The sequence below is a fragment of the Salmo salar genome, chromosome 13 (genome assembly GCF_965601325.2).
Source record: "Salmo salar chromosome 13, fSalSal1, whole genome shotgun sequence".
NCBI classification, from domain to species: Eukaryota; Metazoa; Chordata; class Actinopteri; order Salmoniformes; family Salmonidae; genus Salmo; species Salmo salar.
In genome coordinates this window covers 90,742,935-90,871,459 of record NC_138303.1, presented here as the reverse complement: position 1 = coordinate 90,871,459, position 128,525 = coordinate 90,742,935, and the positions used below count along the sequence as shown (strand labels likewise).

Below are 128,525 nucleotides of genomic sequence, written 5' to 3'. Positions count from 1 at the left end.
AGACATGCAGACACGCACGCACACACACACACCCACACAATCTCCCCCCCCCCCCCCCCCCACACACACACAACCCCCCTGCACACACAACCCCCCCTACACAGACTATTTCCTGACCACTTCTGTTATTAGCTTTCTTATTCACTATGTAGAAATGAGGCAGTAATTTTCAGCCTTATTGTGTCAATATTTAATATGCACTCTTTGTTCTTATTGTTGTTTTGCTAAAGCGTTTCTTATCTAGCCATTTATTTCCTTCTGGATTGTAATTATCTTCAAATTACTGTTGTTATATTTGTCCTTATCTTGCTTCTGATGTGTTTTGTTCATTCAATAGTGTAAGTATGTATACAGCTTTTGCTGTCCAATAAAAAACATATATTTTGACCAATGGGTAAAATAATAATCCATAAAAATGTTTTACCCTTGTAGGATGGCCAGAATTAATCAATGCTGGCCAGAGAAAAAAAGAGGTCAAAAATCAGGAAAGTTGCATAACATCAACTGGATTCTGTGCAAGAATTACCACTACTGGCTACCTGACAGCCTCACTTTCCCGTTGAACTCGTCATCTTTCTTGTCAAATCCGCAGGACATAAAACAATATAAAGGTAAGATGGATATCGATTTTGAGACAGACATGACATAGTATTTTCATATTTTAGTATACGATTTTCAGAATAATTCAAAAGATTTCTCACAAAAACAAGCATATCTCTGTGAAATGTCAACGTAGCACTGAGCATACCGCAAGCTTTTCATTTTCAAAGCCTTCTACATTAAAACTTTGGAAACAACTTTTGAAGACGACGACAACAAAATATAAAATCTTCAAAAGGTGCTACCTACACGAGAAACAGAGTTCGGAGCTTATTATCGGATGTATTAGGTAATGAAATCCGACTTCTTGCATATACACTGGGTATATAAAACATAATCTTTCCATAACGTAGACTGACCAGGTGAATCCAGGTGAAAGCTTTGATCCCTTATTGATGTCACTTGTTAAATCCACTTCAATCAGTGTAGATGTAGGTGGTTAAAACAGGTTAATAAAGAAGGATTTTTAAGCCTTGAGACAATTGAGACATGGATTTTGTATGTGTACCATTCAGATAATGAACGGGCAGGACAAAAGATGTACAGTAAGTGCCTTTGAACGGGGTATGGTAGTAGGTGCCAGGGGCACCAGTTTGTGTCAAGAACCGCAACGCTGTTGGGTTCTTCACGCTCAACAGTTTCCCATGTGTAACCCAACTCAATTCATCGGAATCCAAGATGGCATAGCAGTCAGACGTCTTTGTCTTTGTCTTGTCGTGTTCTGTGTATGTCTTTTTTTCTTTGTATATATTTTTTACATTTTTAACCTCAATTTCAACATACTCTCCTGCAAGCCGCCTCACCCAATGTGGTATGGATCTGCTATTTTCTATACTTTAGAACCGAACCCCCAACAGAAGCTAGCCAGCTAACTAGTTACTAGCTAGTAGTCAGTTAGCCACTGCTAGTGGTCATCAGCTAACCTCACCCCGGTCAACTCCTGCCATTCTGCACAGCGCGATTCAACCCAGAGCATATCGGACTGCTTTTTCTCTACCACATCTCCACATCTCCGGATTCCTACCTTTTCACCTGGATCATCGCAGATAGCTAGCTACTATCCAAGTGGCTACTCCTGGCTAATGTCTCTGTCCCGAAGCAAGCACCAGTTAGCCTGGAGCTAGCCTCGTGCTAGGCCTATCTCCCGGCTAGCTGAAGAGGTTCATCAGCCACTTCTTGGGCTGCAATACCTATTATGTCAAATGCCCTGTACCGACACAGAGCCCTGCTGATCCATCACGACTGGTCTACCGACGTAATCCACCCAAAGGGGTTTCAACAGGCTCCTCCGTCGCGACGTCCCCTGAAGGCCCATCTGCCAGCCTGCTAGCCGTGGCCCGCTAGCTGTCTGAATCGCCGTGTCTCCAGCTCGCCTAGCTACTCACTGGACCCTATGATCACTCGGCTACGCATGCCTCTCCCTAATGTCAATATGCCTTGTCACTGCTGTCCTGGTTAGTGAGTATTGTCTTATTTCACTGTAGAGCCTCCAGCCCTGCTCAATATGCCTTAGCTAGTCCTTTTGTTCCACCTTCCACACATGTGGTGACCTCACCTAATTTAAATGGTGTTTCTAGAGACAAAACCTCTGTCATCGTTACTCAATGCCTAGGTTAACCTCCACTGTAATCACATCCTACCATACCCTTGCCTGTACATTATGCCTTGAATCTATTCTTCCGTGCCCAGAAACCTGCTCCTTTTACTCTCTGTTCCAAATGCACTAGAGGACCTGTTCTTATAGCCTTTAGCCGTACCCTTATCCTACTCCTCCTCTGTTCCTCTAGTGATAAAGAGGTTAATCCAGGCCCTGCAGTGCCTAGCTCCACTCCCACTGCCCAGGTGCTCTCATTTGTTGACTTCTGTAACCGTAAAAGCCTTGGTTTCATGCATGTTAACATTAGAAGCCTCCTCCCTAAGTTTGTTTTATTCACTGCTTTAGCACACTCTGCCAACCCAGATGTCCTAGCCGTGTCTGAATCCTGGCTTAGGAAGGCCACCAAAAATCCTGACATTTACATCCCTAACTAAAACATTTTCCGACAAGATAGAACTGCCAAAGAAGGCGGAGTTGCAATCTACTGCAGAGATAGCCTGCAGAGTTCTGTCTTACTATCCAGGTCTGTGCACAAACAATCCAAGTTTATACTTTTAAAAATCCACCTTTCCAGAAACAAGTCTCTCACCATTGTCGCTTGTTATAGAACACCTTCAGCCCCCAGCTGTGCCCTGGACACCATATGTGAACTGATTGCCCCCCATCTATCTTCAGCGCTCGTACTGTTAGGTGACCTAAACTGGGACATGCTTAACACCCCGGCCGTCCTACATTCTAAGCTAGTTGCCCTCAATCTCACACAAATTTTCAATTAACCTATCAGGTACAACCCCAAATCCATAAACATGGGCACCTTCATCGATATCATCCTGACCAACCTGCCCTCCAAATACACCTCTGTTGTCTTCAAACAGGATCTCAGCGATCACTGCCTCATTGCCTGCATTCGTAATGGGTCTGCGGTCAAACGACCACCCCTCATCACTGTCAAATGCTCCATAAAACGTTTCAGCGAGCAGGCCTTTCTAATCAACCTCGCCCGGGTATCCTGGAAGGATATTGACCTCATTCCGTCAGTAGAAGATGCCTGGTTATTCTTTAAAAGTGCTTTCCTCACCATCTTAAATAAGCATGCCCCATTCAAAAATGTAGAACAAGAAACAGATATAGCCCTTGGTTCACTCCAGACCTGACTGCCCTTGACCAGCACAAAAACATACTGTGGCGTATTGCATTAGCATCGAATAGCCCCCGCGATATGCAACTTTTCAGGGAAGTTAGGAACCAATATACACAGGCAGTTACGAAAGCAAAGGCCAGCTTTTTCAAACAGAAATGTGCATCCTGTAGCACAAACTCCAAAAAGTTCTGGGACACTGTAAAGTCCATGGAGAATAAGAGCACCTCCTCCCAGCTGCCCACTGCACTGAGGCTAGGAAAAAATGGCACCACCAATAAATCCACGATAAGCATTTTTCTATGGCTGGCCATGCTTTCCACCTGGCTACCCCTACCCCGGTCAACAGCTCTGCACCCCCCACAGCAACTCGCCCAAGCCTCCCCATTTCTCCTTCCCTCAAATCCAGATAGCTGATGTTCTGAAAGAGTTGCAAAATCTGGACCCCTAGAAATCAGCTGGGCTAGACAATCTGGACCCTCTCTTTCTAAAATTATCTGCCACAATTGTTGCAACCCCTATTACTAGACTGTTCAACCTCTCTTTCGTATCGTCTGAGATCCCCAAAGATTGGAAAGCTGCCGTGGTCATCCCCCTCTTCAAAATGGGAGACACTTTAGATCCAAACTGTTACAGACCTATATCTATCTTACCCTGCCTTTCTAACGTCTTCGAAAGCCAAGTTAACAAACAGATCACCGACCATTTTGAATCCCACCATACCTTCTCCGGTATGCAATCTGGTTTCCAAGCTGGTCATGGCTGCACCTCAGCAACGCTCAAGGTCCTAAATGATATCATAACCGCCATCGATAAAAGACATTACTGTGCAGCCGTACTCTTTGACCTGGCCAAGGCTTTCGACTCTGTCAATCACCACGTTCTTATCGGCAGACTCAACAGCCTTGGTTTCTGAAATGACTGCCTCGCCTGGTTCACCAACTACTTCTCAGACAGAGTTCAGTGTGTCAAATTGGAGGGCCTGTTGTCCGGACCTCTGGAAGTCTCTATGGGAGTGCCACAGGGTTCAATTCTCAGGCCAACTCTTTTCTCTGTATACATCAATGATGTCGCTCTTGCTGCTGGTGATTCTCTGATCCACCTCTACGCAGACGACACCATTCTGTATACTTCTGGCCCTTCTGTTAACTAACCTCCAGACAAGCTTCAATGCCATTCAACACTCCTTCCGTGGCCTCCAACTGCCCTTAAATGCAAGTAAAACTAAATGCATGCTCTTCACCCGATCGCTGCCCGCACCTGCCCGCCCATCCAGCATCACTACTCTGGACGGTTCTGACTTAGAATATGTGGACAACTATAAATACCTAGGTGTCTGGTTAGACTGTAAACTCTCATTCCAGACTCACATTAAGCATCTCCAATCCAAAATTAAATCTAGAATCGGCTTCCTATTTTGCAACAAAGCATCCTTCACTCATGCTGCCGAACATACCCTCATAAAACTGACTATCCTACCGATCCTCGACTTTGGCGATGTTATTTACAAAATAGCCTCCAACACTCTACTCAGCAAATTGGATGCAGTCTATCACAGTGCCATCCGTTTTGTCACCAAAGCCACATATACTACCCACCACTGCGACCTGTATGCTCTCGTTGGCTGGCCCTCGCTTCATATTCGCCGCCAAACCCACTGGCTCCAGGTCATCTATAAGTCTTTGCTAGGTAAAGCCCCGCCTTATCTCAGCTCACTGGTCACCATAGCAGCCCCCACCAGTAGCACGCGCTTCTGCAGGTATATTTCCCTGCTCACCCTTAAAGCCAATTCCCCCTTTGTCCGCCTTTCCTTCCAGTTCTCTGCTGCCAATGACTGGAACGAATTGCAAAAATAACTGAAGCTGGAGACTCATATGTCCCTCACTAACTTTAAGCATCACCTGTCAGAGCAGCTTACAGATCATTGCACCTGTACATAGCTTATCTGTAAATATCCCATCCAACTACCTCATCCCCATATCTTTTTTTTTTGCTCCTTTGCACCCCAGTATTTCTACTTGCACATTCATCTTCTGCACATCTATCACTCCAGTGTTTAATTGCTAAATTGTAATTACTTCGCCACTAAGGCCTATTTATTGCCTTACCTCCCTAATCTTACCTCATTTGCACACACTGTATATAAGCTTTCTATTGTGTTATTGACTGTATGTTTGTTAATCCCATGTGGAACTCTGTGTTGTTGTTTGTGTCATACTGCTTTGATTTATCTTGGCCAGGTCGCAGTTGTAAATGAGAAGTTGTTCTCAACTGTCCTACCTGGTTAAATAAAGGTGGAATAAAAATAAAAATATTTGGAAGGTGTTCCTAATGTTTGGTATACTCAGTGTGATGTTAATGATATGGTAGAGAAATACCCCATGAACGATACACAAATAATCATACTTGTCTTGGTAAAATGTATTTTATAACATAAGGAAGTGACATTTCATCATCAAAGCGAGTTTTCAACCAATCTGGGCAGAATGGGTGGACACACCCTATACAGTATAATGTATGTATTGTATCATCATCATTAACAATTTCATTTTTTCAGTATGTAGTTATACAAATCTATTTATTCAAAGTACTGTATTATTCATTAGTACTCATTATTTGAACTCATAATGAGAAATCTGAACACTTGAATTAATCAGAAGGAAAACATGAACAAAAACCATCAATTCTGAAGTATATGAAAGATAATTACACTCCTTGGAAAGCTTCAATGTGTTTGCTGAAGTAAATTGATGTGATTCAGGTTATTGGAGTGGAACAGACACATTTTTGCTTTAATCACATTTGTATGAGGAATTACATTTTGAGGGGAAAATTGCTTGGAGGCCTACTCCATGAACTGACACCAATTTGGTTCCTTGAATCAAGAGAAGGCTATGTGATGCGTTTCACTTATAAGGATGTGAATATCAAACATGCTACATCTAAAGGTCAATATTGATTAGATAAAGATGTCCTCCAAAAAGATAAAGATAAAAAGAAGCACATCAAAAGACAATTGTCTGTCTCTAACACAGGGATCATCAACTAGATTCAGCCACAGGCCGATTTTCTTTCTTTGAGTGGAAGGTCAGGGGGCAGGAACATAATTACAAATAAATTGTAGACTGCAAATTGACCTCAAGAAGACAAAACAGATATAATATTTGACTAAAACATAATAATTTCAAACCTTACTTACATTTATATATGATCACATACAGTGCCTTCAGAAGGTATTCACACCCCTTGACTTTAATTGTATTTATTTTGTCAACAATCTACACAAAATCCTCTGTAATGTCAAAGTGAAAAAAAATGTCTAACATATAAAACAATATATGGAAAATAAAACTAATATATCTTGATTAGATAAGTATTCAACTCCCTGAATCAATACATGTTAGAATACCTTTTGGCAACGATTACAGTTGTGAGTCCTTCTGGGTAAGTCTCTAAAAGATTTGCACACCTGGATTGTACAATATTTGCACATCAATCTTTTTCAAATTCTTCAAGTTCTGTCAAGTTGGTTGCTGATCATTGCTAGACAAAGATTTTCAAGTCTTGCCATAGATTAACAAGGCGATTTCAGTCAAAACTCTAACTACGCCACTCAGGAACATTCAATGGTGTCTTGGTAAGCAACTCCAGTGTATGCAGTGCCTTCAGAAAGTATTCATACCCCTTGACATATTCCACATTTTGTTGTGTTAAATATATTTTTTTTCTCAACCATCTACAATACCCCATAATGACATAGTGAAAGATGCTTTAAGAGATGTTACCTAACTTATTGAAAATGAAATACGGAAATATCTATTTGACGTAAGTTTTCACACCCCTGAGTCAATACTTTGTAGAAGCACATTTGGCAGCAATTATAGCTGTGAGTCTAAGAGTCTAAGAGATTTCCACATCTGGATTGTGCAACATTTGCCGATTATTCTTTAAAAAATTCTTCAAGCTGTCAAATTGGTTATTGATCATTGCCAGACAACCATTTACAGGTCTTGCCATAGATTTTGAAGTAGGTTTATATCAAAACTGTAACTGGGCCAATCAGGAACATTCACTGTCTTCTTGATAAGCAACTCCAGTGTATATTTGGCCTTGTGTTTTAGGTTATTGTCCTGCTGAAAGGTGAATTTGTCTCACAGTGTTTGGTGGAAAGCAGACTGAACCATGATTTCCTTTACGATTTTGCCTGTGCTTAACATGACGCAGCCACTACTATGCTTGAAAATATGGAGAAATGGACAAAAAGTTAATTTCTTTGCCACATTTTTTGCAACATTACTTTAATGCCTTGTTGCAAAAAGGGTGCATGTTTTGGAATATTGTTTTTCTGTACAGGTTTCCTTCTTTTCTCTCTTTGTGGCGTAATTATAATATTGTTGATCCATCCTCAGTTATCTCCTGTCATAGCCATTAAACTCTGTAACTGTTTTAAAATCACCATTGGCCTCATGGTGAAATCCCTGAGAGGTTATTTTCCTCTCCTGCAGCTGAGTTAGGAAGGGCACCTGTATTTTTGTAGTGATTGGATGTATTGATACACCATTCAAATTCTAATTAATATAATTTTTACCCATCTACCAATAGGTGCCCTCTTTGTGAATCATTGGAAAAGTTCCCTGGTCTTTGCGGTTAAATCTGTGCTTGAAATTCACTGCTCGACTGAGTCACTGCTCGACTGTCATTCAAAAGTCATGTTAAACACTATTATTGCACCCAGAGTCCATGCAACTTATCAAATCAAATCAAATTCGATTTGTCACATACACGTGTTTAGCAGATGTTATTGCGGGGGTGGCAAACTTATTATGTGACTTGTTAAGCACATATTTACTCCGGACCTTATTTAGGCTTGCCATAACAAAAGGGTTGAATACTTATTTACACAAGACATTTCAGCTTTTAATTTTTTATTAATTTGTAAACATTTTGAAAAGGCACTGTATATGTATATATATATACTGTATCTCTCTATTATACGTGGGAATACTTTGGAACAGATTTCTAAAATGAAAATCACTTGGAGATGATTTGCTGGTATCTTTACAGTCTTTTATGTCTAATGCTCAGAAAACTTGGGGGGCCAAATGCCCGCTGGCTGCCAGTTGGGGAACCCTGCTCTATAGCTTGACTTATAGAGCTGAGCCCTGTCTCAGAGAGTTATTCATCATTAAAAAGACATGGCAAGAAAGCACCTGATCAATGTCAGTAGTACAGACTTGGAAATCAGCCAACACAGCCATTTATAATTGCATTATCCCACTCTTAGTCAGGGTGACCTACCTAGCTGTATTTCATACAGTGGACTCCCTCCTTAGAGCAGACGTCTTTCACTCGGTCACATTGATCTGGTTGACTGACAGCATACACAGCATACACAGGACAGGAACATCCCATGCTGAACATATATGTTACCAAAGGGAATAACATTTGTACCAAACATCCCACATTAATTGATTCCCATCCCCACAGAGTTAGTGTTATTTGACAGAGACAACTATCACGCTCTCACCTTGATTGGAGTCTCAAATTCACCCCATTTAACACCCTTGACCAGGGCCAAACAGAAACCCTTACCTCTACCTCTTTGAGTGTCCAGGCCACACACGCTCTCGGAGAGAATCCTATTCATCCTTACAGTCAATGAAGAGAGTCTAGAAGTGAGATAAAGACTGTTGCTTGGCTTTTCTCCCTGGACTGTTCAGAAACTCACTCCAGACCTGACTGCCCTTGACCAGCACAAAAACATCCTGTGGCGGACTGCAATAGCATGGAATAGTCCCCGCGATATGCAACTGTTCAGGGAAGTCAGGAACCAACACACGCAGTCAGTCAGGAAAGCAAAGGCTAGCTTTTTCAAACAGAAATTTGCATCCTGTAGCTCTAACTCCAAAAAGTTTTGGGACACTGTAAAGTCCATGGAGAACAAGAGCACCTCCTCCCAGCTGCCCACTGCACTGAAGCTAGGTAACATGGTCACCACCGATAAATACATGATAATCGAAAATTTCAATAAGCATTTCTCAACGGCTGGCCATGCTTTCCTCCTGGCTTCCCCAACCCCAGCCAACAACTCCGCACCCCCCGCAGCTGCTCGCCCGAGCCTCCCCAGCTTCTCCTTCACCCAAATCCAGATAGCAGATATTCTGAAAGAGCTGCAAAACCTGGACCTGTACAAATCAGCTGGGCTAGACAATCTGGACCCTCTCTTTCTAAAATTATCCGCCGCCATTGTTGCAAGCCCTATAACCAGCCTGTTCAACCTCTCTTTCATATCGCCCGAGATCCCTAAAGATTGGAAAGCTGCCCCGGTCATCCCCCTCTTCAAAGGGGGTGACACCCTAGACCCAAACTGTTACAGACCAATTCCATCCTGCCCTGCCTATCTAAAGTCTTCGAAAGCCAAGTTAATAAACAGATCACTGACCATTTCGAATGCCACCGTACCTTCTCCGCTGTGCAATCCGGTTTCCGAGCCGGTCACGGGTGCACCTCAGCCATGCTCAAGGTACTAAACGATATCATAACCGCCATCGATAAAAGACAGTACTGTGCAGCCATCTTATTCGACCTGGCCAAGGATTTCGACTCTGTCAATCACCGTATTCTTATCGGCAGACTCAATAGCCTTGGTTTTTCTAATGACTGCCTCGCCTGGTTCACCAACTACTTTGCAGACAGAGTTCAGTGTGTCAAATTGGAGGGCATGTTGTCCGGACCTCTGGCAGTCTCTATGGGGGTACCACATGGTTAAATTCTCGGGCCGACTATTTTCTCTGTATATATCAATGATGTCGCTCTTGCTGCGGGTGATTCCCTGATCCACCTCTACGCAGACGACACCATTCTGTATACTTCTGGCCCTTTCTTGGACACTGTGCTAACAAACCTCCAAACGAGCTTCAATGCCATACAACACTCCTTCCGTGGCCTCCAACTGCTCTTAAACGCTAGTAAAACCAAATGCATGCTTTTCAACCGTTCGCTGCCCGCACCTGCCCGCCCGACTAGCATCACCACGTTGGATGGTTCCGACCTAGAATATGTGGACATCTATAAATACCTAGGTGTCTGGTTAGACTGTAAACTCTCCTTCCAGACTCATATTAAACATCTCCAATCCAAAATCAAATCTAGAATCGGCTTTCTATTTCGCAACAAAGCCTCCTTCACTCACGCCGCAAAACTTACCCTAGTAAAACTGACTATCCTACCGATCCTCGACTTTGGCGATGTCATCTACAAAATAGCTTCCATTACTCTACTCAGCAAACTGGATGCAGTCTATCACAGTGCCATCCGTTTTGTTACCAAATCACCTTATACCACCCACCACTGCGACCTGTATGCTCTAGTCGGCTGGCCCTCGGTCATCTATAAGTCTATGCTAGGTAAAGATCCGCCTTATCTCAGTTCACTGGTCATGATAACAACACCCACCCGTAGCACACGTTCCCGCAGGTATATCTCACTGATCATCCCCAAAGCCAACACCTCATTTGGTCGCCTTTCCTTCCAGTTCTCTGCTGCCAATGACTGGAACGAATTGCAAAAATCGCTGAAGTTGGAGACTTTTATTTCCCTCACCAACTTTAAACATCAGCTACCTGAGCTGCTAACCGATCACTGCAGCTGTACATAGTCCATCTGTAAATTGCCCACTCAATCTACCTACCTCATCCCCATACTGTTTTTATTTTATTTACTTTTCTGCTCTTTTGCACACCAGTATTTCTACTTGCACATCATCATCTGCTCATTTATCACTCCAGTGTTAATCTGCTAAATTGTAATTATTCGCTCCTATGGCCTATTTATTGCCTACCTCCTCATGCCTTTTGCACACACTGTATATAGACTTTCTTTTTTTCTACTGTGTCATTGACTTGTTTATTGTGTTATTGGCTTGTTTATTGTTTACTCCATGTGTAACTCTGTGTTGTTGTCTGTGTCACACTGCTTTGCTTTATCTTGACCAGGTCGCAGTTGTAAATTAGAACTTGTTCTCAACTAGCCTACCTGGTTAAATAAAGGTGAAATAAAAAATAAGAGAAACTTTCTCTGCCTGTCCATGCCAGATCAGAGCCAGACTGGCTCTGACCTGACATGGACAGGCAGATACGCTGCAGCAGGGACACTGCAGTGTATCATCTCTGCAGGAGAGAGAGAAATCAAGACCAGTGCATTTTCTCAGTTTCTCAGGCATCTGCATCTGGCAACATAACATGAGTTGAATGAGAGTTACTGTGATGCAAAGGCTGAAAAGGTTAACCGTTCCAATATAGACTAAGTATACCAAACATCTGAACTACATTCTGCCTTCATTGCATTACAGAAAAACTTTATCGACCTGAAATTATTACTGAATGCAGGTAAAACTAAGTATATGTTGTTCTCTTGTGCGCATAAAATAACTGATGATTTAAGCTTATGTACTTTGGATGGTGTCCATATTGATCATGTCCCTGCTTACAAATATCTGGGCATCTGTATAGATGAAAAGCTGTTTTTTTTAAAGCATATTGATGAGTTAGTTAAGAAGCTGAGAATAAAAACGGGCTTCTTCTATAGAAATAGATCCTGCCTCTCGTTAAATAGTAGAAAGCAGATTATTCAGTTGACGTTCCAATCGGTCCTAGACTATGGCAACATCATCTATATGAACGCAGAAGTCCCTTCATTAAAGTTGGTAGATGCAGTTTATCATAGCGCACTGTGCTTTATTACGGGTGACAATTTTAGTACTCATCACGGCATTCTCTACAAGAAAGTTGGTTGGCCCTCTTTGATGACCACGTAGGTTGATACATTGCTATGTTTTCATTTATAAAGCCCTTTTCCAAAAAAGTCCCTCTTTAAAAAATTGGACATATGAGTTACCACACAGTCTCAGGGATGGCTAACTCTGAAAATGACTTGTTCTCTACTGAGTTAGATAAATCAGCTTTTAGTTTTCTTGCAAATTATTTGTGGATTTTTTTTAAAAATGTTCTTAAATGTGATGTTCTGGTGCCTCTAGGGCAATTCAGAAAGCCGATTGAGAACCTTATTACTGACGAATGGGATGTTTTATTTTATTACCATGTTTTTCTATATGCTTGCATTTTGTATTTATATTTTGATGTGTGTATTTTCTGTAATTTCTGTAATTTAGGGCTCATCTGTAAAAGAGACACCCTGATAAAATATAGGTTAAATAAAAATGAGGAACACCTTCCTGGCATCAGTAATGGATCATAGCGTTCACCTAGATTCACCTGGACAGTCTATGTCATGGAAAGAGCAGGTGTTCTTAATGTTTTGTACACTCAGTGTACTGTAGTCAGCCAATTACTACAGTCCTTGATAATCAGCGTTTCCTCTCCTCAGTTGTACATGTGGCCTGTGTTTTTACAGTAGTTGTTAATGCTGAGGAGCAGGAAGTGACTGTCTCTGACTCCACCATGCAGGCGAAGCTGAAGCTGCTCAGTAAATCTCTGTTACAGCCTCCGTGGCTTGTGGCGCTGATAGAGCTCTAGGTACTGTTCCCATGTGGGAGGAGGAGTTATTCATCCCAGTCGCTGACCTTCTCATCCTCCCATTCAGCAAAGTGTCACATCCCATCAGGCCACATTCATTCCAATTTTCACTATCAAGCTGTCTGCAAAGACATCCTCCCACTCTATAATGGTACCACTGCACATACTCAATCTAGCTATTCCTCTATGTGTCTCTCTGTGTGTGTTTATCCCCTCTCTCTCTCTCTCTCTCTCTCTCTCTCTCTCTCTCTCTCTCTCTCTCTCTCTCTCTCTCTCTCTCTCTCTCTCTCCCTCTCCCTCTCCCTCTCCCTCCACCCCACACACACACAGACATGCACCTGTCAAACACGTGAATCCTTCAACAAGGTCAGAGTAGAAGTAAAAAAAAACGGACTTGCGATGTCAGCAGAACTGGTCTTTTAGCTAACACTATTTACCGTTTCTATTAGATTAGTGCAGAGATTCCAGACCTAACTCAGCACAACTCAGAACCACCCTGCGAGGATGCAGACTGTCAATGGCTCACCGCATGGGCTTCACTAATAGTCAACCCCTGTTGTGATGCGCTGCATTCCAAAATAATGACTGTGTGAGATTCATCAGCCAAGCATGACCATGCACTTCCTGATGACTTCACATCTGTACTAAGTCATCTTTATCTATACACTTACCTCTAAGAAAAGATGTTTCAACTTTGTTTCAACACTGAAAGGGATTGCTTAGTTTCTGTTTCAAACAGCTATGCTGGGTAGACTTGCTGACTTGGGTATTGTTGGCATCTAAATCCGGTTGTTGAGAGTTACATTGGCGATTAAGAAAGGATAAATGACAGGATATCCAGTACTTACTGAAAGGTCCAACTAGCAGCTGGAGAATGGAGTATTCAGCCATTTTTCTAAGCTCCAAAGCTTTCTGATTACACTGCTCAACACTGTGGATTTTGCTGAGCGTGATGTAAAAATTAAGTACACACTCAATTACAGAATAGGGGCTTTTCCGCTGACAGATCTGCAGGTGAATCCCTCACACCTAACAGGACTTTCAACTGAGCCATAAAACCCTGTTAGGACATTCACTGTACACACAGCACTATGAGGAAAAAAATCTGAAATAACATACTTAGGTAGTGCTAAGAACCCTACCAAATCATTAAGTTACAATGGGATTGTGCAGTCAAGATACTGTACCTATCAAATCCAACTATAATGGCCACATCACTACCTGTTCCTTGTAAAAATGGTAAGATTAGCTATTTAAGAAATACATTATCTCCAAGAAATTCTGTTGCCAGTAAATTGATAGATAATATAAGATATATTCACTTTCCTCCAAGTTTTCATGAAGGTTTTGCTATTATGGATTAGTGACGTTAGATAAATTATTACTTAGGCAATCTGTTGAATAGTCCTCTGTGAGTGTTCCTCCTCGATATGAGACTGAGAGAAAGACCGACAGCTAACACTCAGTAACTTGAGGCAGACAGTAATAGGCCGAAGGCATCTAACCTGGCTCAGATCTGTGCCATGCGTCGTCTCCTCTTTGACACATTATGAACAGGTTCTGCTATGAATCTCACTTTTCCTTAGGACATTGGGGTTTTCAGAGAAATGTCCTATCTTTTGGAGATACTAAAGTTTCTGTGTCCAACCTGTGTTGGAACTTTTCTCTCTGCATTATTGAACCGTGTTATTGACCTGCATGCCTGTCAGCTTCTGTGCTGGATACTGCAGTGGCATGACAGAGCTGCCTGATGGAAAGATCTTACACACAGGCAGGAACACAGGCAGCATACACAAACACACACAGACACTTGTACACGCATATGCACTCTGGTAACTATGGGTTTAAAACCACAAGCTCCTTTGTGTTAAAGAGAATTCACAAGGCTCTCACATCCCTTTCTAATATTACATCCTCTATTTAAAGCTCTCTTTTAGCACACACGCTCTCATTACTGATGCAGTGCCAGGGTAGATCACCACAAGCTAGTAACTGTCAATCAGTATGGTTGCCCAGGTAACCCTCCCTCTCCTGGGTGGCATGTGAGCTTCAGTAAGCAGACCCTCCCTGTTGTTCCACCTGGCAGCGCCTCCCCCAGGCTATACCAGGCAGGCAGGCACAATCCTCCACAGCGGAGTGGGCTTCTGGGAAGCCAAACTCATACTCACTCATGCATAGAGACTGGCTCTTAATTTACCCCCTTGAGGAGTGAGGAAGTCTCCCTCATGAACGCCCAAAACAAAACAGCCCGTCAAATGGTTGGATACGCTCTCAGTAGCCTCTCTTATGCCCCCCTCTTCTCCATCAGTAATTATGATTCTGCTTCAGAAGGATATTATGATGACAAAAGGAAACTGAGAGAGCGAGAGAGGAGAGATGAGAAAGAGAGAATTATTCTTCAAATCAATGTTGTAATTACACAGATAGAGGCCATGTGTTTGTGAACAGATAGAGGTACTGATGAGGAGAGTTGAAACATGGGGAATGATTGCTCCATGACCTGGGATACATAAACTATGCAGCAAAATGCTAAATCCCGACTGGTTATCAAATTGGCATTACAACATTTGAATTTGAAGATACACACACCTACATACTATATAAAGAACTAAAGAAAGGAAGAACACTGTACAGCAATTACCTAGCTACAGACCAAGCTATGACTTTTCAGCCACTTTTCTCAACACAAAGCCATGGCTGCAGTGTGAATTTCTGATTAAGGAAAATAAAGTATTGCCTTACTTTTGCATCAGAATGCTCTGCAGTTTGGTTGTATGGTATCTGTCTAGAACTATCAGTTACATGTGATGGTGAGTCACATTCTGTTCACCTGCTGGAGAAGCATCTCACCTGATTGTGTCTGGTACCTAATCCGGAGAAACCCTGGAGAATAGGAAAATATGACGGAGTTGATTGTGAATGAGACAATCAAGAGCAACAATACAGAGATGAATAGTGTCAATCACAGGAGCAGGAAGTAGATTAGAATGCTGCAGTGTCTGGTTCAGGGTGTTAGACAGTGTTTGGGAGGCCCGTGATTTGTTGGAGCGGAGGGCTATGTGCGGATGTAGTGAAAGGAAGGGCATGTCTCTGCTCTGGGCCTGACCTTTACCTGTGGGGAGCCAGACAGAGCAGACAGAGGGCCTCGATAGCACCAAGCACTGATAACATCCTGGGATTGAGCGGCTGAAAACATGACAGCCATACAAAAAAGTCTAGCCGTCTGGTGATATAAACAAACATAAATAAACGCTGGCTTCATGCCCCCACACCTGGCCTGTTGAATATCTAGCTCCAGTCACGCTGCAGGGCCCACAGTGCCATCTGAAAGGATAAAGGATTGACACTCAGATGTCTACTCCTTTATGTCTCCTTAAATGTTGTTCCCTTTCTATGGGAATGCCTTTGTTTGGTCGAAGCATTCATCAACGGTTTTTGGGAAACCAAGCAGTAAATATTTAAAGTGGCAGCATTTGCATATGACAAATGAGACAGATGATGGAGATGAGAGGTGATGATAGTAGAATAGAAAAGCAATGATCAGACAGAGGAGATGAATCGCCCAGGTTTCGCTCAGGTGAGCGTGACCTGTCTGCTTGATGACAAAGAGACGTGTGATTTCCGGTGCATAGCCCCTTCTGTCAACTTCACAAATAGCCTCCATTATGAAAACACAAACACAAAATGGTATCATTGTAATCTTTTATCCTTTTATGTTGCAATATCCTTTTGAAAGTTCTCCTCTAGAGTAAAACCCATAACTTCCTCATCTATAAACTTCCTACACTCTCCTGGTAGGTTTTTGTGCATTCCTCTTACAGGTTGGGGGAGAGGAGATCATTTCATTTTTTTATCATCCATCCATAACTGTCATTCCTCTCCTCTTTAGACCAGTGATTAATAAGTGAGCTAGCATTAGCATTCATGAGCTATGGCAGTCCTACACCTCCACAGTTCTCCAAATTGCTGATACCCCTAACCTCTGCTCTCCTGATGTGCATGTCTCTGTGTTTAATTTCAGCCATAAATCTTCTCTTTCCCCCTCTACGCACCCCCAAAGTCCTGTGCTGGGCTTGGAGGAGAGGCTGGGGGAGGGGAAGGGCTGTGAGCCTAGTGGGGCCACAGTGGAGGAGATATGGGAGAGAAGCTTTGGGGGATACAAAGAGACCACAGTGGAGAAGCATTATTCAACACTGGCTCCACCTGCTTATTATGTCAATATCACCACAGGACTTGGTGCACTGGGCCAACTGTGAGAAATCATACCAGCCTCCCAACCTAGAATCACATGTTCACTCAACCATAAAACATCCTCAGTGTAATTGGAGCACAACCAATTAGTCAATGAGATCAATTACAATTACACTTTTTGCCATTTATTCTGCATTGTGATTGGCTGACCTTTTTCCATTGTTCAATAGCCCAACACGCAATATTCATCTCACCCAACGCAGGAAGCAATTGATGCTTAAAACTGTTTTAAAACATTATTGTCCAAACACTTCAGAAGGTCTGAGGTACTGAGCTGCCAATCTTGTGGATAGAGCAACTGGCACATTTATATACTACAGTGAGGGAAATAAGTATTTGATCCCCTGCTGATTTTGTACGTTTGCCCACTGACAAAGAAATGATTAGTCTATAATTTTAATGGTAGGTTTATTTGAACAGTGAGAGACAGAATAACAACAAAAAAATCCAGACAGACGCATGTCAAAAATGTTATAAATTGATTTCCATTTTAATGAGGGAAATAAGTATTTGACCCCCTCTCAATCAGAAAGATTTCTGGCTCCCAGGTATCTTTTATACAGGTAACGAGCTGAGATTAGGAGCACACTCTTAAAGGGAGTGCTCCTCATCTAAGCTTGTTACCTGTATAAAAGACACCTGTCCACAGAAGCAATCAATCCCCTCACTGTATATTTAAGGTTTAAGAACAATGTGTGCGCTATATATTTTTTTGTTGCATTTTTCACAAACTCACCTTAAAGGAGAGAGTAGGAGTACATAATGATGTTGTATTCCTCACCGACAGGGTCTTTGAAGCAGGATGAAGTCTTGGAAATGTTTGATCTTGTGTGGCGAGTGAAGGGGAGGGAGGCTGTGCCTTTTGTGTGTGTGTGTCTGTGTGTGTCTGTCTGTGTGTGTTTGTGTGCGTGTGTTTACGTGCAGGTGGTTATGTGCAGCTGGTTACATGTGTTTTTCTAACAAGCCGTGTGATGGTCTTTCTTTGATCCAGAGGAGCTCAGAGAGACACGTTTTTCTCCTCATTCACTATGTGATTTATTATGGTACACATGCCTCAGTCAACTACTGTAGCAACTCCTCCCTCCTCTACCTCCCTCTCTCTTTCTGTATTTCAACATGTGGACAAAGGAGAGTTCCAGCCTACAAGCTCCGAGCTAGCCTAGCATTGCAGACTGAGCATACTGACATGGAAATAAAGGTTGGTGCAATATATAATTTGGTTTAGATGTAGTCATGTCTGCTCTGTAAACAATGTAGCTATTTACATGCTATTTTCTCTCCAGATCTACCACCCATTCCTTCTGTTGCCATACACAGACGTTACCCATCAACAGAGGTCACATAGAATGCTCACTTTTTATTTCACGAAACACTGGATTAGCACAGAAATAAACATGCACCAAAGCACACTGACTGATGCCCCCCATGCCCGTGTGTGTGACTCCATCTCTCCTCTACTCTCAGCATCTGCTAGGACAGCTGGCTGTACAGGCCCTGTGTGTCCCCACATCCACTATAGGGATTAGTGTGTACCCACACTGCCCCAGTCCCCCCCAGTGGGGTCCCCGCCCATACTAGAGCTCAGCTGCACCATGTCCTGACCATGTTTGAAACAACAAGACAGTAGAACTGCACAGATCAGCAGAAAGATCATTGCCAATAGACCTCCACCTCATTGAGGTCTGACTTAGATGCTTGGTAGACAGTTGACTAATCAAGATAGGCTTATTGATAAAGTGTGAGAGAGACAGTGATCTGGCATCTGCCTCTGACACACATAAAGCCAAATAGAGAGGCAACATCTATGGCTGGGCTGGCCCAGAGTTCAACCTTCCACTGGACGACAGCGATGGTTAGGAGCAGGTATAATGCTGAGGATAATGCATTACAGAGGACCTGAGCCCTGTAAAACATACACTATTCCTCCTTGAGTGGCTCTCAGGTATATCTAATCCATTGGTAAAATAGTATGACAGGATCAGGTGCATCCAGACGGTCTGGACTCACAAAGGAGAAGAGAAGAAAGGTAAGGCTCATGATTGCCCTCTGCTGGTATCTGATGAATGTGCATGTATGTGTGTGCAAACGTGACTGTGTGTGAGCTTAGAATGAGTACACTTTCGAGGGGCTTAGGCGTAAACAACATCCTCAGATAGATTTCCATGGTGCTCGGTCAATGAGCTTAGGTCATTTAGTCATAAGGGGACGGGTGTTTGAGAGGAAGACAAATGCCACTCACGGAGCTGCCTAGCTCACACTCAAGCTCATTCAAGTGGAACTCAGCATCTATTCTGACAAGCCTCTCAATACCGCAAAGCTGCTGCTTCTCAGATAACATGGAACTAGAGCCCATTTCGTTATTCAGACCATAACCTACAATATTTTCTAATCTGTAATGTTCTCCTCCTGAGAGTATAATTTCACAAACTCAACTGAGAATGGTACTGTAGTATTCATAAATAGCCTCCAACCCACTCAACACCCTGGGGAGTATACATTCACAGAAGAGAGTCAGTCATATGTCCTTAGTTTAGCATCCACCCACATTGGATTTGACGTTACAGACTTTCTTTGCCATGAAAATGATTTCACTCCTTCATGGATAGGTGAGTGAAGTGGCTAAATGAATGAGTATATGGTCACATGGCTAAGGGAATGAGAGGACTTGATTTATTCCCTTCAGCTCCTAGTGGAGCAAAGGGCCTAAATAGTATATCTCCACTCTCCAGTGAACTCTGGTCTGGGCGGTTTTCTTGACCTCATTCCATGTGGTTCCTGTCTTCTTCATCTCCTGCTCATTTGTCCTTCTCCATGTCTTCTGAGAATGAGAGGAGATCATGTCGCCAAACGTATCCTTGTAAAACTGACTATCCTACCGATTCTTGACTTCGGCAACGTCATATACAAAATAGCCTCCAACACTCTACTCAGCAAACTGGATGTAGTCTATCACAGTGCCATCCGTTTTATCACCAAAGCCCCATATACTACCCACCACTGCGACCTGTATGCTCTCGTTGGCTGGCCCTCGCTACATAACCATATCCAAACCTCACTGGCTCCAGGTCATCTATAAGTCTTTGCTAGGTCATCCCCAAAGCCAACACTTCCTTTAGCCGCCTTTCCTTCCAGTTCTCTGCTGCCAATGACTGGACCGAATTGCAAAAATCTCTGAAGCTGGAGTCTTATTTCTCTCCCTCTAACTTTAAGCATCAGCTGTCAGAGCAGCTTACCGATCACTGTACCTTTACACAGCCAATCTGTAAATAGCACACCTGACTACCTCATCCCCATATTATTACTTATCCTCTTGCTCTTTTACACCCAAGTATCTCTACTTGCACATCATCATCTGCACGTCTATCACTCCAGTATTAATGCTAAATTGTAATTATTTTCACCTCTAGGGGCTACATATTGCCTTCCTCCCTACTCTTCTAAATTTGCACACACTGTACATAGATTTTTCAATTTTTATTTTATTTGGTGTTATTGACTGTACGTTTGTTTATGTGTAACTCTGTGTTGTTGTTTTTGTCGTACTGCTTTGATTTATCTTGGCCAGGTTGCAGTTGTAAATGAGAAGTTGTTCTCAACTGGCCTACCTGGTTAAATAAAGGTGAAATAAAATGTTTTTTTATTATTTTATATCACGGTACAATGAATCATTGTTCTAAACTGCAATAGTGGAGCAAGTACAAAAGTATTTCCTTTCATGAGAGTTTAAAGCTGTATTTGGTATTGCTACATGTAGAACTCTTTCCACACATGCCATCTGATCTCTAGTCTTGCCTATACCAAGTCCTAAAGGATAAAAAATTGTGAACATTTCATTCCAGCAAAACAGAATAGAATGAGCATTTCTGTAAATTGAGGAACTGGGAAAGGGTGTGTGGAATTGAGGGCTTTAAGGGTTGAAGGTGAGGACACAGGTGAACTCCAAATCACCCCATTCTATTTCAACAGAACCATCACTCATGTGGATAGATTGGTCCTGAATCTGAGCTGATGATGCCGTGCAGGTGAGATATGGGGTGCCGACACTCCTCTATCAGTCAAAGCTCCTTCAGTTGTCGTACTTTTTTTTCTCCTTCAGCTCTCCCCTCTCTATAGTGGTGTGTGTGTGTGTGTGTGTGTGTGTGTGTGTGTGTGTGTGTGTGTGTGTGTGTGTGTGTGTGTGTGTGTGTGTGTGTGTGTGTGTGTGTGTGTGTGTGTGTGTGTGTGTGTGTGTGTGTGTGTGTGTGTGTGTGTGTGTGTGTGTGTGTGTGTGTGTGTGTGTGTGTGTGTGTGTGTGTGTGTGTGTCTCAGTTGGTAGAGCATGGCGCTTGCAACGCCAGGGTTGTGGGTTTGATTCCCACGGGGGACCAGTACTTTAAAAAAAAATGTTATAAAATGTATGCACTCTACTGTAAGTCGCTCTGGATAAGAGCGTCTGCTAAATGACTAAAATGTAAAAAATGTAATGTGTGTGTCTAACAGAAGGCTCACTGCCAGCAGCTAAAAGGTGATTAATGCAGCACCATTACACCTTTAATCATCAAATAGGAGATCATTTAAGTCTAATGAGTCTATGAGCATAAACATTTGAACCAATGGTAATACAAGGAGAGTAGGACTGCATGGTGGAGGGTCAAAAACAAATATGTCTTTGATAGTATATAGTGATTTTAAAGACTACCTTACAATTTCACCGCAATACAGTATTTTAAGGAACGTAATTCCTTAATCTATACGCATTCATTCTGTGACATAGGCAACAGAAATGTAACTTGTTACATGGCAAATTACAGGTTCCTTATCCAGGCGTGAACAAAATGTCCTTATCTGATCCAATTGAGAAATGATTCAGTACCATGAATGTTGTATCTCTGTGCCTTCGACTGCGAGCTGAAAACAGACTATCGTTGTGGGTTCATGTTTACTAGATTTCTTCTCTTGGCTGTGCCATGGGCCTCTAGTCCCCCTGGCTCTTATAGGCAGGCAGCATCCTCCGGGTTTGACAATAAATCATCATTAGGTGATCCTCAACATTTTATTAAACTCACACATTTATATGCAATTAGAGGCATCCCCTAGGAGTGACTGCTTCACAGCAGAGAGCTGGGGGCCATATCTCACTGCTGCCAGAACCACACACACTCAGGCATGCCACACCAAGATAAATAAAAACAATAGTTACAGTACACTCCGTGTTCTCTGTAAGTCATCCATTGCTCCAAGGCGTCAAATTCACGAAGAAAACACAAGGCAGAAATTAATAAAAAAAGAAGGTAGCTGGGTAAAAAACGAGAGATGATCGAGAAAGTGTTATGAAGCACCTTGGACGTGTCATCTCATGTCATTCCCAGAGATTACTGAACATGGAAACCCCTAGCAGGCTAACAGACTCCCTCTGGAGCCAGTGCTGTGGATTAAGGCTAGCTTGCCCCTGCCTCACATCCCCCTCTCCCCATCACCATTAACCCAAGGACAAAAAATATATAAAAAATTCACTCACCAGCTTCAGCATCATCACAGCCATGGCAGGGCTCACCAGGGTAATCAAAGGCTTTTGGCAGGTATACTGTATGCCGGAGGAAGAAGGACAGGTTAGAAAAGGATGGAGGGAATATATTGTTTTGGAACAAAGTGGTTCTTAAACAACAGACAGATGTTTTGCATAAAGATATTAGAAGTATCTGGCAACTGTCATTCTCTCAATGGCTGAGGTGAAATGGGGAAATGATTATTCATGCATTATTCCACCATGGTGATTCTGAGAGCCTGGGTGAATGAATAGCACACCGTTGCAACATCGGCTTTGAGGCAAGTGGCAGCTAAAGTGAAAATAAAGAAGCATCAATTTCTGTTTTGTCATCCATTTAAAAATGTAATCAGGCAGCCCTGTACATGGCTAAGTCTTTTCATCGTGCTGCTGTGACAGTCTCTGTGAGAGCATATCCTATTTAAAAGACTACCTCGGGATGTTTCCCGGCTGTGCTCTGACAGAAACTAACATCAACATGTGTATTTGCTGTTTAGACACCCCCCAAGATGAATAACATCAGCATGTGCACAGCTCAACAGCAGCATAAACCACTTGCAATTCTCTTTGGTGAATTTTGCGATTAATGGAACGAAACTATTATTTTGGAAATTAGAATTGTGGAAGAAGTGAATTTCAGAAATAGGAAGCATAAGGAGAACATTCCTGGACTGGAAAGATACTTGAAAGGTCAGAGAGTGTGCAATTCCCTGAAATCAGACATTTTATTAAACCATTTGCATAATTAACATTTCATGTCAACCCACAAAATTTAATTAGCACACATTAATGACCTTCATTTGGTGAATATCAATCTAGACTCGCTTGATAACATATTTCACGCATGCCTGTAATAAACCCTCATGGAATAATTACAAGATAATCTAACTGTTTTGATTGCAAGTCATTTTAACTCTGAGTAACATTTATAAGACTTATAAGTTCTCATTTGTGCTGGGCTGGCTTGTGGTGCAGTTTGAATAGAGATACAGTACTTTGTGAATGTGGGTCCTTACTCTATGGTCCTTCTCACCCAGACTTTGGATCCATCTATTCTCAATCATGATGAGGAGAATGTACAGTAGGGACACTTTACAAACACCACGTCCCCTTGGAGACACAGACTTCTTATTCCTCATTCTTACAAGACTCCAAATAGAGGAGACAATTATGGAAATAATTAATGATGTAATTAGCATCTTAGGAAGCTGAATCATATCAAATCATGATTGGCAGAGTATCCAAACAGAGCTTGTTTCCCATTTCCTCCCAGGGAATCTGTAGGCCTATCAGCTACAGTGCCTTCAGAAAGTATTCATACTGCTTGACTTATTCCACATTTTCTTGTTAAATTCAAAATTGATTAAATGTTGTTTTTTTCTCACCCATCTACACACAATACCCTATAATGACAGTGTACAAATATTTGTAGAATTTTTTGCAAATGTATTGAAAATTAAATACAGAAATATATAATTTACTTAAGTATTCACACCCCTAAATTAATACTTCGTAGAAGCACCTTTGGCAGCGATTACAGGGTAAGTCTAAGAGATTTCCATACCTCTATTGTAAAAAACAATTGCCCATTATTATTTAAAAAATTCTTCAAGCTCTATCAAATTGGTTGTTGGTCATTGCTAGGCAACCATTTTCAGGTCCTGCCATAGATTTTAAGGTACATTTAAGTCAAAACGGTAACTCGGCCACTCATTCACTATCTTCTTGGTAAGCACTCCATTGTACACTGAGTGTACAAAACATTATGAACACCTCCCTAATATTGAGTTGCACTCCCTTTTGGCCTCAGAACAATCTCAATTAGATTGGGGCATGGACTACAAGGTGTCAAAAGAGTTCCACAGGGATGCTGGCCCACGTTGACTCAAATGTTTCACACAGTTGTGTCAATTTGGCTGGATGTCATTTGGGTGGTGGATCATTCTTGATACACACAAGAAACCGTTAAGCATGAAAAACCCAGCAGTGTTACAGTTCTTGACTGAGACTGCACTTGTGAAGGTGGTAAATGACCTTTAATGATGTCAGACCGAGGCTCTGCATCTGTCCTCGTGCTCCTAGATCTTAGTGCTGCTTTTGATACCATCGATCACCACATTCTTTTGGAGAGACTGGAAACCCAAATTGGTCTACACGGACAAGTTCTGGCCTGGTTTAGATCTTATCAGCTGATTTGTCCTCTGACAAATCAGCTGTAAATTTTGGTGTTCCTCAAGGTTCCGTTTTAGTGCCACTATTGTTTTCACTATATATTTTACCTCTTGGGGATGTCATTCGAAAACATAATGTTAAATTTCACTGCTATGCGGATGACACACATGTGACTCAGTTGGTAGAGCATGGTGTTTGCAACACCAGGGTTGTGGGTTTAATTCCCACGGGGGACCAGTATGGAGAATTGTTTTTAATGAAATGTATGCATTCACTACTGTAAGTCGCTCTGGATAAGAGCGTCTGCTAAATGACTAAAATGTAAATGTAAATGTACATTTCAATGAAACATGGTGAAGCCCCAAAATTGCCCTCGCTAGAAACCTGTGTTTCAGACATAAGGAAGTGGATGGCTGCAAACTTTCTACTTTGAAACTCGGACAAAACAGAGATGCTTGTTCTAGGTCCCAAGAAACAAAGAGATCTTCTGTTAAATCTGACAATTAATCTTGATGGTTGTACAGTCGTCTCAAATAGAACTGTGAAGGACCTCGGCGTTACTCTGGACCCTGATCTCTCTTTTGAAGAACATATCAAGACAGTTTCAAAGGCAGCTTTTTCCATCTACGTAACATTGCAAAAATCAGAAACTTTCTGTCCACAAATGATGCAGAAAAATGAATCCATGCTTTTGTTACTTCTAGGTTGGACTGCTGCAATGCTCTACTTTCCGGCTACCCGGATAAAGCACTAAATAAACTTCAGTTAGTGCTAAATACGGCTGCTAGAATCCTGACTAGAACCAACAAATTTGATCATATTACTCCAGTGTTAACCTCCCTACACTGGCTTCCTGTTAAGGCAAGGGCTGATTTCAAGGTTTTACTGCTAACCTACAAAGCATTACATGGGCTTGCTCCTACCTATCTTTCCGATTTGGTCCTGCCGTACATACCTACATGTACGCTATGATCACAAGACGCAGGCCTCCTAATTGTCCCTAGAATTTATAAGCAAACAGCTGGAGGCAGGGCGTTCTCCTATAGAGCTCCATTTTTATGTAATAGTCTGCCTACCCATGTGAGAGATGCAGACTCGGTCTCAACCTTTAAGTCTTTACTGAAGACTCATCTCTTCAGTGGGTCCTATGATTGAGTGTAGTCTGGCCCAGGAGTGTGAAGATGAACGGAAAGGCTCTGGAGCAACGAACCGCCCTTGCTGTCTCTGCCTGGCCAGTTCCCCTCTCTCCACTGGGATTCTCTGCCTCTAACCCTATTACAGGGGCTGAGTCACTGGCTTATTGGTGTTCTTCCATGCCGGCCCTAGGAGGGGTGCGTCACTTGAGTGAGTTGAGTCACTGAGGTGGTCTTCCTGTCTGGGTTATATCCTTCCTGTTTGGCCCTGTCCGGGGGTATTGTCGGATGGGGCCACAGTGTCTCCTGACCCCTCCTGTCTCAGCCTCCAGTATTTATGCTGCAGTAGTTTATGTGTCGGGGGGCTAGGGTCAGTCTGTTATATCTGGAGTATTTCTCCTGTCTTATCCGGTGTCCTGTGTGAATTTAAGTATGCTCTCTCTAATTCTCTCTTTCTTTCTTTCTTTCTTTCTCTCTCTCAGAGGACCTGAGCCCTAGGACCATGCCTCAGGACTACCTGACATGAATACTCCTTGCTGTCCCCAGTCCACCTGGCCATGCTGCTGCTCCAGTTTCAACTGTTCTGCCTGCGGCTATGGAACCCTGACCTGTTCACCGGACGTGCTACCTGTCCCAGACCTGCTGTTTTCAACTCTCTAGAGACAGCAGGAGCGGTAGAGATACTCTCAATGATCGGCTATGAAAAGCCAACTGACATTTACTCAGAGGGTGCTGACTTATTGCACCCTCGACAACTGTGATTATTATTATTTGACCATGCTGGTCATTTATGAACATTTGAACATCTTGGCCATGTTCTGTTATAATCTCCACCCGGCACAGCCAGAAGAGGACTGGCCACCCCTCATAGCCTGGTTCCTTGGTTCCTCTCTAGGTTTCTTCCTAGGTTTTGGCCTTTCTAGGGAGTTTTTCCTAGCCACTGTGCTTCTACACCTGCATTGCTTGCTGTTTGGGGTTTTAGGCTGGGTTTCTGTACAGCACTTTGAGATATCAGCTGATGTAAGAAGGGCTATATAAATACATTTGATTTGATTTTGATTTTGATTTGACACACTCAAACCGGTGCACCTGGTACCTACTACCATACCCTGATCAACACTTAAATCTTGTCTTTCCCATTCACTCTCTGAATGGCACACATACACAATCCATGTCTCAATCGTCTCAAGGCTTAAAAATCCTTATTTAACCTGTCTGATCCCCTTCATCTACACTGATTGAAGTGGATTTAACAGGTGACATCTATAAGGGATCATAGCTTTCACCTGGATTCGCCTGGTCAGTCTATAGCTAGGTTTCCATCCAATTTGCGATTATATTTTCATGAAATATTCAAAAATCCACATAAAGAAAATATGCAAAGTTTTCCACCAATGGAACCCATTTTGCTCCTCCGTTCCTATAGGCAGAAATTCAAACAAGAAGTACCCGTGCTAAGGTCTATTCAACGCTGGTCTGACCAATCGGAATGCATGCTTCAAGATTGTTTTGATCACGCGGACTGGGATGTGTTCTGGGTAGCCTTGGATAATAACATTGATGTATACATGGACACGGTGACTGAGTTTATCAGGAAGTGAATTGAGGATGTTGTTCCTATTGTGACTTTAAAACCTACCTAAACCAAAAACCATGGATAGATGGCAGCATTCTTGCTAAACTGAAAGCACGAACCCCCACATTTAACCATGGCAAGGTGACTGGGAATATGGTTGAATACAGTGTAGTTGTTCCCTCTGTAAGGCAATCAAACAGTCAGTGTCCGCGACATGGCTGTGCAGAGACAAAGTGGAGTGCAATTCAACGGCAAAGATACGAGACGTATATGCAGGGTCTACAGACAATCACGGCTTACAAAGGGAAAACCAGCCACGTCGTGGACTCCGACGTCTTGGTACCAGACAACCAAACACCTTCTTAGCCTGCTTTGAGGATAACACAGTGCCATCGACGCGGCCCGTTCCCAAGGACTGTGGGCTCTCAATCTCCGTGGCTGACGTGAGTAAGACATTTAAGCGTGTAAACCCTCGCAAGGCTGCCAGCCCAGACGGCATCTCTAGCTGCGGCCTCAGAGCATGCGCATCCCATTGTTCCTGTATCCAAGAAAGCAAAGGTAACTTAACTAAATGACTATCGCCCTGTAGCACTCACTTCATTCATCATAAAGTGCTTTGAGAGGCTAGTTAAGGACAATATCACCTCCACCTTACCTGACACCCTAGACCCACTACAATTTGCTTCCCGCACCAATAGATCCACAGACGATGCAATCGCCATTGCACTGCACACTGGCCTATCCCACCTGGACAAGAGGAATACCTATGTAAGAATGCTGTTCATTGACTACAGCCTTGCCTTCAACACCATACTACCCTCCAAGCTCGGGGCCCTGGGTCTGAACCCTGTCCTATGCAACTGGCACCTGGACTTCCTGACGGGCCGCCCCCAAGTGGTGAAGGTAGGAAACAAAAGCTCCACTTCACTGATCCTCAACACAGGGGCCCTACAAGGGTGCGTTCTCAGCCCCCTCCTGTACTCCCTGTTCACCCGTGACTGCGTGGCCATACACGGCTGCAACTCAATCATCAAATTTGCAGACAACACAACCATAATACACACAATGACGAGAACCTCCAACAGGGACGAGGTGAGGGCCCTGGCGGAGTGGTGCCAGGAAAATAACCTCTCCCTCAACAAAACGAAGGAGCTGATCGTGGACTTCAGGAAAAAGCAGAGGGAGCACGTCCCTATCCACATTGTCAGGACCGCAGTGGAGAAGGTGGAAAGCTTCAAGTTCCTCAGCATACACATCACTGACGATCTGAAATAGTCCACCCACACAGACAGTGTGGTGAAGAAGGCGCAACAGCGCCTCTTCAACTTCAGGAGGCTGAAGAAATTTAGCTTGGCCCCTAAGACCCTCACAAACTTTTAGAGATGCACAATTGAGAGCATTCTGTCGGGCTGTATCACCGCCTGGTACAGCAACTGCACCGCCCGCATCCGCAGGGCTCTCCAGAGGGTGGTGCGGTCTGCCCAAAGCATCACCGGGGGCACACTGCCTGCCCTCCAGGACACCTACAGCACAGGAAGGCCAAAAATATAATCAAGGACACCAGCCACCCGAGCCACGGCCTGTTTACCCCGCTATCATCCAGAAGGCAAAGTCAGTACAGGTGCATCAATGCTGGGACCGAAAGACTGAAAAACAGCTTCTATCTCAAGGCCGTCACTAGCCGGCTACCACCCAGTTACTCAAACCTGCACCTTAAAGGCTTCTTCCCTATACACATGGAATCACTGGTCACTTTAATAATGGAACACTAGTCATTTTAATAATGTTTACATACTGTTTTACTCATCTTATATGTATATACTGTATTCATTTTTTTTTTTGTCAATGCCACTCCGACATTGCTTGTCCTAATATTTATATATTTCTTAATTCCATTATTTTACTTTTAGATTTGTGTGTATTGTTGTGAATTGTTAGATACTACTGCACTGTTGGAGCTAGGAACACAAGCATTTCGCTACACCCGCAATAACATCTGCTAAATATGTGTATGTGACCAATAAAATTTGATTTGATTTGTTTCCACCAAACAGACTTGTTGAGGATAAAAGTCAGTGCGTGATGACGTAGCACACAAACAATGTTCATGCACCAAATAAAAATCTAAAGTTCAATGCGTTTCCGTCATTTTTAACTCTACCAATAGTTTTGTCACAAAAACTTGTGTTAAATAGCAAGTGTGCCTACTCTGGTCTTGGCATATGCGCTCTAGCCAACAACAGATACAGTGCAGTTAGGCTAGTCTATATGATGGGACTTTATGGATAATAGCGAGAATATTTGTATTTGTCAAGCTGCAGTCAAGCATCGATCATCATGTCACCAGAATAAGACCCTCAGTATTTATTGGGAAAGAGTATTAAGATCACCATGCACTTTCACCACCCTATGAAGTACATCATAAATTATTTAATCTATAGCAGACACAACACTTTGTATTCAGGACAAAAAGTGAATTGCTTTGCCACATTTTTTGCAGTATTACTTTAGTGCCTTGTTGCAAACAGGATGCATATTTGGAATATTTTTTATTCTGTACAGGCTTCCTTTTCACTCTGTCAATGAAGTTAGTATTGTAGAGTAACTCCATTGTTGTTGAGCCATTTTCAGTTTTCTCCTGTCACAGCCATTAAATTCTAACTGTTATAAAGCCTCTCTGTGAAATCCCTGAGCGGTTTCCTTCCTCTCCAGCAACTGAGTTACGAAGAACGCCTGAATCTTTGTAGTGTCTGGGTGTATTGATACACCATCCAAAGTGTAATTAATAACTTCACCATGCTCAAAGGGATATTCAATGTCTTCTTTTTTTCTATTTTTACCCATCTACCAATAGGTGCCCTTCTTTGAAAGGTATTGGAAAACCTCCCTGGTCTTTGTGGTTGAATCTGTGTTTGAAATCCACTGCTCAATTGAGGGACCTTACAGATAATTGTATGTGTGGGGTACAGAGATCAGGTAGTCATTCAAAAATCATGTTAAACACTATTATTGCACACATTTTTTCCATAACAAAGGGGTTGAATACTTGACTCAAAGACATTTCAGCTTTTCATTTTTAATTAATTTGGAAACATTTCAAAAAACATAAGTGCACTTTGACATTATGGTGTATTGTGTATAGGCCAGTGACACAAAAATCTAAATTTAATCAATTTTAAATTCAGGCTGTAACAAAAAAAAGTGGAAAAAGTCAAGGGGTGTGAACACTTTCTGAAGGCACTGTACATCTAAAAGTAATGCCCTATGATGACCGACATAAAGGTCTGTGAGACAACAGAGGAGTTTGGACTGAGGAGGCTGCATACTGAAAATCAACAGAAGCACTGCTAGGACAATTAGAGAAACGAGAAGAAAGCAAATACAGGGAGAAGAGGCTATGGAAATGGTAATCCACTGACTGTCAACTGGAACACAGCATATTTACATGTGATTATATTTACCCCTTGCGGTGTGTAACTCATTTAGATTATTAACAGCAGGCAACGTGGAGAGGAGGAAATAAAATGTTGAAATAATTGTAGATGGTGTTGGCTTTGTTTTATTGACACAGCCTCATAAATATTCATGATAGTTTGTATGTTTTTTTTTCCATTTCAGCTGTAAACTAAGACAAGTAGGAGCATGAGGAGAATTCTCAATATTGTTCAGTCTCTTGAACAGAGGCACATTGATGATGAACAAAACATTTCCAAGTCATTCATTGCAAACTGTGTGTATGCATCTGGTCTTCTACAAGTAAACCACTTTTTGTTTGTTTTTAAACCATGCTTGGAGTGCATCCTGAATGAGGTGATGTGTACCCAGCTACTCACAGCACTATTCAGCAGACAACGGCCCACAACGAAACAGCTCCACTTTTTATTTTGTCCTGTGACAGTTGATTTTAATATACATGTAAAGTACCAGTCAAAAGTTTGGACACACCTACTCATTCAAGGTTATTTTATTTTTACTATTTTATACATTGTAGAATAATAGTGAAGACATCAAAACTATGAATCATGTAGTAACCAAAAAAGTGTTAAACAAATCAAAATATATTTGAGATTCTTCAAAGTAGCCACCCTTTGCCTTGACAGCTTTGCACACTATTGGCATTCTCTCAACCAGCTTCATGAGGTAGTCACCTGGAACGCATTTAAATTAACAGGTGTGCCTCGTTAAAAGTTAATTTGTGGAATTTATTTATTTCTTAACGCCGTTTGAGACAATCGGTTGTGTTGTGTCAAGGTAGGGGTGGTATACAGAAGATAGCCCTATTTAGTAAAAGACCAACTCCATATTATGGCAAGAACAGCTCAAATAAGCAAAGAGAAACAACAGTCCATCATTACTTTAAGACATGAAGGTCAGTCAATACAGAACACAGAAAGTTTATTCAAGTGCAGTTGCAAAAACCATCAAGCGCTATGATGAAACTGGCTCTCATGAGGACCGCCACAGAAAAGAAAGACCCAGAGTTAAGTTCATTAGAGTTAACTGCACCTCAGATTGCAGCCCAAATAAATGCTTCACAGAGTTCAAGTAAAAGACATCAACATAAACTGTTCAGAGGAGATTGCGTGAAACAGGCCTTCATGATCAAATTGATGCAAAGAAACCACTACTAAAGGACACCAATAATAAGAGGAGACGGTCCAAGAAGCATGAGCAATAGACATTAGACCGGTGGAAATATGTCCTTTGGTCTGATGAGTCCAAATTTGAGATTTTTGGTTCCAACTGCTGTGTCTTTATGCAACGCAGAGAAGGTGAACTCCACATGTATGGTTCCCACCATGAAGCAGGTGGTGTGATGGTGATTTGCTGGTGTCACTGTCTGTGACTTATTTAGAATTCAAGACACACTTAACCAGCATGGCTACCACAGCATTCTGCTGCAAAACGCCATCCCATCTGGTTTGCACTTAGTGGGACTATCATTTGTTGTGTGTTATTTCATAGTTTTGATGTCTTGTAGTAAATAGTAAAAATTAAATAAAAACCCTTGAATAAGTAGGGTGTCCAAACTTTTGACAGGTACTGCATATACATAACATCTCATTTACATTATTTAGATAAAATAAAAAACAAATCCTTTTTTCTTGCATTACAGTCATCAGTGGATATTATTAAAAGGAAACAAAAACATAAAATGCTCACATACACACGTGTCTTACATACAGTATGAACAAAAGCTATCACTTCAAGGTTTTCTTAATGCTCTTTGAACACAATGCGAAACAAACAAAAGGCAGACAAAAGTTCAGGTTTGTCAAGAGAATGTACATATATTTTCCATGGCTTATGACAGAGGACATGATCACATCCCTATCATATTAGTGTTGCAGTTCATTTGGATCAAAGTCTGTTTCTCATCCTTAACATGTAATCATTCAATAATATTCATCTTAAATTAAAGAAAAGCATATGACTTTTTTTATTGCCATGACTAATCCTTAATTAGACAAATATTTATCATTTAATGTCACCAAAGCAACCTAAATATCTCGAGCGTACACAACAAGGCATATAAATAGACAATCCAATGGGTAGGTTAAACATATACTCAAGACTTCCTATCGTGTCCTATATTCGTCCTTACAGAGCTGAAACACACTGAAGACCTCTAAGCTCCCCTGTTCTGAGAGTCTGGGGTCAGTTCTTATATACCATTCATGTGTCAGCCATGCAATGTGCTCCCATAGGTTGACATCTACACTGTAGTGAATATATATGGGTGAAAACAGGTTTCTCAGCAAAACTGAAAAGAAACAGGTGACAAATAAGTGGATGAGATGTTTAGTGACAGTCACTATTGAAATGGGAGGAAAAACATTTGAAATCATGTAGGCATATCGATTGCCACAACACACAACATTTCTTGAAAGTATTCTTGAGGCCTCCAGAAGCAAAGCCTCAAAGCATGGTACAACATTACACAGTGTGCATTCAAAATCAAATAGAACACCAGGAAGCTCTGTTTGTATAAGGCAACCAATGTAGTGGAGTACATAGTGTGTATAGTAAGGAGTAACAATTATAGGAGCAAAGGAAATTACACGGACAAAAGTTCAGTACATTTTTTTTTTTGAAATAATCTGAATATGTAAAACCAAAAAACTAAATTGTACATACACTTATGTTTTTATGAGTCAATACTTAGTGACAGAGCAGCTGAAGCAAGGCATTAGCCAAATCCATTATTGTCTGGTCAAATTGCTGTCCAAAACAGATCAGAAAGAGGAAGGAGAACTGTGGTGCTATAAAGTGAAGGAGGATAACTATAGTCTAGAGATACAGATTTGGAAACACTGCTGCACCAGTGACCACAGTGGTAAGAACCGAGGCTAAAAAACGCATTTCTACCTCACAGATACAGTATATTATACACACTTAGGAAAATATAATTTCATAAAAAATGTAACTTATTTTGAACCAACTGCATTCAAAAAAAGGGGAAAATCTAGTCAGTCAACTATGGGATAGAGTATTTTAAAGATGTCGTGTTCATATGCAATGAAGTGTTCGTAAGACTTACACACCGCAAGGAAGAAACTCCAACACATACTTTCAGTCTGTCTCATTCACAGACAAACACTGTCTGTGGGTAAGCAACACTTTCCGTATTGCAATCTCTGCATAACAAAATGCCTTCTGAAGACTGAATATGTCAGGCTTCTTAGCTCTCCTATAGTGTTGTCAGACACACTGCTCATGAACAACACTATTTGAAAGCCCACCCGAGGGCAGTCATAAGTTTCAAAAATGTAAATAAAAAAAATGTCGGTGTTAAATGAACAGTGTGTGGTAATGACAGACTTTGGTGTAATTTGAACTGTATTGTCGGTTAAGGGCTTGTAAGTAAGCATTTCACTGTTGTATTCGGTGCATGTGACAAATACAATCTTATTTGTCAGTGTCATGTCTATCGCAACAATACTAACGTTCCATCTGCCCTTAGACCCAATTGGTTAAGAGACAAAAGTTGGCAGATGTAAGTGTGCAGGGACACCTCGGTAGCTAACAGTAGCTCTGTCACTCTGCTGAGACGTAACAAAAAACATACACTAAACATGCATAGAGAATGGAGTAGAGGAAACAATGTATAACACTTGACACGTTGGTGTAAAAACGTACACGAAAGACAAATTTCGTTAACCAAAAAATGTTAAATGAATCTGTTTATCTGAACATAACAAAAGGATGGTAAAATCAGCTTCAGGTCAATTTCCACACACTAGATCTGAAGAGGAACACCATAAAAACACATGATTCTTCTAGCTTTGGCATCACAAAGATGATATATTCCTTGACTCCAACATACAGTACCCTCCACTTGGTATACAGCTGGAGTGCAGTAAGAGATAGCCGAAGCTTTCTTTGAGATTTGAGAGGTTTCATTCAAACTTGAGCCATGCTCTAAAAGTATGCCATCTCCATTTCAGATTTGAGGAGCTGAACTACACGTTTTAGTGCAATTTGCAATAAACATACAAATAAAAATATAGCTATAAAATAAAGATAATGCACTTGCTGATTTACCAGCACCATCAGATGGAAGAGGGGATGCTAAGCTATTTAGGCATTAACAAAATGTACTGTACAAAGTATAGATGTTAATGACCCAAACGATTAGCATTTTATTTGCCGAATATTATATTCGTAGCTAGCAAGTCTTAGTTCTTCCACCAGTGACATTCACCATGATGCATTTTATACCGACTTCTCATGCCATTTTATTTCTCAATAATTTCTTTCAAATCTACTTTGAAATGAAAACCAACATGATAGTTCCACAAGCACATGGCATGAGTTCAACATTCACAATTCAATTGCACATCTTCCATTTCTATCTTCACAAATAATATACTATATTTGTTCTGCAAAACAAATAGCAGAGACAATGTTACAGAACAGTACTGTTTTCCTAAGCATAATTAGTGTTGGTACTTTAAAAACTAGACCAAGTTTAACCAACTATTGCTGTCATTCAAACCATTGTCCAAGAGTCCAGCAGTTTCCTCTTAATAACTCACAGATTAAACAAACAATGGAAGGAAAACATGGCCTACTTGTCCAACCAAGGATGACGTGAAGGAAGTGAAAAGCGTGGAGCAGCTGTGGGCAGTGCTAGACTCACTGGTACCCCAACCACACCGGCAGCCCACACTGCCCACGGCTCTGACATCACATCTAAAAGAGATGACAGGTGTTGAGAGGGAAGCAGGTTATACCATAACACCTCAGGGTGGGGGGAGAGAGAGGGAATGGAGGAGTGAGGAGAGCCATGGCTGGCATGGTGGGCTGGGCCTGGGGGTGGACTGGAGTGGGTTAGTTGGTTGGCACCTCTCAGGGCGTCTGGGACCCAGACCTCTTGAAGCTGCCCAACAGGCTCTGAACACCCTTCTTGACACTGGAGCCCACACGACGTGCCACGGAGTCGGCCGGTGGGCCTGGCAGGCAGGAGCTGGTACTGGGGGGCCTGGCATCCAGACACTTCTGGTAGCGCAGCTGTCAAAAGTCACAACATAAGCACCAAATCTGAATAGAAAATTAAACTTGGACTCAAAATATTTGGTGCAACAAGGCTGTGTATGTTTAATATTGGCGAATAGTAAAACAGTCCAATCCCTGAAAACTCCTCCCATTTAGAAGAACCACTCACCTAATGTTCTCGAAAAAGTTGCCATATCAAATAGGCCATTTGCATTTTTAGTTGTGCTCACTGCCGATTCATTCACACCACATGGAAGAGACTACAATAATTATGCAAGGAGGAATGATAGCCTACCAAGTGAACGTTGGATCCTTGCACATCTCTCTGTTCATCTGGCTTATCAATATTCTCTGTTTCAGTGTCAATTTATTTGTCCACTTATCTGTACTTCCATCCTTGGTACCATAGCTAGTTAGCTAACTTCATTTGCACTGTTTTGGCATTCTTAAGCGACACAACCAAGCATTAGACTAGCATGAGAAGGAAGCAAAATGACTTCATTTAAATACTCCATGCTGGACTTGTATGACATTTCTGTACATTCTCTTACAGGGATGTCTAGCAAAACATAAAATAGCAGAACACTTCTCCCCTGTGTGCATAGAGCTGTCACGAACTCACTGACATGGGTAGCTTTGCGGGGCAGCACCAGTTGATACAATGTTGAAAGTTTGCTAGCAACAGTGTGAGCTCAACACAGACAGGCGGAGTAGAGAGAAGATGTGACTGAAAGACAACCTGAACCAACCTCTGTGCATAGCCAATGTACTTTATAAAGGATATTTATTCTCATAAGGATATTTTCTGCTGGACAATGTGTCCGGCAAAGTTTTTAGTTGTCTGCTTTTATGCATTTGTATCAGCCAAAAGCCATCAATTGTTGGCTGACAAAAACGTTGCACTCACCATGCAGGCGGCCTGCACAGCCTCACTAAGGCTGGCAGCGTTGGGCTCACACCAGAACATGTGGCAGATGAAGTCCCCGGGGCCCTCGGCCATGATGAAGGCAAAGGTGTGGACGTCCTTCCCCACGCCCATGAAGGACAGGAACCGCACCCGGCACTCAGAAAGAACCTCCTCTGTCTGCAGGGAACACAACAGAACACCTTGGGTCAGACTATTCCCACAGCAATTTAAACAACCTCAGAGCTTCAAATTGGAAAGACATTAAAAATAGATATATTTTTGAGATTGTGTGTGTACATTTGTGTGTGACTATCTGTGTGTGTGCTCACCTCAGCTGTGACTATTGTAAGTGTGGCTGAAGCCACGTTCACAGTAACTGGTGTCCACTCTTCCTTCTCTTTGGTATTGATTGCTGTGTTGAGGGCTACGTTGACTAGGTCCATACCTGGATAGGACATACCACTCAGGTTAGCTGCACATCTGAGTACACTCAATACCTGAGAATTTCAGGAAAAAGGAAGGAATTACAGGAATTGTGTTAGTTCATACTTCACAGAAAACCAAGTGTTAGTTAATAGCTCAATATCCCTAACAAGAGGATAGCTCATCGCAGTCGAGACGTCACACAATAAGACATCAGTATCACAACCTGTAGAAGAAATTAGTAGAACACATGCAATACTTTGAGACATTCAATAAGTCAATGTATATTGAATGCATCTCATTAAGTGAACCCCAACTTAGTTGAAAGTCAGTATTCATTTAATTACAGTACCAACATATGGGAGGACAAGTGGAAGGTTAAATACAGGCAGTGACCGAGAAACATACACAAATTTACCTGAAATGTAATTCAATACACACCATCACAACTCTAAGAAAGAGAAGAAAAAGCATTCCTTACCAAAGCGTTCCTTACCTACGGGTTTAGCCACCGGCACGTTACCCAGGTAACGTACCTGGAAGGACTGGACTAGCTCATTCTTTGGTGCAGGGAATTCTGTAGGGAGAGGAGAGAGACAGAAAACCACTGTGACATCCTGCTAAAACCATACAAAGGACCTGAAGTTGCCCATAAATACATTTGGTTTTAGATTATACAGTAAGTATATAGTCATACTAGGCTCGGGCAGTATCCAGATTGTCATACCGACCTTGTACCATACCAGGATATTTGGTAATACCGGCACTGAACACAAGGGACGCTGTTTTCAAACCCCACTGATAGCGTTGCTAACCTTCAGATTACAGAGTACCAAGTATATGTAAAATCCCATACAGAATGCTAACTAAATGCTAACGAGCACAAAGCAAACATTTTATATAAACTATACAAGTATACAACTAACTCAAAACTGCTACTCACAGTTTGCTTGCACGCACAAAACAAATATTAGGCACTTGATCCAGGAAGAGATTTTCTGCTGTTACCAAGTGAATGCTTGATTTTGGAAGAAGCTAACCACTTAGCTAGACGGCTAACTAGCTACTAAATTAACACATTTTAGACAGTTAACTTAATTGTTATAAGATATCTAGCTGGCAACATTTAGTTGTGAATTCCATACTGTAATTTGATCACATGGCGCATGCTGAACAACAGTGAGTGACTCACAAGGCTCCAGTCTCTCGTTATTCTGTGCTTGTAAACAAACACCAAGTGACTAGGGACTAACTCACAAACACCCCGGTATACCACCAAGCCTAAGTCATACATCAAGTGCCAGTGTTTTACCCTGGAAAGGTATGTCCACCAGTTTAGAGGGGTCTATGTTGAGTCTGTTCAGAGAGGACTTGGATGATTTCCTCTGGGCCATTATCTACAGAAAAGGAATGACAGGAAAGACCCGATTCAACATGTCAAAAAATAAAGACACAAACAACCCCTGAACCACAGTCCCAAAGTTATGTGAAAAAAGGGAGATTTCATTCAGGTTCAATGTGGAGACCTGAGTATGGTGTAGTGCACCAAAGCAGATGGGCTTACCTTAGAGCAGATGTCATGCATGCTCGTGGCAATGTTCTTAGCAGGTGTATCACACCTGAACACATGGCACTTCAGAACATGAGTCAGTTTGTCTCTCGCCACATAGGCAAAGTCCCTAAAGTTAACACAAACAAAGAGGCGTCTCTTGAGAGCCCGTTATAAAGGCTGATCATGACAATTGAGGCAGATGAAATGGACAATGCTGAAATCAATACATTTTGATAATATCAGGATTAACTCAAGAGAACTAGCAACCTAATAGCGTAAGCTTTCACAAATACAACAATGAACAAATGTACTAACAATTACGACTGAGAACACTTAGTGTTGTCACACTATTATTAATAGCTAAGCAAACATTCTCGTCTATAGAAACTGATCACAAAGTTATGGGTGTGATTGAGAAACATTGAACATTATGGGATGGGGGTGTGGAATCAATATGCTAACTATGACAACCACAACTGTGATCTATTCTACGTGACATGACGGAAGATGGTGGATACGACAATAACAATACCTCTCCCTGTGTGCCCAAGTGCAGCCGGTTAGAGAGAAAACCCCAAATCAATCAATTCAACAGAAAAAGCAGGGTTCACAAAATAAGGCAACAAAAGCCAGACAAATAAAACCAAAATAAGAAACATTGTCAATAGCAAACTGGCACACATATTTCTAGTATTCAAATATGAAGAAAATATTAAGAAATGTATAGTGAAAATATAAACGCAACATGCAACAACTTTAAAGATTGCACTGAGTTACAGTTCATATATGAAAATCAGTCAATGAAAATAAATAAATTAGGCCCTAATCTATGGCTTTCACATGACTGGGAATACAGATATGCATCTGATGGTCACAGAAACCTTTAAAAAAAAAAAAGGTAGGGGCGTGGATCAGAAAACCAGTTAGTATCTGGTGTGACCACCATTTGCCTCATGCAGCACGACACATCTCCTCATAGAGTTAATCAGGCTGTTGATTGTGGCCTGTGGAATGTTGTCCTACTCCTCTTCAATGGCTGCGCGATGTTGCTGGATATTGGCAGGAACTGGAACACACTGTCGTACACGTTGATCCAGGACATACCAAACATGCTCAATGGGTGACATGTCTGGTGAGCATGCAGGCCATGGGAGAACTGGGACATTCTCAGCTTCCAGGAATTGTGTACAGATTCTTGCGACATGGGGCCGTGCATTATCATGCTGAAACATGAAATGATGGCGGCGGATGAATGGCACGACAATGGGCATCAGGATCTCATCACGGTATCTCTGTGATCTCAAATTGCCATCGTTAAAATGCAATTGTGTTCGTGGTCCATAGCTTATGACTACCCATAATATAACCCCACCACCACGGGGCACTCTGTTCACAACGTTAACATCAGCAAACCACTCTCCCACACAACGCCACACATATGGTCTGCGGTTGTGAGGCTGGTTGGGCGTACTTCAAAATTCTCTAAAACAACATTGGACGCGGCTTATGGTAGAGAAATGAACATTCAATTCTCTGGCAACAGCTCTGGTGGACATTCACTGCACACTCCCTCAAAACTTGACATTGTGACATTGTGTCGTGTAACAAAACTGCACAACCCCAGCACAAGGTGCACCTGTGTAATGGCCATGCTGTTTAATCAGCTTGTTGATATGCCACATCTGTCAGGTATTATTTTGGCAAAAGAAAAATGCTCACTAACAGGGATGTGAACACATTTGTGCACAAAGTTTGAGCGAAATAAGCTTTTTGTGCGTATGGAAACTGTTTAGGATCTTTATTTTCAGCTCATGAAACTTGGGACCAACACTTTACATGTTGCGTTTTGGTTTTTGTGAAGTGTAGTTAGAGTAGCAGGGGACTGACCTGCCGTTGTCCCGGCCCACTCCCCACACTCGGATGCTGACGATAGGCTGGGTGTGCAGCAGAGTCTGGCCCAAAGGATCAATCAGGTTCAAGGTCTCATTCTCCAGAACAAGGAGCATGTCTTTTCCCTGTGTGAAAACACATTACAGAACATTCCTCTTAACATTGTTCTACCAACACTATCCAGGTAATATTCCCACACACAAGCCATTCTCTGACCTCTCCCCAGATCCCAGCCGTGTCGTGCAGGTTGTGTTTGTGGTAAGAGAGCTGTCTGATGCAGTTGTTGACAGCCACACTGCTCTTCCCTGGAGCCATCTCCTCCTCTGATATCTCCACCCAGCCCAGAGACCGCACAGCAAAAACCTTTTGAGAGACACGAGGAGAGGGAAAGAGTGATTAAGAGCATGTTGAGTGTTAAAAGAGAGAAAAGTGTGTGTGGGATGGGAGTGGAATGATTGGTTATGTCTATTTGTCTGAGTGAGAGCACATACCTTAGCATCCAGGTCATTGATGAGTGAGTTCATCTTCTCCTTTCCTTCAGACTGTGAACAGCTGGATGTGAAAGGAATCAGACAATATAAGCATATAATGATAATACACTGTACCTTAAGGGGGGGGGGGCTCACCTGAGATTGATAGAGGCATAACGCAATGTGGCTCCTTCAAAATCCTTCAGGGTCTGATCAGCCATTGCATCTTCCTCCTGAAGACGTACCAACAACAGTAAGAAGTCACATTTCACCATTTGAGATAGAAAATAATAAGCAGTTGATATCTAAACATTAAAAATCTCTGAAAAAAGGTTTGCAAACTGCATTGATGTTAGGTTTGTTTCAAGTACATTTGGCACTCACCTTCCAGAACTCCTCATCATTAAAGCGGTTGGGGCGGGACTGGGTGAGACTACTCCACGTCAACTGAAAATACAAAAAAGAGACAAGGACCAATTAGAAGTAGGAAACTAAATCCGTTAGCACTAGAGGTGGGTGCTTAAATGGAAATACAATGACTTTGTGGCCCTAATGGACACATGCAGGCCAAAACCTAAAGGACTGTGTCCACAGACATGGAAGGAAACTAAAGTAATTCTACTACCTAAAAATAGTAAAGCACCCTTTGCTCGTCTAACAGCCGCCCAATCAGCCTGTTCTTCGAAAACTGATGGAGAAAATTGTGTTTGAACAAATATGCAAATAGGAAAGGGCACTCAACTTGTAATGCACTGACTGAGATGACTGATGATTGGCTAAAATAAATGTATAATAAGATACTGTAGTTGGAGCGAGGGCTGTGGCGGTCATTACATTTTATCAGCCGGTTATTGTCATGCAAAAGACTGCCGGTCTCACGGTAACTGACCATTAATTAAAATAAACACGTTTAGCATCTCCAGGCCTCCAAGCTGTATTCAAGCCACGGATGTGCGCCATTGAATCTACCAAAAAAAGTGGAATAAATCAATTTAATATACACCATCAGAATAAATCCATTATTTATTTTAGGCAGGTCTAAATAAACAACGATATGAAGAAAATGTATTTCAGAAGTGCAGAATATGAGTTGGCCTACTGTATGTTACCTGGCTATGTGCCATGCCACAGGCTTGTCCATTTAGCAGACAAGACATGCTTATAAGTCTTGTGCCATAATTTTATATTATATGACTTTATAGTAAGAAGAATAAAACTGAACTTAGCTGAATAAAATATAAAAAATATTTTTCCCATTCCAGAGCGAAGTGGCTATGTTGAACGCAAAAGTGATCATTTGAAAACGGTCCTAGATTTGAAGTCGGAAGTTTACATACACTTGGAGTCAGGTTGGAGTCATTAAAACTTGTTTTTCAACCACTCCACAAATTTCTTCTTAACAAACTATAGATTTGGCAAGTCGGTTAGTACATCTACTTTGTGCATGACACAAGTCATTTTTCCAACAATTGTTTGCAGACAGATTATTTCACTGTATCACAATTCCAGTGGGTCAGAAGTTTACATACACTAAGTTCACTGTGCCTTTAAACAGCTTGGAAAATTCCAGAAAATGATGTCATGGCTTTAGAAGCTTATGATAGGCTAATTGACAACATTTGAGTCAATTGGAGGTGTACCTGTGGATGTATTTCAAGGCCTACCTTCAAACTCAGTGCCTCTGTTTGAAATCATGAGAAAAATCAAAAGAAATCAGCCAAGACCTCAGAAAAAAATTGTAGACCTCCACAAGTCTGGTTCATCCTTGGGAGAAATTTCCAAACGCCTGACAGTACCACGTTCATCTGTACAAACAATAGTATGCAAGTATAAACACCATGGGACCACGCAGCCATCATACCGCTCAGGAAGGAGACGCGTTCTGTCTCCTAGAGATGAACATACTTTGCTGCGAAAAGTGCAAATCAATCCCAGAACAACAGCAAAAGACCTTGTGAAGATGCTGGAGGAAACAGGTACACAAGTATCCAAATCCACAGTAAAACGAGTCCTATATCGACAAAACCTGAAAGGCCGCTCAGCAAGGAAGAAGCCACTGCTCCAAAACCGCCATAAAATAGCCAGACTACGGTTAGCAACTGCACATGGGGACAAAGAGCGTACTTTTTGGAGAAATGTCCTCTGGTCTGATGAAACAAAAATAGAACTGTTTGGCCATAATGACCATTGTTATGTTTGGAGGAAAAAGGGGGAGGCTTGCATGCCGAAGAACACCATCCCAACCGTGAAGCATAGGGGTGGCAGCATCATGTTGTGGGGGTGCTTTGCTGCAGGAGGGACTGGTGCACTGCACAAAATAGATGGCATCATGAGTAGGAAAATTATGTGGATATATAATTTAGCCCAAACAACTACCTCTTCCCCTACTGTATTTATTTATTTTGTTCCTTTGCACCCCATTATTTGATTTCTACTTTGCACTTTCTTCCACTACAAATCTACCATTCCAGTGTTTTACTTGCTATATTGTATTTACTTTGCCACCATGGCCTTTTTTTGCCTTTACCTCCCTTATCTCACCGCATTTGCTCACTTTGTATATAGACTTATTTTTCTACTGTATTATTGACTGTATATTTTGTTTATTCCATGTGTAACTCTGTTGTTGTATGTGTCGAACTGCTTTGCTTTATCTTGGCCAGGTCGCAATTGTAAATGAGAACTTCTCAACTTGCCTACCTGGTTAAATAAAGGTGAAATAAATAAAATAAATATTGAAGCAACATCTCAAGACATCAGTCAGGAAGTTAAAGCTTGGTTGCAAATGGGTCTTCCAAATGGACAATGACCCCAAGCATACTTCCAAAGTTGTGGCAAAATGGCTTAAGGACAACAAAGTCAAGGTATTGGAGTGGCCATCACAAACCCCTGACCTCAATCCTATAGAAAATTTGTGGGCAGAACTGAAAAAGCATGTGCGAGCAAGGAGGCCTACAAACCTGACTCAGTTGCGCCAGCTCTGTCAGGAGGAATGGGCCAAAATCCACCAAACTTATTGTGGGAAGCTTCCCGAAACATTTGACCCAAGTTAAACAATTTAAAGGCAATGCTACCAAATACTAATTGAGTGAATGTAAACTTCTGACCCACTGGGAATGTGATGAAAGAAATAAAAGCTGAAATAAATCACTACCATTATTCTGATATTTCACATTCTTAAAATAAAATGATGATCCTAACTGACCTAAGACAGGGAATTTTTACTAGGATTAAATGTCAGGAATTGTGAAAAACTGAGTTTAAATGTATTTGGCTAAGGTGTATGTAAACTTCCGACTTCAACTGTATATGTTAAATCTAAAGTTATTTGGCAACTTTAGTTGTGAATGGTACAAACTTTAGAAATAAAAACATATGGGCTGCATGATTCGACTATAGGCTATTGATGATTTGAGGAAGTCTCAACAAAAAAACAAAACAGCTTGCGCTCTGTTCCTTGTTTCAGGCTGCACACACCATTCTCTCCTCAAGTGATCATATTTTCACCCATCAGACTATTCTCAATTTAATCTTGTCTTTACTAATAAGTCAAATCAGTTCAGATTTAGAATAACCCATTATCAAGTGGGAAGGAACAGGGGCACCTTTCCAGGTGGTTCATTTTTCAATCATGCCGGGTAGGCTCCTCCATTTATTTCACTCCATGCATCAACCACTGTTTGAGGAGCATGCAGCCTCTCGTTCCACGACAGGTGATATTCCGCCCAAACTCTGTATGCCATGGGATCTCCAACCCTGTTCCTGCAGCTACCCAGTGCTTAATTTGGGAAACCAAGTGAAATCTGTTCAGGAACATCGTTGTTTTCACAACTAAACATATTTCTGTTGTCAGCCCCTCTCTCTGCAGCTCGAGAAAGGAATGAAGGAGAGAGAGAAGATGGAAACACATGGTAGTGAGATATTCTGTAGTTAAGGTAGTGTCAGCCTATTAATTATGAAAATATATTTTTTTATATCCCTATTATTAGGCTATTCAAAATCAAATTCACTCTAATTGTAGGCTAACTAAGCCAAATGAATCTTCGCCTTAGAAAGCACTGTACATTTCGTTGTGTTAAGTTTTGAAACAACATCCACAACAACCATGTATTCCACACGGTTTCAACCTGTTGAACTTCTTTTTTCAAATTGATCAATAACTGTGCGGTGAGTTTTAAAAGCATGATACTGTTTTGATAGTAATAGTGATAGTGTTTGATGTGATTTTCAATTGTATTTACATTGATGTCAGAGTGGTTGGAGGGACAATAGATCCCCGAGTACCAGGCCATTAGCGACCTAATGGTCGTTAGCGAGTTGGGTACTACCAACGCATGTACAGAGTGCATAAGAGGAGATTACCGTGACTCAATGGTCACGTGGAATTTTATTGCGGTCATGACCCATGACTGCCGGTGCGGCGGTATATGGTCACCGCAAAAGCCCTATTTGGAGATGTATTGTTAGATTTCAGTGCAGCCTTTGATGTTATAATTTCTTATTGAAAAAACAAACTTGTTACGGCTTTACGTCCATTGCCACCACATGGTTGGAGAGTTACTTATCCAATAGAGTATTCTTCAATGGAAACTTCTCTAACATTTGATATGTACAGTACCTCTATTTTTACAAATGATTTGCCACTTGTCTTACAAGAACTTAAAATGAGTATGTATGTTGATGATTGCACACACTCTGCACATCAGCACCTACAGCCAGTGAGCTCACTGAGACTCTCAGGAAGGAGTTAGTTAGTGTCAGAACAGGTAATTAACAATAAACTGGTCTTAAATACATCTAAAAGCATTGTATTTGGTTCAAAACATTCTCTAAGACCTAAACCTCAACTGGAAATGTGCATAAAGGGTGTGGCCATTGAACAAGCTGAGGGAGCTGAACTCCTAGTAGTAACATTGGATGGTCAGTTATCATGGTTATATTGACAAAGTTGCTGTGAAGATGAGGAGAGCTATGTCTGCTATAAAAAGATAATCTGTGTTTTTGACACAAAGATCAACTGTACTAGTTGTTCAGGCTCTGATCTTGTCCCATCTTGATTACTTTCCAGTAATATAGTCAGATGCAAAGAAAAACCTAGCAAAGCTTTTTATTTATTTATTTAAAATACAATATCTTATAACTGTACTGTACTTTGTCATGTATTTGTACGTTTTATGTGGACACCAGTAAGAGTAGCTGCTGCACGTGCAGTGGCTAATGTGGATCATAATAAACTAAACTAAACTCTCTCTGCCCTCTAGCTCTCACCTGTGGCTCCTCACTGGGTGTGATGACAGGAGAGGTACTGGAGGGTCTCTCTGGGGCTTCTCCCTCTTCTAGCGGAGAGGGGGGCTCCCACTGGGTGGTGCCTGTGGGGATGTGCCAGTAGTAGGTACCAGACTCGTCTCTGACCCGCATCCACCCCGCAGGCAGGTCTGTGTCAGTCTCAAACGCACTGCGATCCCAGTAAGATTCTATATAACGAGGAGGAACAAGTGAGATAAATGTAAAGAGCTGACAATAGATGCTCAAACCCGGAAAACAATTTGATTGTGTCACAATCCCTGTTTACGGCAAAAGTCTTATCCACAACCCTGCACTCAAAGCCCATCCATTGTTAAGACATTTTGTTGCCCCTCTTACCTGGGTCACCATCCGGCGTGCTGTTGGCTGTGCTGCCCTGAGACAGTGACATACAGCTGGAGTCCTCATCACTGGGTGCTGCATTTCTGCCCTGAAACAGCAGGCAGGTTTCCTTGACTTCTCTACTGTCATCTCTCCGAGACTCACTGCTACTTTGCGCCTCAGACGAGTCTGTGTCCCTCTCTCCACCTGTTGGAAGAAGTAGAGGCTCTTCCTCATCTTCCTCTTTCCCATGAGGGGCCTCTGAGGTTTCGATCAGCAGAGGCTCATTCAGGTCAGAGCACAGGGACCTCAAGGTCTTAGAAGAGGGGTTCTGCTCACTGTCCTCCACTTGCTGGTCCACCACTAAAGAGTTCTGGTTGGGGTTTCCTTCTGGACTCTCGTTGTGATTCAGATCTTGGTCAGAATTTCTATTCTGGTCCTGCTGCCTCTCTGCCACCTTGCGCAGTTGATTCTGATCCTCCTTGAGCCACTTGGCATTGGTCCCTATGCTGTGCTGGCCCTGCTCGTTCTCCTGGTTCCGGACCCTCTCCTCCTCTCGCTGCTGACTGCACTCATCCTCATCAATGTCATTGCCACCCTTGGTGCCATTCAGCAGGTCCAGAGGAGTGGATGTGGCATAATTGTGGCGCTTCTTGGTAGAGGTGGTGCCTTTGGCCTTCTTGCTCAGGTCAGAATCAAGCAGAGCACTATGTGGGGAGCGGAGGTCAAGGGTCAGTGAGGACGGCAGACATGTGTTCTCATTGGCCAGATCGGAGGTCTTCTCCAAAGACATAGCAGAGAGCTGAAAGCCACTTTTTGGGATGTGGGGAAACATAAACAGGAAATCACACAGAGGTAGGCCTAAAGGTGTTTGTTTACCACAACATAAACAAATATATGGAGGCTGAGTCCATTTATCAGTGTTTAAATGGTCTGCATTAGATAGATCTCATCTGATTACAAAAATATAGCAGGCATATGGTTGCCAACCGTTAGCTAGCTACTGGCAACGATTGTCATGCAGTGATTTCAGCTCCTCCCACCAGGAATCCAAGGCTACAGGCAACACAAACTGTATGCTAGCTAGGTAAGGGCCCACTGCATATTAGCTAGATGCTACTATGCAATAAAAATGAGGGACAGAGGACAGCACATCTGGCAAGCTCTACAGAAGAAAATACAGTATCTTGGAATGTAGCCAGCTAACGTTAGTTTTCTAGGCTATCACTATTTATATCTAATCACGTGTGGCACACGTCTATCTATCTAGCTTTATAACTAACGTTAGATTGTGTATCATAGCTTATATGCCGTCAAAATGAATCGAGTTGGAAAGCTAGCTAATGTTTTCTAGCTAGCTAGTTGACTCGTAACACCATTATTATCCCATTATAAACACACCCGTGTGTGCCAGTGACGCTCTCTAAATAACTTAAATGACCTGGTAACTTACCCTGAATTGTATTTTCCTCTCTTTAGTTTTCCTCCCACCTTTATTTCAGTGGTAGATATATCTTCTTCGTGCAGCTTTCCGGCAGACTCGACGCTGTGTTGCGTATTGCTGCCTTTCGCAGGTCGGAGTGCGGATTGCACGTTTTGCCAAAAAAAAGGGACAGGGGAAAACTGAAATTGCACCCCATCCCACTACTTTGACCCTAAACCAGTGGTATTCATGACCGGAAGTGTAATTCTAAAGCATATGTCTGGATTTGATTAGAGCTTTGATCAGCATGTAAATGCAAGTCTGATACTACTTGAGCCTGATGAGCAGTACAATAAATATATTTATTTTATAATCCCAAACCCCAAAAAGCCCAAAGGATTGTGCCATTATCTATTATTTATTTTTACTAATACATAGCCTATGATAGGTTACCGTACATTACACAAGACAGAAAAACATAAATGCCCATAGATGTAGCTATGCTCTCTTGGGTAAGTAAATGAAACAAGCTCCAGTAAACAAATCTGAGTGTGGATTGAAGAGAGTACCACAGTATGAGTCATAATACCTATAAAACCTAGTGTTCAAACAGGAAATGTTTCCAATCGTTTTCCCACCATTCATTTTTCCCCATATGGGATTTTAGAAACACTTAAAGTAAGGGCTGTGTTTCTTGTAGGCTTACCCTGGCATGACGTTTTGATAACCTTGTAAATCTCTCTACGATAAGGTGACTTATCAATATATTTGTTTGTTTTTACTCCACCAAAATGAAATGCTATTTAGCTGCTAATGTGGCTATCATAAAGAACTACAAACGCCATAATGATCTGGACGAGACTACGAGACTCCTGAATCGAGGCAAAGGTCAGAATCTCTCGATTAACTATCTAATGTTAGCTACATTTAATAATGATGCTGGTGCAGGACATACGGCCTACACAGTTACAATTAGGATGTAGGCTGACGCATGTATACATTTCAAAATATTTCCCCTAACGTTGTGCAATGTGTGTATTAGCATACCTGTTCTTTCCTGATTGTTGCTTCATTATTTCCTTGCATTCAACAGTTAAATGTTTTGTTTTCCTGATCTTCATTGTAATGACATACTTGAACATAGAACTAGAATAAGATGCAGATTACTTCCCTTTCTTTTCATTAAGATTGAATGGTTACGGGTCTGAACAAATAACTGCTATAGCCTACCGCCATCCCGCGTTCACTCTTATTTCAAACTCCCCAGCTGTGAGTTCTATTGGCTGCTGTATTTATCATTCAGCTATCATGTTTCAGGTAAGACCCAAATGCAGACTGTGTTGAAGTAACAATGTTTATTACAGGCAAACAACAGGTCAAGGCAGGCAGGGGTCGATAATCCAGAGTATTGGGGCAAAGGTACAGGATGGCAGGCAGACTCAGGTCAGGCAAAAATCTGTAATCCAGAGTAGGGGCAAAGGTGCAGGCAAGGTCAGGGGCAGGCGGGCTCAGAATCAGGACAGGCAAGGGTCAAAACCAGGAGGGTGAGGAAAAAGAGAGACTGGGGGAAAAGCAGGAGCTGAGACAAACCGCTGGTTGACTTCACAAACAAAACGAACAGACAAACAGAGAACACAGGAATAAATACACAGGGGATAATGGAGAAGATGGGCGACACCTGGAGGGGGGTGGAGACAATCACAAGGACAGGTGAAACAGAACAGGGCGTGACATTCAGCAAACAAGAGCTTGCATCCTTCTTCCAACAGTCTATTAGTATAAGACATGCTAAAAATACATTCTTCCAGCAAGCTATTGTAGTCTAGCTTTTCTTGGGACTCCAAGAGCTAAGAAGTGTTTTTTTAAGGAGAGAGGCCAGCAGAGCACATGGTGTGTATTGTGCAAGAGACAGAGGCTATAAATTAGAAGCTTATTTATAGACCATCATTCATTAGCTAAATATAAGGCTATTAACTGAATTTAATTTATTAGCTGAAATTATTAGCTGAAAGAGGTAGGCTAGGATATATATATATATCAGTGTGCACGGGAGCACTATGTCATTGTCTTTCTCTCTCTCCATCAATTCCATTCAAATTGCATCCAAAATAGATAATCCTGTTCAAAAAGTATATATATATATACTTTTTGAACAGGATTATCTATTTTGGATGCAATTTGAATGGAATTGATGGAGAGAGAGAAAGACAATGACATAGTGCTCCCGTGCACACTGATTTAAAGCAACAATATTCAAGTGATATGCTGTTTTAAAACTATACAGCTGAAATAAATAAAACATCATCTTTACAATAAAAAAATAGGTTGACCCCCGAAAGCCAGATGGAGATGTGTAAATTAGACATGCATTTAGTCCATATATTACTAGCATGCGCTGCAGCAAATGTAGGGACCACAATGGAAATTAGTCCCGGACTTTATTGTGCAATCCCAGTCACTTCTACAATTATTTGTTTATACTGTATATGTATTTTTTTTACTGACAAATAAAATCAATCAATCAATCCAAACTGTCCAGCTGCAATTTGATAAACGGAAAGAGACCAAAAAGTTTAATGACATTCAGAGATTGTCAAGCTTAAGGGAGGGAGGGATGTGTGAGTTTTCTGTTTGTCGAGACAGTATATTTATTTTTGTGTTGAAAATGAAAACCGTGATATTGAAGACCCGAAGTCGGTATGTTTTGTTTATTGGTTGTGTGGTGCATTGGCACATAAACCTGTTGGTGGAAAATTTGAAAATCTGATTCCCCCTAGCTGATCATTGTCTGCAACCGGCTTTGATCTTGAAGTAACGAAACAGGCAGGGAGAGTGAGCTCTTCTGTGGTTGTCAGCGAATCCTCAACCTTCTGGCCCGTAGCCCTGCATGGCACCAACTGTGCCACAAAAACATGCAGAAGTGGCAAAGTTGATATCCACGTTTATAAACACAGGGTCGCTACAGTTATTGTTATTTTAGTTAATTCTATGAGGGGGGGGGGGGGGGGGGTTCCATTTACTTTACAGTACAAGGGGAGGGTCATGCATTTATAACACCTGGAGTTGAACCAGGTGAAAGCTATGATCTGATATTGATTTCACTTGTTAAATCCACTTCAATCAGTGTAGATGAATGGGAGGAGGCAGGTTAAAGAAGGATTTTTAAGCCTTGACAAGTGAGACATGGATTGTGCATGTGTGTCATTCAGAGGGTGAATAGGCAAGACAAAATATTGAAGTGCCTTTGAACAGGGTATGGTAGTAGGTGCCAGGCGCACCGGTTTGAGTGTCTCAAGAACTGCAACACTGCTGGGTTTTTCACTCTCAACAGTTTCCTGTGTGTATCAAAAATGGTCCACCACTTGACACAACTGTGGGAAGCATTGGAGTGAACATGGGCCAGCATCCATGTGGAATGCTTTTGACACCTTGTAGTCCATGCCCCAACGAATTGAGGCTGTTCTGAGAGCAAAAGGGGGTGCAACTCAATATTAAGTAGCTGTTCCTAATGTTTTGTACGCTCAGTGTAAGGTCATTGTAGTAGACCTACTTCCCTAAGTAAAAGAAAAAGCAGATTTTGTAAACCTGCACATCCAAACATGTTATGCATGAAGTAACTTATTGCAGATATCAAAGATGATCTATATACTGAGGCTTCACCTCTTCCTCTCTGCACATATTCAGTCGTCATGAAGGAGAGTAAGGCAGATTTGATCTTGGCCGCCATATCGAACATTGGCTAGTCCATTGTTCACTTTGATGTAATCCTGCAGACAATATACAAACACAAATAAATGCATGGAAAGGTAACATTTTGCATGCCTAGATTGCCTCTTAAATGCGTTTTTACCACAGAGAACGATAGGAGATGCAAGGGGAACGGTAACTGAAAACGCCACACTCACTGCATCATCCTCCAGGATGTTCTCCAGGACACTGACTATGTTGTTGAAGGAGGGCCTTTGGGTGTAGGGCTCCAGCCAGCAGTCCCTCATCATCTGCAGTCTAGAAGGAAAGGGGATCCATATAAACTCAGCAAAAAAAGAAACGTCCTCTCACTGTCAACTGTGTTTATTTTCAGCAAACTTAACATGTGTAAATATTTGTATGAACATAACAAGATTCAACAACTGAGACAAAAACTGAACAAGTTCCACAGACATGTGACTAACAGGAATGGAATAATGTGTCCCTGAACAAAGGGCGGGTCAAAATCAAAAGTAACAGTCAGTGTCTGGTGTGGCCACCAGCTGCATTAAGTACTACAGTGCATCTCCTCCTCATGGACTGCACCAAATTTGCCAGTTCTTGCTGTGAGATGTTACCCCACTCTTCCACCAAGGCACCTGCAAGTTCCCAGACATTTCTGTGGGGAATGGCCCTAGCCCTCACCCTCCGATCCAACAGGTCCCAGACATGCTCAATGGGATTGAGATCCAGGCTCTACACTGGCCATGGCAGAATACTGACATTCCTGTCTTGCAGGAAATCACACACAGAAAGACCAGTATGTTTGGTGGCATTGTCATGCTGGAGGGTCATGTCAGGATGAGCCTGCAGGAAGGGTACCACATGAGGGAGGAGGATGTCTTCCCTGTAACGCACAGCGTTGAGATTGCCTGCAATGATAACAAGTTCAGTCCGATGATGCTGTGACACACCGCCCTAGACTATGACGGACCCTCCACCTCCAAATCGATCCCGCTCCAGAGTACAGGCCTCGGTGTAACGCTCATTCCTTCGACAATAAACGCAAATCCGACCATCACCCCTGGTGAGCCAAAACTGCGACACGTCAGTGAAGAGCACTTTTTGCCAGTCCTGTCTGGTCCAGCGATGGTGGGTTTGTGCCCATAGGCGACGCTGTTGCCGATGATGTCTGGTGAGGACCTGCCTTACAACAGGCCTACAAGCCCTCAGTCCAGCCTCTCTCAGGCTATTGCGGACAGTCTGAGCACTGATGGAGGGATTGTGCGGTCCTGGTGTAACTCAGGCAGTTGTTGTTGCCATCCTGTACCTGTCCCACAGGTGTGATGTTCGGATGTACAGATCCTGTGCAGGTGCTGTTACACGTGGTCTGCCACTGTGAGGACGATCAGCTGTCCGTCCTGTCTCCCTGTAGCGCTGTCTTAGGCGTCTCACAGTACAGACATTGCAATTTGACAGAAACATGGATTACCACAGATAACACTGCTACTCCTACTGCTCTCTCCTCGTCTGCCCACGTGTTCTCGCATACCCCGAGAGCATCTGGCCAGCGGGGTGGTGGCACTGGAATCCTCATCTCTCCCAAGTGGACATTCTCTCTTTCTCCCCTGACCCATCTGTCTATCTCCTCATTTGAATTCCATGCTATCACAGTTACCAGCCCTTTCAAGCTTAACATCCTTATCATTTATCGCCCTCCAGGTTCCCTTGGAGAGTTCATCAATGAGCTTGACGTCTTGATAAGTTCCTTTCCTGAGGATGGCTCACCTCTCACAGTTCTGGGTGACTTTAACCTCCCCACGTCTACCTTTGACTCATTCCTCTCTGCCTCCTTCTTTCCACTCCACTCCTCTCCTCTTTTGACCTCACCCTCTCACCTTCCCCCCCTACTCACAAGGCAGGCAATACGCTTGACCTCATCTTTACTAGATGCTGTTCGTCCACTAATCTCATTGCAACTCCCCTCCAAGTCTCCGACCACTAACTTGTATCCTTTTCCCTCTCGCTCTCATCCAACACTTCTCACTCTGCACCTACTCGGATGGTATTGCGCCGTCCTAACCTTCGCTCTCTCTCTCCCGCTACTCTCTCCTCTTCCATCCTATCATCTCTTCCCTCTGCTCAAACCTTCTCCAACCTATCCCCTGATTCTGCCTCCTCAACCCTCCTCTCCTCCCTTTCTGCATCCTTTGATTCTCTATGTCCCCTATCCTTCAGGCCGGCTCGGTCCTCCCCTCCTGCTCCGTGGCTCGACGACTCATTGCGAGCTCACAGAACAGGGCTCCGGGCAGCCGAGCGGAAATGGAGGAAAACTCGCCTCCCTGCGGACCTGGCATCCTTTCACTCCCTCCTCTCTACATTTTCCTCTTCTATCTCTGCTGCTAAAGCCACTTTCTACCACTCTAAATTCCAAGCATCTTCCTCTAACCCTAGGAAGCTCTTTGCCACCTTCTCCTCCCTCCTGAATCCTCCTCCCACTCCTCCCACTCTGCGGATGACTTCGTCAACCATTTTGAAAAGAAGGTCGACGACATCCGATCCTCGTTTGCTAAGTCAAACGACACCGCTGGTCCTGCTCACACTGCCCTACCCTGTGCTTTGACCTCTTTCTCCCCTCTCTCTCCAGATGAAATCTCGCGTCTTGTGACGGCTGGCCGCCCAACAACCTGCCCGCTTGACCCTATCCCCTCCTCTCTTCTCCAGACCATTTCCGGAGACCTTCTCCCTTACCTCACCTCGCTCATCAACTCATCCTTGACCGCTGGCTACGTCCCTTCCGTCTTCAAGAGAGCGAGAGTTGCACCCCTTCTGAAAAAACCTACACTCGATCCCTCCGATGTCAACAACTACAGACCAGTATCCCTTCTTTCTTTTCTCTCCAAAACTCTTGAACGTGCCGTCCTTGGCCAGCTCTCCTGCTATCTCTCTCAGAATGACCTTCTTGATCCAAATCAGTCAGGTTTCAAGACTGGTCATTCAACTGAGACTGCTCTTCTCTGTGTCACGGAGGCTCTCCGCACTGCTAAAGCTAACTCTCTCTCCTCTGCTCTCATCCTCCTAGACCTATCTGCTGCCTTTGATACTGTGAACCATCAGATCCTCCTCTCCACCCTCTCCGAGTTGGGCATCTCCGGCGCGGCCCACGCTTGGATTGCGTCCTACCTGACAGGTCACTCCTACCAGGTGGCGTGGCGAGAATCTGTCTCCGCACCACGTGCTCTCACCACTGGTGTCCCCCAGGGCTCTGTTCTAGGCCCTCTCTTATTCTCGCTATACACCAAGTCACTTGGCTCTGTCATATCCTCACATGGTCTCTCCTATCATTTCTATGCAGACGACACACAATTAATCTTCTCCTTTCCCCCTTCTGATAACCAGGTGGCGAATCGCATCTCTGCATGTCTGGCAGACATATCAGTGTGGATGACGGATCACCACCTCAAGCTGAACCTCGGCAAGACGGAGCTGCTCTTCCTCCCGGGGAAGGACTGCCCGTTCCATGATCTTGCCATCACGGTTGACAACTCCATTGTGTCCTCCTCCCAGAGTGCTAAGAACCTTGGCGTGACCCTGGACAACACCCTGTCGTTCTCTACTAACATCAAGGCGGTGACCCGATCCTGTAGGTTCATGCTCTACAACATTCGCAGAGTACGACCCTGCCTCACACAGGAAGCGGCGCAGGTCCTAATCCAGGCACTTGTCATCTCCCGTCTGGATTACTGCAACTCGCTGTTGGCTGGGCTCCCTGCCTGTGCCATTAAACCCCTACAACTCATCCAGAACGCCGCAGCCTGTCTGGTGTTCAACCTTCCCAAGTTCTCTCACGTCACTCCGCTCCTCCGCTCTCTCCACTGGCTTCCAGTTGAAGCTCGCATCCGCTACAAGACCATGGTGCTTGCCTACGGAGGTGTGAGGGGAACGGCACCTCCGTACCTTCAGGCTCTGATCAGGCCCTACACCCAAACAAGTGCACTGCGCTCATCCACCTCTGGCCTGCTCGCCTCCCTACCTCTGAGGAAGCACAGTTCCCGCACAGCCCAGTCAAAACTGTTCGCTGCTCTGGCACCCCAATGGTGGAACAAGCTCCCTCACGACGCCAGGACAGCAGAGTCAATCACCACCTTCCGGAGACACCTGAAACCCCACCTCTTTAAGGAATACCTAGGATAGGATAAAGTAATCCTTCTAACCCCCCCCTCCTTAAAAGATTTAGATGCACTATTGTAAAGTGGTTGTTCCACTGGATATCATAATGTGAATGCACCAATTTGTAAGTCGCTCTGGATAAGAGCGTCTGCTAAATGACTTAAATGTAAAAATGTAAATGTAATTTATTGCTCTGGCCCCATCTGCAGTCCTCATGCCTCCTTGCAGCATGCATAAGGCACGTTCACACAGTTGAGCAGGGACCCTGGGCATCTTTCTTTTGGTGTTTTTCAGAGTCAGTAGAAAGGCCTCTTTAGTGTCCTAACTCTTCATAACTGTGACCTTAATTGCCTACCGTCTGTAAGCTGTTAGTGTCTTAATGACCGTTCCACAGGTGCATGTTCAGTAATTGTTTATGGTTCATTGAACAAGCATGGGAAACAGTGTTTAAACCCTTTACAATGAAGATCTGTGAAGCTATTTGGATTTTTACAAATTATCTTTGAAAGACAGGGTCCTGAAAAAGGGACGTTTCTTTTTTTGCTGAGTTTACTAGCGCACCAGTATCATGCAAATACACATGAGTAGTCAGATATGCCTGGAAATATTCCATGTAAAAAAAGTATCTGAAGGGGCGGGATCATTACTCACATCTCTGGTCTACATGTCTCTGGTTCTGAGTTCCTGTGTCCAGAGCAGATGTAGCGCACCACCAACTCTGAAGTCTCCAGGTTGGGATATGGTAAGGTCCCTAAGATTAAGACGAATCATTACAGCACTGTTAAAAAATACATGGCAAATAGAAATCCAGTATGGATGGTGTTAAGATCTAGATGTGAGGGGTTGAATGCAGCTGAAGGGTAGGACTAATAACAACAAGATAACAAATGTAAAATATACTGTGTCTGTAAAATTGATATATTTTCAAAACTTTTGTAAAACAGCAAAGTTAAAAATCTACAATGTAGAAAATAGTAAGAATAAAGAAAAACCCTTGAATGAGTAGGTGTGTCCAAACTTTTGACTGGTACTGTATACATTTACAAAAAATATATATTGGGGAATGGAAATGATGCAGACAATTACATTTATGGAAGCTACAATCTATCTTTAATATTAAATCTGATCTACCCCCTAAAAAATGAAAATTCATTATTAATACGTTAGTGAATATATTTTTCTCAGTTAATCTCAGGTGCTCTTTCCATTTTACCAAATGTTTGCATCTCCCACAGCACAATGCCAAATGCCCAGACATCCCCTTTGAAGCTATAGTAGTTGTTTCTGAAGTACTCTGGGGGATACCAACGCAGGGGCACTTTTTGCTGCGAACAGAACCAAAAAGAACAGCCAAGTTAAATTATGCTCTGGTCACAACGTCTGGGTGACTCCAAGACAGTCCTCCTCACCATGTGGTCTCCTTTGTGGCTGCTGCGACGGCTCCTCATAAGAGTCAGGTCTTGGGCCAGTCCAAACTCTGCCAGCTTCACCTCTCTGGGGAAATGGTTAACCATGATGTTCCTCAGTGCTAGGTCACAGTGCACCACCTGTAGTATGAACAATTGTGCAACAGAGATGATGGGGACTGTAGTCAAATATGTATGTGAGGTGACCACAGGCAAAAGTGAAATATATGACATTGTTGATGGATTTTTGGAATGATTCTAATGTACCATTTTAGAGCGCAGGTGTCTCATTGCATGGGCAATGTGATATGCTGCTGTGGTGAAGTGCTTTTGCAGTTCACTGTCCCTGCTCAGTTGGTGTTGATTCACTTGCAGGAAACTGCGCAGGGTCCCACTGCTCACCGACTCCAGGATCAACATGTAAGGAGCTGGAGTAAAGGAAAATTAAACACACACAACACCATCTTACTGTATAACATTTTGCCATGGTCCAAATTTCAGAAACAATGAATGCTTAATAAACGAGCATGTGACGCTTACCCTGTGTGATGTTCCAGTCTAGCAGCTGCAGCACGTTCTTGTGGGTACCCAGCTTCTTCATGATGTTCACCTCTCTGGCTACCCTCCTGTGGGTAACCCCTACAGAGGACAAACCACGCTTATCAACTGTTTTGGTAGGTATAAGCTCCTGGGTGCATTTCAAACAGTAAACCTCTGATGGTGAGGGCTGTGATTGTATTATTGTGAGGAGTACAGTGCATTATTGTCTTTTTGGTATTGACTAACAACGTTAAATAAACTCAGCAAAAAAAGAAATGTCCTCTCACTGTCAACTGCGTTTATTTTCAGCAAACTTAACATGTGTAAATATTTGTATGAACATAAGATTCAACAACTGAGACATAAACTGAACAAGTTCCACAGACATGTGACTAACAGAAATTGAATAATGTGTCCCTGAACAAAGGGGGGGTCAAAATCTAAAATAACAGTCAGTATCTGGTGTGGCCACCAGCTGCATTAGGTACTGCAGTGCATCTCCTCCTCATGGACTGCAACAGATTTGCCAGTTCTTGCTGTGAGATGTTACCCTACTCTATCACCAAGACATTCCTGTCTAGCAGAAAATCACGCACAGAATGAGCAGTATGGCTGTGGCATTGACATGCTGGAGGGTCATGACAGGATGAGCCTGCAGGAAGGGTACCACATTAGGGAGGAGGATGTCTTCCCTATAACGCACAGCGTTGAGATTGCCTGCAATGACAGCAAGCTCAGTCCGACGACACTGTGACACACCGTCCCAGACCATGACGGACCCTCCACCTCCAAATCGATCCCGCTCCAGAGTACAGGCCTTGGTGTAACGCTCATTCCTTCGACGATAAACGCGAATCCTACAATCACCCCTGGTGAGACAAAACGGCGACTCGTCGGTGAAGAGCACTTTTTGCCAGTCCTGTCTGGTCCAGTGACGGTGGGTTTGTGCCCATAGGCAACGTTGTTGCCTGTGATGTCTGGTGAGGTGTTGTTACACGTGGTCTGCCACTGCGAGGACGATCAGCTGTCCGTCCTGTCTCCCTGTAGCGCTGTCTTAGGCGTCTCACAGTATGGACATTGCAATTTATTGCTCTGGCCACATCCGCAGTCCTCATGCCTCCTTGCAGCATGCCTAAGGCACATTCACGCAGGTGAGCAGGGACCCTGGGCATCTTTCTTTTGGTGTTTTTCAGAGTCAGTAGAAAGGCCTCTTTAGTGTCCTAAGTTTTCATAACTGTGACCTTAATTGCCTACCGTCTGTAAGCTGTTAGTGTCTTAATGACCGTTCCACAGGTGCATGTTCATTAATTGTTTATGGTTCATTGCAAAAGCATGGGAAACAGTGTTTAAACCCTTTACAATGAAGATCTGTGAAGTTATTTGGATTTTTACAAATTATCTTTGAAAGACAGGGTCCTGAAAAAGGGACGTTTCTTTTTTTGCTGAGTTTAGTAGTAAGCTTGGTGGATTTGTCCTTACCCTCTTTGGTCATCTTGCAGGTGACAATGGAGTGGCCCTTGCAGGTGCCACGCGTCATCTTAGCCTTGTAGTACACCCCTTCCCTCCCTGCTTTGATGAGTTGCTGTATGCCCAGCCCTGATGTGTTGAAGCAGGAACCCTGGGAAATGAAGTCCACGCTGTTACAACATTCTACAGCTAGATTTAAATATGAGAATGTTTTTTTACCCTGTAGCTTTTTCTTCAAACTGAGTTTACCGTTTGCTGTGGTCTCCAGAGAGACCTAGAAGCTGACTTGGTTGTTTGCCTGAGCAGGGGAGTGGGCGAGCTAGTGTTCTGATACTCCTGTCCCAGAGTGACAGAGACAAGCTCTAGTGGACTTCTAGTCTCACGCACTAGATATGTCCTCAAGGTTAGGGGACTTATAGCTGGGGGGTTGGATGGAGGAGCTCTGCCCAATAGACCCTCAACACCCTGCAGCTCTCGAATGGTGTGAATCAAAGTGCGATACCTGGAAAGGGTATGAAGAAAGTTAGTGTTATACTGTATATTACTGTATACAGTATGGAATAAACACATCCGCTGCTGATACTGTATTAAGGAAAGGTACACGTTTGATATGTTAACAAGTAGTTGAGCTATAAACTTACTTCATTGTCCACAGAATGGCCAGTAAAAGGACAATGGTAACAGTAAACCCAGAAATACCGATTAAAATGTAGAACATCCCATTAAAACTGACACCATCTGAGAAAAGACATGTTCACCGTTACATCAAAGCATGAGAAACCGTCATCAGTAAACTTCTCACATTACATATGATTACATGACTCACCTACTACAGGATCTGTTGAGAATGTATTATCAAGATAATTTATATGTGAAGGTCTTGTTATGTTGCTGATGAGGGAGGTTTCTGTGTGATTGTTGCTTGTATTCACATATGACATTGTTCTGTTGAGTGCGCACATTGCCTTCATCTGAGGAATCAAGAGCAAAAATATGAAATGATGAGCAAGGAGTTGTTCTAAAGTCCCCATCCACATCGATGGGACCACAGTGGAATAGGTGGAAAGCTTCAAGTTCATCAGCGTACACATCACTGACAATCTGAAATGGTCTACCCACACAAACAGTGTGTACCTCAGGAGGCTGAAGAAATTTGGCTTGGCCCCTAAGAACCTCAAACTTTTATAGATGCACAATTGAGAACATCCTGTCGGGCTGTATCACCGCCTGATACGGCACCAGCAACCACAGGGCTCTCCAGAGGGTGGTGCAGTCTGCCCAACGCATCACCGGGGGCACACTGCCTGCCCTCCAGGACACCTACAGCACCCAATGTCACAGCAAGGCCAAAAAGATCATCAAGGACATCAACCACCTAAGCTACGGCATGTTCAACCCGCTATCATCCAGCAGGCGAGGTCAGTACAGGTGCATCAAAGCTGGAACCAAGAGACTGTAAAACAGCTTCTATCTCAAGGCCATCAGACTGTTAAATAGCCATCACTAGCCAGCTACCACCCGGTTACTCAACCCTGCACCTTAGAGGCTGCTGCCCTATATACATTGTCATGACGTGGCCCGTTCTGGGTATAGATCAGGGCTTCCCCCTCTCTGTCTCTCCTACACCCAGGTTCTGTAATCTCAGGTCGTAAATTCCTGACGGAGACTCTCTTCCCCTTTTCATGCAGAGAGACCACAGAGCGAACAAAGGATTTCACATGGCCGAACCCCTAAATCCCCAAAATGGGAAAATGAAACAAAATGTCCACTTGTGAAAAGGTGGGAATGGTCCGTGGACACTTAAGGGACGGGTATGACGAGTGTGTTTCATTTGGTGACCTCAGAGAAGACAGGAAACACACATACCTACAGTTGAAGTCGGAAGTTTACATACACCTTAGCCAAATACATTTAAACTCAGTTTTTCACAATTCCTGACATTTAATCATAGTAAAAATTCCCTGTCTTAGGTCAGTTAGGATCATCACTTTATTTTAAGAATGTGAAATGTCTGAATAATAGTAGAGAGAATGATTTATTTCAGCTTTTATTTATTTCATCACATTCCCAGTGGGTCAGAAGTTTACATAAACTCAATTAGTATTTGGTATCATTGCCTTTAAATTGTTTAACTTGGGTCAAACATTTCGGGTAGCCTTCCATGAGCTTCCCACAATAAGTTGGGTGAATTTTGGCCCATTCCTCCTGACAGAGCTGATGTAACTGAGTCAGGTTTGTGGGCCTCCTTGCTTGCACACACTTTTTCAGTTCTGCCCACAAATGTTCTATAAGATTGAGGTCAGGGCTTTGTGATGGCCACTCCAATACCTTGACTTTGTTGTCCTTAAGCCATTTTGCCACAACTTTGGAAGTATGCTTGGGGTCATTGTCCATTTGGAAGACCCATTTGCAACCAAGCTTTAACTTCCTGACTGATGTCTTGAAATGTTACTTCAATATATCCACATAATTTTCCTCCCTCATGATGCCATCTATTTTGTGAAGTGCACCAGTCCCTCCTGCAGCAAAGCACCCCCACAACATGATGCTGCCTCCCCCGTGCTTCACAGTTGGGATGGTGTTCTTCGGTTTTTAAGCCTCCCCCTTTTTCCTCCAAACATAACGATGGTCATTATGGCCAAACAGTTTCATTTTTGTTTCATCAGACCAGAGGACATTTCTCCAAAAAGTACGCTCTTTGTCCCCATGTGCAGTTGCAAACCGTAGTCTGGCTTTTTTTATGGCGGTTTTTGAGCAGTGGCTTCTCCTTGCTGAGCGGCCTTTCAGGTTATGTCGATATAGGACTTGTTTTACTGTGGATATGGATACTTCTGTACCTGTTTCCTCCTGCATCTTCACAGGGTCCTTTGCTGTTGTTCTGGGATTGATTTGCACTTTTCGCAGCAAAGTACGTTATTCTCTAGGAGACAGAACGCGTCTCCTTCCTGGGCGGTATGATGGCTGCGTGGTCCCATGGTGTTTATACTTGCGTACTATTGTTTGTACAGATGAACGTGGTACTGTCAGGCGTTTGGAAATTGCTCCCAAGGATGAGCCAGACTTGTGGAGTTCTGCAAAAAAAAAAATCTGAGGTCTTGGCTGATTTTCTTTTGGTTTTCCCATGATGTCAAGCAAAGAGGCACTGAGTTTGAAGGTAGGCCTTGAAATACATCCACGGGTACACCTCCAATTGACTCAAATGATGTCATGGCTTTAGAAGCTTCTGATAGGCTAATTGACATCATTTATCAGAAGGTTCTAAAGCCATGACATAATTTTCTGGAATTTTCCATGCTGTTTAAAGGCACAGTCAACTTAGTGTATGTAAACTTCTGACCCACTGGAATTGTGATACAATGAATTAAAGTGAAATAATCTGTATGTAAACAATGGTTGGAAAAATTTACTTGTGTCATGCACAAAGTAGATGTCCTAACCGACTTGCCAAAACGATAGTTTGTTAACAAGAAATTTGTGGAGTGGTTGAATAACAAATTTTAATGACTCCAACCTAAGTGTATTTAAACTTCCGTCCTCAACTGTATATCTCTGAATGTGCACATTTCTCAAATTTGGTGTTTCATCTAATTCTTGTATAAAATGAGTTGAAAATTAAACTATTTGTGAAATTATGTAATGTGATGTTAAGCCTTTAATGTGAGAGAATTGTTTAAAATTTAACTAAGTCATTGGCCCACCCCTGTGAGCACAGACATGATCAGGCATCATAGAACTGCCTTTTCTACTGTTAGGAATAACCCCCCCGAGGAAATCCTCTTCAGACCACGCGTACCTCTGTGTAAACTGAGGTGGCATAGGTTTGAGTACCAAGACTAAGCAAACCCACAGCATGAGCTGTGATTGCGAATAGTTATTGAATTCCTAACCATACCATGTGGAGCATTGGCTACACGGCTGGAAATAGTTAAACTCTGAGACTATTGATCCCTACAGAATAAGAGCAAATCTTAGATACTAATTACTAGTCTGCAGCTAGAAATTATGTAAACCTGGGATGCAAAGAGATCACGACACATGGGTGTAAATATATACTGCTCAAAAAAAAAGGGAACACTTAAACAACACAATGTAACTCCAAGTCAATCACACTTCTGTGAAATCAAACTGTCCACTTAGGAAGCAACACTGATTGACAATAAATTTCACATGCTGTTGTGCAAATGGAATAGACAACAGGTGGAAATTATAGGCAATTAGCAAGACACCCCCAATAAAGGAGTGGTTCTGCAGCTGGTAACCACAGACAACTTCTCAGTTCCTATGCTTCCTGGCTGATGTTTTGGTCACTTCTGAATGCTGGCGGTGCTCTCACTCTTGTGGTAGCATGAGACGGCGTCTACAACCCACACAAGTGGCTCAGGTAGTGCAGCTCATCCAGGATGGCACATCAATGCGAGCTGTGGCAGAAAGGTTTGCTGTGTCTGTCAGCGTAGTGTCCAGAGCATGGAGGCACTACCAGGAGACAGGCCAGTACATCAGGAGACGTGGAGGAGGCCGTAGGAGGGCAACAACCCAGCAGCAGGACCGCTACCTCCGCCTTTGTGCAAGGAGGAGCAGGAGGAGCACTGCCAGAGCCCTGCAAAATGACCTCCAGCAGGCCACAAATGTGCATGTGTCTGCTCAAACGGTCAGAAACAGACTCCATGAGGGTGGTATGAGGGCCCGATGTCCACAGGTGGGGGTTATGCTTACAGCCCAACACCGTGCAGGACGTTTGGCATTTGCCAGAGAACACCAAGATTGGCAAATTCGCCACTGGCGCCCTGTGCTCTTCACAGATGAATGCAGGTTCACACTGAGCATGTGACAGACGTGACAGAGTCTGGAGACGCCGTGGAGAACGTTCTGCTGCCTGCAACATCCTCCAGAATGACCGGTTTGGCGGTGGGTCAGTCATGGTGTGGGTTGGCATTTCTTTGGGGGGCCGCACAGCCCTCCATGTGCTCGCCAGAGGTAGCCTGACTACCATTAGGTACCGAGATGAGATCCTCAGACCCCCTGTAAGACCATATGCTGGTGCAGTTGGCCCTGGGTTCCTCCTAATGCAAGACAATGCTAGACCTCATGTGGCTGGAGTGTGTCAGCAGTTCCTGCAAGAGGAAGGCATTGATGCTATGGACTGGCCCGCCCGTTCCCCAGACCTGAATCCAATTGAGCACATCTGGGACATCATGTCTCGCTCCATCCACCAACACCACGTTGCACCACAGACTGTCCAGGAGTCGGCGGATGCTTTAGTCCAGGTCTGGGAGGAGATCCCTCAGGAGACCATCCGCCACCTCATCAGGAGCATGCACAGGCGTTGTAGGGAGGTCATACAGGCACGTGGAGACCACACACACTACTGAGCCTCATTTTGACTTGTTTTAAGGACATTACATCAAAGTTGGATCAGCCTGTAGTGTGGTTTTCCACTTTCATTTTGAGTGTGACTCCAAATCCAGGCCTCCATGGGTTGATAAATTGGATTTCCATTGATTATTTTTGTGTGATTTCGTTGTCAGCACATTCAACTATGTAAAGAAAAAAGTATTTAATAAGATTATTTAATTCATTCAGATCTAGGATGTGTTATTTTAGTGTTCCCTTTATTTTTTTGAGCAGTGTATATTGATTGCAATTACTCCCGAATGAGTGAGCATTCATGTGCAAAGGATTAGCATTTCAATTCATATAATTATCAACTGTGTGTAGTGATCCCTTTTGTCTTTCCCACTTCTTTCTCAGTCCCCACACACTTCCCTTTGTCCACCAAGCTGTCATATTGGCTTAGCCCACTGGGGAATCTTCCCTATCCTTGTTAGCAACCTATCTACTGTTTGTTTGTTTATGCATTTCTGTGATTATTTAGTTAGTAAATAAATGATTAAGCCAATTGGTGTATGGATAACTCATAGTAAAGCTGGGTTCGTGCAGATAACCAACAATTTACGACGTTTGGAATGAGACATGTGAGGTAAAGAACAATTCATTAATAGAAGACTAATTGATCAGATATTAAAATATCTGAAGAGTTATATTCGGGAAAATTTTAACTTGGTAATCTGAAGATTTTCCTTGGTGCCCCGACTTCCTAGTTAATTACATTTACATGATTAGTTTAATCATGTAATAATAATTACAGAATTGATTTGATAAAATAGTCTTCACTTTTAATGATGCCAAAGACACAACAACATAGACATGGAATCACTAGTCACTTTAATAATATTTACATACTGCTTTACTCATCTTATATGTATATACTGTATTCTATTTTATTTTAGTCAATGCCACTCCGACATTGCTCGTCCTAACATTTATATATTTCTTAATTCCATTGTTTTACTTTTAGATTTGTGTATTGTTGTGAATTTAGATACTACTGCACTGTTGAAACTAGGAACACAAGCATTTTGCTACACCCGCAATAACATCTGCTAAATATGTGTAGGTGACTAATAAAATGTTATTTGAAGTAGGCATAGAGCTATAATTACTTTTTAATGAGTTATATTGAGCTGATATAGAGAGATCTCACCCATAGAGCCCATGCAGGTAGATATTCAAACACCTTCTATCCAAATTCATGTGAAATCTTTTCTATTGTGATCACTGTGTGGACCACCTACATATGTTCTTCACCTCATTTCCTGTTGTCCCTCACTCACAGGAAAGAGGAGCTTAGTCTTCAGAACCACTGTCTCGCTGCAATAATTTAGCTTTCAAGTCATCCCACATTCATACACTAGTATGAGCTTTTGGGTGACAAAAAAAAGCGGCTGTTGATTAACACTTTGACAGGCCACTTATCGTTTTAAATTAAACATTAAGAGTTAAAGCTGGACATTTGGCCATGTGTAAAAGAAATAAAAAAATGTTCCATTTAATCATCAAGTGTGTGTGTCATAGAGGGCTATGAGGTGGGAGGCATTTCCCTGCAGTGCTCTGACATTTACATTCACCAACAGTTACAGTTGTCTAAGGGGGATGGGGGATGACATGGTGTCTATATTGTGGTTTCCTTTGAGGAAATACTTATACGACAGTTCTTTGAGCTTTGCTTGTCGAATATATGTGGTCCTAAGGTTTATTAACTCCTGGGGATTACTATACAACAGTCCATTCTGAGAATATTGTCTAGCTTAGGCTAGTTATGACATTGTTATTAAGTCATGACCATTATACATTTACATTTTATGTTAACCATCTCAATTTTTTTTAACCTTTTTAACTAGGCAAGTCAGTTAAGAACAAATTCTTATTTTCAATGACGGCCTAGGAACAGTGGGTTAACTGCCTTGTTCAGGGGCAGAACAACCGATTTTTACCATGTCAGCTTGGGGATTCGATCTTGCAATCTTTCGGTTACTTGTCCAACGCTCTAACCACTAGGCTACCTGCCGCTGAATAAGTCTGTACAAGAAAAAGGGACACAGGCTGTGTAGTTCATTGGCTGCTTTAATACTTACAGAAACTAATTCACTCCAAATACAAGGCAGATCTTTACAGTTCATACTCCAATACATCCTTTTTCCAAAAGTATTTATGTACATTTAAAGTTTTTCCTCAAGGGTTATTGCAAAATAAATGTTGAATTTAAACATTTTACAAAAGTACATGAAATTAATAAATTAAAAAACTAAAACTAAATAGACAAAAATAAATAAATCATTCAGTAGTATTCACTGCATCAAGCTTTTCAGGGGGACAACACTGAAAATGACCATGGCAATATCTGGCTAATGTTAAAAATGTAAAAAAATATATAATTGTCATCAGGATGTGTATCATTCTATCATCATAGGCCAGGTAGAGTTGGTAGGTTTCTGTCCAGCTGTTATAATCAGTAACTGATTCACCAAATAAAGCATATACCTCAACAAGACTTAAGAAATGAGAGCTGTGTATTGTAATGGATATACTATAGCTCACAGCCTAAAGAGTTTGACTTTTTTTGTCCATCTGATTAGATTCAATACACTGTATGTGAAACATAGGAGTTGAATGTCAATATAGTTACAGTAAATATATCTTTCAAAGCTCAGAGGGAAAAGCTACCTATTCACTTGTTGCATAACGGTAAGGTACAACTGCTCAAACTGTCAAATGTCCCACTCTGCCTAAATCAAATACCTCATACCCATGGCATTCAGAAAGATCCAACATTATTCACAACTTCTGCCCTTCGAAGTTGTGATCTCATGACTTGCATTAGGGCTCCCGAGTGGCGCAGCGGTCTAAGGCACTGCATCTCAGTGCTAGAGGCGTCACTACAAACACCCTGGTTCGAATCCAGGCTGTATAACATCCGGCCGTGATTGGGAGTCCCATAGGGCGGCGCACAATTGGTCCAGCGTCGTCTGGGTTTGGCCAGTGTAGGCCGTCATTGTAAATAAGAATTTGTTCATAACTGACTCGCCAAGTTAAATAAAGGTTAAATAAAAAATTAAGATAATATACAGTTGAAGACGGAAGTTTACATACACTTAGGTTGGCGTCATTAAAACTCGTTTTTCAACCACTCCACAAATTTCTTGTTAACAAACTATAGTTTTGGGAAGCCGGTTAGGACATCTACTTTGTGCATGACACAAGTCATTTTTCCAACAACTGTTTACAGACAGATTATTAAATTTAATCACAATTCCAGTGGGTCAGAAATGTACATACACTAAGTTGACTGTGCCTTTAAACAGCATGGAAAATTCCAGAAAATGTCATGGCTTTAGAAGCTTATGATAAATGAATTGGAGATGTACCTGTTGATGTATTTCAAGGCCTACCTTAAAACTCAGTGCCTCTGCTTGACATCATGGGAAAATCTAAAGAAATCAGCCAAGACCTCATAAAGAAAAATGTAGACCTCCACAAGTCTGGTTCATCCTTGGGAGCAATTTCCAAACGCCTGACAGTACCACGTTCATCTGTACAAACAATAGTACGCAAGTATAAACACCATGGGACCACGCAGCCATCATACCGCCCAGGAAGGAGACGAGTTCTGTCTCCTAGAGACGAACGTACTTTGCTGCGAAAAGTGCAAATCAATCCCAGAACAATAGCGAAGGACCTTGTGAAGATGCTGGAGGAAACAGGTACAAAAGTATCTATTTCCACAGTAAAACGAGTCCTATATCGACATAACCTGAAAGGCCGCTCAGCAAGGAAGAAGCAGCTGCTCCAAAGCCGCCAGTAAAAAGCCAGACTACGGTTTGCAACTGCACATGGGGACAAAGAGCGTACTTTTTGGAGAAATGTCCTCTGGTCTGATGAAACAAAAATGGAACTGTTTGGCCATAATGACCATCGTTATGTTTGGAGGAAAAAGGGGGAGGCTTAAAAGCCGAAGAACACCATCCCAACTGTGAAGCACGGGGAGCGGGGAGGGGGGGGGGGGCAGCATCATGTTGTGGGGGTGCTTTGCTGCAGGAGGGACTGGTGCACTTCCTCATGATGCCATCTATTTTGTGAAGGAAAATTGTGGATATTGAAGCAACATCAAGACATCAGTCAGGAAGTTAAAGCCTTGTCGCAAATGGGTCTTCCAAATAGACAATGACCCCAAGCATACTTCCAAAGTTGTGGCAAAATGGCTTAAGGACAACAAAGTCAAGGTATTGGAGTGGCCATCACAAAGCCCTGACCTCAATCCTATAGAAAATGTGTGGGCAGAACTGAAAAAGCTTGTGCGAGCAAGGGCTTGGTTTAAATGTATTTGGCAAAGGTGTATGTAAACTTCCATCTTCAACTGTATACACTACTGTTCAAAAGTTTAGGGTCACTTACAAATGTCCTTGTTTTTGAAGGAAAATCACGTGTTGTCCATTAAAATGACATCAAATTGATCAGAAATACAGTGTAGACATTGTTAATGTTGTCAATGACTTGTAGCTGGAAACGGCAGATTTTTTTATGGAATATCTACATGGGTGTACAGAGGCCCATTATCAGCAACCATCACACCTGTGTTCCAATGGCACGTTGTGTTAGCTAATCCAAGTTCATCATTTTAAAAGCCTAATTGATCATTAGAAAACCCTTTTGCAATTATGTTAGCTGAAAACTGTTGTTCTGATTAAAGAAGCAATAAAACTGGCCTTCTTTAGACTAGTTGAACATCAGCATTTGTGGGTTTGATTACAGGCTCAAAATGGCCAGAAACAAATAACTTATTTCTGAAACTCGTCAGTCTATTCTTGTTCTGAGAAATGAAGGCTATTCCAGATCTCGTACAACGCTGTGTACTACTCCCTTCACAGAACAGAGCAAACTGGCTCTAACCAGAATAGAACAAGTGGGAGGCCCCGATGCACAACTGAGCAAGAGGACAAGTACACTAGTGTCTAGTTTGAGAAACAGACGCCTCACAAGTTCTCAACTGGCAGCTTCATTAAATAGTACCCGCAAAACATCAGTCTCAACATCAACAGTGATGAGGCGACTCCGGGATGCTGGCCTTCTAGGCAGAGTTGCAAAGAAAAAGCCATATCTCAGACTGGCCAATAAAAAGATTAAGACAAGCAAAAGAACACAGACAGTGGAACTCTGTCTAGAAGGCCAGCATCCCAGAGTCGCCTCTTCACTGTTGACGTTGCTGATAATGGGCCTCTGTTTTATGTAATATCTACATAGCCGTACAATCTGCCGTTTCCAACTACAATAGTCATTTACAACATTAACAATGTCTACACTGTATATCTTATCAATTTGATGTTATTTTAATGGACACAAAAGTGCTTTTCTTTCAAAAACAGACATTTCTAAGTGACCCCAAATTTTTGAACGGTAGTGTATATAATGAATTGTGTTAAATTGGGCACAATGATAAAGTATGATACAGCCTGTTGGTGGCACTACTGTAATGACACAGCTGTTGATGTGATAACATCACAATGTTGTGATGGAACAGACTGATATGTTGTTGGAATGGACCTGCACACAAATGGTACAAAGCAGATGCTACAGGAAGATTCTCTCAGATAGGTGAGAGTCTGAAGCTTTGTTCTTAAAAGACCTGACACGATAAACAAACACAAAAAGGTACATTGCAATGCAAATACATAAATGTAGTTCAGAAACACTGAATATAATCCAGGCCTATCGGTCTGGAGTCTAAATCATTTACATTTGAGGACAACAAAAAATGGAATTTTAGAATTGTGACATTGCATTTGACGACTGTCCAAAGCAGGGTATGATGAGGTAGTGAACACTTGCTTCTAATGCAATCATTTTTTGTATTATTCAATGAGGGGATGTAATTGCAGAAAGTACCAATCAAAATGTGTCGAAACATTAATGGCATATTGCAACTGGCATTGGTTTACAAACAGAAAGACACACTCCCCCATTTGTCACATCTGGCCTAGGACCAACACCATGGGCTTAAGCATTGTCACTCCCCGACAAGGTGTTTGTGCCAAAACAAACCAATACACAGCCCTCCGTTTTGTTTGACATCGCAAGTGAGAAATAACTTGAGTACCATTACTTGAAAAAAAAGGTCCATCCACTATGAAAGTGTAAAAATGGTTGGTTGTCCACTTAACCACCAGGGATGATTTCTAAGCTTCAGCTCATCTCAACCTGAGAGATTTCAGAGTCAAATAGTAAGGTGGTTTTGTAGCACAAGCATGTCGATGAACTGGCAGCACATTGACACATATCGACAGACAGTCCATTACTGAAGAACACAGTACTTCTTATAGTCAGACTCAAAGTCCTCGTCCATGCAAGTTGTGTCAGCCATCTTTTTGCCATCAGTTTTGGGCATGAACAGAGAATAATCCACTTCCTGCTGCTCATAGAACAGGATATAGGCAGAGTCTGCATCAATCTCCTCTGACCGCAACTCCTGAACACAGAAAACACTGAGGTTAGTTTATACTTGTGAACTTTAAATAACTGAGTTACAGATGACAATGGACACTGCATCACATAGCAGAGATATAAGTTCTGTTTTTAGCATACAGCTTACCTTACAGCTACTGTCGTTGTAACAGTACCACTTTTCATTTGGGTTTTTGGCGTATGTCACATAGTGGCCTCCTCCTAGGATCCCTGAATGGCACTGCAAACCCAAAAGTGATTGGGGGTAAGAGGATATTTCAGATGGTAGATAGACAGTCACTTTACTCTCAGGCTTCAGGCTAGAACAGTAAAGTTCTTAGAGAAAAACAAATATTTGACCCGCTTAATACTTACTGAAATTGCATACAAGTTGTACATGGGATCCAGGTAGATTTTGTCTCTTTGGCCCTGGGAGGCCTCCAGATCCATGTTGTCCTCGGTGTAGCCATTGCTCTCTAGCTCAGACATTGTGTTGTCACATTCTCTGGCCGTGTCCTCACCAGAGGTGGAGTCACTGAGGCCTTCTCCCATGCTCCCCATCCCCATCCTCGTCCTGCTGGCCTCCAGCTCCATGGGGCTCTCCCTGCCACTGTCCAGGCTCTCCTTACTGAGGGACAGTTGGTACCTGCTTCCCGTGGGAAACACCAGCCCACGGCCCTGCCTCCTGCCCTCACTTTGAGGGCTGCAGTTGGGGCAGACGTCTCTGCTGAGGGGGGTGCTGGCCATCCTCCCTGAGCACAGAGAGTCTGCAAACAGACACATTCATAGAAGAACACCAGCCTCCTTAAAATAATATGTGGGATATGACAGGTACATCTGAAATCCGTCAAGATTCTATACAAACCTTTCCCATTGTTGAGAGTCAGGGCAGGGTTACAGACAGTGTCTCCACCCCCAGACTTTTGCACTCCTTCCTCTGTGTCGTGTAGCTCCTCCCCCAGCTTATCCCTCCAGCTCTCTTGGCTTTGGTCTGCATCTCTTGGGGTCAGGAAAGCACTGGGGTCAAACGTCTCCCTGGGAAACCTAACAATCTTCTGGGATTTGATCCACCGCCCATTCATAAACTGGAACCGTTTTAAATGAACTATCTGCAATTCAAATGGACAGAATAAAGGAGTTTTAGAGTGGGTGGTGTCATGTGCAACCTTGCACTTCAGACATAGCATTGAAAATGTTTGAGTTGTTGTTTATTCATGTATATTTGAATAGGTTTCAACTGTTGCCTATTGACACAAATATGAATAGGGAGAGGACAGGGAAGTTGATGCAGAGGGAATGAGCTCTATGTCTGACCAGGATGGGCGGCAGCCTCCACAGGTCCAGTTTCTTGGTGGCCAGGCGGTGGGTCTTGCACTTGGAGCAGTAGTAGAGCTCATCTTCTCCCAGCTCTTCCTCACTGGTAAAGGCCTGCAGACAGCTGTCCAGACTGATGGGCTCTGCCTGGGCCCTGCGACTCTGTTCCACACTGGGGTGCTCCTCCACGATCTGCAGGACAGACAAACATTACTTAGTGTACGACGTATATCCATTAGATATTGAATAAATACATTGATATGACCCCTAGGGTTCCACTGCTGCTGTTATCCCCAGCCTCATGTCTCTCTTACCCTCTCCTGAGAGGTTTGGTAGCGGAGGTGCAGAGCAGTGGGGTCCCAGTCGACAGCCATGAAGGCATTTCCCACAGCAGCCCTCTCATCGTTACACTCCACTGTGCAGCCTCTGCAGAACCTGAGGGGGACAACAATATAGGGTATCAATGAACATATTCTCTATCTTCAACCGTATAGTGATATGTTGTACTGTGTGACAGACTTAATTACCTGTACCACGGACACCAGGCGCAGGAGTTGCCATCTTTCTGCACCACGCGCAGAGTGAAAGGATACTGGTAGCCCATGCTGTCATCACTGTGTGATCACACACACATATACACACACCGATCAGCATCACACACCTGTACCTTTAGGAGAACACTGAACACTGCAAAGCCACCTGACAAAATACAGAGTGGTCTGGAGAGACTGACCAGTCCTGGGCGTGGTTGCTGGCCTCCTGAGGGGGCAAGGGACTGGCCAGGCGTGACACCTGGGTCCACACAGAATCATACAGGTCCCTGGTCCTGGTGTGGACTGTACACGGCACAATCAACGGCATCCCAAACAGGCTGGGGCGGTTCTTCTGACTGGACAGGAAGTATAACTCTGCCCGCATCTACGAAACAAACAGAAATGACACATTGTTTAGAAATGAGCATTATATAGACTTTGACTAATCTTGATGCACTGCTAATCTTCTCTCCATCTTTAGCCCATCCTGCAGTTCTTACCATCTTCCTGTGGATGGTGATAATGTACCCAGTGAAGGGGCTGTCTGAAGGGAGCACCGCGGGGCCGTCGGGGAGACCGTCAGCAAGGCTGCCCTCTGTGCCACAGGGAACCACAGTGCTGGGCATGCCCTTGGGGATCAGTCCCAGGTTCATAGAGTTTCTCTCAGTTACCATGGTAGCGTTCCCATAGGCTAGTGCTTGAGCTTCTGGAGATGAGACAAAGAACAAATGTTATACGTTATATTTTCCAGTGTCAAAGTATCTACCTTTTTTCATCTGTTTTATAGAACCTGTGCATTTGTTTACATTCCAAGGTGTGTTTGGTTGCTACGTCTTTGGATTCTAAACCCCTTTCATCACTTCTTACGGATTGCCTTTAAAAAAGGAATGAAAAGAGATGAAACGTCGCTAATGAACAGAAGAAACAATCGGTATACCATCTGTTTGTGTGGGAGTGGACACCACAGACGTGGGCGCACTTGGCACTGGGATCTCAAACGCACACAGGAAGCCGCTCACCGCCCGACGCACTTTCTGGTTGTCCAGTGGAAAATTCTAAAAATAGGGTAGACAGACAATCATTAGTCTATGTGCAGACTGTGATATTGACAGTGTGATGGATGGATGTACAGTGCTGGAGGATAGACGACGGCTCCACCTTAATGTTGGAGGCATGTACTTCAGCTAGGAGGATCTGCTCAGGATTCAGGCAGCAGAGCTCACTCAGGAGTCTCTTTAGGCCTGTGTACTTCTCATCCGCATTGAGCCGGAGCCCATACCGCACTGGGCATGACCCATCCAGCTTAATGACTGGACAGAGGAAGCAAAGAGCAAAGTGTTTCAGAGACACGGGATCCAATATACATTCCCTCAAAAGACAACAGGAACAGAATAGCTTTCTATTCAACACCACAATGTTACTGTAAAGCTCAGAGTCCAGTACAAGAAAGGGTGGACAGGCAACACACTTCCTGAAACATATCTCCAATATGATGCTTATGTTTAATCTTTTGGAATGTATTTTCTGGATGTTGTACTGTATACACTGCATTTCACTACACCCGCAATAAGATCTGTTAAATATGCATATGTGACCAATACAATTTGATTTATAAGGCTCACCTATGATCTCTAAATGCATGGAGTTATCCATGGGCAGAGGGAGAGAGAGGAAGTTGAAGGGATCAAAGCGTGCACTGACGTGGCCACAGGTCTTGCACTTGACCTGTGACCTGAGCTGGCCATGGAACAGGTCTACCACAATGGAGCGGTTTCTCCTCAGGTGATTCTCCCATGCCTGGGGGAACACAATTCACCATCATCACACCAGACAATAATATACGCCATTTAGCAGACACTTTAAGCCAAAGCGACTCACAGTCATGCATGCATACATTTCATGTTTGGGTGGTCCCCGGGATTTGAACCCACTACCCTGGCGTTACTAGTACCATGCTCCACCAACTGAGGTACAAAAGGACAACTTCTAGCAGTTCAAGATGACACAGAAAGCTAATATTACACCTCCAAATCAATATTTATACTCCAACAGCTACATGAGGTGATTCACCTGGGGCCTTATTTCTGGATCTCCCCACCATGACGATAGGAACAGTGTGTATGAACTCTGACCTCAGAAGCAACTTCCCAGTCTGGTCGTCCGTCACTGTCCTTCAGCTCCACGTAGGGCTTCTCGTGAACACGGTTCAGGTCCTCGTGAAGGCCATCCAGCAGGAAGGCCAGCAGCTCCTGGGAGTCCTGCTGCTGGAAGCCATTGAACCGGGGAGCGTACTTCGCTATCGTCCACTGAGGGAAGAGACGGAGGACAAGGAGAAAATGGAAAAAGACAACCATTTGACTCTTATTTTTTTAGGTTGAAAGAAAGTACTTTTAGGTTGGTAGTCTGTAGTGTTATTGGGTGGTGTTAGTTGGAGGCTTGTTTGTGGACATACTCTGAGTTTCAGAGGGGCCAAGTTCTTCTGTGTTCCGCTCCACAACTCCTGAACCAGATCACCATAGCATTTGGCCATGTGACCCCGCATCCCAATTGGATTAGTCCTGTTATGGAGACAAACAGCACAAATTAAAAAAACTTGCACACTCATCTCTGCTTGCTGTGGATTTATTTGACCAACGTTCTGCCCAAAGAGTATAATAAGCATGTATAATAAGCATGCATTCTTTTAAGTCTAAAATAATGCAGACACATACCTGTTGAGCTCGTAAAGGTGGTTTCCTGAGGTGAAGTAGTCTGTGAGAGGCTTGGTGTTGCTCACACACTGGATACTGGAGTTCATGAAGCACGTGTTGCCAAGGTTGCTCAGTCCAGTCGCACCTTTCTCAGTAGGGACTGTGAACAACAGCAGGAGGCAACAGTCTGAGGACGCTATTCAACCATCAAAAGCTTCTACAGCAGTCAGTGCGACCCCTTTAATGTTTGGAGACAGCAAAACAAGTACTGTCTGACAGACTTATCTATAATACATCCAAGAAGCAATCAGCTCAGTTAATGTTAAATTACAAATTAATGTTGTGTTGGTGCTGTAACTGTATGCAGCGACGGTCTTACCATTGTGTCTGTTCATCCTGTTGCTGTTAGCGATGAAGGACATCTCCTCTGGCCAGCTCATGTCCTTGTTACGAACTGATGACAACAAAAAAGTGTCTTCATCTACTCATCCTGACAATACATGATGGAGCCATTAAAAACAGAGTCGTTATGATGCATACCTTCTATGACCATGTACTGTTCATCTGGGATCTTCAACCCCTCCAGGGAATGGTCTTCATCATCAAGGAGGGTCAGATAATTCTGTGGAATACATTGTTTTGAACTGTAATATTAGAGTGTGTGTGAGTATTTGAGTTTGAGTGTTTATTGTGCACGTCTGTGTGTGCAGTGTAGGGTTGAGGGGGAGGTCCCAAGGAGGGCCATGGCCCCCTTTGGACTCAGAGATGTGTTTTTTGAACACTTGTAAGTGCCATTTCCTGCAATCTAGAACCTAAAATGATAACAAATAAAGCAGCACACACTGGTTAAGTGCAAAAAAATTATTTAATATTCTTCACAGTATTTTTTCTAGAATTATCCTAGTAATGTCATTATTCAATGATCTACAGAACAGGGACCATAGGTATGAGGTCCAGGCAAGCGCAATTCAATTAATTCAGTGTGTGTGTTTACATTTTGTATTTATTTATTTGTATTTATTTTTTGAATAGTGGCGCAGTCAAGTCCACAAGGTGGCGCAGTGCCCCTCTTACATTCTTTGGGTAGAACCTTGCCGTGTATGTTGACGAAGGGTCAACATTCTATGAGTCACACCCACCTCATTGTTGTAGAGCCAGAGGCGCATGTCTTCCTCCTTGATGCGGAGTCTCTGGGACAGGTATTCATGGATGTCCTTGATGGTGCCCACCCTACTGAAACAGCCCGTGTAGACCAACACACGCTTTAGGGGGGCACTAGGAGAGGGAACGTTACCTGGGGGAGTTCAGGGAGACACCACGGACACATTGAACTGCTCTGCACACATGATTGGTAAAAAGCACAGGAACGGGTGTGGAAGAAAATTCACACACACCATGTTGCGGTGGCCAAATGCTCTGACATATAATGAGGCCCAGATCCTACATAGCCCATTTCATCTCACACTGCCTGGCTGGGGCTGTGCGAATGTGATGAGCGGAGTGAAATATTTATTTTTAGAAGCGCTGCGCACAGGCATAAAAGTTGGTCTAATTTACTTAAAACGAAAGTCTGCTGAAGTGAGACTTTTTGCCCAGTGTTTCTTGGCTATTTACATTGTTTTGTTCACAAGCTAGGTCATTTTCCTATGTTTGAGTTTCAACAGCTAGGGAAGAGAAGACAACGCTTCTACTAGACAGACTCAATCTCACAGACACAAACATGACTCTAGTCATGCTACCACGGTAACCTCCCACTCTTATAGGGGCATGTGGACATTTGTCGTCTCATCTGTGATATTTTGGTTAAAAGGTCACAAAAAAGGTAGTTAATTTGTGTTCCTGTGCTGCCCCAATCTTGTGACCAATGTTCCCTTTAAGTGCCTTCCTCCTCCTGGACTGCTGCGCAGAAGAAATGCCATGCTGCGCAGAGAATTCTAGTGATTAAACTTTACTACTTTTCCCAGTTACATACTTCCTTAAACAGATCAATGCTTCCCTCTAACGTGGGAATGATGTTTGAATCAATATAATATCAGTCCCCTTCAATGCAACCAACCAAATCTAACTTTGCAAGATTGAGTTGTGATTGTGTTGTTGGGAGAACGCATCTATTGCACGAGCGGCGGTCTTTCAATCATCCGCAGTCGGGAGTGGACGTGCTTTTCAGATCAACATACTGAATGGCCCTGGACACTTGGGCAGAAAGTCACTAGGGCACTGTGCTATTCTTGTCCCTCCTTTACTTTGTAACCTTTGGAGAAGTGCTGGAGACACATGCAGGGGAAGCTCTTACCCATATTGACCCAGACGTTGTTCTGGGGGGTGCGGGCGGGGGGCTGCTGCTGCCTCAGGAAGAGCAGGTGTCGGGGTAACAGCTCCAGCTCAGCACAGTCTGTCTTGGTGTTTCTGATCACCTGGGAATGCCAACAGGAGAAGAGGAGAGGGGATGGGAATGTGAGGTTATCACAATGTCAGGATCAATAGGGATGATAATGGTGTTGGTTTAATGGAAAATCCACAAGCGGTCCTGCTTTACAGAGTTGAAATGTACGTACCGGCCTGGGGAGACTCAGGTTGGCTCCGTACCAGTGGTAGAGTGCCCTCCACACAGGCTCTGGCACAACCTCAAAGTCCCTGCCTAGAATCAGGGACGGGGAGCGCCTCAGTAGGCCCCCCTCCATAGTCAATGTGGGGGCCTGGGGGAACAGTTCAAGATGGACAGATTTAAAACTGAAACAATATGACAAGGCCAGTTTGAAGAAGAGGAACATTTTAATCTCTAATTGAGTCCATCCCCTTCCACAGTGTTGTTTGTGGTGCCTAACTTACCTTTAAGGGCTCTGATGTGACCAGAGACTGGTTATCGATGGCCCCAGGCCTTAGAACCACCATGTTCTCATCAGCCCCCAGGAAGCACTGGTTGTCTGTGTCATCATGCTGACGGGCAAAGCAGATATCCGTAGCAGTCGAGCCCCGGGGTAGAAGGCCTGAGGAGAGCAAATGAATGGTTTTCAATGACATTCAGTTGTACACCCACTCTCAGCACACAGTATGCAAGGCAAGGCAGGTATAATGAGTGGTACATTTCCTTATTATTAAGCTATACTAGTATCTAACTGTTTTGCTAATACTAAGTGTAACGCGGGGTGCTGAGAATTCTTAGCCACTCACTGCCGCTGGTCGTCTCGGAGGCTTCTGATGCACTGGAGATGTTGTCTGCGAACTTCTCTTCTGTGGAGCTGTGGGAGCTGGCCATGCTCTCCCCCTCTGGGCCTTGCTCTGCCCTGGCCTGGGTTCCGGCCCCTACACCACTTCTCACTGTGCCAAACACTAATGGCTGCTCCACCACGATATGCTTGTTATCCTGGAAGAGACGCCAACAACCACAATCACATCAGCAAAGAAATTATAGTGTAGAATGGGCACAGTATGATAAACAGATGATCATGGTGTCAAGCAGCAAAAAAGCCTTGCTTACATATTTGACGTAGTCCCTCCACTGCTGCCACCACGGCACTGCTATGAGGAACCAGTAGTCTCCTGGCTGGAGGCCGTGTCTGCTCGCCCTCTCCAACCAGCCCCTGCAGACACAAGTGAGTGAGTTTGTGAGTGTTAGGTTGATTGATGAGGGGGTAAGGAAGCATGTGTATGACAGCAGGAAAGGACACTGACATGGTGACACAGACACACACACCTGATTATCTGTCCCTCCTCTTCAGGGGAAGCAGGCCGCAGCCCCAGGACAATATGACACACCTAGAGACCAACACGATAGCAGAAGACTGGTGATCCAGCAGAACAAGAAAAGCACACACAGCACATAATGGTGACCAAAGTAGAAACACATGGTGGCTGGCTCTTACCTGAAACAGCAGGTTGAGGAACTCATTGGCAAATGCACTCTTCACACTCCATATTTGGTAGTCCTCCAGGGTCAAATGCCCTTGCTAAAGAACACAACACCCACCAATAGCCGGTTTCAATGTTTTCTGACAACATTAAAGAAATCTGTATGAATCCAAACTCACGCAAGCAGTAAGGTAATACCTTAGTGGTGTCATGCTCCTTCAGGATGTCTTCCACAATGGCATGGACATTAGTGTCCGCTTCCTTAAGGGACAGAGGCAGGGTAAGGCTTAAGAACCCAGAGTAGTAATGGGACAGCTTAAAACAAAACAATCTAACTACATACATTACAACAGTTATCATTATCTACAGTATGTCCATCATATGTCCAGTCTGGCCAAATGGTACTTACAGGTAGAAGGTCTGTGCGATTGTCTTTCCACACCTCCAGTAATGCCCCAACCATTTCTGTGATTTCCTCTCGAGACAGAAGCCCATCGTGGTCAACGTCAAACACTTTGAAACAGACTGGGGAAAAGAAAACAAGAGGAAAGTCACACATTGAAACTGTCAATGTGATGAAAGTATGACAAACAGCAAGGCTTAATGCTTGTGTATCTACTTACACTTCTGTCTCTCTGCCAAAGGCCCTCTACAGCAAGCAGATAGTCCACATGAGATTTCCTTAAAATCTATGTGATTGTCCCTGTTTTCATCAAAGGCATGAAACAAACCTGCACAGAAGGAGAAATGGACGTAACGATCGCCTTCAAAAGTATCCAATAAATCAAATCCACATCCTGCGTATTCTCTTACCTTCACTTAGGGATGTATGAATAGTGGGAGAAACTAAAGCGACAAAGGTTTCCAGGTCAAATCGTCCTGTCCGAGACTGAGCTTTCAGCAGCCAGTATCTCTTCTCCAGGTCAATGATATCCGATTCCTCTACTGCAAGAAAGAAAATCTATAAGTGGCATGACAAGACCCCTAGCCTAGGCTATTATTTAGTATATCTCCCAAAGGATCAGGATGACAGTCACTCACAGTGTGTTACTCCAGCCAAGGTCTGGTAGAAGGTGGGTGTGTCACTATCGTCTGTCAGGGTGACACACACCCCACTGGACAAGAGCCAGCGGGAGAAGGTGAAGGCATCCTTGTTCTGCAGGAGCCAGCTCTTAAATTTCTCATAATTTACCTTCTCACCCTGGTAAAGAAAATAACAGGAACTCCACTAAGCCTTGAACAAAGGTGCAAAACACATATTGGAATTATCTTCCTGTGTCAAGTAGCATTAGCAGCCCTGTGCACTTATATTTTATTTAACCTTTATTTTACTAGGCAAGTCAGTTAAGAACAAATTCTTATTTACAATGACGGCCTACCGGGCCTTGTTCAGGGACAGAACGACAGATTTGTACCTTGTCAGCTCGGGGATTCGATCCAGCAACCTTTCGGTTACTGGCCCAACGCTCTAACCACTAGGCTACCTGCCACCCCAAACAGGTCAGCAGCTTACAATTAGATATGGTATGAGGATACATTAGGATATGTGGCATGTTTGTAGTGAACAAATAAAAAAGACCTGGTAAGCATGTAATAGCAGATTTGCACCCACCCTGGTGGTCATACAGTTTGTGAAAACATGGCTGTCAAAATGTGTGTTTAAAACAATCAAATACAGATAACTGCTAAAATAAAGGAAATACTTGAGTAAATGAGGGATACAAAGCATATTGAAAGCAGGTGCTTCTACACGTGTGGTTTCTGAGTTAATTAAGCATAAAAAAATAAGTATAAAAATGCCTAGTTGCCCATTATTTTGGATACCATGGCTAGAAGAAGAGATCTCAGTGACTTTGAAAGAGGGGTCTCAAAGGAGCATAGGGGGTTTAAAGGGTGTGTGTGTGTGTGTGTGTGTGTGTGTGTGTCTCTCAGCCACCAGATCTCAAACCAATTTAACACTTCTGGAGCGGCACCCGAGACAGCGTTTCCCACAACCATCAACAAAACTACAAATTATGGAATTTGTTGTGGAAAAATGGTGTCGCATCCCTCCAATAGAGTTCCAGACACTTTTAGAATATATGCCAAAGCACATTGAGGCTGTTCTGGCAGCTCGTGGTGGCCCAACGCCCTACTAAGACACTTCATGTTGGCGTTTCCTTTGTTTTGGCAGTTACCCATACATATTCATTCAAATAAGGCATATGAGCTAACCTCAGAGAAACACTTCCTAAGAGAAAGTGGGATCTCTCCATCCACAGTCTGCAGCATGCTTTCCATGTCCTCTCGCGTTGCATGATTGCCCAAATCGCTGGCAAACAGACTGAAAATGTCTGAAGGAGAGCCACAAAAAGAAGCTTAGGCAACTCTGTCAGGTGTGATATTCACAATGGGGGTGAATCGCATTATAAGACATTTTCAAGAATACAAATTAGATACCACTACAAAAGATGGGTCCATTTGTGTGAAGGTCTATTTGTTTGTTTTTATTCTCAGAGATCCTATTAAATTATATATGCAATTATATGATTATTCTTGTAATTACATGATCAACACAAGCATCTATAGAGGTTCCATAAGTCTGTTGGTTACAATACTCACATTTAGCTTTTTCTTCATCACGTCCTCTAGTCAAGAGAACCAGGCCAACAATTAGGTTGTTGAAGTGCAGGCCTTTAGAGGTCCCACCGAATGAGCTGTATATCACCTAGAAACAGGGGAAGGGAGCTGGGTTCAATTCAGGTAAACATGTCAACTCAATCCGGTCCAGTCCTGACCTACTTGTTGTTGTAATTTGAAGAGTGAGTTCCCTTTCAGAAATCAATAAAAATGTATATTATCTTTGATAACCCTGTCAGGTGGACTAAAGTTGAATTCAAATATGCCAGCTTGTCCAGGTTAGCAAGCTAGTTAGACTCATATCAGAAGAGCAAAATAGGCTACAATCCCTCCACCTTAAAAAACACAAGAAACAGGATTGACACCCACCATCTCAGATTGTTCTGAAATCATTTCTGTTGTTTGAAACAGATAAGCGTTCCTGAAACATTGTGTTGAAAGACCATTTGAACGGCAATTATACAACCTGATATTACCAGGTTCTGACCACTAGATGGTGGTGTTGCTGCTAAACAGGCTCACTATTTTATCCAGTTAGAAGTTGTCAATAAATAAAAACATTCAGAACAAATTAATGGTTAAGAATAGGATTGGATGAGATTTGGAACGAGGACAGGGTAACCTCCCAATCAGAACAGCTGAAGTTGGGTACTACCCAGGTAGAGGTATAGGCACAGGGGTTTTCAACCTCATGAGCAACATTTTATTGGTTGAGAATACATTGAGTATGTGGTCAAATCCCTTCAAAAAAAGGTCTGGAGCAGTTAGACCTTCTCCGGTGAACATGCAAACCACTAGGCTACAGCAGTTCTAATGGTTCTGGTCTCTAAATGGTCTTCAAAAAGGTAAATATCCCCGAAGTACATTGTGTTTTGCAATAGTTTCTATTGGTGAAGGCTTAATTGTTTATATAATGGTGTATTGCATAGGTTTAATGGTTTCTAATGGTAAATGTTCTAATTGGTTCTCTTTTTTTAAAAGGGTTGTCATGCTCAGCATTTCAGTCACTTGCCAATTGCTCCAACGTTTTGGGCTAGTAGGAAACCCCTTAATGAGAATTGCACCATAGGGAAATACCTCAGAGTTGCCATTCAATGGACTATTCAAGGGCAGTTAGTTTGAAGCATGGAGGTAGCTAAGAGGACAAACTAAAATTGTTTTCAAGGAGGACAGGTTTGACTTGAGGATGACCACACAATTTGCAAAAGCTATTGATTATCTACTCAAACTGCCAAAGAAAATGTTGTGATCCATTTAATAATCACAAGCAGCAAATAGATCACTCAGAAGTAAAATGTGAAGGTAGCTAAGAATTAAGGGAATGTTCAGTGACAATGTCATCCCTGGAATGAAATTGTGTCCATGATGTTGCATTGCTTTCAATGAAAAGTGACAATGGAGATCCACATAATTCATCTGGTCATGTTGACAGTGAACAGGCTGCTAAAAGAATGAAGTCCTGTCTTAACACCAATGTCACTTAAACTGGAGTCAAGTCCACTACAGCTCAAAGGACAGGCATCTCATTCCAAGGTATCCTGCTCAAAAATAAATCTTCATGTGCAGATCAAGTTCAAAGATGCACAATACACCATACATCAGCAGGCTGCTCAAGCTGCCAATATATCTCCTGAGGAACTGGCGCCTCGGAGCAGCCTGAGATCTTTAAAGAAATGAATAAAAATGCTGAAGATCTTGACAGGCTCATTTACTTAACGAAAGAAAAAAAGAATTATCAAGCAAAATTAAAAAGACACAAATATTAATAAATGGCTCCACCGTCATGGTCTATAGTCAAAACTAAAGAGGTCTTTAATGTCAGTGTTTACATAAGGGCAGCAAGAAAACTGGCTTCTGAGAAAGGTATCATGGAGTTGCCAAAGCAGAACACTCTTTGGCAATGATTTTCCAGTTGAGGATTTGGTCATTAGATTCTACAATGACAATGAATGACAAAAAGTAGACTTATGCCAGGAAAAAAGGATTTTGTCAAATTCAAAATTCACGAGCAGAAAATACTCATTCTGTGCAACCTTAAAGAACTGTATGCAGCTTTCAAAAAGAAACGTCCAGTATACAAAATCGTTTTTTTCTCAATTCTGCAGTCTGTCCGAAGCATTGTCTGGCAGTCGGCTCTTCTGGAACACATTCTGTGTGTATGTACAATACATCAAAATGTCACTAATGTTAAATGCAGTAAAGGTGGACAAGGACTGCCATGCATTTGTGGACCTGATGGTGTGGTGCATAGATGTGATGTGAAAGTGTTTTACATAGAAAAGGACATGGAAAATTTGCGCATAGAACTCAGGAAAAGATATGCGAACACAATGACTCTGCCAGGACCCTGCAGCTTCCATCACTTTGTTCCACTCTACAAAAGCCTCATAGGTGCAAAGAGCTTCCACTAACCAGGTTTCCATCCAACCACTTCATGCGGATAAATTACCTGACGAATGAAAAAAAGTCACGACCGGGCTGATGGAAACAGGATACGCCAGTACAATTTCATATGCCGACAGACAATTTGTTCATTTGACATGGTGTCGGTGAAATTTCCTATGCGAGAAATGGCAGTGGAAATGCGCAAATATCGAAAGTAAACTTGCGTGGTCCTCCCACTACCACTCGGGAAACCATGCAGTTTATTAGGCTACAGATTAAATAAATTATGAACTTCACAGGGCGGTGAAAGTGCATTTGATGTGCTTGATGCTCCTTTAAAAAGCGAGGGTCTTATTCTAGTGACATGATGATCGATGCTTGGCTGCCTTTTGACAATTAAAAATGATATCGGTATATGCATAATAATTTCAATATAGGTAGCCTACCCGTACTGTACAGTGAGGGAAAAAAGTATTTGATCCCCTGCTGATTTTGTACGTTTGCCCACTGACAAAGAAATGATCTGTCTAATTTTAAATGGTAGGTTTATTTGAACAGTGAGAGACAGAATAACAACAAAAAAATCCAGAAAAAACATGTCAAAAATGTTAGAAATCAATCAGAAAGATTTCTGGCTCCCAGGTGTCTTTTATACAGGTAACGAGCTGAGATTAGGAGCACACTCTTAAAGGGAGTGCTCCTAATCTCAGTTTGTTACCTGTGTAAAAGACACCTGTCCACAGAAGCAATCAATCAATCAGATTCCAAACTCTCCACCATGGCCAAGACCAAAGAGCTCTCCAAGGATGTCAGGGACAAGATTGTAGACCTACACAAGGCTGGAATGGGCAACAAGACCATCGCCAAGCAGCTTGGTGAGAAGGTGACAACAGTTGGTGCGATTATTCGCAAATGGAAGAAACACAAAAGAACTGTCGATCTCCCTCGGCCCGGGGCTCCATGCAAGATCTCACCTCGTGGAGTTGCAATGTTCATGAGAACGGTGAGGAATCAGCCCAGAACTACACGGGAGGATCTTGTCAATGATCTCAAGGCAGCTGGGACCATAGTCACCAAGAAAACAATTGGTAACACACTACGCCGTGAAGGACTGAAATCCTGCAGCGCCCGCAAGGTACCCCTGCTCAAGAAAGTACATATACATGCCCGTCTGAAGTTTGCCAATGAACATCCGAATGATTCAGAGGACAACTGGGTGAAAGTGTTGTGGTCAGATGAGACCAAAATGAAGCTCTTTGGCATCAACTCACCGTGTTTGGAGGAGGAGGAATGCTGCCTATGACCCCAAGAACATCATCCCCACCGTCAAACATGGAGGTGGAAACATTATGCTTTGGGGGTGTTTTTCTGCAAAGGGGACAGGACAACTTCACCGCATCAAAGGGACGATGGACGGGGCCATGTACCGTCAAATCTTGGGTGAGAACCTCCTTCCCTCAGCCAGGGCATTGAAAATGGGTCGTGGATGGGTATTTCAGCATGACAATTACCCAAAACACACGGCCATGGCAACAAAGTAGTGGCTCAAGAAGCAGCACATTAAGGTCCTGGAGTGGCCTAGCCAGTCTCCAGACCTTAATCCCATAGAAAATCTGTGGAGGGAGCTGAAGGTTCGAGTTGCCAAACGTCAGCCTCAAAACCTTAATGACTTGGAGAAGATCTGCAAAGAGGAGTGGGACAAAATCCCTCCTGAGATGTGTGCAAACCTGGTGGCCAACTACGAGAAACGTCTGACCTCTGTGATTGCCAACAAGGGTTTTGCCACCAAGTACTAAGTCACATTTTGCAGAGGTCAAATAAGTATTTCCCTCATTAAAATGCAAATCAATTTTAACATTTTTGACATGCGTTTTCTGGATTTTTGTTGTTGTTATTCTGTCTCTCACTGTTCAAATAAGCCTACCATTAAAATTATAGACTGATCATTTCTTTGTCAGTGGGGAAACGTACAAAATCAGCAGGGGATCAAATACCTTTCCCCCCCCCTCACTGTATCTGCGAGCTGTTGGCTAGAGCGCAAGTGGCAAGACCAGATTGGGCATGTTTGCTATATAACGCAACAGTTTGTGCCAAAACCATCAGTAGCATTAAATGCGATGAAACCCATTTAACTTGTATTTTTCATTCAGTACATAGGAATTTAACCACAAAAGTTATTTTATGTGCACTACATAACAAAATGCATACTTTTATCCACAATAAGTGAGTTATGGAAAAATATACTGCTCAAAAAAATAAAGGGAACACTTAAACAACACAATGTAACTCCAAGTCAATCACACTTCTGTGAAATCAAACTGTCCACTTAGGAAGCAACACTGATTGGCAATAAATTTCACATGCTGTAGTGCAAATGGAATAGACAACAGGTGGAAATTATAGGCAATTAGCAAGACACCCCCAATAAAGAAGTGGTTCTGCAGGTGGTAACCACAGACCACTTCTCAGTTCCTATGCTTCCTGGCTGATGTTTTGGTCACTTTTGAATGCTGGCGGTGCTTTGACTTTAGTGGTAGCATGAGACGGAGTCTACAACCCACACAAGTGGCTCAGGTAGTGCAGCTCATCCAGGATGGCTCATCAATGCGAGCTGTGGCAAGAAGGTTTCCTGTGTCTGTCAGCGTAGTGTCCAGAGCATGGAGGCGCTACCAGAAGACAGGCCAGTACATCAGGAGACGTGGAGGAGGCTGTAGGAGGGCAACAACCCAGCAGCAGGACCGCTACCTCTGCCTTTGTGCAAGGAGGAGCAGGAGGAGCACTGCCAGAGCCCTGCAAAATGACCTCCAGCAGGCCACAAATGTGCATGTGTCTGCTCAAACGGTCAGAAACAGAATCCATGAGGGTGGTATGAGGGCCCGACGTCCACAGGTGGTGGTTGTGCTTACAGCCCAACACCGTGCAGGACGTTTGGCATTTGCCAGAGAACACCAAGATTGGCAAATTCGCCACTGGCGCCCTGTGCTCTTCACAGATGAAAGCAGGTTCACACTGAGCACATGTGACAGACGTGACAGAGTCTGGAGACACCGTGGAGAACGTTCTGCTGCCTGCAACATCCTCCAGCATGACCGGTTTGGCGGTGGGTCAGTTATGGTGTGGGGTGACATTTCTTTGGGGGGCCGCACAGCCCTCCATGTGCTCGCCAGAGGTAGCCTGACTGCCATTAGGTACCGAGATGAGATCCTCAGACCCCTTGTGAGACCATATGCTGGTGCGGTTGGCCCTGGGTTCCTCCTAATGCAAGACAATGCTAGACCTCATGTGGCTGGAGTGTGTCAGCAGTTCCTGCAAGAGGAAGGCATTGATGCTATGGACTGGCCCGCCCGTTCCCCAGACCTGAATCCAATTGAGCACATCTGGGACATCATGTCTCGCTCCATCCACCAACGCAACGTTGCACCACAGACTGTCCAGTAGTTGGCGGATGCTTTAGTCCAGGTCTGGGAGGAGATCCCTCAGGAGACCATCCGCCACCTCATCAGGAGCATGCCCAGGCGTTGTAGGGAGGTCATACAGGCACGTGGAGGCCACACACACTACTGAGCCTCATTTTGACTTGTTTTAAGGACATTACATCAAAGTTGGATCAGCCTGTAGTGTGGTTTTCCACTTTAATTTTGAGTGTGACTCCAAATTCAGACCTCCATGGGTTGATAAATTGGATTTCCATTGATTATTTTTGTGTGATTTTGTTGTCAGCACAACAAAGTTCTCATCAAGGCAAAGGGTGGCTACTTTGAAGAATCAAAAATCTGTTTTGATATGTTTAACACTTTTTTGGATACTACATGATTCCATGTGTTATCTCATAGTTATGATGTCTTCACTATTATTCTACAATGTAGAAAAAAAATAAAAAATAAAGAATAACCCTGGAATGGGTAGGTATGTCCAAAGGTTTGACTTTTCACTCTCGTGAAAAGCAAAACCAATAGCATAAATTATAAAATGTCTCGCTCTCTACTGCAGCAGTCACGTTCGGCCTTCCAGACAAGTCAGTTAAAATTACACATAGCCGATACCTGTCACAATTATATCAGATCCAACCAGAAGGGTTGGAAACGTCCCGATAAATTTCCGGACATTTTTCATGGGAAGTTAAGTACTGGAATTTGGGGGGGGTTGCTTAAATTCTTCAAAAGAAGTTAGCTTATAACAGTGACCCTTTTTTGTGAGATACACATAAGGCAATTCTAGGTCTTGTGGCATATTTTGGTTAAACTATCCCCAATTCAATGGAATCGCAACCCTCTGCATGCACAGTGCATTCTTCCATCACATGTACAGCTGATTCTCAAGATCTGGCACACTAATGAGATGCTATTGAGCCCACACAACTACACTGTCTGAGCCAAGGACTACATACATTCTGGTAAGTTTTGATTACAATACTGGGTGGGGTGAATTTATTTGATATGACATACATGATTTTTTGTTAACTTCTTTGGGATAGGGGGCAGTATTTTCACGGCTGGATAAATAAACGTACCCGATTTAATCTGGTTACTACTCCTGCCCAGAAACTAGAATATGCATATAATTAGTAAATTTGGATAGGAAACACTCTAAAGTTTCTAAAACTGTTTGAATGGTGTCTGTGAGTATAACACAACTCATATGGCAGGCCAAAACCTGAGAGGATTCCATACAGGAAGTGCCCTGTCTGACAATTTGTTGTCCTTCTGTTGCATCTCTATCAACATTACAGCATCTGTGCTGTAACGTGACACTTTCTAAGGCTTCCATTGGCTCTCTAAAGCCACCAGAAAGTGGAATGGGGTGTCTGCTGTCTCTGGGCAAAGTACAGCAGCTCTGTTTGTGAGTGGTCAGCCTGGGGACAGTGAAACTGGAGATGCGCGGTCACGAGACTTCTAACATTTTTTCTTTCAGCCTTTGAATGAATACAACGTTGCCCGGTTGGAATATATCGCTATTTTACGAGAAAAATTGCATAAAAATTGATTTTAAACAGCGTTTGACATGCTTCTAAGTACGGTAATGGAATATTTTGAATTTTTTTGTCACGAAATGCACTCACGCGTCACCCTTCGGATAGTGACCTGAACGCACAAACAAAATTGAGGTATTTGGATATATCTATGGATTATTTGGAACCAAAACAACATTTGTTGTGAAGTAGAAGTCATGGGAGTGCATTCTGACGAAGAACAGCAAAGGTAATCCAATTTTTCTAATAGTAATTCTGAGTTTAGTGAGCCCCAAACTTGGTGGGTGTCAAATTAGCTAGCCTGTGATGGCCGAGCTATGTACTCAGAATATTGCAAAATGTGCTTTTGCCAAAAAGCTATTTTAAAATCGAACATAGCGATTGCATAAAGGAGTTCTGTATCTATAATTCTTAAAATAATTATGTATTTTGTCAACGTTTATCATGAGTAATTTAGTAAATTCACCGGAAGTTTGCAGTGGGTATGCTAGTTCTGAACATCACATGCTAATGTAAAAAGCTGGTTTTTGATATAAATATGAACTTGATTGAACAAAACATGCATGTATTGTATAACATAATGTCCTAGGAGTGTCATCTGATGAAGATCAAAGGTTAGTGCTGCATTTAGCTGTGGTTTGGGTTTATGTGACATATATGCTTGCTTGGAAAATGGCTGTGTGATTATTTGTGTCTATGTACTCTCCCAACATAATCTAATATTCTGCTTTCGCTGTAAAGCCTTTTTGAAATCGGACAATGTGGTTAGATTAACGAGAGTCTTATCTTTAAAATGGTGTAAAATAGTTGATTGTTTGAGAAAATTGAATTGTGGTATTTTAGTTGGTTTTGTATTTTGCGCCGTGCGATGACATTGGCTGTTGGCTAGGGGTTCCGCAGGCGGAACGGGGTTCTGCTAGTGGAACGTCTGTCCTCAACAGGTTAACTAGTAAATAGTAGTCTACAGCAAAGTGTGTTTAAATCATTTCTACCTTGTTAATTTCTGCTAGTTAGTTTTTGCTACCATGTGGGTTTTAGCTTGCTTGAGCCTTCTAACTGAGGAGTGTTAATTCACCTGTTTCCATACATGTTTAATTTTAAAACATGTATCTTACAAAGGAGCTGTTTAATATAACTATTTATCTGTACATGGAGTTGTATTTGTTTTTTTTTTTTTACTCATTTTTTCTAATCTTTACAGGAAAATGCCACAGGCACTATCTGATGTGTGGAGACATTTCACTGCAGCTAATGTAGAAGGAAAAGCTGTGTACATTTTCAAATACTGTGCCAAATCATATGTGAAGAATGCAACAAAGAGGCAATATCTGGCCAAGTGCATAAAGATCCCTCAGCGCTCTCACAACAAGCAATCTCTTTCAAATGTCCCTCTACCTCTATTCGAGGTGAAAATGATGAATCAGACACCTTATCGATAGCAACAGCTTATGGTCCTTCTGGAATCAGAAGTTTTTTTGACTGAATGGAGGAACGTAGTCAGAGAAATGCTGATGAATGTCTTGCTCGAGCTGTGTATGCATCTGGTTCACCTCTGATGCTCACAGGCAATGTGTATTGTAAGAGATTTCTGAATGTTCTTCGCCCAGCATACACCCCTCCAACCAGACATGCTTTATCTACTCATTTGCTGGATGCAGAATTCAGAGTTCAAGTGAAGGTCAAGAAAATCATAAAGAAAGCAGACTGTATTGCAATCATCTCTGATTGGTGGTCAAATGTTCGCGGGCAAGGAATAATTAACTACATCATCTCCACCCCTCAACCAGTATTTTACAAGAGCACAGACACCAGTCTACATTGCAGATGAGCTGAAGGCAGTCAATGACCTTGGAACATAGAAAGTATTTGCACTGGTGACAGACAAGGCTGCGAACATAAAGGCTGCTTGGTCTAAAGTGGAGTAGTCCTACCCTCACATCACACCCATTGGCTGTGCTGCTCATGTGTTGAATCTGCTCCTCAAGGACATCATGGCACTGAAAACAATGGATACCCTCTACAAGAGAGCCAAGGAAATGGTAAGGTATGTGAAGGGTCATGTAGTTATAGCAGCAATCTCACCAAGCAAAGACTGCTGAACAATTAATAAAATCGCCACCGGACAATTTACATTGACGAAGAGGAGAGAAGAATAAGAGCACCACATTGAAGCTGCGCAGTAACACCCGTTGGGGTGGTGTTGTCATGATCATGTTTGACAGTCTCCTGGAGGGGAAGAAGTCTCTCCAAGAAATGGCCATATCACAGCCTGCCGATATGGACAGCCCCATCAAGAGAATCCTCCTGATATATTTCGGGAGAGAGTGGTAAGCAGCCTGAAACTCCTGAAACCTATAGCAGTAGCCATTGTAAAGATTGAGGGAGACAATGCCATCCTGTCTGATGTTCAGACTCTGCTTGCAGATGTAAGACAAGAAATCTGTACTGCCCTGCCCACTTCACTGTTGCTCCAAGCAGAGGAAACTGCAGTTCTGAAATACATCAAAAAGCGTGAAAACTTATGCCTGAAGCCCATACACGCCGCAGTGTACATGTTGGACCCCACGTATGCTGGCAAGAGCATCCTGTCTGGTGCAGAGATCAACAAGGCCTTTGGTGTCGTCACTACCGTGTCTCGCCACCTTGGCCTGGATGAGGGCAAGGTTCTTGGCAGTCTGGCGAAGTACACTTCTAAGCAAGGGCTTTGGGATGGAGATGCAATATGGCAGTCGTGCCAACATATCTCATCAGCCACCTGGTGGAAGGGACTTCGTGGATCTGAGGTGCCTTCCCCTGTTGCCTCAATCAATCATTCCCCAAATTCCACAAACATCAGCCGCCTCAGAACGCAAAATGTCCTTGTTTGGGAACACATACACCAAAGCATGTACCAGGCTGACCAATACATGGGTTGAAAAATTGGTGGCCATCCGGGCAAATTTTGGGCATTTTGAGCCTGACAATGAGCCATCCTCAACAGGGTTGGAAAGTGACAGTGAAGATGAGGCCTCAGAGTCTGATGTTCAAGAGGTGGACATTGAGGAGGTCCAGGGTGAAGAAATGGAAGCCTGAGAGGAAAACAACCAAAGCTTTAGTTTCTAGACTATCATTTTACGGATGTATGTTGAAAACGTTTTTGGGATCCTCGATGAGGCAGTCCATATCGGCAGATGCGATGGATCAGTGGGGATCATTCAATATTCCCTTTTGTTGTTCAGTGAAATCATCCCATGTGAAGAGTGAACTAATTTAATTAAAGTTCAATTCGTAACTAAAGTTTTTTTTATTTCTATTGGAAGGATTTAATAATTTGCAATTATGTCTACTTATGATAAGATAAAAGGTTTGTTTCTGTCTCCATATGATATGGTAAATATATCCAATGCAAAAAACATCTACATTTAAATGGTATTAATATTAATTAGCATATATTCCCATTAAATCCCACAGAAAGTTTCCACCTCTGAATATTCCCCAAAATGTGCAAACCGACTTGTGACATAGAATTCTGGATCCGGAAAGGTGGTCTCGGGTACAGGTGGATCCGTGAAGACCTCTAGCAGGAATGCTCCTCTTATCTGTTTCTAACTACAGAAACGATATCAGAACAATCTGAAATGGTGGGTGTCATGGCTTGCGTAAATGACATGGAGACTCTCCCATCAGACCTCATGTAACACTGGGGCCGTCTGTCTGTTGAACAAGGCTCACCTCAGCAATCCTGGGTGGTACGACATCTCCCAGCACCTCCCTGAGGAAGCACTGCTGGCTCATGTAACAGGACAGGCCACTGGTCCTCCGGAAGGCATCCTTCAGACGCTGGAGCTCCACATTAGTTACTGGGAGGGATAGAGAGACAGAGATTGAAGAAGCTTTTCTGTAAATTAAAACATGGACTGTATGGTTAGGCAGAGAATTAAACCATGGTCACCAATACAATCTTAGGCAGTCTAAACCAAACCCACAGCGGCTATTAAATTACCATAGCAACTATCATAACTAATCAGTAATTGCGGGTGTATATATATATATATATATATATATATATATATGCCACCCAGCCAGATTTAGAAATGCTTGCAAGTGCTCAGCACTACAATAGGGAACTGGCAGACACACATACACCACCACCATCATCAACAACAACAACAGTATACTGCTAGTTAGCATCGTCAGCTGTTAGCTACAGTGCCTTTGGAAAGTATTCAGACCCATTTACGTTTTCCACATTTTGTTACAGCCTTACTCTAAAATTGATTAAATAAAAATCCTCAGCAATCTACACACAATACTCCATTATGACAAAGCAAAAACAGGTTTTTATTCATTTTTGCAATTGTATTACAAATAAAAAAACATAGCTAATTTACAAAAGTATTCAGACCCTTTGCTATGAGACAATTGAGATCGGGTGCATCCTGTTTGCATTGAGATGTTTCTACAACTTGGAGTCCACCTGTGGTAAATTCAATTGATTGGACCTGATTTGGAAAGGCACACGTCTATATAAGGTCCCATGGTTGACAGCACATGATACAGCAAAAACCAAGCCATGAGGTTGACGGGATTGTCCATCGAGCTCCGAGACAGGATTGTGTCGAGGCACAGATCTGGGGAAGGGTACCAAAAAAAATCTGCAGCATTGAAGGTCCCCAAGAACACAGTGGCCTCTATCATTCTTATATGGAAGAAGTTTGGAACCACCAAGACTCTTCCTAGAGCTGGCTGCCCAGCCAAACTGAGCAACTTGGGGAGAAGGGCCTTGGTCAGGGAGGTGACCAAGAACCCGATTCTCGCTCTGTCAGAGTTCCTCTGTGAAGATGGGAGAACCTTACAGAAGGACAACTATCTCGGAATCACCCCACCAATTAGGCCTTTATGGTAGTGACCAGACGGAAGCAACTCCTCAGTAAAAAGCACATGACAGACCATGAGAAACAAGATTCTCTGGTCTGATTAAACCAAGAATGAACTCTTTGGCCTGAATGCCAAGTGTCACATCTGGAGGAAACCTGGCACCATCCCTATGGTGAAGCATGGTGGTGGGAGCATCATGCTGTGGGGATGTTTTTCAGCGACAGGGACTGAGAAACTAGTCAGGATGCAGGCAAAGATGAACGGAGCAAAGTACAGAGATCCTGGATGAAAACCTGTTCCAGAGTGCTCAGGACCTCAGACTGGGGCGAAGGTTCACCTTCCAACAGGACAACGACCCTAAGTACACAGCCAAGACAACACAGGATGGAGGCGAAGATGTATACTAGCAGTATACTGCTAGTACATCACCAGGGCCAAGCTTCCTGCCATCCAGGACCTCTATACCAGGCGGCGTCAGAGGAAGGCCCTAACAATTGTCAAAGACTCCACCATAGTCATAGACTGTTCTCTCTGCTACCGTACGGCAAGCGGTACCAGAGCGCCAAGTCTAGGTCCAAGAGGCTTCTAAACAGCTTCTAGCCCCAAGCCATAAGACTCCTGAACATCTAATCAAATGGCTACCCAGACTATTTGCATTGCCCCTCCCGCCCCTCTTCTACGCTGCTGCTACTCTGTTATTATCTATGCATAGTCACTTTCATAACTCTACCTACATGTACATATTACCTCGACACCGGTGTACCAGTACCCCCTGTATATAGCCTCGCTATTGTTATTTTACCGCTGCTCTTTAATTATTTGTTACTTTTATCTTCATTTTTGTAGGTATTTTCTTAACTGCATTGTTGAAAAAGCGCTTGTAAGTAAGCATTTCACTGTTGTATTCAGCCCATGTGACAAATAAAACTTGATGAGTGGCTTTGGGACAAGTTTCTGAATGTCCTTGAGTGGCCCAGCCAGAGCCCGGACTTGAACCCGATCGAACATCTCTGGAGAGAACTGAAAATAGCTGTGCAGCAACACTCCCCATCCAACCTGACAAGAGCTTGAGAGGATTTGCAGAGAGGAATAAAACACTTTTGCTTTGTCATGAGGGGGTATTGTGTGTTGATAAGGAAAAACAAACATTGAATACATTTTAGAATAAGGTAACGTAACAAAATGTGGAAAAAGTAAAGGGGTCAGAATACTTTCCAAATGCACTCCATATGGCTTTTCTAGGTCCCTGATTGCACAAGTTCCAGCTCTAGGCTAGGCCTGAATATCATATCATAACTAGAAACAGTGGCAGAGCAGACGACAGACACAATGTGAACAATACAGTATTAGCAGAGAGAAATACACCAACATCAGTATACTGCTAGTTAATGTTAGGTCTGTCAGCTGTTAGCTAGCTATACTGAAGAAAAAAAAATGTACACAACATGCTACAATTTCAATGATTTTACTGAGTTAGTTCATAAGGAAATAGGTCAATTGAAATAAATTAATTAGGCACTTAACTATGGATTTTACATGACTGGGCAGGGGCACAGCCATGGGTGGGCCTGGGAGGGCATAGGCCCACTCACAAATCCTCAACTGGCAGCTTCATTAAATAGCACCCGCAAAACACCAGTCTCAACGTCAACAGTGACGAGGCGACTCTGGGATGCTGGCCTTCTAGGCAGAGTTCTTCTGTCCAGTGTCTGTGTTCTTTTGCCCATCTTAATCTTTTCTTTTTATTGGCCAGTCTGAGATATGGCTTTTTCTTTGCAACTCTGCCTAGAAGGCCAGCATCCCGGAGTCGCCTCGTCACTGTTGACGTTGAGACTGTTAGCATTATGCATTTGGGCAGGTAGCGTTCTACTGCAATCCGCCAAACCCAGGTTCGTCGGTCGGACTGCCAGATGGTTTAGCGTGATTCATAACTCCAGAGAATGCGTTTCCTCTGCTCCAGAGTCCAACGGCAGCGAGTTTGACACCACTCCAGCCGACATTTGGCATCGCGTATGACGATCTCAGGCTTGTGCGAAGCTGCTCAGCCATGGAAACCTATTTCATGAAGCACCCAACGAAAACAGTTATTGTGCTAATGTAGCTTCCATAGACAATTTTTATGCGCTTTAGCACTCTGCGATCCCGTTCTGTGAGCTTGGGTGGCCTACAACTTCACAGCTGAGCAGTTGTTACTCCTAGACGTTTCCACTTCACAATAACAGCACATACAGTTGACCGGGGCAGCTCTAGCAGGGCAGAAATTTGAGGAACTGACTTGTTAGAAAGGTGCCACGTTGAAAGTCACTGAGCTCTTGTTTGTCTATGGAGATTGCATGGCTGTGTGCTTGATTTTATACACCTGTCAGCAACGGGTGTGGCTGAAATAGCCGGTGGGTGTCCAGAGCAAGGGGTGTCCATATACTTTTGTATATATAGTGGATCAGGAATATTTAACATTTTAACACTGAGGGGGTTAAATTAATCTCACCCGGGTGCCCTGTGTGTGTTTTGCATCTGATGAAAGTTGATTTCATTTGATTTGGAACTGGGCTGCCTCCCAGGCATGAGCCAGGAGCCCCTTTCAAAGCCCACATCGATGTCAGCTCAAAACAATTGTGACATAATTAAGCACGTGTAGTCATTAGTAGGATTCTGTGTTATCCCATGCAAAAGTTATTGTTTTTGATAAAAACGCTTCATCTGCCTTCCCAATGAAAAATAGTTATAAGATTGAAAGATTTAGGAAACGACGCGTTTCTGGACGAGCTGCAAAAATTACTGTTAGATTAGAGAATGGCGCTCCTCCCTCCCATTTTCGCCCGATGACGTGACTGGCCTTTGCCCCGCGGCTCAGCATAATCAAATCCGCCCATTCACACAGTACCAGCAGGCACACACAATGTCAACAAACAGCGGCTACTTGGTGTCATTAATTTACTTCTAGTTGACCGAAGTGCAGATAGCTCAAGGTCTTAGTTTCCGGTCGTTGGCCTCTACCTGATCCCGAGGGCAGTAGCGGTTTTAGGGTCAATTTAAGATAGCCTGTTAATTTACCTAGTTAACCGCCTACCTGGACCCGCTGGTATATTTGAATTACACTTTAGTACACTTGACACGGTTATCTAGCTAGTTAGTTGCCTGTCCCAGTGTTGTTCGCCATCTAGCTAGTAACGTTCGTACTGTTAACGCATTAATCATCCAACAGTTAGCTAGCCTTACCTTCATTAGCTAGCTGTCTATAACGCTAATGTTTACAGTTAGCCAAGGTTAGCAAATTATCAATTGTTACCTCTGTTGATGGCCTCTTCGTACGAGAGGAAACCTATCCTTGACTCTTTGGCTCCCATGTTTTTGTCATTTCATAGCAACAGCTTAACAAATAAAATAGGTTGTTAGGAACTGCTTTTTTCGTTTAGCTTATACACGGCAGTCAAAACTATCTAATAATGTAGCCAGCTATGCGTCTACTGACGCCTTGCCAAAGCCAACCCCTCCGAGTCACGTGATCACCTGTCAAGGCCCTTGAATTATTTCAGGAATGTGCGTTTACATATTCAATACTTACTGACTAGCTATTTAGTAATTATTGGCAAATAATAACGGACACAGAGTCATAATGTACAAACAAGTTTAATATCATAATTTAATGGTGGTGCATTGGACTGTGCAGTGGCAGAGTCCTAGCCTGGGTAGCAGTTTAGTTAGCTAACATTCCATCCTTGCTACTGCCACTGGAATGTTAGCTAAAAAGACTGCTACCCAGTCAAGCAGAGTTCTGCTGGAGCTTGCGTCACATACACAAGCCAAATAACGTTCATGTATGTAGCCATAAAAGTGCGCACTGTGGCACTAATGATGTCAATGTTTACATGTTAGTGCTTTTTGAGGTTGTTTCGGTTTAATTATTAAAAAATAATCACGGTTTTCGATGTCGATCTTTTTTGTTGTTGTTACATTTAATGCATTATGAAATAATTAATGAACATTCAATTGCCAAAACATTTGAAGAATTTCATTCTCTGTCAGGTCCAAATAGAAAAATAGGACATTAGTATGAAATAAAATATTTCAGTTGTGTACATTACTTGGTTTAATTTGAGTACTTTATAATTTTTTATTCCTTATTAAACTCATTTCATCTCCGCTCACAGCCTGGTCTCAGACTAGACGTAACATAGTAAATTCGATTTCTCAAACTCAAATTAGTGTATGTTAAGTTTGGTATGGTTACATAAGACATAAGGCAACTAAAGTAGGGTGGTTGGTCGGGGTGGGTGTATAACGTGAATGTCTAGCAATCCAAAAGGTTACGTGTTCGAATCTCATCTTGACAACTTCAGCATTTTAGAAACTTCTTTACTACTTTGTAGCTACTTTGCAACTACTTAGAATGTTAGTTAGCTCTTTTATCTAACCTTAACCCAATTCCTAACCTTAACCCCTTAACCTTAGCCAGCCAGTGAACGTTAGTCCGAACAAATTGGAATAACATGTTTAGAAAATTCCCAAAAATATGGTACGTTTGGCTAATTCGTAACATACCAATTGCAAATCGTATGCTAACATATGATACGAAATGGATATTCACAAACTAATACACACCATATGAAACGTAACATACTAAATGGAACGTTCGTATTTTGGTACAGAATAATACGAAATGCTCCGAGACCAGGTTGTTTGCAGGTAGTATTAGCCAGCCAGACAACCATCTAACTTTCTCTGTTCTCCCCATACTGTACTGTCTTTAGTCATCCTATTTACGTAGGGTAGCCTACCTAAGGCTGCAGCAGAGATGTCCGACAATCATTTCTCATTTTTGAAAAGTAGATAAGGCATACTTCACGAACTCTCTCCATCCCCCTCTCTCCTCGTTGTGTACATTCCCCTTGCAAACTGCGGTGTATGAGTAAGCATATAAACACAGTTCCTAAACATACTCTACCGTCTTTGGTAAAAGTGTATCTAAGCAGGAAAATATAGGCAATGGATTATGGTCATTGTAGTTAATTACAATATTTCTGTGGTGAACTACTTTGAACATTTGCTTAATGAAAAACTACAAATCCCTTCAGCGCAGCGTCCCATACGGTTCTTGATTTCATTTCTCTTGTGAATTATTTGATTTATCTATAGAGAAACGGCGCGTTAAAAAAACTACTACATGGAATTCAAGTAATTGAACCGACGTCTGTCAATCAGTTGTTTAATAACCGAAACAAATTTCTTCATCGCTCTGCACTAATACATGTCTTTAATTTTTTAGACATTTTAATATTCATATTTTGATCTTTGAAGAGAACAATATTTCCAATGTAAAATGTTAACGTACAAAAACATGGTAGCTACAGTGTTGACATGAAGTAAAAGAAGATTCTTGAAAGCCCTCATTTAATATTTTTTTGTGCTATTTCATTTTAAGAACCCATCCCATTACCGAATAATGGGCTGACCCACTGTTGCTAACTGTCAGAATTTGATTTGGAGGTACTGCAGAAGGCATTCAAATAATGGAGAGAATACATAAAATTACAACTATTTTCATGTTTTCAGTACACACATTACAATAATTTCATTTTACCTTTCTGGGTAGACATGGACAGCATGAGGAACAACCACTAAGACCACTCTTAACCAGAGGACTGTATACACACACCTTTGCAGCAGGCAGCAATACAAACAGTATGCAATGAATACATACATATCAAAAGATCACTTCAATGCACACCACAGTTCCTTAAACTCTGATAATGCATGCACGGAATATCGGCAATCTAGTTCTGCAAATCCTGCCAGATTCTTCTCTCAGGGTCATACCTAAACTCAATGTGTCTACACGTGTAACCTAGAGGCACAGTACTTATACTCCTCTTAACACATGTAGGAACAGTTTCACAGACCAAGATTAAATGATTCCAGGAGTTGGCCAAATTATCTGTTAATAATCAAGACCTTTAAATGTGATTTCAAGAACATAGTTAACTATGGATTAAATACAGGTGATGCAAACCTCTTAAAATGAAGTTTAGCCATCTCATCATAACCTTAATCAAAACTTTAGTCGAAGAGTGGCCTTAAATGTAGGTCTATGAAACTTGCCCATATTTATACTTGTAGAATTGGACAACCTTCCATATACAGGAGTTTCAGAGTGAGCAATGGTTAAAATGATGTTAGTGTGGAAATAAATGTGCCGTAAAAAAAGGCTGGCGCCTTGCAATGCATGTGAGAATATAGACAGCACATGTATTAAAAACAAAATAAAAAAGCTTAATGGGCTGTATTTGCTCCAGTTCCAGTGGAAAACATGTCTTGCAGAGAAACCCTCAAGTTGTTCCACCTATAACAAACCGTGCCCTGATTTAAGAGCTGTCTGCTTCCAGAGACACCGTCAATGAATCTTACTGCAGTCTTGCTGACATTGACAGAAAGAATAGTGTGCTGCAATCACAAATACCATTAGATGTTCTAAGGATCCCTTCCAGTAACATTCACAAGAAACAATTAGAGCCTTGTAAACAAAACTAAGGACATACAGACAGCCATATAACAGCCAGGGTGGACCACAACCTCCGATTACAAGGTGGATCACCTCTTTCAACATTAATTTCTTAAATCAACACTTTCTATTGTCAGATTTACACAGGCAAAGCACTTGGGGGTGAAAGGGTTAGAAATCAAGATAACAACAATGTCTATTTGCTTCACTTGTTCAGATTATGACTTTGTAGCTAATCTGTCTGTTCATCTCTGTAACTCGGTTCATCCTAATGCATCGCCCATGGTTCAATACTTTTCATAACAAAGCTGTTGAGGAAAGCTGGCTGACAAATGGGGCTGGTGGTCTTCACTCAGAAAGACTGGGTGTCCTTGATTTGAGGACCCCATGAATCAGTCTTAGCTCACAGATACACTACATGGCCTGCTCGTCAAACAACTAATTCCAAAATCTTGGGCATTAATATGGAGTTGGTCCCCCCTTTGCTGCTATAACAGCCTCCACGCTTCCAGGAAGGCTTTCCACTAGATGTTGAAACATTGTTGCAGGGACTTGCTTCCATTCATCCACAAGAGCATTAGTAAGGTTGGGCACTTATGTTGGGCGATTAGGCCTGGTTCGCAGTCATCGTTCCAATTCATCCCAAAGGTGTTCGATGGGGTCTAGGTAAGGACTGTGCAGGCCAGTCAGGTTCTTCCACACAGATCTCCACAAACCATTTCTGTATGGACCTCGCTTTATGCACAGGGACATTGTCATGCTGAAACAGGAAAGGGCCTTCACAAAACTGTTGGCACAAAGTTGGAAGCACAGAATCATCTAGAATGTCATTGTATGCTGTAGCATTAAGATTTCCCTTCACTAGAACTAAGGGGCCTAGCCTGAACCATGAAAAACAGCCCAAGACCATCATTTCTCATCCACCAAACTTTACAGTTGGCACTATGCATTCGGGCAGGTAGGGTTATACTGGCATCCGCCTAACCCAGATTGGTCCGTCGGACTGCCAGATGGTGAAGCGTGATTCATCACTCCAGAGAACGTGTTCCCACTGCTCCAGAGTCCAATGGCGGCGAGCTTTATACCTTGCTTCCAGAGGCAGTTTGGAACTTGGTAGTGAGTGTTGCAACCGATGACAGACGATTTTTACTCGCTTCAGCACTCTGTGGTCCTGTTCTGTAAGCTTGCGTGGCATACCACTTCGCGGCTGAGCCGTTGTTACTCCTAGACGTTTCCACTTCACAATAACAGCACTTACATTGGACATGGCAGCTCAAGCAGGGCAGAAATTTGACGAACTGACTTGTTGGAAACGCGGCATCCTATGACGGTGCCAAGTTGAAAGTCACTAAGCTCTTAGTACAGGCCATTCTATTGCCAATGTTTGTCTACGAAGATTGCATGGCAGTGTGCTCGATTTTATACACCCGTCAGCAACAGGTGTGGCTGAAAAAGCCGTATTCCCTAATTTGAAGCGGTGTCCACATAGTTTTGTATATATAGTGTATACTACCGTTCAAAAGTCACTTAGAAAAGTCCTTGCTTTTGAAAGAAAAGCACAATTTTTGTTCATTAAAATACCATCAAATTGATCAGAAATACAGTGTAGACATTGTTAATGTTGTAAACGACTATTGTAGATGTAAACGGCAGATTTTTAATGGAATATCTACATAGGCGTACAGAGGCCCATTATCAGCAACCATCACTCCTGTGTTAGAAAACCCTTTTGCAATTATGTTAGCACAGCTGAAAACTGTTGTTTGAGAAACAGACACCTCACAAGTCCTCAACTGGCAGCTTCATTAAATAGTACCCGCAAAACACCAGTCTCAACATCAACAGTGATGAGGCGACTCTGGGATGCTGGCCTTCTAGGCAGAGTTGCAAAGAAAAAGCCATTTCTCAGACTGGCCAATAAAAAGAAAATATTAAGATGGGCAAAAGAACACAGACACTGGACAGAGGAACTCTGCCTAGAAGGCCACCATCCCGGAGTCGCCTCTTCACTGTTGACGTTGAGACTGGTGTTTTGCGGGTACTATTTAATGAAGCTGCCAGTTGAGGACTAGTGAGGTGTCCGTTTCTCAAACTAGACACTCTAATGTGCTTGTCATCTTGCTCAGTTGTGCACCAGGGCCTCCCACTCCTCTTTCTATTCTGCGTAGTGCCAGTTTGCACTGTTCTGTGAAGGGAGAGGTACCCAGCGTTGTATGAGATCTTCAGTTTCTTGGCAATTTCTCACATGGAATAGCCTTCCTTTCTCAGAACAAGAATAGACTGATAAGTTTCAGAAGAAAGGTCTTTGTTTCTAGCCATTTTGAGCCTGTAATCGAACCCACAAATGCTGATGCTCCAGATACTCAACTAGTCTAAAGATGGCCAGTTTTATTGCTTCTTTAGTCAGAACAACAGTTTTGAGCTGTACTAACATAATTGCAAAAGGGTTTTCTAAGGATCAATTAACCTTTTAAAATGATAAACTTGGATGAGCTAACACAACGTGCCATTGGAACACAGGAGTGATGGTTGCTGATAATGGGCCTCGGTACGCATATGTAGATATTCCATTAAAAAAATCTGCCGTTTCCCGCTACAATAGTAATTTACAACATTAACAATATCTACACTATTTCTGATCAATATGATTTTATTTTAACGGACAATAATTTTATTTTTTTTCTCTTTCAAAAACAAGGACATTTCTAAGTGACCCCAATCTTTTGAACGGTAGTGCATGTCAGGTCAAACATATGACCTTCCTGTCTCTCTCCAGTGTGGGTATTAGGAAAGCAAGCATGCTAAGAACCAGAACAAGAGCACCTTTGGCTGATCATCCTTTAAGGCGAAGGCTTGGACTTCAGTTGAAACATAACAGCACATGTAACATTAACATCCATTAGACAGACATGCATTTGTTCAAAAACAAGGCAATCATTTCCATTGACCTAGTCCATACACAATGGGGTACTTTACTACATTACTTTGGAAAAGGTAATCCTTCACTAGACAAATGGTTTCTAAAATGAAAACACAAGGCCTATTCTGTTGTTAATGGTGTGTTTGAGGACCCATAATCTCATTCCCAGACACTTCAGCCCAAATGCCCGAAGAGTCTGGTAGTCCAACGGGTCAAACTTGACCTTCGTTAGCCAGTACAGAATGCCCGGGAGAAACTCCTGAAGCATAGGCTTAATCTACCAACCAATCATCTCCCACAACCTTCCCCCGTATGCTAGCATACCACAAGCACAGAGCCATGCCTTGCAGCTGTGTGATTCGCTAAAATTAAATGACTAATACTTTACTCAGTACGGTCACTCCCACTAAGGCCAACTTTGAATCAATGTACCAGGCTTATATGCACAATAGCCTCCGTCTGGGCGTTTGCACTGGAACACAGGGAGGGAGTCTTCTGAATAGCAGGTTTAAGCTCACTTGTTTTTGGTTTAGCTCTATGAAATTCCTTATAAATACTTGTCATTTCAATTCCTCAAAAAAAAGGTACCTACGTACACTTTCAAATAAACTACACGTCAGCGCATCAACAACAAATCTACTGAGCACAATTGTGGTGAAATTTAATACACACACTGGTGCATTTCAAATTCATCAAATCACGGACAACCTTTAAGCACAAGCATAAAGACAGCGCCAACGTCTTTAGATGGAGACAGAAACAGGTGTTACAAAAAGGAAACTGAAGATTTGGTCCATGGATGAAAGCTCTTTTGTAAACACCCTCATGACATTAGAACAATAAAATAAGGATTCCACCCAGAAAAAGTAACTTGCTCTTTATAATTGACCAAAGCAAAACGGTGCTCCATCCATGCCTGTAGGGGACATCCCAATGGTCAACAAAGGGCAAGGGCTGACCAAAAATGAAGGCAAAAACAAACCAATTCCTATTCTAGAGTTAGAACACACTATGATGTCGTTGTTTTATTTTTCCCCCTTCTCTCAATTCCTCTTACAGAAGACTGAAGGTGATGAAAGCGATGTTAGGTGATGCAAAGTGGATGGCAAGAGGTTCCTTCCATCAAATGTTCAATACCGGGTTGATCACAGGAGAATCCCCCCGTTGGGAGCGAAAGTGAGGACAAAAAAAACACTGGATTATATGCATTCCACAGGCGATAGTGCATTTTCCCATAGCCAGGTGTCCCATTGCAAGGCCAACCATGTAGCTTGATGTGGAGAGAGGGTGTGTTCAACAAATGTAAGTGAGCCGAACACCTTTAGCGTTTCTATCAGTGTGTGGGCATGTGTGTGTCTGTGTGGTGAGCCTAAGCAGGTGGGCCAGCCCCATTGTTCTGTGACAGTAGGAAGGACTGCACCACCTCCCCGGTGGCCTGGGGGCTGGTGTTTACGTTCTCTAAGGCATCAGCCACAGCAAACTGCCGGTCCCTCAGCCGGTTCCAATTGGATAAAATATTGTGGTACTCAAAGACTTTCTCATAGTTCCCCACAGAGTTGTAAAGTTTAATTAGGCCCCTGTAGTCGTATTCAAGTCCACTGTAGCCCTCGCCAAACAGCTTCTTACCTGCAGGGGGGGAAACACACACACACAAGAACATGGAATGGTAGAATGAGGAAGAATAGATTACAAAAAAAGAAGAGTACACAAGGGAAGAATAGACCCCAATCTAGCCTGAAGACTGACCGATAGCAATGGAGCGCAGGTAAAGCCTCTCTGCATCTTCATACTGGTTCATGTCGTAGTTGTAGAGAGAGGCCAGGTGGCCCACAGACAGAGCCACCTCATAGTCCTCCTGACCCAGAAGCTGCTCCTTGATCTGGATGGCCTTGATGTGCATCTCCTCTGCCTCCTGAAACAAACAAGTGAGACCTCAGTCATCCACAGCCTTGGGGTCTGCATTTTCAACTACCATAAAACCCCAGAGCCCCTGTGACATTTAAGCCTCCTTAGAAAGAGGATTCACTTCCTGCTATCAAGGTGAAATCACAGGGTTGGTAAACACTGTGGAGAAGATTTGGATGGAAGTTTACCAGACAGCACATAGGATGACAGTGTGTCAGACGACAACCACTGCATGTTTTCAACAGACACTTGGATAAAAAGGAGGGATGATCTGACCTTGAACTTCCTCATGGACTGGTAGAGGCGGCCCAGGTTGCCATAGTGCTTCGCTGTCTGAACATTGAACTCCCCAAAGGCTTTCTTGGCCAGCTGGAGAGAGGAGAGGTGGAGGTCATGGGCATCCTGGAGCAGCCTCTCCTCTGTCTCCTTGTTGTGGCAGTCAATAGCAATCTCCTCCAGGATCAGAGCTGAGGGAACAGCACAACACAGTCAGAAAGAGGACAAAGTCAGATGGTCATCTGAACAAGTTAGTTAGGAAATTAAAGATATCTACTGATCCAATCTATTTATTCTCCAAATTACAGACCTCTCATCACCTCCATGATAAAACAAATCCTCTACCGCAGTGGAACGTATTGGATACCCTTGAGATTCACAGACATCCGTGTGCCCATCACGAAGGCTGGGGAACAGGAGTACACAGATAGCTGTGAAAGCCGTTTTTACCTTTGACTCTTTTGGAGGAGGCAAGCAGCAGATGATCTTCAGGGAGAATGTGAGTGATGATGTCTATGGCCCGCTCTGCATGGAATCTGTACACAAAATACCCAGAGGGCACACCAGGGGAACATATTGAACTCAGCGACACAGTTACATCAGTAGCTAAAGCACAAACATGGCCTGCATGAACTTCAGAGGTTGAAATACAAGTAAGAGTACATAACATGAATGGAAACCAAGTACCTTGGTGTAAATTTAAGGTCATAAGAGATGGTGACATAGGGCTGAGCGACATGGCCTAAATATGAGCACAATATTGTTCAATTTTGTTTTATAATTAAAGTTCTAAATATGCTTTATGAGTATGGTATGATGGGGGTGGGGCTTGGTGTATGTGGAAGGAGGGAGAGAGACAACTCAAGAAGCAAACAGAGTAAACTATAAAAATGGACATTACACATGGCAGAGTGGCGTTTACACACTTAACAAACCAAACATTAAAATACCGTTATACAAGGTAAAGTAAAAACCCCAACTGGTCCGTGCATCAATACCGGTGTATATAGTAAAATACGGTATACTGCCGAGCCCTATGGAATTTGTATTTATTATGGATCCCCATTAGCTGCTGCCAAAGCAGCAGCTACTCTTCCTGGGGTCCAGCAAAATTAAGGCAGTTTATTCCATTTTAAAAACATTACAATACATTCACAGATTTCACAACATACTGTGACCTCAGGCCCCTACTCCACCACTACCACATATCTACAGTACTAAATCCATGTGTATGTATAGTGCGTATGTTATCGTGTGTGTGTGTGTCTGTGCCTATGTTTGTGTTGCTTCACAGTCCCCGCTGTTCCATAAGGTGTTTTTTAAATCTAATTTTACTGCTTCCATGGGTAACTTGATCTGGAATAGAGTTCCATGTAGTCATGGCTCTATGTAATACGGTGCGCCTTCCATAGTCTGTTCTGGACTTGGGGACTGTGAAGAGACCTCTTGTGGCATGTCTTGTGGGGTATGCATGGGTGATAAGAAAAATTATCTAATAAAAAGGTAAATGAATCAATAAACCATTATGAATTATAAGTCATGTAGCATGCTTAATGAATAATCAATGTAATGATCGATTAGTCCCAGAAAGTCTAGTAGAGGCTGGAGGGGGAGAGAAATGTGTGTGCGTATTTAGTGGGCCCAAGAGGGCAGGAGCCAGATGGTAAAGGGAGTAGAAACTTCAAGGGGTTCCTAACCTTGAGGGAAAGGAACAGGCTGAGCTGGATAGTGATAAACAGTGTGGGAAGTCAAAGGGGGATGCAGTTCACCAACAGTTTGTGTGTAAATGCATGTGCGTAAGTAAGCAAGAAACTATATAATGACTGTTTTGTTATCTTGACCTCAGAACGTTCTCTGAATAAAGCTGAATGAACCTTTTGCAGAAAACCGAGTCCTTGCCTAATTATTTAACCCATTGTCTTACAAACCTTGGGCATTAGTCAAGGCGTATTGATTATTATCATCAAGATATAAAATTATTTAAACAATGGGAGTCCGAGCTGCATTCAACATGTCAATACCTCTTAAATACAAGTAATGATGAAGTCAATCTCTCCACTTCAGCCAGGAGAGATTGACATGCATATTATTAATATTAGCTCTCTGTGTACATCCAAGGGCCAGCCGTGCTGCCTTGCTCTGAACCAATTGCAATTTTCCTAAGTCCTGTTTTGTGGCACCTGACAACACAACTGAACAGTAGTCCAGGTGTGACAACCAGGGCCTGTCGGACCTGCCTTGTTGATAGTGCTGTTAAGAATGCAGAACAGCCCTTCATTAAGGACGCCCTTCTCCCCATTTTAGCTACTGTGGTATCAATATGTTTGACCATGACAGTTTACAATCCAGGGTAACTCCAAGCAGTTTAGTCACCTCAAATTGCTTCATTTCCACATTATTTATTACAAGATTTAGTTGAGGTTTAGTGAATGATTTGTCCCAAATACAATGATTTTAGGACTAACTTATTCCTTGCCACCCACTCTGAAACTAACTGCAGCGCTTTGTTCAGTCCTTTAGTCATTGCAGTCGCTGTAGTAGCTGACATGTATAGTGTTGAGTCATCTGCATACATAGCCACTCTGGCTTAACTCTTTATCCACAATATAGCAGGGGGTGTAAAGCCATAACACATACGTTTTGCCAGCAACAGACAATGAGCGATAATGTCAAAAGCTGCACTGTAGTCTAACAAAACAACCCCCACAATCTTTTTAGCATCAATTACTCTCAGCCAATCATCAGTCATTTGTGTAAGTGCTGTGCTTGTTGAATGACCTTCTCTATATGCATGCTGAAAGTTTGTTATCAATTTGTTTACTGTAAAAGCATTGTCTGGTCAAATAATATTTTTTCCAAAAGCTTACTAAAGGGTTGGTAAAAGGGACTTCACTATTCTTTGGTAGCGGAATTACTTTTGCTTCCCTCCAAGCCTGGGGGCACACACATTCTAGTAGGCTTAAATTGAAAATATGGCAAATAGGAGTGGCAATATCATTCGCTATTATCCTCAGTAATTTTCCATCCAAGTTGTCCGACCCCGGTGGCTTGTCATTGTCTATCAACAATCATTTTCCCACCTCTTCCACACTAACTTCACAGAATTCAAAATTACAATGCTTGTCTTTCATAATTTGGTCAGATCAACTTGGATATGTAGTGTCAGCATTTGTTGCTGGCGTGTCATGCCTAAGCTTGCGAATCTTGCCAATTAAAAAAATCAAATCAAATTTTAATTAGTCACATTAGTCACAATTTTAATTAGTCACAGTGAAATGAAATGCTTACTTACGACCCGATAACCAACAATGCAGTTAAAAAAATATATATATATATGAATAAGAAATAAAAGTAACTATTAAAAGGCAGTAGTAAAATAACAATAGCGAGGCTATTTACAGGGGGGTACCGATACAGAGTCAATGTGCGAGGGCACCGGTTAGTCGAGGTAACATGAAGGTAAAGTTATTAAAAGTGACCATGCATAAATAATAACAATGTAGCAGCGGTGTAAAAGAGAGGGGGCAATGCAAATGGTCTAAGTAGCCATTTGTTTAGATGTTCAGGAGTCTTATAGCTTGGGGGAAGAAGCTGTTTAAAAGCCTCTTGGACCTAGACCTGGCGCTCCGGTACCGCTTGACGTGTGGTAGCAGAGAGAACAACATATGACTAGGGTGGCTAGAGTCTTTGACAATTTTTAGGGCCTTCCTCTGACACCGCCTGGTATAGAGGTCCTGGATGGCAGGAAGCTTTGCCCCAGTGATGTACTGAGCCGTACGCACTACACTCTGTAGTGCCTTGCGGTCGGAGGCCGAGCAGTTGCCATACCAGACAGTGATGCAACCAGTCAGGATGCTCTCGATGGTGCAGCTGTAGAACCTTTTGAGGATCTGAGGACCCATGCCAAATATTTTCAGTCTCCTGAGGGGGGAAAAGTTGGTTGTGCCCTCATCTCGACTGTCTTGGTGTGCTTGGACCATGTTAGTTTGTTGGTGATGTGGACACCAAGGAACTTGAAGCCCTCAACCTGGGGGCATGCTCGGTCCTCTTTTTCCTGTAGTTCATAATCATCTCCTTTGTCTTGATCACATTGAGAGGTTGTTGTCCTGGCACCACACGGCCAGGTCTCCGACCTCCTCCCTATAGGCTGTCTCGTTGTTGTCGGTGGTCAGGCCTACGACTGTTGTGTCATCGGCAAACTTAACGATGGTGTTGGAGTCGTGCCTTGCCGTGCAGTCATGAGTGAACAGGAGTACAGGAAGAGACTGAGCACGCACCCCTGAGGGGTCCCTGTGTTGAGGATCAGCGTGGCGGATGTGTTGTTACCTACCCTTACCACCTGGGGGGGGCGGCCCATCAGGAAGTCCAGGATCCAGTTGCAGAGGGAGGTGTTTAGTCCCAGGGTCCTTAGCTTATTGATGAGCTTTGAGGGCACTATGGTGTTGAACGCTGAGCTGTAATCAATGATTAGCATTCTCACATAGGTGTTCCATTTGTCCAGGTGGGAAAGGGCAGCGTGGAGTGCAATAGAGATTGCATCATCTGTGGATCTGTTAGGGCAGTATGCAAATTGGAGTGGGTCTAGGGTTTCTTGGATAATGGTGTTGATGTGAGTGCTACGGGTCAGTAGTCATTTAGGCAGGTTACTTTAGTGTTTTTGGGCACAGGGACTATGGTGGTCAGCATAAAACATGTTGGTATTACAGACTCAAGACAGGGAGAGGTTGAAAATGTCAGTGAAGACACTTGCCAGTTGGTCAGCGCATGCTTGCAGTACACGTCCTGGTAATTCGTCTGGCCCTGCGGCCTTCTGAATGTTGACCTGTCTAAAGGTCTTACTCACATTGGCTGCGGAGAGCATGATCACACAGTCTTCCGGAACAGCTGGTGCTCTCATGCATGTTTCAGTGTTATTTGCCTTGAAGCGAGCATAGAAGTAGTTTAGCTCGTCTCGTAGGCTTGTGTCACTGGGCAGCTCTCGGCTGTGCTTCCCTTTGTTGTCTAATGGTTTGCAAGCTCTGCCACATCCGACGAGCATCAGAGCCGGTGTAGTACGATTCGATCTTAGTCCTGTATTGGCGCTTTGCCCGTTTGATGGTTCGTCAGAGGGCATAGCGGGATTTCTTATAAGCTTCCGGGTTAGAGTCCCGCTACTTGAAAGCAGTAGCTCTAGACTTCAGCTCAGTGTGGATGTTGCCTGTAATCCATGGCTTCTGGTATGTATGTACGGTCACTGTGGGGACGACGTCATCAATTCACTTGTTGATGAAGCCAATGACTGATGTGGTGTACTCCAATGCCATTGGAGGAATTCCGGAACATATTCCAGGCTGTGCTAGCAAAACAGTCCTGTAGCTTAGCAGCTGCTTCATCTGACCGAGTCACTGGTGCTTCCTGCTTTCATTTTTGGTTGTAAGCAGGAATCAGGTTAGAATTATGGTCAGATTTGCCAAATGGAGGGCGAGGGAGAGCTTAGTATGCATGTGTATGTGGAGTAAAGGTGGTCTACAGTTTTTTTTCTTCTTGTTGCATATTTAACATACTGATAGACATTTATTAAGAGCAATTTAAGTTTCCCTGCATTAAAGTCCCCGGCCTCTAGAAGCACCGCCTCTGGGTGAGCATTTTCCTGTTTGCTTATGGCGCAATACAGCTCAATGAGTGCAGTCTTAATGCCAGCATCAGTCTGTGGTGGTATGTAGACAGCTATGAAAAATACAGATGGAAAATCTCTGGGTAGATAGTTGTTCGTCATTTAAAAGTTGCAGCGTACTGCAGCACAGCTTGTGTGGTGCCGCAGAATTCTATGGAAAATATGTCGCTGTACAACGTGACGGTCGGGAGTCGCCGTGTCGTGTGGGCACGCGGGGGCCCGGGGTTCAATTCCCCGACGGGGAGGAAGGAGTAGGCTGTCCTTGTAAATAAGAATTTGTTCTGAACTGATTCCATGTGTGCTATTTCATTAGTTGTGATGTATTCACTATTATTCTACAATGTAGAAAATATAAAAAAATAAAGAAAAACCCTGGAATGAGTAGGTGTGTCCAAACTTGACAGGTACTTGCTTAATTAATTTGATTAATGTTACGGTGTTTCTATTCCAAGACAAACAAAAACCCCTCTGGGTTTCCGTTAGGATGAAACGGAAAATATGGCACTATACAACGTGACGATCGGGAGTAGGCTACAGTGCTGTGCTATTTAGCTAAAGAATCCTGGTGTTTGCTTAAGTCATTTGATTCATATTATGGTGTTTCTATTCTAAACCTACAGTCATCTCATGGGTCTCCCAGTCGAGGCTGGCACGGGTATTGAACCAGCATCTGTAGCAACACAGCTATGCAGTGTCTTAGAACATTGCGCCACTCAGGCGCAGTACAACATGACCGGTCGAAAGTGGGCTACAGTAAGAGCAAAATATTCCTAACACAATAACAACCTTAGTGTAACAGTTTTTGTAAGTAATAATGAAGTTAAAAATGTTTTTTAAAAAGGGTACAATTATCAGTTTCTATTTAGGTTTATGTCACCCATTCATTGTCAGTTACATACACAGTAGGACCCAAAAGCATAATCAGTGCTCTAACTCCCCCTTGCGCTGGTCTGGAGCAATGAAGTGGTGACGCAGGGTACCGTACTAAACCACAAATTACCTCTAAATCCCGCAGCATAATTGCAAAACTTTTAGTGGAGCAACCACTGTAGATAGTGTGGTCTACAGCTTATGAGATACTTAAACTTAGGCGAGCAAAACCTTGAGACTCCTTAGATATTGTGGACCAGCTGTTATTTACAAAAATACATAGTCCGCCACCCCTTGTCTTATCAGACGCCGCTGTTCTAGCCTGCCGAAACAGTGTATAACCAGCCAGCTGTATGTTGATAATGTTGTTGTTCAGCCACGACTCCGTGAAGAATAAGATAAGTTTTGAATGTCCCGTTGATAGTTTAATCTTCCGCATAGGTCATCGATTTTATTTTCCCAAAGATTGCACGTTTGCTAGCAGAATGAAGGCAGTGTGGGTTTATTCGATCGTCTACAAATTCTCAGAAGGCAGCACGCCCTCTGGCCCCTTTCTCTGCCTTCTCTTCACGCAAATGACAGGGATCTGGACCTGTTCCCGGGAAAGCAGTATGTCATTCACGTCGGGCTATTTAAAGGAAATAAAGGATTCTGCCAGTTCGTGGTGAATAATCGCCGTTCTGGTGTTCAGAAGCAATTTTCGGTCATCAGAGACAGAAGCAGCAACATTATGTACAACCCTAACCCAGTCTTGATACAAAATGTGGAACAGAAATAAAATGGCTCATTGGATCAGTCTAAAACTTTGCACATACACTGCTGCTATCTAGTGGCCAAAACCTAAATTGTGTCTGGGTTGAAGAAATAACAAAAAAGGTTTTTTCTTTGTATTATCTTTTACCAGATCTAATGTGTTATATTCTCCTACATTCATTTCACATTTCCCCAAACTTCAAAGTGTTTCCTTTCAAATGGTATCAAGAATATACATATCCTTGCTTCAGGTCCTGAGTTACAGGCAGTTAGATTTGGGTATGTCATTTTAGGTGAAAATTGAAAAAAAAAAAAAAAAAGGCGAATCCTTGCTGCTCCAAAGCTTTTTACTATCATTCTTTATTTCATTTATCTTTGTTTCATAGTGTAATTTTTTTTTTAAATTCAGTTTAGTCACATGATTTCTCAATTTGCAATAAGTTTGCCAATCGGTTGTGCAGCCAGACTTATTTGCCATATCCCTCTCAACCATACAATTTTTTCATTCCTCATCAATCCACAGGGATTTAACAGTTTTTACAGTCATTTTCTTAATGGGTGCATGCTTATTAGTAACTGGAATAAGCAATTTCATAAATATGTCAAGTGCATTGTCTGTTTTCTCCTCATTACACACCACGGACCAACATCTTCTTTACATCAATAACATAAGAATCACTACAAAACTTCTATATTGTGATCACTACATCCGATGGATCTGGATACTGCTTTCAAGCAAATATCTGCAGCATTAGTAAAGATGTGATCAATACATGATGATTTCATTCCTATGCTGTTTGTAACTACCCTGGTAGGTTGACTGATAACCTGAACCAGGTTGCAGGTACTGGTCACAGTTTGAAGCTTTTTCTTGAGTGGGCAGCTTGATGAAAGCCAATCAATATTTAAATCACCCAGAAAATATACTTCTGTTGATATCACATACATTATCAAGCATTTCACACATTATCCAGATACTGACTGTTTGCACTTGGTGATCTACAGCAGCTTCGCACTAGAATGGGCTGTAAGTGAGGCAGATGAACCTGTAGCCATATTACTTCAACAGTATTTAACATGAGATCCTCTCTAAGCTTTACAGGAATGTGGTTCTGAATATAAACAGCAACACCACCATTGGCATTTCTATATTTTCTGTAAATGTTATAACCTTGTACTGCTACAACTGTATCAAAGGTATTATTTAAGTGAGTTTCAGAAATAGTCAGAATATGAATGTCATCTGTTTCTAGCAAATTATTGATTTCATGAACGTTGTTTTCTAAGCTACATATGTTAACGTGTAACTTGCTTTATTGCTTTACTGGGATGCTTAGCAGCAGATGTGCTCGTTCTTTGTGTTAGTGCAGGGTGAGCTTCACACAGTGGACTTCCTCCTAGGGCTCACCGGCTTAATGTTAACAGTATTAATCTGGTTCAAAGGCACATGATTACTGCATGCAATAGCTGTAGGATCAGTAGAGGCATTCAGGGCAGTTAAAGGGACATAAATTAGGTTACTTATTTGTGTCTACCGACACCCCTGGTGTATTGCACATTTGCTGAAGCATTATGACAACTCTGCGTCACAATGGAGGGATTAGCTGAGGCGGGCTTGGGTCATTGATAAGTCATTGTCTCAATGGTGACAAAACGATTACTCACAGTGCATTGTCAAATTTGCCAGAGCTGTACAGATGCACATAGGAAGAGTATGCCAGGTCCTCGTGTGCTGTGGCCACATGGATATTCTTTCCCCCGAAAACCGACTGCCGGATATCTAGAGCCGTCTGGAATATTAACACAGTTTCAATATCACACATTTGATACACCTCCCCTCTCTGCTGTCTATCTACAGTTGAAGTCGGAAGTTTACATACACCTTAGCCAAATACATTTAAACTCAGTTTTTCACAATTCCTGACATTTAATCCTCATAAAAATTCCCTGTCTTAGGTCAGTTAGGATCACCACCTTATTTTAAGAATGTGAAATGTCAGTATAATAGAGAGAATGATTTACTTCAACTTTTATTTCTTTCATCACATTCCCAGTGGGTCAGACGTTTACACTCAATTAGTATTTGGTAGCATTGCCTTTAAATTGTTTATCTTGGGTCAAACATTTTGTGTAGCCTTCCACAAGCTTCCCACAATAAGTGAAATAATATGTCTGTAAACAATTCTTGGAAAAATGACTTGTGTCATGCACAAAGTAGATGTTCTAAACAACTTGCCAAAACTATAGTTTATTAACAAGAAATTTGTGGAGAGGTTGAAAAACGAGTTTTAATGACTCCAACCTAAGTGTATGTAAACTTCCGACTTCAACCGTACATGTCAGACCAACTCTCTCACCTGGTATATTGCAACTGATTGGCAGATGTTATCCACATTCAGCAAATAAAACCCATAATCAAGGAGAGTGTCTGAATATTTGGGATGCTTGTGTCCAAAATGCTCACTGCAAAACAATAAGGAAACAGACATTAGTGAAGGAAACAGACAAATACTAGCTTATATATTTTACAACACACAGTGTTGTGAAACTAACTTACCGTGCCAGGAAAACAGCATGCTTTATCAGATGCTCTGCCTTCCTGAACTCTCTCTTTACTACACAGGCCTGTAGGTCCAAACACATGAATCCACGATAAGTTCCAACTACAGTCTGAAGCAGCATACATTACTAATACAGCATTAGAGTGGCACATGTGACAGTAAGGAAACATCACAAAAAAGATTTGTTTATCCATTCATAGTCTAACACGGGAAAAGGGAGCACTCATACCTTGGAAGCCTGCCTTAGGACATCTACCACGACCTTAACAGGCAAACCCACTGTGATCTCTTTCATTGCCTCTATGCACCACCTGTAGGCCTGCACAAGACATGATATAGGTGATGATATCTAAATGAAAAACCAGAAAACCCCCCAAAAAATCTAACAACCACTTGATATACAGTATCTCTTCAAGGCAAAATACCTCATCATAAAGGCTCTTAGCAAAGAGCAGAGCACACAGCTCTCCATAGAGTGCAGCTTTGTTGGCCTGATGACCATGTTTGGCCAGTTTGTCCATGTACAGCTGGGCCAACTTGACAGTCTCTTCACCAAGATGGTACTTGCAGTTGCCATTCCGGACATGAAGCAACCTAAGAGAAATTGTTGAGTCTAGTAATCTTTTGTGGGCAAATACAAACTAGGAGTTACCAGCCATAGAACTAGAATCAGAACAGAATATACTAACTCTCTGGGACCAACTGACCTGACACAGCACTCCACAGCACGGTACCAGTGCAGAACCTCATCATGCAGTGTGCACAGCTGCAGACACGCCAGAAACACATTCTCTGCATCACCATACCAGCCTGCGTCAGACAGAAAGCCACCTACAGGACAAGGTCAACATTAGTACAACCAGACACAAAGGTTGAAGAAAGGTGAGGAAAGTTGATGGGTGCAGGGGCCTACCTAAAACAAAGCCAAAGTGAATGGCCTTCACTTTCACATGGACATCAGACTCTGCAATGTAGGAGCAGCGGCGGCTGAAGGAGTTGGCCAGGATGGAGGCGACTTTCACCCCATGATCCATCAGGGCCTGGAAGCAGTGGTGCAGGAGGTGTCTGCAGGCACACACAAAGACAGGGCATAAAGACGTGATACAAACATACAGTTGAAGTCGGAAGTTTACATACACCTTAGCCAAATGCATTTAAAACTACGTTTTTTTTACAATTCCTGACATTGAATCTCAACACCACTACGCATACAACACCATTCTGTATACATCTGGCCCTTCTTTGGACACTGTTAACAAACCTCCAAACGAGCTTCAACGCCATACAACACTCCTTCCGTGGCCTCCAAATGCTAGTAAAAACGAAACGCATGCTCTTCAACCGATCGCTGCCCGCACCCGCCCGCCCGACTAGCATCACTACTCTGGACTAGAGATTGACCGATTATGATTTTTCAACGCCGATACCGATTATTGGAGGACCCCAAAAAAAAAAAGATACCGATTAACCGGCCGATTTTTTATATGCATTTGTAATAATGACAACAATGCTGAATGAACACTTATTTTAATTTAATATACTGCTCAAAAAAATAAAGGGAACACTTAAACACATCCTAGATCTGAATGAAAGAAATAATCTTATTAAATACTTTTTTCTTTACATAGTTGAATGTGCTGACAACAAAATCACACAAAAATAATCAATAAATATCCAATTTATCAACCCATGGAGGTCTGGATTTGGAGTCACACTCAAAATTAAAGTGGAAAACCACACTACAGGCTGATCCAACTTTGATGTAATGTCCTTAAAACAAGTCAAAATGAGGCTCAGTAGTGTGTGTGGCCTCCACGTGCCTGTATGACCTCCCTACAACGCCTGGGCATGCTCCTGATGAGGTGGCGGATGGTCTCCTGAGGGATCTCCTCCCAGACCTGGACTAAAGCATCCGCCAACTCCTGGACAGTCTGTGGTGCAACGTGGCGTTGGTGGATGGAGCGAGACATGATGACCCAGATGTGGTCAATTAGATTCAGGTCTGGGGAACGGGCGGGCCAGTCCATAGCATCAATGCCTTCCTCTTGCAGGAACTGCTGACACTCCAGCCACATGAGGTCTAGCATTGTCTTGCATTAGGAGGAACCCAGGGCCAACCGCACCAGCATATGGTCTCACAAGGGGTCTAAGGATCTCATCTCGGTACCTAATGGCAGTCAGGCTACCTCTGGCGAGCACATGGTGGGCTGTGCGGCCCCCCAAAGAAATGCCACCCCACACCATGACTGACCCACCGCCAAACCGGTCATGCTGGAGGATGTTGCAGGCAGCAGAACGTTCTCCACGGCGTCTCCAGACTCTGTCACGTGCTCAGTGTGAACCTGCTTTCATCTGTGAAGAGCACAGGGCACCAGTGGCGAATTTGCCAATCTTGGTGTTCTCTGGCAAATGCCAAACGTCCTACACGGTGTTGGGCTGTAAGCACAACCCCCACCTGTGGACGTCGGGCCCTCATACCACCCTCATGGAGTCTGATTCTGACCGTTTGAGCAGACACATGCACATTTGTGGCCTGCTGGAGGTCATTTTGCAGGGCTCTGGCAGTGCTTCTCCTGCTCCTCCTTGCACAAAGGCAGAGGTAGCGGTCCTGCTGCTGGGTTGTTGCCCTCCTACGGCCTACTCCACGTCTCCTGATGTACTGGCCTGTCTCCTGGTAGCGCCTCCATGCTCTGGACACTACGCTGACAGACACAGCAAACCTTCTTGCCACAGCTCGCATTGATGAGCCATCCTGGATGAGCTGCACTACCTGAGCCACTTGTGTGGGTTGTAGACTCTGTCTCATGCTACCACTAAAGTGAAAGCACCGCCAGCATTCAAAAGTGACCAAAACATCAGCCAGGAAGCATAGGAACTGAGAAGTGGTCTGTGGTTACCACCTGCAGAACCACTCCTTTATTGGGGGTGTCTTGCTAATTGCCTATAATTTCCACCTGTTGTCTATTCCATTTGCACTACAGCATGTGAAATTTATTGCCAATCAGTGTTGCTTCCTAAGTGGACAGTTTGATTTCACAGAAGTGTGATTGACTTGGAGTTACATTGTGTTGTTTAAGTGTTCCCTTTATTTTTTTGAGCAGTGTATAATGCATCAATAAAATCAACTTATTCTCAAATAAATAATGAAACGTTCAATTTGGTTTAAATAATGCAAAAACAAAGTGTTGGAGAAGAAAGTAAAAGTGCAATATGTGCCATGTAAAAAAGCTAACGTTTAAGTTCCTTGCTCAGGACATGAGAACATATGAAAGCTGCTGGTTCCTTTGAACATGAGTCTTCAATATTCCCAGGTAAGAAGTTTTAGGTTGTAGTTGTAGGACCATTTCTGTCTATACCATTTGTATTTCATATACCTTTGACTATTGGATGTTCTAATAGGTACTTCAGTATTGCCAGCCTAATCTCGGGAGTTGATAGGCTTGAAGTCATAAATAGCGTAATGCTTGAAGCATTGCGAAGAGCTGCTGGCAAACGCAGTAAAGTGCTGTTTGAATGAATGCTTACGAGCCTGCTGCTGCCTACCACCGCTCAGTCAGACTGCTCTATCAAATCATAGACTTAATTATAATAACATACAGAAATACGAGCCTTAGGTCATTAATATGGTCAAATCCGGAAACTATCACTTCGAAAACAAAACGTTTATTCTTTCAGTGAAATACGGAACCGTTCCATATTTTATCTAACAGGTGGCATCCATAAGTCTAAATATTGCTGTTACATTGCACAACCTTCAATGTTATGTCATAATTACGTACAATTCTAGCAAATTAGTTCGCAACGAGCCAGGCGCCCCCAAACTGTTGCATATACCCTGACTCGGCATGCAATAAACGCAAGAGAAGTGATACAATTTCCCTAGTTTAATATTGCCTGCTGACATAAATTTATTTTAACTAAATATGCAGGTTTAAAAAATATATAGTTCTGTGTATTGATTTTAAGAAAGGCTTGTTTATGGTTAGGTACATTCGTGCAACGATTGTGATTTTTCGCAAATGCGCTTTTGTTAAATCATCCTCCGTTTGGCAAAGTTGGCTGTCTTCGTTAGGAAGAAACGGTCTTCACACAGTTCGCAACGAGCCAGGCAGCCCAAACTGCTGCATATACCCTGACTCTGTTGCACAGAACGCAAGAGAAGTGACAATTTCCCTAGTTAAAAGAAATTCATGTTAGCAGGCAATATTAACTAAATATGCAAGTTTTAAAATATATACTTGTGTATTGATTTTAAGAAAGGCATTGATGTTTATGGTTAGGTACACAATGGTGCAACGACAGTGCTTTTTTTGCGAATGTGCTTGTTAAATCACCTGTTTGGCGAAGTAGGATGTGATTCAATGATAAATTAACAGGCACCGCATCGATTATATGCAACGCAGGACAAGATAGATAAACTAGTAATATCATCAACCATGTGTAGTTAACTAGTGATTATGTTAAGATTGATTGTTTTTTATAAGATACGTTTAAATGCTAGCTAGCACCTTACCTTGGCTCCTTGCTGCACTCGCATAACAGGTAGTCAGCCTGCCACGCAGTCTCCTCGTGGAGAGCAATGTAATCGGCCATGATCGATGTCCAAAAATGCCGATTTCCGATTGTTATGAAAACTTGAAATCGGCCCCAATTAAAAAATAATAATCGGCCACTACTCTGGACGGTTCTGACTTAGGTATTTTTAGTTGCCCACATATTCTAGGTGTCTGGATAGACTGTAAACTCCCCTTCCAGACTCACATTAAGCATCTCCAATCCAAAGTTAAATCTAGAATCGGCTTCCTATTTTGCAACAAAGCCTCCTTAACTCATGCTGCCAAACTTACCCTCGTAAAACTGACTATCCTACCAATCCTCGACTTCAGCGATGTCATTTACACATTAGCCTCCAACATTCTACTCAGCAAATTGGATACAGTGCCATCTGTTTTGTCACCAAAGCCCCATATACTACCCACCACTGTGACCTGTATGCTCTCGCTGGCTGGTCCTCGCTGCATACTCGTCGCCAAACCTACTGGCTCCAGGTCATCAATAAGTCTTTGCTATGTATAGCTCTGCCTTATCTCAGCTTACTGGTCACCAAAGCAACACCCAACCGTAGCACACGCTCCAGCAGGTATATTTCACTGGTCATCCCCAAAGCCAAAACCTCCTTTGGCCGCCTTTCCTCACAGTTCTCTGCTGCCAATGACTGGAATGAATTGCAAAAAAAAATAAAGATAAAAAAAAAAAAAAAAAATAATTATAATAATATACACACACACAAACCACACACACACACATTTATATAAAAAAAAATGAATCACTAAAGTTGGAGACCTATATCTCCCTCACTAACTTTAAGCATCAGAGCAGCTTACCGATCACTGCAGCTATACACAGCCCATCTGTAAAAAGCCCATCCATCCAACCAACTACCTAACTCATACCCATATTTGTTTTTGTTTTGCTGCTCTTTTGCACACCAGTATATATGCATCTCAAGATTGAGGTCAGGGCTTTGTGATGACCACTCCAATACCTTGACTTTGTGTTCCTTAAGCCATTTTGCAACAACTTTGGAAGTATGCTTGGGGTCATTGTCCATTTGGAAGACCCATTTGCAACCAAGCTTTAACTTCCTGACTGATGTCTTGAGATGTTGCTTCAATGTATGCACAATTTTCCTCCCTCATGATGCCATCTATTTTGTGAAGTGCACCAGTCCCTCTTGCAGCAAAGCACCCACACAACATGATGCTGCCACCCCTGTGCTTCACGGTTGGGATGGTGTTCGTCGGCTTGCAAGCCTCCCCCTTTTCCTCCAAACATAACGATGGTCATTATGGCCAAACAATTCCATTTTTGTTTCATCAGACAAGAGGACACTTCTCCAAAAAGTACGATATTTGTCCCCATGGGCAGTTGCAAACTGTAATCTGGCTTTTTTATGGCGGTTTTGGAGCAGTGGCTTCTTCCTTGCTGAGCAGCCTTTCAGGCTGTGTCGATATAGGACTCATTTTACTGTGGATACAGATACTTTTGTACCCGTTTCCTCCAGCATCTTCACAAGGTCCTTTGCTGTTGTTCTGGGATTGATTTGCACTTCTCGCACCAAAGTACGTTCATCTCTAGGAGACAGAACGCATCTCCTTCATGAGCAGTATGATGGCTGCGTGATCCCATGGTGTTTATACTTGCATAATGTTTTTTGTACAGACGAACGTGGTACCTTCAGGCGTTTGGAAATTGCTCCCAAGGACGAAACAGACTTGTGGAGATCTACAATTTTATTTCTGAGGTCTTGGCTGATTTCTTTAGATTTTCCCATGATGTCAAGCAAAAAGGCACTGAGTTTGAAGGTAGGCCTTGAAATACATCCACAGGTACACCTCCAATTAACTCAAATGATGTCAATTAGCAGATCAGAAGCTTCTAAAGCCATGACATCATTTCGGGAATTTTCCAAGCTGTTTAAAGGCACAGTCAACTTAGTGCATTTAAACTTCTGACCCACTGGAATTTTAATACAGTGAATTATAAGTTAAATAATCTGTCTGTAAACAATAGTTGGAAAAATGACTTGTGTCATGCACAAAGTACATGTCTAACCAACTTGCCAAAACTATAGTTTGTTAACAAGAAATTTGTGGAGTGGTTGAAAAACGAGTTTTAATGACTCCAACCTAAGTGTATGTAAACTTCCGACTTCAACTGTACATGAGAACCGCAGCATAAAGGAGGCTCATCTGTCAATGTGTAACAGACAAGGGCATTCAACATTGGCTTAAGACTCATCAGATCCCTTTCATTTCACGTAATTATGGGGTAAGATTCCTATTGCGTGGTGAGGAGGAGCTCCTCTGCTCCTTCATGTCCAGAAGTAATTTATCCATTCATTGTGCTCTTTAGTCCCTATTGAGTTCTCGTGTCAATTCACTTGACATTGCTGGATTACTCATTATATGAATTAAGTCTGATTTAAATCAACAGTTACATTTTTTTTTAAGGGTACAAGACTGTACATATGTGGCTGTGTTGACAAAATCACTACATATCCCATCGAGCTAAGCGGGGAGAGGATGCCTGTTGTCACAGTTCCAAGACCAGTTAGAAACATCCAGCTAACCCTACGCCAATGGATCTCAACTGAACTTGGATCCGCGTTAAGTAGCAATGATAACCAGTCATGACTATTCAACAAAACAATAATTGTTACATTTATTTCAAGAATATTTCTTAGCTACATGATTGTATAACTAGCAAAGGAGTTTTGAAGTTGAGGGTGCAGTATTTATGAAGTTTGGCAATAAGGACAAAAACTAGACATATTTAAGTTTATATACCCTGATATCAGGAGCTGGCTTGAAAAGTTTGATTAAACAATTCTGAGAGTGAATATACAATCCCAAAATCAGCTCTAACTGTCAATAGTAAAAGAAAACTGAAAAACTATGTTCGAGTGAACCCTGAATACAGAAAATGAATGGTGAAGACACGGTAGACTCCTCCTCACCACTCTATAGGTCATTATCAATAAAACGACACAATAAGGTGCAGAGATTTTGATTTGCCTTCAGGGTGGCAAGGCAGCTCCGCTAAAACCATTGACAACTGCCGTCAGTTTAAGGGATCGTGAAATAAAAATGTTAAGTATTTTGTTATAATATCATCAACTCTTGATGAGCATAGTCCGAATGACAAACGTCTGATTATAACATGCAACACAACTGCGCACATTTAGAGCTATCAGAGTTATACAGCAATTAACTGCATGCTTTTCAGTAAACATAATTTGATAATGTCATTTCAAATGTGTGGGTAGCCTCACAATATCGTTCAATATTGGCCACCATTAATTGGATATTTGAGTAAATGTAATTTATTTGGGTAAGAGAGATATACAGAAACATTTACAATGTGGACCCAAAGGATAGCACTTAAAAGTAAGAATCAAAAAACGTGTTTCCAAACGTGGTAAAAACTGTAACACGTTATTATTAAAAGGCAAGCCAAAATAACAAACAATGAATACAATATTTTATATTAACATCCAAAGTGGCAATTTTCTTTGAACTTTTCCTTAACCTTAAAAAACAAAACATATTCATTACACATTTTCTAACCTTAAAAAACAATCATACCCATCTTTCAAATAAATAAACCTGACCAGCAGTAAGGGCACAAGAAGACAATGGAGTGGTTTCTCTTAGTTGGACAACCTTTGCCTGCTTTTTAAAGCTATTCTACTTTTTCATTGCTTGATCTCCAAGGGGAGGCCATTCAATAGACAAATGTATGTATAGAAAAAAAGTGCTCCTCGCAGTACTGTTAACTCGTGATTTTACAAGACACAACACTTGCTCTGGTATTGTAACTGTGCTGGTTATAGACCATAACAATGTGTTTTTTCATACAATTTGGGGCACGATCATTTAAGATGTCAAACATATGATTGTGTTTAAGTTGGTCCACTCTGAACTCCAAAGGCAACAAGCAGGACTACCTATTGAAGTTAACATTTTTCAACATTGTTTTCAAGACTGTTTAATCACGATTGCTTCTGACAGGCATGACTGATGGACCACATCAGTTTGCAAATTGGCTAGCTAGCTAATAACAGATCATGTCAACATGGCCAGTTAAAAAGCTAACTTTCAGGGGATAAACTAGATGGATATATCCACATATGGTTTGATTTGTTTTCCATCGAGAGTGGTGATGACAGAAGTCCGACTGACAACATTACCAGGACTTGGCGATGTCAGGCTCTTTCCAAAAGCCTAATCTCTGATGAAGCAAGCTAAATGATAAATTACATGAATTTGCTTAGCTAGTTACATGCCAAATGGATAAGTTACCCTCACATATCTGAAATTACATGATCAGTTGATGTTCACTGATCATGAAAAGCATGCTGTTACTTGCTGTATAACTCTAATAGAGCTAAATGTGGAATAATATGAAATTCATAGATCTGTCTATGCTATTCAAGAGTTGATTATATTGAAACCAAATAGACCTAGTTATAACATTTATTTAACAATTCCTTAAACATCATGCAGTTGTCAATGGTTTTAGCAGAGCCAGGGGTCTCCATGCCCCCCAGCAGCCAAATGGAATGCTCTGCACCATATTGTGACATTTCATTGATAACGACCTATACAGAACCAACCAAGTACCTTTTATCAGATGCCCGTAGAACTTTGGCAAACACCTCCAGCTCACAGAACTCTCCCCCCAGCTGGCAGAGCCGACCCTGCTGGTACAGCTGGGGAAACATGAAAACAGGTTATGAAATCAAAAAAGGACAGGAGTGTCAGAGAATGATTATCAACATGCAGAATATGAGTGTGAGATCCAACTAACTACTGTCCAAAACACAATGTTTTCACAGATCACAAACATAGGATGGTTTGAGACACCCCCAATTAAAATCATGAACACATGTGCTACTATTTAGGACTTCAGCAAGAAATGCACTTTTAAGACATGTTAACAAACAAATTTTGTCGTCAATGGACTATTGGTCAAGCATGCTAAATAGCAGGATAGCAAGTAATCAGTTGATTTGCTTTTCAAAGCGTTTGATAGCTACGGTTAGCTAAAACGAGTCACTTCTCGCGAACATCACGTTATATAGTTAGCAAACTAGACTATGAACGTACCTTGTAATACACATCAAATTGAATATTCTCAGGGATGCAACGAATATCCCTTCGCGAACGACTGTAATTGTCCACCACTGCTGATATAGCAGTGTTGTACAGCGTCTCTGGGATCCATTCGAGCTCCAAAGCCGCCATGTTGTTTTCCTTTTCTCCAGCAAGCAACACCCCCCCGATATACCCTAGCTAGCTAACCACCTTGCCAAGTTTGAACTCCTTTTTCTTGTACCTTCTCATGTAGCAAAACAGTTTTGACTCTTTCATCGGGTTAAGCACCAGCATTAACTAACCATCGGCCATGTTCCTAGGAGGCTACGCACTGAGCCAGTCCCATCAGACGGAAACAGATGTTTCATCGGATGTATAAATTTGCAGCATCCGGTTAGTATTTACGCTCACACATCTGTGAAGCAGGCAAGAATAACTAAGTACTTCCGGGTCAATTGTTTTTGGACTCTTTCAGAATAATTCCGTTCTGCATACTTTGTAAATGAATAATTAGGGTAAAAATGATAACTTTGCACAATTATCGATATATTTCGTACTAGTTATAATACAAATAAAAATTACAAGTATTTCTATATGATTTATAAAAACAGTACACACACACACTACCGTTCAAAAGTTACGGGTCACTTAGAAATGTCCATGTTTTTGAAAGAAAAGCAAAAAAAATTTGTCCATTAAAATAACATCAAATTGATCAGAAACACAGTGTAGACATTGTTAATGTTGTAAATGACTATTGTAGCTGGAAACGGCTGATTTTTTATGTAATATCTACATAGGCGTACAGAGGCCCATTATCAGAAACCATCACTCCTGTGTTCCAATGGCACGTTGTGTTAGCGCATCCAATTTTATAAGGCTAATTGATCATTAGAAAACCCTTTTGCAATTATGTTAGCTGAAAGCTGTTGTTCTCATTAAAGAAGCAATTAAACTGGCCTTCTTTAGACTAGTTGAGCATCAGCATTTGTGGATTCGATTACAGACTCAAAATGGCCAGAAACAATTAACTTTCTTCTGAAACTTGTTAATCTATTCTTGTTCTGAGAAAGGATGACTATTTCATGCGAGAAATTGACAAGAAACTGAAGAGCTGGTACAACGCTGTGTACTACTCCCTACAAAGAACAGCTCAAACTGGCTCTAACCAGAATAGAAAGGAGTGGGAGGCCCCAGTGCACAACTGAGCAAGAGGACAAGTACATTAGAGTGTCCAGTTTGAGAAACAGACACCTCACATGTCCTCAACTGGCAGCTTCATTAAATAGTACCCGCAAAACACCAGTCTCAACATCAACAGTGAAGAGGCGACTCTGGGATGCTGGCTGTCTTGTTTTGTACGCTTTGTACAAATAATAAAACGCAGAACTACAGGATGTTTCTTAAACATAACTCTTTATTAACTAGCTACAACTTGTTAAAGTTGCTTCCTGTTCGTTTCTGGTATCAGAACAAAATAGTCAGCACATAGTATCCTCTGATTTAGTTGTACTTTAATTAATGCAAACACGTGTATGGTAAATATGTCGTTCGTATACGGTCTCTCTGTGACACCTTGCAGGGCAAACAGAGAAGAGGACGTCACATTCTATTGTTCTCTCTTTTATACTCTGACAGAGATAGTTCCCGCTCAATGCTGGCCTGTCCGAGGGAGGAGGAGCGTGGTTTAAACTTGCTCCTCCTGTCGTCGGCGTGCAGGCTGATCCCAGCGTCGTGACGCACTTCCTGTTTCCAGTTGTAGTTCTTCTCGTCTTCAACAGTTGATTTACCCGTAGTTTATATACTTAATATTGTAGCATAGCTTCCCCGGTATATTATAAAGGTTATGCATACAAATAGCCAGTTCAACCCTAACAAACTGCATGTTCACCTATCTCCAACCACGATCAACTGGCCATGACCTAACCGTCTGGGTGGTCTTAACCAATCACCGCACAGTATGATACGGCGGTAAAATGCACATATGAATATTACACTGGCCTTCTAGGCAGAGTTGCAAAGAAAAAGCCATATCTCAGACTGGCCAATAAAAAGAAGATTAAGATGGGCAAAAGAACACAGACACTGGACAGAGCAACTCTGCCTAGAAGGCCAGTATCCCGGAGACGCCTCTTCACTTGATAGCATAACAAATTACTAGCTATACATTTTACGACTTCAGGTGTGTTATTTAATTAAACATGGAGTGCCAGAGTGAGCTCTGGGCATTCGGAAATTCAGAGAGTTGTCAGATTGTCCATTTGTAAATTCAGAGCGTTTCGCTCTTAGAGCGTACACTGGATGCTCTGGCTGAGGAGTAGGGTTGATCAAAGCATTCTGACCTCACAAGGCAGTCAAGCACCCAAGCTAACATGCTAGTGTAACAGTGTAGGTTCCGTCCCTCTCTTCGCCCCAACCCGGGCTCGAACCAGGGACCCTTGCACACATCAACAACTGACACCCCACGAAGCATCGTTACCCATCGCGCCACAAAAGCCGCGGCCCTTGCAGCGCAAGGGGAAACCCTACTTCAAGTCTCAGAGCGAGTGACGTCACCGATTGAAACGCTATTAGCGCGCACCACCGCTAACTAACTAGCCATTTCACATCGGTTACACTAGCTACTGCAGACAAATGAGAGAACCTCACTCTGACCATTTTACTCACCCTAGAGAGCTGGTTCGGCTGTTTTCATGTTATCCAGAGCGTTGGTGACTAACTGTGCAGCTGGCAACAATTTACTATTTTTTTCCCCAACGTTTACTGACACTGGCCATATTCAACTGGTGTTGAGCGTT

General features: G+C 42.6%; 4 protein-coding genes across 5 annotated transcripts; all 4 read right to left on the bottom strand.

Moving 5' to 3' along the window:
- Positions 1–31,388: 31,388 nt before the first annotated feature.
- Positions 31,389–48,481, bottom strand: LOC106568092 (amyloid beta precursor protein binding family B member 1). Of its 2 annotated transcripts, none has more exons than XM_014138117.3 (14): positions 48,344–48,481; positions 46,909–47,702; positions 46,534–46,739; positions 41,650–41,712; positions 41,422–41,498; positions 41,287–41,347; positions 41,012–41,158; positions 40,793–40,920; positions 38,918–39,032; positions 38,666–38,750; positions 37,835–37,930; positions 37,260–37,375; positions 36,931–37,107; positions 31,389–36,038 (listed from the first exon to the last, which is right to left on the bottom strand). In XM_014138117.3, exons 2-14 carry the CDS (start codon positions 47,681–47,683, stop codon positions 35,877–35,879), a joined length of 2,208 nt encoding a protein of 735 aa, XP_013993592.1. In that variant the 5' UTR covers positions 47,684–47,702; positions 48,344–48,481; the 3' UTR covers positions 31,389–35,876. The 2 variants fall into 2 exon arrangements, with proteins under 2 accessions (XP_013993592.1, XP_013993594.1); XM_014138119.3 differs by having other exon boundaries at positions 37,850–37,930.
- A 1,968-nt stretch (positions 48,482–50,449) lies between these two features.
- LOC106568122 (fibroblast growth factor receptor homolog 1) lies at positions 50,450–60,549 on the bottom strand. The gene is made up of 12 exons (XM_014138151.3): positions 60,410–60,549; positions 60,225–60,321; positions 59,833–60,085; positions 59,596–59,734; positions 58,117–58,215; positions 57,844–58,004; positions 57,580–57,717; positions 57,384–57,495; positions 56,822–56,921; positions 52,219–52,318; positions 51,974–52,080; positions 50,450–51,210 (listed from the first exon to the last, which is right to left on the bottom strand). The coding sequence occupies exons 1-11, from the start codon at positions 60,543–60,545 to the stop codon at positions 51,994–51,996; spliced, it is 1,422 nt and encodes a 473-aa protein (XP_013993626.2). The 5' UTR covers positions 60,546–60,549; the 3' UTR covers positions 50,450–51,210; positions 51,974–51,993.
- Positions 60,550–67,026: 6,477 nt separating this feature from the next.
- LOC106568091 (ubiquitin carboxyl-terminal hydrolase 32) lies at positions 67,027–98,128 on the bottom strand. The gene is made up of 34 exons (XM_014138114.3): positions 97,921–98,128; positions 93,486–93,613; positions 82,403–82,508; positions 82,016–82,134; positions 80,843–81,002; positions 80,615–80,746; positions 80,425–80,532; positions 80,211–80,326; positions 80,000–80,062; positions 79,816–79,899; positions 79,647–79,708; positions 79,431–79,533; positions 79,124–79,316; positions 78,782–78,939; positions 78,508–78,648; positions 78,246–78,366; positions 77,092–77,246; positions 76,493–76,574; positions 76,332–76,406; positions 75,974–76,112; positions 75,715–75,820; positions 75,395–75,568; positions 74,885–75,059; positions 74,421–74,572; positions 74,200–74,317; positions 73,763–73,968; positions 73,463–73,647; positions 73,257–73,343; positions 73,044–73,164; positions 72,730–72,921; positions 72,281–72,524; positions 71,791–72,182; positions 71,564–71,656; positions 67,027–71,440 (listed from the first exon to the last, which is right to left on the bottom strand). The coding sequence occupies exons 1-34, from the start codon at positions 97,976–97,978 to the stop codon at positions 71,267–71,269; spliced, it is 4,722 nt and encodes a 1,573-aa protein (XP_013993589.1). The 5' UTR covers positions 97,979–98,128; the 3' UTR covers positions 67,027–71,266.
- Positions 98,129–99,821: 1,693 nt separating this feature from the next.
- LOC106568090 (amyloid protein-binding protein 2) lies at positions 99,822–126,133 on the bottom strand. Its single transcript, XM_014138113.3, has 13 exons — positions 125,740–126,133; positions 125,254–125,342; positions 116,982–117,133; positions 116,776–116,899; positions 116,494–116,662; positions 116,298–116,387; positions 116,065–116,132; positions 115,865–115,970; positions 115,173–115,297; positions 106,682–106,767; positions 106,232–106,422; positions 105,797–105,962; positions 99,822–105,676 (listed from the first exon to the last, which is right to left on the bottom strand). Exons 1-13 carry the CDS (start codon positions 125,875–125,877, stop codon positions 105,420–105,422), a joined length of 1,761 nt encoding a protein of 586 aa, XP_013993588.3. The 5' UTR covers positions 125,878–126,133; the 3' UTR covers positions 99,822–105,419.
- Between the last annotated feature and the right edge of the window lie 2,392 nt (positions 126,134–128,525).

Bases quoted from the DNA above. Each gene is read 5' to 3' on its own strand.
- LOC106568092 (XM_014138117.3), bottom strand. From the start codon at position 47,683: ATGTCTTTGGAGAAGACCTCCGATCTGGCCAATGAGAACACATGTCTG. The intron at 41,159-41,286 runs GTATGTGCTCTC...GTCTCTCAAAAG, and splicing joins TCAATGACCTGGATGCTAAG to GTTTTTGCTGTGCGGTCTCT. The intron at 38,751-38,917 runs GTAAGCCCATCT...CCTTTTCTGTAG, and splicing joins TGCATGACATCTGCTCTAAG to ATAATGGCCCAGAGGAAATC.
- LOC106568122 (XM_014138151.3), bottom strand. From the start codon at position 60,545: ATGTGCGCACTCAACAGAACAATGTCATATGTGAATACAAGCAACAAT. The intron at 58,216-59,595 runs GTAAGGACAAAT...TGTCCTCTGTAG, and splicing joins CTGCAAGATGACCAAAGAGG to GGGTTACCCACAGGAGGGTA. The intron at 52,319-56,821 runs GTGAGTAATGAT...CTTTCCTTCTAG, and splicing joins GAGACATGTAGACCAGAGAT to ACTGCAGATGATGAGGGACT.
- LOC106568091 (XM_014138114.3), bottom strand. From the start codon at position 97,978: ATGGGAGCCAAAGAGTCAAGGATAGGTTTCCTCTCGTACGAAGAGGCC. The intron at 93,614-97,920 runs GTAACAATTGAT...TATCCCTCCCAG, and splicing joins CGAAGAGGCCATCAACAGAG to TAACTAATGTGGAGCTCCAG. The intron at 79,534-79,646 runs GTGTGTGTGTCT...TTGTGTCTGCAG, and splicing joins GAGGAGGGACAGATAATCAG to GGGCTGGTTGGAGAGGGCGA.
- LOC106568090 (XM_014138113.3), bottom strand. From the start codon at position 125,877: ATGGCGGCTTTGGAGCTCGAATGGATCCCAGAGACGCTGTACAACACT. The intron at 115,298-115,864 runs GTGAGAGAGTTG...TTAATATTCCAG, and splicing joins AATCAGTTGCAATATACCAG to ACGGCTCTAGATATCCGGCA. The intron at 105,963-106,231 runs GTCAGATCATCC...TGTTTGTTTCAG, and splicing joins AGTCCATGAGGAAGTTCAAG to GAGGCAGAGGAGATGCACAT.